At 43.2% G+C, this 144,179-nt stretch overlaps 1 long non-coding RNA gene and 6 other non-coding genes across 8 annotated transcripts; 2 read left to right on the plus strand and 5 right to left on the minus strand.

Moving 5' to 3' along the window:
- The first annotated feature begins 45,594 nt into the window (after positions 1-45,594).
- Positions 45,595-46,373, plus strand: LOC114431019 (uncharacterized). 2 transcript variants are annotated; one of them, XR_003670037.1, is made up of 3 exons: positions 45,595-45,740; positions 45,835-45,873; positions 46,152-46,373. It is a non-coding gene; the product is annotated as an uncharacterized LOC114431019 (long non-coding RNA). The 2 variants fall into 2 exon arrangements; XR_003670036.1 differs by having other exon boundaries at positions 46,158-46,370.
- Positions 46,374-74,138: 27,765 nt separating this feature from the next.
- Positions 74,139-74,229, minus strand: trnay-gua (transfer RNA tyrosine (anticodon GUA)). Its single transcript is given in 2 exon segments — positions 74,139-74,174; positions 74,193-74,229. It is a non-coding gene; the product is annotated as a tRNA-Tyr (tRNA).
- Positions 74,230-76,827: 2,598 nt separating this feature from the next.
- Positions 76,828-76,900, minus strand: trnam-cau (transfer RNA methionine (anticodon CAU)). The gene has a single exon. It is a non-coding gene; the product is annotated as a tRNA-Met (tRNA).
- Positions 76,901-77,553: 653 nt separating this feature from the next.
- On the minus strand, positions 77,554-77,644 carry trnay-gua (transfer RNA tyrosine (anticodon GUA)). Its single transcript is given in 2 exon segments — positions 77,554-77,589; positions 77,608-77,644. It is a non-coding gene; the product is annotated as a tRNA-Tyr (tRNA).
- Positions 77,645-80,246: 2,602 nt separating this feature from the next.
- Positions 80,247-80,319, minus strand: trnam-cau (transfer RNA methionine (anticodon CAU)). Its single transcript has one exon. It is a non-coding gene; the product is annotated as a tRNA-Met (tRNA).
- Positions 80,320-83,084: 2,765 nt separating this feature from the next.
- trnam-cau (transfer RNA methionine (anticodon CAU)) lies at positions 83,085-83,157 on the minus strand. The gene has a single exon. It is a non-coding gene; the product is annotated as a tRNA-Met (tRNA).
- A 3,554-nt stretch (positions 83,158-86,711) lies between these two features.
- trnaa-agc (transfer RNA alanine (anticodon AGC)) lies at positions 86,712-86,784 on the plus strand. Its single transcript has one exon. It is a non-coding gene; the product is annotated as a tRNA-Ala (tRNA).
- The last annotated feature ends 57,395 nt before the right edge of the window (positions 86,785-144,179 follow it).

Consider the following 144,179-nt stretch of genomic DNA (forward strand, 5'->3'; position numbering starts at 1 on the left):
TACAATGAACCAGAAAACCTGCTGTTCTTATTTCAGCACATTGACTGCCTTGTAATGCTGGGGATCAACATATAACATGTGAGCAGTGTGAAAAGTCAGCATACTTCACAGAACAGAGTCACTTGAATGAATCTGTCCTGTCTTTTGGCCTTTAGCAGGCCCCATTAGGGTTGGGATGGTTCAAGAAAAAAATCCAGTTCGGGGCGAGTGTTCTGTTCGGTATGTTCTAGTATAGTAGTAGTATACGTATAGTATGTGTGCACACCTGTCTGTGTGTGTCTGCGCATGTGTCTGTGTGTATGCACATCTTTCCTCTGACCTACCTGATATGATGGGGAAACATTGCAGTCAAAGAATAGTCTGAATATATACCATATGAAAGGTCTGAGTCTGGAATAATACCATACCATACCATATAATGTGGAAAGGCAACACCTGAATGATGAACAATATGACAGATATAATGTTTACAGTCTGATCAATAAACAGGATAGATGTCCTCTGTATGTTTGCCTGTCTCCCTGAGAATCTGCAATCTGAATTTGATTTGCTGAAACACGCTGACCAATCTGCAAGAATAAAGCTCTTTTATTTTGAAAAGTAGAAAACCTTTGAACATTAGGAAGCTATGAAAGAGAAACTGCTAAAGATAAGAACAGTATGAAGCCTGCCTCCTGGAAATATACCATATGAAGGGTCTAAGGCTAGAATAATATCTTAAGCTTATAAGAAGCACAGGCTGTGATTTGAATGTCGAAACGTAACGTGACAGCTGAAGAATGATCAATATGACAGTTGTGTTGACAGTCTGATCAATAAGCAGAGTATAGGTCCTCTGTAGGTGCCTGTGAATGTTTTCCTGTATCCATGGCAATCTGAATGTTTATCAACTGAATGTTAATCTGAACTTAATTTGCTGAAACATGGTTAAGAATTAAAAAAAAATGAAGCTCTTATTTGGAAAAGTAGAAAATGTTCTAATATTATGAAGATATGAAAGAGAAACAGCTGAAGACAAGAACAGTATGAAGTCATGACCTTAAAGAATAGCCTGTGAATATACCATATGAAAGGGCTGAGGCTGGAATAATACCATAAGACTATAAGAAGCACAGGCTGTGTGATTTGAATGTGGAAAAGTAGTATACAGCTGAAGGATGATCCATATGACAGATATAGTGCTTAAAGTCTGATAAAGACTACAAATATGACTGCTTTGTATGCCTCTGTGTGTCAGCCTGTCACCATGGTAACGGCCCTGCCTGCCCGAGTGTGTAAGTTGGAGACACAGGTGACGATTAAACTGCTTTTACTCCTGTCAGGGCAGATTCTATGTATTTTAATGGGGGTTGCACCCTCCGAACAACTTCTCTTTTTGTCCAAACTGAAGCCTTCATACCAAAAATAAGGACACCGTCAGAATCACAAGAAGTTGCTCTACACACAGTATAATTTTTATGTGTATGATGTCAAAGATGTGGAGATGGTGGCGAGTTACACAATATGGCTGCTCTGCTTCTCTGTTTTTGGTTTTACATGATGTCTTAATGGAAGAATGACCGGCACTCTCCCCAAACAGCTGGATCTACAGGCAAAACAGTTTGGTGTTCAGTTTAAAGAGTCACACCATCAGAAAGCTAACGAGTGTTCCTTCAAACTGATATAAAATGTATCCCAGTTAGATGGACGGTGCAGGTCTAAGCGCAGGTTAGAGAGATTTTTTTAGGCATCTCCTCAGCCTCTCTCCACTCTAAGTGATGACATCATCCACTCTGCCTTTGATCATTCCACGCAATACACACTAATGTTAAACTCTGAGGAGACCTCAAAAACCACTCCAACTTTGAGAGCCTGGCGTGCGGAAAGGATTCAGAATTTGAAAATTCTGAATACAAGTTTGATAGAGCAGCATCTAATGAGTGTTTTAAGACTAAAATGGAGTCTGTAGCTTAAAATTTGTAGGAGGAGATACATTTGGCAGATGACCCTCGTTGAAGGGCTCTCTCATGGACTTCAACGTTAAAAGGCTTTTGAATTTGTTTTATTAATATTTTGAAAACAAAACACATTTGAACAAATCTGAATACTGGTTTAATAGACCTTGAAGGGCTGAACAGAATGTTTGAACGGTGTCTGTAGCTGAAAGCATGTGGAACCAGTTACATGTCAAAGCTGAAGGTGGTTTTGAAGGCTCCTCCATAGATTCCCATGTTAGAAATGACGCAGAAGATGCTTAATATTTGAAAAATCATAATTTTTTGAAAAAAACTTGAAGTTGACCTGGAAGGTCCTCTGTGAGATGAACATTTTGATAGTTGAATGGCTGAAATCGGTGAATGTATGCTGAAGATACGCTGCGCCAAAAAACGTACGGAAGAATAAAAAGAAGAAAGAGGGTGAAGAACAATAGTTTGATTGTTGCCTAGCAACGGCAATCAAACTAATCAACTAAAAACACAAATGCAATGCATGATGGGTAGTTTTTAAATGTCAACATGTTTACATGTCTCCATGGTGATGTGAAGTGCTTTGATGACAAGGGTTTCAGTCACAGTGTGTCTTTGAACTTCTGTTACATACTGAGAGGATACAGGCAACAAACACAGAGAAAATATAAAGTCTGCAAAGTCAACATGACTCAAAAAGACGGGGAATTAGTTTACAAGGATCTCCTTGACCAGGAGCTTTTCTGTGATGCCGTCATCAGAGTGGAGGAGGTTGACTTTAATATCCACAAAGTCATCTTGGCGAACTGCAGCCCTTACTTCAGGTGAACGGATTATCTCAATTTTAAATGAATGTGTTAGTAACCTTTACATAGGGAGAGAAAAACAAGGATTTGTTGTAGTTCATGATGTGAGTGTTGGAGATTATTCACTGCAATCTTGTTTGTGTTTGTGTTGTGTGTTGTTAGTGATTTCTCCCTCTATAGGCTCAAACTTATTTTATCTTAAACTTAAACTTGATGTATAGTTTAGAAGTCATAAGTGAATTAGATAATGTTACAGCAATCAGATTTAGACCTTTAACTAGACTGTTGAATAAAGTTACCCGTAAATCCACCAGTGACTTAGTGACTCATTTTAGTATCTGTTTTAAAAACTGAAATGCATCAAAGTGGTGTATAATGTTGTGGAACATTTTCTGTGTCTTTCAGAGCTCTCTTCACACGCTGGTCTGAACCTGACAAGAAAGTCTACATTATTCCTGACCTATCCTCAGACATGATGGAGCTCATCATTGAGTTTGCATACACCGGCTCTGTTAACGTGACAGAGTCCAATACACGGAGGCTTTTCATGGCAGCTGATTACCTCTTATAGTGAAGCTGGTGCAAATATGCTGCAACTTTTTTGAAAAGACACTCTGCCCAGACAACTGCATCGGCATCTGGCAGTTCACAAAAACCTACCACGCCCCTGAACTGCACCTCAAGGCTTTCCACTATGTCCTCAGTCACTTTGAGGAACTGGCTTTCAGTGAAGAGTTCCTGCAGCTCTCGGCCCAGGATGTCAGTGACATCATCAGCTATGACAACCTCAATGTGAGACAGGAGGCAGCTGTGTTTGAGGCCATCATTCGGTGGATCACACATGAACCTCAGGAACGAGAAGGATACGCAGATCTTCTCTTGTCAGAGGTACTTTATATTATACATTATAATTTTCACTTTATAGGTTAATCTATTTCAAGACAGTGACTGAAGCCAACCTCAGCCCAATAGAGGGTTATCAGTTATTAGATGTGCTTCATGTCATGATGATGGCCAGTACAGCCATCCTTTACCATTTTATAGGCCAGAAGGTGCAATATCATCTATCCTGATGAGTGATAATAGAAAGCAACACAAACTACCTGAGTGACGCATTGTGCTCATGTGCATGCTGTTCTTCTGGGTGACTCTGAAAATGGAGGAGAATTTATGCAAATCATCATCTTTTCCAAAACCTTACCAAGCATTTGTGGGTTCGGTTCGTTTCATGGTTCTGAGGTCATGGTTTTCGGTTCGGTTCACATTGTTGAGGTTTTTTCTACTTTTAACACTCTGGAAATACCAGATGAGCACAAAATACAGCCTATTTATCCAACATTCAAAATATTTAAGAATCAGTTCAGTGTTTTCCCATCATTATATTAGGTCAATTTTAGTCAATTTTATTTCTTTTTAATTTCTATATAGCACCAGATCATAACAGAAGTCATTTAAAAGAACTTTCCTATAGAACAAGTCTACACCTTGTTCCTTTATTAAACAAACTGAACATGTTATGTCATGTTATTTGTCTTATTTGCATGGCAGCATGTCATTTCTCTCTGCGCCGCTGTCTGCGCACAGAGGTCCGATGTGTGACAGACGCATGCACCATTGCTCGTTACATGCTAGTAGGATAGACTGAACTCTATGACTACGCTAGGTTAAGCTAAAGTTACTGATGTCCGTGTTTTTATTTTATTTTTGCTATTGAAATATGCTATTTACATCCCGCTCTGTGAGCATGGGACCTTCCCAGTTTTGCACACGGTCGGACCCAGAGTGCTGTGGGTCTCTCTGCTCTGCCTGCAGCTGAACCTGCTGCGTGAAGCTACAGACAGACTGACCGGCTGTGAGTGCATTGAGGATCAGATACTCAAAAACAAATGACTCAGACTTGGACTCGAGGGCCAAAAAACTTGATCGGGACATCCCTAGTAAAAACACCTCCCTGCATTACTTGATGCGCATGTCCAGAACCAAACAGAACACGCGCCCCGAACCGAAACACGTGTACTGAAAGGTTTGGAATTTTTTTCTTAACCGTCCCACCCCTACAACCTACCCATGAAAGAGCAAGAAATGAAAATATAAGACAACCAACCAAAACTTACTAAACCTCCTGTTAAAGCTGGGCGCTGGCACAAGCATTTATAATCATTTATTATTATTAGTACAAGTACATAAACTAATAAGGAACATATACATGTAATGCTGGCTATTTGCATAAGCTTTGTGTGCAGGTTAATGCAACTCAGACAATCAATAAGCTGATAATGATACTATGACAGATGAAAGGAGGAGAGTAATGAGAGGAATGAAAAAATATATTAAAGATAAGACTTCAAAGAGGGCTCAGTCCATCTGACTGACTGCCACGATGTAGAACAAAGAGAATGAAGACCTCCTTTGTTCCGGTTGCTAAAAGCATTTCAAATAACTGACCATTATTTTATTGTTTTACTTGTTGTATTTATTGTGATGTTCTTTATTAGGAACCATGATTTTTTTATGTGTTTTTATTTATTCTGACACAGACTGTTAAATTATATCCTCTTTATTCTCTGTATTGTTGTAGGTCAGGCTGAGCATGATGCCTACAGAGTACATACAGAGTCATGTGCTGTCCAATAAGCTGGTGACGGACAACTTGAGGTGCCAGGCCATGGCCTCTGAGGTCATCGAATGCAAAGACAGAATCCTCGGTCGGCCTCGTCTGCCTTCTGCCATCCTATTGGCCATTGGAGGCTTGAACAGCAGCATGGATCTAACTAATGTAATCGAGGCATTTGACGTCCGTGCAAATCACTGGATGAACATAACAAACCTTTCTGAGCCTCCTCGCGCCTGTCATGGTGCAGCCTACGTCGGTGGGTATGTCTACTGTGTTGGTGGCTTTGACCAGGTGTTCAAAGCCACCAATAGTGTGCGCAGGTTTGACCTGAGCACACAGACATGGCAAGAGGTGGCACCGATGCACTATCGACGCGGTAATGTGAGCGTGACTGTGCTGAACGGGTGCATCTACGCCATGGGAGGCTATGATGGGCACACACATCTCAGCAGTGCTGAGTTCTACCAGCCAGAAACCAACCAGTGGCTTCAAACTGCACCCATGCATGAGCAGAGGAGGAGCACCAGCTGCACAGCACTCAACGGCAAGGTGGGTGGAACACAATGGAACATACCAGAGAACAGAAAGATCTGTTTACGAAACACTGCTGCCAGTTTGAGCCAACAAAAATGACAATTTCTTATTGTCCACCCCCACCCCCCCTTTTTGTATTCAGATCTACATATGTGGTGGATATGATGGGAATGAGTTCCTGCAAACAGCAGAGTGCTACAACCCAGAGACCAACCAGTGGACCCTGATCTCTCCCATGACCAGCCGGCGTAGAGGACTAGGAGTCATTGCATACAACAACCATGTTTATGCAGTAAGTGCATGAAAGAAATGTGTGACCAGCTTTCATCAGCGCTTTAAAGCAGCTAGTTTTTTATGTGACAATTGAATTGATAAGTGATGCATCTTCTTCTCATCTTTGACTCCAAAGGTTGGTGGCTTCGATGGAACAGCCTGTCTGCAGACCGCTGAGGTCTACAACCCTCACACCAACACCTGGCACAACGTGTCCTCAATGATGACCCCCCGCTGCGACTTTGGCATCGAAGTAGTTGAGGACCGGCTCTTTGTTGTCGGGGGCTTCAATGGCTTCAACACCACCACCTCTAATGTTGAGTACTATGACAGTGAGACGAATGAGTGGTCTCAGGCCTGCGACATGGACGTCGGCCGGAGCGGTCTGAGCTGCTGTGTGCTTTCTGGTCTTCCCAACAAGGCCGACTACACCATCCCTCGTGATTCGTGATTTCTGTAAATCTTGTAATAATATGAATGAATGAATGAATAAATGTATAAAGTGATGTAACAATACTGTCACAGTACCTGGCTGTAAATGTATATCATCTGTTTTATTCTGTTTATATAGGAGTGTACCATTAAAACACTACTATTTATGTGCGGATCAGTTATCTGATTGAACATCATGAAACAATTTTCAAAGTTTGACAGGCTAAGTTTATTTTTTACCTAAAGGTCGCGCACATCAAGCAGCTGTGGTAGACATTTTTTAAAATAACAGTGTACGACTTTACAGTTTTGATTTACTCTTGCTGATTTCACCGTGTTATGTTGAACCACAGGAGGCGGCTGCTTTCAGAGACTTGGCTCTAAACTCCCTCCTTTACCTACTCAGCAGCAAACAGCAGGAGCTGACAGACAGCATTGGCAACTGCCGGGTGAACATATGGAGCATTTGGCAGCTAGAGAGGCAGATGTAGAAACCAAAAAAACCATAGAGCCAAAGGAGAGTGAATATTGGGCTTACGTTCACCAGGTGGACAGAGACACAGCTCCAAATGAATGATGTTCCAAAACAGCTGGCTGTGTAAATAAACAACTGTTTGCTATCAAGTTAGAAAAAGATGATAATGACATTGTTGTGCTGACAAAAAGGGCTTAATTTAAGAGAATCTGACTCCTTCAAAGCTGCTTCACATACCATCATATTTTTCATTGGAGGCCTTTATGTACAGCATCAACATATTTTTCATATCAGTGGTTATTAAGATTAAGAAACCTTTATTAGTCCCACAATGGGCAAATTGCATAATAGTGATAAGAGACAGTCTGCTGTCCTTGACAAATAAATGCCATTAAATTCTATGAAGTTCTGCTGTGTTTGGGACAATATTAGTGCTTCATCACAGCTTTTAACCTGGGACTGTTGTGGATGTCACTTCTGTTCTCTGTTTGTGGTTTTTCTTGCCTGCCTTTTGTTATTCTTATTTCCTGATTGTATTACTATCCTTCCTGCCCTGACCTCTTTTGTATGTGTCTCTTCCTTACCTTCCTTCTGTTTCCCGCCTCTGTGATTACCTGCTCCTCCCTAATTTTTTCCACCTGTGTCTCGTTGTCCCTCCTCTTCTTAAGTCCTGTGCTCAGCTTTGTCCTCTTTGTCCTTGCCACTAGGAGATCCCAAATGAACTTGACACCACTGCATCCTGGCCGTTTCCAGCCTGATCCACGGGATGTGTGTACAGGTGCTTTTAATGTGGTTGTTGTCCAAATGTCAGGGCATTATTCTGCCCAAAATGGAACCTTGAGATGTATAGTTTATATTATTGTTGTTATTTAGCGTCACTAGGGGACACCAAGGTTATTTAGGGAAGCACTAGACACAGGTAGACCAGAATGCACCTGGGTGGGCAAATGTTTTTTTACCAGCACAGGAGAGACAGCAGGGAAAAAGTTTGTCTGGTTGTCTGCCTGAACATGGACAAAATAAAATCATTTTGAGGTCAGGTTTAAGAATGGACATTGAGTTTTTCCTACCTGCGTAAACCAAATGTCAGAGAGAGAGCGAGAGAGCGAGAGAGCCAGTCACTGCACATCCAGTTTTGATGTATTTTCCTTCCAAATGTTTGGCCTTATTGAATGAGTCTGCAATAGGACAAGCACAAAATACAGGATCAGTTACTATTACTTAAACATGTATATAAACAGACTTTTGCAAATAGCAATCATAGCTTTTAAAAATGTCACTTCACCTTTGCAGCTGTTATCTGTACTTTCTACTCCACTACATTTCTCCTTATATGGAACTGCAGACTTGTAGATTACAACCTAAATGAAAACTTGTTGAGCTAGCCAGGAGTCGAACCTAGAATCTTCTCAAAAATTATTCAAGGTTTCAAAACCTTTTTTTTTCGGGTTCAGATTATGGCAGGATTCTAATCCCATAGTTTGTTTGTATGTGATTTTGTGTTTACAGACGCAGAGCTAGCAAATTTTAAAAAGGCTCTATCTACTTACTAAAGGTAAAATTTGACCAGTCAAGGATTCTAATGACTACATAACACATCCTTTATTACATAAACGTTTTGTAAACACATGTATTGAACAAATGCGCTTGAAAAAATAAAATCAGATAAAAATCATTGTGACATATATGTCACATCGGCCCTTTAGCCAAAAAATCGGTGAAAAAAATGATGTGACATTATGATGAAACTCTTGAGGGTTAAAAGTCTCTCCTTCGAGCCAGATTTGAACCAGCGACCTAAGGATTTCAGCGTTTGGGTGAGATGAGAACAAGATGCCGAGCGTTCATAGTTGACTCAAACACAGGTCATCTGTGCTTGATTTGAAAGTCAGGATTGTGGATTGGATTTGTGTGTTCATAAAGACCTGAAAAAATGCAGCTAAGACTTTGTGGTAGTACGACCACTTTACATCTGGACCATAATAGAATAGAATAGAATAGAATAGAGCAAGGCGTCTGGACTTGTAGAGTTTTCTTGAAGATGTTTCGTTGCTCATCCAAGCAGCTTCAGTTTGGTGGGGAAACATGGTTTATATGTGGTTACAGACCTCAGTGGGTGGGTCTGGGTAAAACTCACAAACAATAGCATTTTAATGACCCAGTTGCATCTGTTTATTGGTCTGTATCCAGTAACCAAGAAAATAAAACTACAAAAGTTGTGAAAAGAAAAATCAAGCAGGAACCCTGCTGGGCAATTAACAGTTTAGAACAGGGCAAACTAAGGAGAACACAAAACTATCCAACTCAAGGGATTTTCAGAACTATACAACAAACAAAAACCTACTCTAACAGAGCGAAACATACACAAGGCCCAAACAAACTGAAAACTACTCCACAGAGCGACTCACTTACCCAATAGAAGATGTTGGTTACGTATTGTAACCCCAGATTCTATGAGTATAGGCTTCGCCCTTTAAGGCTATCGCTAATGGGTTCATCCCTTCGCACGCATGCGCAGCACTGAAAGATTTAATCACCGCCCACCTACTACGTGGGCCTCACCTCGAGTATAATTTGGACTGAGACCGGACAATCGGCTCCCAAATAAAAAACGTCTTTTTCTTCAGCCAAAAATAGGAACCAGTGAGGCCCTGGAGGGACAGCATCAGATGCCAGATTTGCCTGTGAGATCGCCTCACACAGCCAGTGTGACAGGCGCTGAGCAGACAAAGGAAACCACAAAGACTGAACTCTGTAATGCACAAACAGACGCTGCGTGCGGCGCACAGCAGCTGTGCGCGCCACATAACAGGACAACGCGCGCACCGGACAGAGAAGATGAGATGTCCTCTCCTCATCAGAACTGTGAGGAGGAGGGAAAAAACCATCCAATGTTATCACCCTGGATCTGAAAGAGCTAGTGATGCTCTTAGGTATAAAAGTCGGATAAGGACGCAACACAGCTGAACTGCCATCCCCCTGAATCCTGAGGCAGGAGGGGGCCACAGAGAGGGCAGATAAATCACTGACTCTCTTTGCAGATGTTAAAGCCAACAACAAAGCAGTTTTAATAGACACAAACTTCAGTGAAACTGTATCCAGGGGCTCAAAGGGCGCCCTGGTTAGTGCGCGTAAAACTAACGCCAAATCCCACTGAGGAGCAAAGGAGCGGGACACAGGCCTGTGTCTCCGCACTCCCTTCAAAAAACGCTTTGTTAAAGGATGGCTAAAAACTGTTCTGTCACCAAAACCCTCATGACAGGCAGACACCACAGCCGCGTAGGCTTTAATTGTACTAAAAGCCAAGCCTCTATCCAGCAACAGCTGGAGAAAAGACAACAGAAGAGGCAGGGGGCAGCTGGTGGGATCCACACTCCTGTCAATGCACCACTGCTGGAAAGCAGAAGTGATGAAAAAATGAAAAAAGAAAGGAAAGTTGTGGAAACTTTGTGAACATATCTAATTTATGTACGTATTTCAGGATGCAGAAACTCAAATTGACACTTTTAGGATTTTCCTTTGGACCACAGCTTGGATTTGAACCGGTGACCACAGGAATGCTAGTGTTGGAGGAGAAATAAGTTATCATTTAAAACACTGCCAATTGAAGTCAATTGAATGATTTAATCTGTTATGATAATATTAAAGGTAACAGCTGAGACATTACACAAAACTTTCAGGGGTTCCTCCTGTTGTTTCTTGCCACTGTTACTCTTAAGGAGGGTCATTCTCTGGCTCCAATCAGATGACATCACAGGCCGCTGCCGGGTTAGGGGTTTAATTCCAGAATTTTGTTACCATTCCGGAATCCTACCTATCATTCTGGAATGGGTGGATGGATGTCTATTCCGGAATGCTGCCTCTCATTCTAGATTTCTGCCTTTCCTTTGGGAATGCTTTCTTTCATTCTGGAATGCTTTTCATTCCAGAATGCTGTCTTGCTGACTTCTGTTCCAGAATACTGAATGTTATTCTGGAATTCTGCCTATTATTCTGAAATACAGTCTATTCTGGAATGCTACAGCTTATTCAGTCTTCAATCCAATCCATCTTTATTTATAGAGCACTTTTAAAAACAACAAGGTCAGCCAAAGTGCTGTGCACAGCCTATCAAGTGTAGAATAAATGACTAATAAAATAAAATAAAATGAAATAAAATAAATATTAATTTGATAAAGCACAGGAATATAAAACAATACAACAAAAAACACCAGTCAGGAGTAAGAACAATAAAACAAATAAAAGTCAACAACTCAAACAGAGTTAAAAGCCAGAGTAAAAAGATGTGTTTTAAGTGATGGCTTAAAACAGATAAAAGAATCCATCTGTCTAAGGTGCAGAGGCAGTTCGTTCCACAGTTTAGGACCCGCGACAGAGAAGGAACGGTCCCCCCTGAGTTTTCACTGCGTTTTTGGGACGACCAAAAGAAACTGGTCAGCTGACCTGAGAAAGCGAGCAGGGCAGTAGAGCTGGAGCATGTCCGACATGCACTGAGGGGCAAGACCATGAACGGATTTAAAAACAAATAAGAGAATTTTAAAATCAATAAGTAAACGAATCAGGAGCCAGTGCAATGACTTAAAATCAGAGTAATGTGCTCTTGTTTCTTAGTCCCAGTTAAAAGCCGTGCAGCAGCATTCTGTACAAGCTGCAGTCATCCAAGTGAAGCCTGGCTGAGCCCAAAATAAAGTGCGTTGCAATAATCTAACCGATTCGTAATAAAAGCATGAATTAAAATCTCAAAGTGATGCCGAGAAAGGAACGGTTTGGCTAGGGCCAGTTGTCTCAATTGAAAAAACCTCGCTTTGACAACTGCACTGATCTGAGCATCAAGTTTCAGATTGGACTCCGATTTCATGCCAAGATTTGTCACTGTGGACTTTTCAGGACACCCAAATCTACAACAGCAGCAGAGGCATCACTGGGCCCAAACAGTGTGACCTCTGTCTTAGTGTCATTAAAATGTAGCAGATTTTCTGACAGCCAGGATTTAATTTCCTCAACACAGTCTAAGAGTTGTTGAACAGAATAAGGTTCCTTTCGTTTTAAGGGCATGTAAATTTGTGAATCATCCACATAAAAATGGAAAGAGACACCATGTTTGCGGAGAATGGACCCGAGAGGGAGGCAGTATAGGGAGAAGAGGAGTGGGGCCAGAATAGAGCCTTGGGCCACTCCACAGGTGAGAGGGGTAGCAGAGGACTCAGCAGACCCCACACGGACATTAAAACTTCTCCCCGTCAAGTATGACCTAAACCACTGTAACGCTCTGCCCTGGAGTCCCACACAGTCTTTCAGTCGAGACAGGAGGATGTCATGTCCACTGTGTCGAAGGCCACAGTGAGGTCGAACAGGACCAGGATGACACAGTGGCCAGAGTCTGTGGCTAAAAGAATATCATTAAAAACCTTCAGTAGTGCAGTTTCTGTGCTGTGCTGGGTTTTAAAACCTGACTGGAACACCTCAAAGATTTTATGTTCATCTAAAAACACATTCAACTGACTAAAAACAACTTTTTCTAAAATCTTTGAGATAAAAGGAAGTTTTGAAATTGGCCTAAATTTTGAGAGGACAGAAATGTCAAGACCAGGCTTCTTGATTAAAGGCTGCACCACGGCATGCTTAAAACCATCAGGGACCGTACCATTTCTCAGACTGCTGTTTATAATATTGAGCACATCTGGAGGGATACTGTTGGAAAAACCTCTTTAAAGAGACAGGGTGGAAGGAGATCCTTAGGGGAACCAGAGGGCTTCATATGACCAACAATGTTCTTTAACAGATGCAGACCAACAGGCTCAAATTGGTCTAATACAGCAGGGGGAGTGATCGGGTTTGATGGGTTAGATAAAGGGGGGTGTATGAGGGCTCTGGTGCTCGCAACCTTGCTAATAAAAAAAGTGCAAAAATGTCTCACATAGATCATCTGAAGCTTCCAAGCAGGCTGTTTTGGGAGCAATGATAACATTGTTGATGGTTGTAAACAGAACACGGGGAGTGTCACAGATGAAAGCAATAATGTCAGAGAAATATTTAGTTCTTTCTTTTTGTACAGTTTTCTGATAGTTGCGCCAGCTGTCCCTTAAAATTTGAAAAGACACCTGTAACATGTCCTTTTTCCACTTTCTCTCTGCTCTTCTACTTTCACGCCTGGCTGAGCGTGTGACGTCATTCATCCACGGCTCAGGACTAGGTTTTGGATGCCTAGTTTTCACCGGAGTCACAGAGTCTAAGATGGACAGGCATTTAGAATTAAAACAGGAAAAGAGTACCTCTACGTCTGCGGTACAAGGATCAGCAGCGGAGGTTTGACTGAATGAAGCGGAGAACTGAGAAGCAGTGGAGGACGTAACGACACGGTGGCGCTGCGCAGGAGCGCACAGCTTTTTGACCACAGGACATGGAAGCAGAAAGTCAAAGACCACAGGCATATGATCTGAAAACGATCCATCGTACACCCCTAAGTCTGAGTCAGAACTAAGTCCAGAGTGTGTCCATGCTCTTGAGTGGGACCAACTTCACGCTGTACAAGATTAAAAGAGTCAATGATATTTAAAAAGTCTTTGGTCAGTGGTTTATCCGGACAGCAGACATGAATATTAAAATCACCAAGAATTAAAACACGGTCGTAATTTGGCATAATTTCAGCCAAGAAATCAGAGAATTCTCCCAAGAAGTCTTTGCTACATTTTGGTGGTCTGTAAATAATAGCGCATAGCACTGGGAGAGACGGACCAAGCTCGAACGCATCGACTTCAAAGCTGGAGTAAGACGATGTCGGAGTGAGTTGTTTACAGATGTGTTTATCTTTGTAAACCCCCGCGGCCAGTTGTCCGAGGGGAGTTGAAGAATGTGCAGTCGGACGGTAAAAGTTCGCAGAGTGCTCGACTCACCGACAGACATCCAGGTCACTGTGATGCAGAGGAAGTCCAACTCATTTCTAGTAAAGAAATCCTTTAGAATGAAAGTCTTGTTGGCTAGCGATCTAGCATTCACGGGGGCCACCCTGACAGCAGCAGGCTCCGGTGCTGCTACCGCCGGTGGAGCACGAGGAAGAGGCTGCAGGTTGTGGAGGTTCACCCCGCGCCGGACCAGGCGACAGTTTTCTTTACTGTTTCTTTACAGGTGAGTATTGGAATGATGAAGAAGTAAGTTGCTTTAATCCCTTTTTACAGTGTTGCAACAACTGAGGGAGCAGAAGCAGCTGCAAAGTGATGCTGTGGTGGGCACAGTTCTTCCAGACAGGTAGGCTGATCATGTGTGAGTTTTTGTTTTTACAACATGTGTTATCTTTTATCACTGCGTAACCAGCGTTCAGTTACTTGTTGAGATGAATGTTTTGCCAGTACGAGAAGAGCGGAGATGTTAGTGACGCTGTCAGCTTTCACCAGGCTACGATTGCTAACATGATGCTAACATGATGCTACCAGGCTCTGGTCGGCAGCTTTCTGCATTTTGAAGCAGGTTTGATTCCATTTACTGGTTTTTCTGAGCTTCTCTCTGATGATCAGACAAACTTGGTGTGGATATCACCATAACATAAACTGACTGCACAGGATCACAATGTGCTGAGCATTCAAAGCAAAGACGGTGTAGCATCATGGCTAACATGGTGACTAGCTTTACACGACTGCTGTGGCTAGTTAGCACAGCACTCATTATTATATAAATAGTATTACACACTGTTTTCATACACTAACATTTTCACTTGGCAGCTCTAGCTTGCAATAACTGCCACATTCATTGTTTATATTTGTTATGATGATGTTACGACCACAGTCGTCTTCTGTGAACACATACTGCGCATCCATGTGATTTGGAGGCGTGGCTTCAGGGTGGGCTCAGAGAGAAGGAGGGGGGTGTGTATTATCAAATTATTATACCAAATTCTGATCTCCTGCCCTACCTTTAATATAAATATATATTATGAAGCTTTCTTATTTTTTTAATGATATAAACCTTTCCAGGGCACAGTCACACCATCATGACTAAAGCAGCTAAGCAGCGTCACTTCTCCTGTCGACGTGAGGTGAGTAGCCTATAGTTGCTGTTTATGGTTTGCTAATGTTCATCGTTAAACATTTCACAGATGAAGTTACTGTTAGCATTGTAATGTTAGATTATATTTAAGCACATTTATCTGAGTTAAGGTAGTTACTGTCATGGTTTCAGCCAGGTCTTTTATTTTGTAGTTTTGTATTAGTTCTAGTTTTACTAGTCACTTCCTGTTTTATTTTGAAACTCGATCTTCCCCTTGTGTTTCAGTTCTGTTTACTTCCCCTTCCTCATGTGTGCTCCCTTCCCCCACCTGTGATTACCTGCTCCGCCCTAATGTGCTTCACCTGTGTCCAATTGTCTTCCCGCCCTCCTGTGTATAAAGCCTGTGTGTTTCCTGCCCCTTGTTGCCAGTTCGTCTTGTGAGTCTTCCATGCGACACAGCCGTCCAAGTAGCCTTTCTGCTCTTGTGATTTTTCCCTACGTGTTCTCGAGTAAGTTTTGGATTCTTGTGTTTTTTCCTACGTGTTTTCGAGTAAGTTTTGGATTCTCTTGTGTGTGACTTGTTTTTTTGGATTTGACTACTGCTTTTTTGCCTTTGCCTTTTGGATACCTCTGCCACGTTGACTGATCACCTGTGTACCGAACCCTGGCCTATATTAAAGGAACTGAGTTTGTTTTCACCTCCGGCTAAGTCTGCGTTTGTGTCCGCCATCTCACAACCCCTGACATTACGAACTGGCCATAAGAGGACGCAGCAGACATGCAAGATGTCGGAGCGGCTGTTAAAAGCCAAAATCTTCAGTGGGCACCTTTTAAAATGGTGCGCCTCTGGAGCCAGGTTTACCGGCTTAGGGAAACTGTTCAAGCCGAGTTAAATCTGTTGGACAACCTGACCTCACCGCCTACAGAGGAGAAGGAGATGTGGCGGATGGTTAACCGCAGGGTTGTCCTGCTTCAGCAACTGGGAAAATTATGGAACTGGAAAGAGCTACTGAAAGCTGGCATGGACCAAGCGCTGAACGCAGAGCCTTGGCTCCACATCCATTACATCGGGGCGTTCCAGGAAATGGAGGAGTTCACTGCTCCTGTGGCCTCCTTTCTGCCCTCCTGGTTTCCCAGTCTCCAGTTGACGCCATTCTCCCCAGTGCCGCCTGAGGGCGGGCTCCCGATGACGTCACCACTTCGGGCTCCAGGCGGGCTCCAGATGGCGCCGCTCCTCCCGTCTCGGCCAGAGGGCGGGCTCCAGACGGCGCCGCTCCTCCCGTCTCGGACAGAGGGCGGGCTCCCGACGACGTCGCCACTTCCGGTTCCGCCCGGAGGCGGGCACCCGACGACGTCGCCACTTCCGGTTCCGCCCGGAGGCGGGCTCCAGACGGCGTCGCTCCTCCCGTCTCGGCCAGAGGGCGGCCTCCAGACGGTGTCGCTCCTCCCGTCTCGGCCAGAGGGCGGGCTCCAGACGACGTTGCTCCTCCCGTCTCGGCCAGAGGGCGGCCTCCAGACGGCGTCGCTCCTCCCGTCTCGGCCAGAGGCCGGGCTCCAGACGACGTTGCTCCTCCCGTCTCGGCCAGAGGGCGGCCTCCAGACGGCGTCGCTCCTCCCGTCTCGGCCAGAGGGCGGGCTCCAGACGACGCCGCCACTTCCGGTTCCGCCCGGAGGCGGGCCCCCGGCGACGTCGTCACTTCCGGTTCCGCCCGGAGGCGGGCCCCCGGCGACGTCGCCACTTCCGGTTCCGCCAGGAGGCGGACTCCAGACGACGTCGCTCCTCCCTGCTCCGTCGGAGCCAGCAGGGCTCCAGACGACGTCGCTCCTCCCCGCTCCGTCAGAGGGCGGACTCCAGACGTCGTCTTCTCCTGCACCACCCGAGGGTGGGTGTTTCGGTGCCACCTCCAAGGATTTATCCGCCGAGCTTGTGGATTTTTTATACCTTGGAACATTTGCAGCATTGACACTGACTGTAGGAGTGTCCTTTCTGAACTCTAGAGGGTCTTCCACCCTGGGTTCCAGCCCAGGCCCTGATGAACCCTCAGCTCCGGGTCCCAGTCCTGATCCTGGTGGGGTTCCGTCCCCAGTCTCCTATCCTAGTCCTAGTGGGGTTCTGTCCCCGAGTTCCACTCCTCATGGGGTTCCGTCCCCAGTCTCCTGTCCTAGTCCTGGTGGGGTTCCGTCCCCAGCTTCCTGTCCCGACCCAGGTGGTCCACCGCTCCCGAGCCCCTGCTCCGACCCCGGTGGTCCACCGCTCCCGAGCCCCTGCTCCGACCCCGGTGGTCCACCGCTCCCGAGCCCCTGCTCCGACCCCGGTGGTCCACCGCTCCCGAGCCCCTGTTCCGACCCCGGTGGTCCATCGCTCCTGAGCCCCAGTCCCGACGCCGGTGGTCCTTCGCCTCTGGTCTTCAGTCCCGACGCCGGTGGTCCTTCGCCTCTGGTCTTCAGTTCCGACGCCGGTGGTCCCTCGCCTCTGGTCTCCAGCCCTGACCCCGGTGGACCACCGCTCTGGTTTCCTGTCCGGACCCCGGAGGGTCCTCGGCTCTGGTTTCCTGTCCGGACCCCGGAGGGTCCTCGGCTCTGGTTTCCTGTCCGGACCCCGGAGGGTCCTCGGCTCTGGTTTCCTGTCCGGACCCCGGAGGGTCCTCGGCTCTGGTTTCCTGTCCGGACCCCGGAGGGTCCTCGGCTCTGGTTTCCTGTCGGGACCCAGGAGGGTCCCCTGCTCTGGCTTCCAGTCTGGACCCTGGAGGGTCTTCTGCCTCGTCTTCGGTTCTGGCTTCCAGTCTGGACCCTGGAGGGTCTTCTGCCTCGTCTTCGGTTCTGGCTTCCAGTCTGGACCCTGGAGGGTCTTCTGCCTCGTCTTCGGCTCTGGCTTCCAGTCTGGACCCTGGAGGGTCTTCTGCTCCAGCGCCGGTCTCCAGTCTGGACCCTGGAGGGTCTTCTGCTCTAGCGCCGGTATCCAGTCTGGACCCTGGAGGGTCTTCTGTCTCGTCCTCGCCGGCGTTCTGCCCGGACCCTGGAGGGTCCGCAGCCTCGTCTCCGCTGACCTTCTGCCCGGACCCGGGAGGGTCCACAGCCTCGTCTCCGCCAACCTTCTGCCCTGACCCTGGAGGGTCAGCCTCCTCGTCTGGTGGGTCGGCCTCCTCGTCTCCGCTGACCGTCTGCCCTGGACCTGGTGGGTCAGCCCCATCGTCTTCCTCGGTCTTCTGCCCGGACCCAGGAGGGTCCGTCTCGCCTTCCTCGCTGGTCTTCAGCCCGGACCCAGGAGGGTCCGTCGTCTCGTCCTCCTCACTGGTCTTCAGCCCGGACCCAGGAGGGTCCGTCGTCTCGCCTTCCTCGCTGGTGTTCAGCCCGGACCCAGGAGGGTCCGTCGTCTCGTCCTCGCTGGTGGTCTTCCGCCCGGACCCTGGAGGGTCCGCGTCTCCATCGCTGGTGGTCTTCCGCCCGGACCCTGGTGGGTCCGCGTCTCTGTCTCTGTTGTTTTTCCGCCTGGACCCTGGAGGGGCCGTGTCTCTATCTCTGTTGTTCTTCCGCCCAGACCCTGGAGGGTCTGCAACCTCGTCTCTGGTGTTCCCCTGCAGTTTCTCTCGACCCTAGGAAATCTCGGCCTTCTCAGCCTCTGGCCTTGCTCTCTGAGCCCCCCCAGACTTCATCACGCTGGGTCTCTAGCCAGTTTTCTGAGTTTTTGTTTTCTGGACCCTTATTAGACTGAGTTTTTGCTCCCTGGATTTTTGTTCGGACTTGTGGTTTCTAGTGGAACGTCTGGGAGCCGTTCGATGCGCTTCCATGCGACACAGCCGTCCAAGTAGCCTTTCTGCTCTTGTGATTTTTCCCTACGTGTTCTTGAGTAAGTTTTGGATTCTTGTGTTTTTTCCTACGTGTTTTCGAGTAAGTTTTGGATTCTCTTGTGTGTGACTTGTTTTTTTGGATTTGACTACTGCTTTTTTGCCTTTGCCTTTTGGATACCTCTGCCACGTTGACTGATCACCTGTGTACCGAACCCTGGCCTATATTAAAGGAACTGAGTTTGTTTTCACCTCCGGCTAAGTCTGCGTTTGTGTCCGCCATCTCACAACCCCTGACAGTTACAGACATATGTTAAATAGCCAGCAAACAACACAGGTTAAGTTATAGCTTAACAGGTTAATGGTTGATAATTTAACAGGGCTTAAAACCGTTATAAATATATTCATATTAAACTATTCTAATATTAAAAATATATTAGCATATGTATATAAACATGATTTATAGCCGTTAAGCCTCGTTAAGATTCAGTCTTATGCAGACACACCTTAGTTTAACATGTCCCTATGGTCAAATTATTTTCAATCTTTTCTTGGGTACCATCATTGTTGTCCAGGCCTGTTTCAGTAGTTTGTTTCATTAAATGATTATGTTGAACAAGAATTCAAAAGCAATGTCCAGACAGCTATTGGAAGTGCACAGTAGTCTGCCTTTGACTCGTTTATAGGAGTTTATGTGCGGTGAAGCCATGTGTGCCGTGTGAGCCTGTTGAGTTGTGTGGGTCTCGCTCTCAATGCGTGAGCCGAGAAATTAAAGAGGTAATGTAACGCTAAAAACATAGACCCGCCTCTCATGGTTGGCAACAAACTGCATTGTGGTAATTAGACAGCGAATAAACACACACTGGCATGTTTTACTATATTTATTTCAGGAACCCGACTCTACAGAAAATCCCAAGAATCGACAGTATCTCAGAGCTCCCCTAAATGTCTCAAAGTAGGCTTTCAGGGGAGTTTGTGTCTTTTTCAGGGGAACAAGAACTTATTACATCATGATCAAAATTTTGGACATGTGCCTAGTATGGGCAGGGCTCTACACTAACTTTTTGCACTGTTTGCACTGGTGCACCTAAGAAGGTGCACCGCATCTTAACACCCACACACATACACATCAGTAAATTCTATATGAACAGGCTTAATAATCACATCTCATCCTGAAATGAATTTGGACCTTGTATAATGAACAGTTATATAAAAATATTTTAATGCTGATAGTACTCATTCAAATTATGGACAAACTAACCAACAAGTCTGCCTGTCAGAAATCCATAATGAAGAGTCAAAGTTCATACAGCACTCTGTTTGATTTCTCTCTGTATTTTCTGGCTGTCGCTCCTCACTTATCTATCTCAGAATCAGAATCAGAATCGAGTTTATTGCCATGTAAGTGAAAAACACATTACTAGGAATTTGCCTTAGTGTCTAGTGCAACAGTGCACTAAAAGCACCAGAGCAACCGTTCAAGGCGCCCTTTTGGCTCTCGAAAATAAATTTGCAGATTGCGGTACATACAGACAATACAATCACATAATGACATTGACCTTTGATTACAGTACACGTGGTAACGTGATGGGATTTTTTCTTAGACATAGAGGATGGGGGGAGAAAACAACAGATACGGAGGCAGACGAGAAGGAAGGGAGGGGTAGGGAGGGGAATGTATGTGCGTCAGTTCCATGAGAAGTGTGTGCGATAGTATGACTGAGATGTTTACAGGCAGTTCACCAGTTGTCCTTGACGGGAGATAGGAGTTGCACAGGAGACAGATAGGAGCACAGCTGCTGGGCTATACTTCAGGGCCGGGAGAGGGAGGGAGGGGAGAGGGACAGACAGAAAATCAACCAAAATCATAACAACAATTTTCGATCTGTAATTAATTTGCCCAGATCAGTGATCAATAGGTCAGTCCGGCCTCAGTGCTCATTCGTCCCTCGCAGGTGCATGGAGAACCTTCGACATCTCTTCCAGCTTGACAGATATTCCTTCCATTGAGATCCTCAACTGGTCGGACTGTCTTCCGATGTTGTCCACCTGCTTCCAGCCCTCTCCGGAGCGGGCTGAGATGTTGCAGATCAGCCTATCCATCCGGTCCATCTTCTGATGTAATTCCGAGTTCCAAGGTCCCATGAGCCCAGGGTCTTGTTTTGTGTCCACGCTTAGCGGTAGTGCCAATTTGCCAGCAGCAGCTTTTCCAACTTTTCGGTACAGCAGGACAGCTCCCACGCAATTCAGAAGTATGCCTACTATCAATGTCCAATAGATGAATAGATCGTCCACATCTTCCAGGGTCAGTGGCTGGAGACATACCAGACGCCAGGTTTCCCAGGAATCACGGACATATCCACCAGCGAATGTCCCTTCAGGGCAGAGGGGTTCTCCCGGTGATGTCTTCCTTTGTGAGAAAACGCTGTCCAATGCACTGAGCGACCAATTTATTAGCTCCATGTCAAAAAAATTATCCCAAGGATAGCAAAGCAGGGTGTTCAGGGAATAAAAAAGTCACAAAAATCACAGGACAGGACAAAAGAGAGCAGAGCAGAGCAGAGCAGAGCGGGAGCAGTCAGAAACACGTCTGCACTCCTTGAAGGACAGATAAGATCTGCCAATGGGAATTAAAATTATTATTGTATTACAAACACCTTTATTTATTTAATAGTTGTGATTGAGATATATATTTAGTTTTCTTCAACACGTTTCTAATGCAGCTACAGTATCTCTTCTCTCATCTTCCTCACCTCTCTTCCTCTCTTCCTCTCTGTCTCCTCTCTTTCTAAAGCTGAGCTCCAGCTGAAAGACTTTTCATTCTGTCTGTTACAGTTTTAGCTGTATGCAGATATCATCCTGGCAGACAATGGTCCACTATAGCAGGATAATAACAATACTTTTTAAATGGGCGTTCGTCATGTAACCATGTTCTATAACTCCTTAAACCAGCTGACTGCTGTCAGTCACAGTGACTCAGCCTTCATGGATGAACCACACAGGTCAGATAACACTGGCCTCAGACCTGCTGTTCAGTCTGTTATAAAGCTACGAGCACGTCACGCCCCCTCCCTGAACATTATCGGCTCGTTATCATCCGTCATTCAGGTCAACAGCAAATTAGCAAAACCTGCATAGTAGCAACAAATCCTGCTCCTCCGCTGCATGTTCACCTGAACTGCGGATTCTGCTGTTCAGCAGCGAAACGTCTTTAAACCCTGTCTGTCTGTCTGTGTGCGTGCTCCGTGCTGCAGTGAGAGGGCTCTGTTCTGCACACACCTTTCAAAAAGTCTGGGCCGAAACAAACTTTGTTCTTGTTCTTAGCCCCTCGGGAACACGAACAGATCTCTCTGTTTTTGTGGAGTATGGAACAAGCTTTATCACACAGCATCAGCTCTGCGCAGCATATGTCCGCGTTCTTCTTCTTCTTGTGGATTTTCGGCAGACTCGGCCTGACTGCAAATGTACACACACACACGGGGTCCCGCCCTTCACCGCCTCTGATTGGTTCAGACCATGATATGAGCCTGACGTGTGTCTGTTGTTGGACACAGGGAGAGTCGCAGACAATGTATTTCCCTCTAACAGCTGGTCCACTAGATGTCCTACTCGAGCACTTGTCAATGAAGCCTGGAGTAATGAACCTTTTTCTTGAATCAGGTGTTGAAGCTTCAACAAAGCCTTGAAAACCCATCACTAGCTGTAGGTATTATCTGTAAGACACAAGAAACAGATGCTGAATTAACTATACAATGATCGGATTGTGGGTTGGTTAATGTGAATTGAATGTTTAAGTGCTAATGTGTGATGGTGTGTGAGCTCTTACCTTTTGTTGTGGCCAGGGGTGACAGTCAAAAGAGTCCCTCTTGGAACAAGCAGGCATTTATGGTTCCGGACCAGTCCACTCAGGAAATAGGTGCAGGGGGGGGGAAGGACAATTTTAGTTATGAGTTTTAAACCAGCTTTTAGCTTTTAATAAAAAGGAATTCCATGTATTTATTGTACATATGTGTTGCATTTGGTGTGAGGTGTATGGTGGGGTAAGTGTAAAATGGAGGGAGAAGGAGAGGTGTGGCAGCAGCCATTTTGAATGTTTTTTTTTTTTGGTTTTTCTTTTGTGTGCTGTCAGGACCACATAATATATAGACTGCACCTCCACCTTTGTCTCAAGCCTCCTACTTGCTGCTACACAGGAGCACCAATCTTTCTGCCCAAACAGGGACTTGAACCCTGGACCCTCAGATTAAAAGTCTGATGCTCTACCGACTGCGCCAAAGCTGGGGAACAATAGTCTGTCATGGGGGAGGAAGAAAGGAAAGAAGGGGGGGAAGAAGGGGGAAGAAGGGGGAAGAGGGAAAAAGAAGGAAAAAATGAGGAAAAAGAAGGAAAAAATGAGGAAAAAGAAGGAAGAAGAGGAGAAAAATGAGAAAAAACGTGAGAGAAGGGAAGAGATGATTTTTATTTGGACATAAATGATTTTAAACCTGTTTTTCATTTTTATATTAATTTATGCTTCGACCCCAAGGTTCCCGGTTCGAGTCCCACAAACGCCAAATGTTAATGCATTAGATTTGGACTGATTTAAAAAAATGTGTAACTGGACATCACTTTAACACCGATTTTGCCGATTTATTAACCTTACGTTACTAATATATTGATATTTTTATGTCTGCATTTGTGGTGTGTGGTGAGATCCATCATCGCCCTCTACACGCCCACACAACAGCATTAAGCAAAGACTTCTCATGTACACAGCACTTAACAGACTCTAATCTCAACACAAAAACACACAGAAAACAATACATTACTCACTTTACCAAACTTTATTTATAGATGTCACAAGCATTTTACAGAGTAATAAATTATTATTTACAATTATTTACAAAAATAGGTCTGGCACAGTGCTGAGAGTATTTGTCCGAGTCCGGGTTATCTATGCCTCTCTCATATTATTTTTTTTGTTTCATGTTCTCCAGCCACTGCTCTTTTGGGACAGTCTCTACTTTCGGGCAGTAGACTGTCCCCTTGTACTGGCTGTGCCCCGTTTCTGCTGTTCTGTACTGTCCACACTTCTTACACGTGTTGTGCAGTACTTTACGCTGCAGTGTACGTGCAGGAGCAGCAGGAGTCACAGGGGCAGGAGGAGGACAGGCTGCGAAGGGGTTGACACCCAGGGCCTGTGGGGCAGCAATGATCACAGGCACCTGAGACCTCACTGGAGCCAGCATCACCAGCTGAGGGGCAAAGGAAGGGGATGGAGCAGGGAAGAGCTGGCGCTGGAAACGTGGCCTATCGGCCACAGGAGTTGCAGCAGCAGGTACCTTCCTCTTTACCTTTGCTGTGCCCACAGTGCTGCTAGGCAGGTGGTACTGATGAGCTGGGCCAGGGTGGGGGGGTGCAGATGCTGGGGGCACATTTGCATGGGGCAGAGGGTCAGCTGCCACAGACAAACGACTGGGGAGGTCCAGCCCCTGCATCAGTACCATACTGTCCTGCCTCTTCACCCTCTTGTTGTGCCACTGCACCAGAGTAGTGTGGTTAATGTCCACCAGCTGCATACTTGTCTGCTGCATGATAGCCCCATTACACAGAATAAGCTGCCTTACTTTACGGTAATCCTCCAAGATGAGGTCCCATCTGGAAAATGTGCTTGTCCCCCTTTTCTTGGGACTACGGTGGATAGCACAGAGCCTAATGAAAATAATTTCCACTAGACGACAGCAATCTGGCCACTGAGCCAGTGGCCAGATTGACTTTTGTAAAAAGTCATTAATAAGTCCAATTAGTCCAAACACTCATCTCTCCTGTTCTCCAGCCTTCCTCACCACACACACACACACACACACACACAACAAACTGTGGTGACAGGATAATACCAGATATCATGGCACTATTGAACTCTTCATAAGAATTCTTTTCTTTTCTATTAGCAGTGATCAGTCTCATCTGAAGCTCCTCCTTCATGGTGTGGTTACAAACCACAGCACTTAGCAGTCTTATCTGAGGGCAGCAGGGGCTGATGGGAGTTTTGAGCAGCTCGTCCTCGTTTGGCCTCAGCTGCATCAGAGCGTCACTTCTCTGTGAGTTCACCAGAGGAAACATGCTTCTCCTGCTGGCTGCTGCTCTCTGCTGGCTGTGTTCAGGTCAGTGTTTCCAGCCAATCAGGCGCCGACGAGCCGCACCTGTAACAAACACTGACCTCCACCTGTCTCTGCAGCGCTGGTTTCCATGGCAGCAGATCTGACCCAGGACGATGCCTCACTGACCAGGAGAGTCAGTGGACATGTGTCCTTCAGCTGTGGAGGGCTTCAACAGTGTAGTGACAGCTTTGTATTCTGGTACCAGAAGAAAGACAAAGACACATTCAGACTGATTCTCTATATTGATAATGATAATGGTGACATCTATGGAGGTTACAGTCATCCTCAGAAAGATGATTTCTCAGCTGTACAAGCACAGAAGGGCTGGGAGCTGGAGCTCAAGACAGTTAAAGAGGATCATTCAGCCACCTACTGCTCCTGTTGGTGGAGTGGAAGGTCCCACAGTGAGAGATTATGGGAGCAGCCTGAACAAAAATCAGCAGAGAACAGAAAACCACATCAGCTTCATGTTTCACCTCCATCTCAGACTCAAACACACTCAAAGAGCTCTGAAGCATCGAAAGCTGCACAAATGCATGTTTGATCCCAACAAAGGAAGGAATGAGTCCATGTGACCAGAGGGGGCGCTGACTGGGAGTCTTCCAGTCGGAGCTTCACATGTTAACAGAGGAAGTTTAGAACCAGCAGGAAAAAGCTGATGATGAGGACGCTGTGGTGCTTTTTACAAACATGGAGATTTTCAGTGTCTCTGTTTTACACAGACGTTCCTGCAACATGGAATTCTGACAGAATCCTGCCTCCTGATTGGATGCTTCACTCAGCAGGTTGTTGTATGAGCCTGTTTGAGGATCTTTGGTCCTGGAACTAAACTGATAGTAACAGGTAAGAACTAACATTTGTTTTTACTGTTGAAATGTTGAAGCTGTTTAAAGTCACTTTCTTCGTGGACTGTTTCTACTGAATCACATTTTTATTATTTTTATACAGTTTAATCTGAGTTATTGTTTCTGCAGAATTATTTAGTGTTTCATCATTTCAGTATTTTTAATCAGTAATACTTAAATTAATATGTAAAATAAAGAAACCTGATGTGGTGCTACAATAAGCATATAAAAACATATAAAAGATAAAAGATGATAAAACATTCATATGTTTTACATGTTAACACAGGTTTCATATTCATCAAAATTATACAATATATAAAAATACATATTTTGGTTTTAAAGTAAATGATGGTAAATAGACATCAATATGTAATAATTATAATATATAATAACTCTTCATAATGTGTTAAATGTGATGTGGTAAATATTTTATCTAGCATGTCCATCAATAATATTTAATGACAGAAATGTATAATATTTGACATATCCACACATACTGCCCGTGTCTGTTAAATCAATATTTTTGTTATCATGACTATTATAGTAAAATATTGAGACATAACTTCAAATATGTAATATGAGGACTTGAATCATATTTCATACATAAATCTGACAGATTAAAACAGATTGTTTTAATTAGTGATTAAATAACATGAATTATATGTGACAGATTCATTATAAAGCAGTTTTGTTATTTGTTACATGTGTGTAAACTTTATACATAACTTCATATTATAACAGTGTATTTTTCATAATAACCAGTTGTAGGTCAGCTACAGTTTATAGTTCAAGGTCAGAAGCTCATAAATCGATGTTTTATTTGCTTTTAGCTTCCTTGAAGTTCAGAATTTTTTATGTGCTTGTTCTTATATTTAGTCATCAGATGCGTCATGTGACATGTCCTCCAACATTCCAAGATGTGCATGTTAGGTTCATTGTCTTTGTCTTTCTGTGGCAGCCCTGTGATAGACTGGCCACCCATCAAGGCCTGTCTCCTACTGACAACTACTATAGACTCCAGCCAGAGGTGAGAAACCATTTTGAAACCAAACATGTGGCAAATGTTTTAGTCAAAATAACGATTTAACTGTTCACATCAGAACCCATACAGGTGAGAAGCCTTTATCTAGCACAATATGAGGGAACTGTTTCAGTTATTTTTAAAATTGAATGCTATTTGTCACATGAAGGATGCATAGATTTTCAAGCAGTTTGTGGACTGCAAAACAAGAGAAAATAAAACTCTAGATTTACTGTATGCTAATGTTAAAGAGGCATACAGCTCCATAGCTCTCCCTCCCTTGGGCAGATCAGACCATAGCCTAGTCCACCTCAAACCCCAGTATATACCAGCAGTACAGCGGCAGCCGGTGACCACCAAAACTGTACGGAGGTGGACACCGGAAGCCCTGGAGACCCTGCAGGGATGTTTTGAGGTGACTGACTGGGATGTGTTCTGTGACACCCACGGTGAGGATGTAGACACACTCACAGACTGTATCACAGAATATGTTAATTTTTGCACAGATTCTCTAATCCCCACCAGGTCAATACGCTGCTTTCCAAACAATAAACCATGGGTGACAAAGGACATCAAGGCATCACTCAACAGAAAGAAGACAGCCTTCTTGAGTGGAGACAGAGAGGAGATGAGGAGGGCCCAGGCAGAGGTGAGGGAGAAGATTGGAGAGGGCAAGGAGAGCTACAGGAGGAAACTGGAGAGCCAACTTGCCCGGAACAACTTGAGGGAGGTATGGAGTGGCATGCGAACCATCACCGGCCACAATAGGATCTCTGACCAGCTGATGGATGGAGATCTGCAGGAGGCCAACCAGCTGAACCTGTTTTTCAACAGGTTTGATAGTCCACTCCCTGACCACCCTCCCCCTCCCTGTGATGCACCATTAACACCTGTCCATAACAACAATGTACCTCCTCCTCCTCCCCCTCCCCCTAACCATACTAACCAGTTTCACCTTCCCATCAATAACATCACCCTGCCCCCCTTACCCCACCTTCCATTAACAACCCCCCACCCTCCCCCATCAGATCTCTCTCTCTGCTCTTCTGTGTCCACAGTTACCATCACCACAGAAGATGTGAGGAGGGAGTTCAGTCGCCTACGACCGGGAAAAGCTGCAGGACCGGACGGACTCAGCCCCAGAGTACTCAGGGACTGCGCCACACAGCTGTGTGGGGTCTTCCAGCACATCTTCTCCCTGAGTCTGAGCCTGATGACTGTCCCTGCCCTGTGGAAGACAACATGCCTTGTTCCTGTGCCCAAGACCAAACATCCAAGCACACACAGCGACTACAGACCAGTTGCTCTGACTTCACATGTGATGAAGTCTCTGGAGAGGCTGGTCCTGAAACACCTGCGTGCTGTTGTGGAACCATCGCTGGACCCCCTGCAGTTTGCTTACCAGCCCCGTATTGGAGTGGAGGACGCCATCATCTACCTGCTGCACAGAGCACACACCTACTTGGAGGAGGCAGGTAACACTGTTAGAATCATGTTCTTTGATTTTTCCAGTGCGTTTAACACCGTGCAGCCTGCCCTTTTGAATAGGAAGCTCCTGGACATGCAGGTAGAGACCCCACTGGTCACCTGGATCACTAACTATCTTACAGGTCGACCACAATTTGTGAGGCTGAGGAACACCGTCTCGGACACGATAGTGAGCAGCACGGGGGCACCCCAGGGCACGGTACTGTCTCCATTCCTGTTCACACTCTATACATCGGACTTCAGACACTGCTCACAGTCCTGCCACCTGCAGAAGTTCTCGGATGATTCTGCCATTGTGGGCTGTACCAGCAGAGGTCGGGAGGCGGAGTATATGAGTGTGGTGGACAGCTTTGTGGAGTGGTGCTGACAGAACCACCTGCAGCTGAATGTCACAAAGACAAGAGAGCTGGTGGTGGACTTCAGGAAGCACCAGACACTCCCAAACCCGGTCAGCATCAAGGGTACCAACGTGGACATTGTGGACAGCTACAAATACCTGGGTGTCCACATTGACCACAAACTGGACTGGTCCACAAACGCAGAGGCAATATACAGGAAGGGACAGAGTCGCCTGTATCTACTGAGGAGACTCAGGTCCTTTAACGTCTGCCAGACCATTCTGCAGATGTTTTACCACTCGGTGGTCTCCAGCGTCATCTTCTACGCTGTAGTGTGCTGGGGCAGCAGGATGAAGACGGCCGACACCAACAGACTCAACAAGCTCATTAGGAAGGCTGGCTCGGTGCTGGGAGTGGAGCTGGAGTCTGTGGTGGAGGTGACGGAGAGGAGGATACTGAGGAAACTCCTCAGTATTCGTAACAACATGTCTCACCCCCTGCACGACACACTGCTGTCCTACAGGAGCACATTCAGCGGTAGACTGAGACTACCGAGGAGCAGCACAGAACGCCACAGGAGGTCCTTCCTGCCAGTGGCCATCAGACTGTATAACTCCTCCCCTTTCTGTAGGGAGAAGCGCTAGATAATTATGTCAGGCATCACTGTCATTCCCTCCACTGGTCTATATTTATGTTTACTTAGCACCTTACATCTCCATATTTGTATCCATGTATCATAGATTGTGCTCATACTGCGTACTGTACTCTTATTTTGGATTATAGTGACACTTATACTCTTATACTCTGTACTTAACTGCATTTAATGTAACTTGATACCTCTGGCACAAGAATTTCCTTCGGGATTAATAAAGTTTTGTCTTGTCTTGTCTTGTCTTGTCTTGTCTTATCTTATCTTATCTTATCTTATCTTATCTTATCTTATCTTATCTTATCTTATCTTATCTTATCTTATCTTATCTTATCTTATCTTATCTTATCTTATCTTATCTTATCGATAAGAAGCCATGTTTGCCAAAGAGGAAAATGTTCTGAAACATCTGTGTGGAAAAGTTCCTTTGGGGAGTTTTGCTTGAGTCAATGATGTTATATCCAAATGTTTCTGAAACGGGTGAAAGGACAAAGAGACTAAACTGGACAGAGTAGCAAAGTTCAGTCTGCACACAGCTGACAAGAGAAAAACATCCTACAAGCGATCTCAGGAACAGGTGCACAGTTTTGTGAGGAGTGTGAAAAGCGATGTCTGCAACGTAAGATGAGGTGGGAGATTGCTATGCATAAACGGGGATCTGCTCGTGCAGTTGATGGCTGTATGCACAGTTTTTGAACAAAATGTACTAATGACGTATTCCCTTAAAGCTTAATGGATTATTTTCAGGGTGTCTTCTATGTAATAAATATATATAAAAAGTTACAATGCTATGCATATCCATAACGTTTTAATTGGGGATGTCCCGATCAGGTTTTTTTGCCTCCGAGTCATTTGATTTTGAGTATCTGCCGATACCGAGTATGTGTGTATGTCCAGAGTGCCACGCTAGGAGATTGCACACACGCAGCAGCTCATCAAGGTCTCGAACCAGGATCTCTCGAGCCAAAAGCAGCTGTCATACCCCTACACTACAGGACACAGAGCCACCCTGCACAGAAGGAATTCACTTTGAGAGTCCTAATAAATATATTCGAGTCCTGATCGGGAGGTAATGTCTGATTCCGATCGAGTCTGAAATCACGTAATCGGTCTCGATTTCCGATCACGTGATCGGATCGGGACATCCCTAGTTTTAATAGATCGCTCACTCTCTGTCCTCCTGTTTAAGGAACACTTAAGCCTCTTAAAAGTCCGCCTCTCTACTCTTAACCTCTAAGGGCTTGTGAATCACTTTGATCTTTACTAGGATTTAGGCTTAAATATAAGAGGACAGTCTTAGAAACTCTAGAATTATAAGAATGTTCTTAGAATTTCACCACTAAGGGAAACCAATAATCTTTGTGAAGACGGATCCTGTCACACTCTAATCAATGCTGCTTATATATTAGGAATGTATTCTCATGTTTTTCTGTCTAGCAACCACATCTTCTAAAACAATGTGTCACACTTAGCAACGAGGTCAAACACGCCTCCTCACTAAGATCAAAGTTTTAGTCTGCTCCTTTCCTCTGCAAGTGTTCTTAAATCATGTAAGCTAGGAGTTCATTCTAAGATTTTTTAGGCTAAGATAAGAGGGAATTCTAAGAATCTTTGTGAATACGGCTGAGCCACTCGGGAAAGACCTTGAGTATTCCTTTAGAGACTTCTATCTCTCCCAACCTAAATATGTACTTTCATGTAAGCAGTTTCCCCCTGGGATTCATAAAGTATTTCTGATTCAAAGGCTACAGCCATTAAGACAGATTTGACTAATTTTCACTCCCTCCCTTTGAGGAGGAGACAGGTCCTGAAGTTAGAAAACCTGTGGTCCACTGGACCAGCACATGCTGAGGTTAGAAAAGTTGCACAACCTATAACACTATATGCCATAAGGCCAGAAGCAGCTGAGGGCATTAGACCATAAAAGCCTTCCTAGTATCAGCTGTTATTAGACCGTGTGCTTATTCACCTCTATTTCCTGTTAAAACGGCTGCTCCATCTACAGAATGGAGAATGGTTCACAAGCTCCTCAGAGTCAGATATTGTTGTATGTACACTGTGAAGTGTAAGTTGACATTACTTAAAAAAGTTTGGTAACCGATTGCCTCAAAATGTTTAGTAAAGTATGTCATTAATTTTCAGTCAGTAAAGCTGAAAAAGCTGCGTTTAGACTACTCATGCCATGACAGTAAACTCAGTATAGTTAAGTCAAAATAATTAGTTTGGTGTACTATAAAATATCAGTTCAGATGACATAAAAAGTATGAGTTATGTTAAGTAAGCACTCCTCAAGTCTGAGGAAACTGATGCCTCAGTCCCTGAATGGAGGATTTGCACCATGAGTGAAGGTGGTTGGGGGAGCAGTGAAACATCTACAGATCAAAAAATAAAAACTATGTGTGATTTAGACCTAAATTTTAAGGTAGCCGTTATCATCCAAGATATTGTTGTGAAATTTATTCGTGTGTGTGTAGAATGTAAAACTACAACGCAAGGGCCACATCAGGTGAGGATGCGGGGTTTACACACGCACCCAGACCGTGCATTGTTCTGATGTTAACACGTACACATGTGTACCCTAACAGCCCCCTCACTGACGGTACAAATCAATGTTTCAGCTATTCACTACACTGTAAAATGTAACAGCTGACACTACGGCTGTGTCCCAATTCAGGGTCTGCATCCTTCGGAGGACGCAGCCTACGCGGTCTCAGGAGGCCGCGTCCTCCTGAGGATCCTCCGGAGGATCCTCCACCGTTGGTAAATGGGACGGTCTGGCCTTCAAAGCACTTCCTGATTGTGGCGCGACGTCATAAATTTTGCCCCGGGAAAAACAAAAGCAGCGACAGCGACACAACACGGACTAGACAACAAACGGGACAACAGTGTGGATTTAAACATTTGGAATATTTTAATGTATTTATTTGTTGTTGGAGGAAGGGGAGAGGCGGCTCCAGCAGCAGCAAAACCTGTGACGGCTCATTTTCTTCAGGCTGGGAGAGCGCAGTGGGGAGGTGACGGTAAGCTGCTGTTTAACCATATTATTGATCATAATTAATATACCGGTTACTGAGCAAACGCTAGATATATAACCAGTAGATAGACAAATATGATTAAATGTAATTTATATTTGATTCAATTGTAAGACTTGATACAGGGTCTGTTTGTAATTTTAATACTTTAAATAAATAGCTAAATGTGTACGAACCCTGCAAATAACCCTGAAACCACTGCTTTAATGTGTCATTAAGCATCAGGTCTGTCACTACACCAGAGAATTACTGCTGGGTGGAGGAGAGTGGGGCTCCCTGCAGGACCAGCTGTCTGTCCTGGAGGAGGTGTACTGACCATCATCACCTTTGGAGGGTGAGGATACATATTTTATAGCTTTTCATATTTTAAGCTGCTTTGGAAGCCGCTCTGTTGAAGTTATTATTTTTATTTTTGCCCTTTTTAAAAACATCTTCAGTAACATGGCAGCCGCCGATCGTCCGCTCTGCAAACCCTGATGGACGATGTGGTGGACAGAGGAGACAGACACCCCCCTCCCCCAGATGATGTCCCACTCACAGCCAGAGGACTCCAAGGTCTTCACCGTGGCATCATCCAGTCCAGCAGCACCAAGGACTCCTGCTCAGCCAAACATTTATATATATGTTCTTTGTGAATAGTATTTTCTGCTGATCTTTTATAAATAATAAACTGTACATTTTCATAATGCCCACTGGTAAATAGTTAGAAATGTTCAAACTGTGTCTTTGTAAATATTGTACATAACACAACACACACACAATAAATGATTTACTGTGGTCACTGAGAAGTTGTTCAAAAGTTTACTTAAATTATAAATAGGTGATGAAACACATAATGTAACAAGGTTAGAAGAGTTTAAGAACACAGAGACAAGAACGATTTAATATCATCCTTTAATTTAATAAGTAACATTTAAATAACACAGAACATAAAATCACTGCTGTCCACCATCCTCTCAATGAGCTGAGGTCTGTCCGTTCTTTCTCTGCTCTCCCCCTCTCTCTCTCTCTCTCTCTCCCTCCCTCTCCAGCCTCATCTCCTCCGTTATCAATTGTCAGGTTTCTTCTGTTTCTCTCTGCTCCTCCTTCAACAAAATGCCAACAGGCAGAATGACCGTTTGATATAATAACGATAATATTGCTCCTCACGTGAACTATTGTTAGGTTCAAACCCCAAACATTTGTATTACACAACCTGCACAAAAGAGACACAGAGAGTTAGATATCTTTTTACTTGCAAGGAGAGTGACCAGAGACTGCCCAGTTACAATCTCCCACGCCACTCTGAAGCAGCTCTGGGTTCTCCAAGCCTTTTATTAGTTGGGAACGCCCTAATACATAGTTTACTAAGGGACAAAGGGTTCATGCATCACAAATCTTAGTTTCGTTTTACTATGTCCTTGAACAACCTCTGTGTGAATGTGTGTGTGTGTCATCTTCGGCCTTTGTTCTTTCTTCCAGTCTTGGTCTGTTGTAAAGTGGTTAAACATTCTACCATATAAGGTATAAACATTCTATGTGAAGGTACTAAAGTAAGCATACCTTAAACACTCATGTGATTTAGGTTAACTCAAATAGAAGCATAAATCAACAGGGTAAATGATACTACACACAGTAAGATACTTAAATCATTATGCACACATAAAGAGTAAGATATAACTCATATAAACTCATAAAGAATGAAGTAAAAGTAGGATAACTTATGTACATTGATTCCAACATTTCCCTCCTGTTTATTCACTTTTACTGCTTTATGTTACATCCTTTAATGACCACTTCTGGTTAAGATTTTCGGTCACAAATTCATACATGCAGTATAAAATGGTACACTCAGAGGGATGGATCATCTCAGTCAGGTAGGAAGACAGCCATGTCTTCGTCATTGTCATCCTCATCCTCCTGTGGAGTTTCTACAACAAAAGGTAACAGAGCATACACTTCCCGCATCTCTGCTCTAACAGGTGCTATGGCGGTGGTTATCATTCTAGTGCACAATGCTCTAATGCAGGGAATGCAACAACATCCACATAAGGTGAGAATAGCGGCAAATACAGCAATAGACATGATGATGGACATCACCAATTGTTTATACTTGCCAAACATGTCTCCAAAACCGTTCCACAGCGATGTGTCCACTCCAGAATGGTCTTTCATCTTGCTGTTAAGGGATTTTAAGCCTTCCAGAGCCCTGGTAAGGCTGCCATCAGCTGCTGTGTTATTCGGAATGAACGTGCAGCACTGGTCCCCAAAGATGGAACAGACTCCACCTTTCTCTGCCAACAACATATCAACAGCAATACGATTTTGGAAAGCCATTAAAGAGGTAGCGGAAAGCTGCTCGTGAATAGCGGAGAAACCTTCTTCAGTTTTGTTTCCTAATTTCTGCACATTAAAGTGGATGTAGTTGATTCGGTCTACATTTTTATTAATAGTGCACCACCAACATAAAACAGATTCAAAACCTGCAGAAACTTGGTTTACCAGTTTATACTCATCTGGGACGCCCCTGGGTACTCCGATGCTGTCTATGTATGTCGGAAATAGTCTTTTGGCTGTGAACGATGAACTGCAGTCTGAAAGGCGGAGCTAGGAATAACAATGGTCTGGCTCACAGTTACAGAGTTGTAACACAAAACTACTTCTGGGTTGAAGTCAGGTTACTGATATTTTTCTGAGCATGGGTGTACAGGAACAAATCGATTGCTCTCTTTTCCTTAGCTGATAGTGTCTCATATCTTTCCCATAACAAGATTATAGTTATAGCAACGAGTCCGATTACTCCTGCTACGGCTACCATCCTCTTATGTGCTGGGGTCAACACCATTTTTCAACACTCCTAAGACTCCTCCTAAATCACCTGCCCAGAGTGGTGGACAATCTTCACCGAGTTTGAGACGACAGCAACCTATGGTTACGGCCCCCTTTGTAGTCGGCCTTTGCTCTGGAGGTGCCTGTTTTGAGAAGTCACTAATCTACACCAAATACCACAGCACTAACACTACAATACAGAGGATGACAGCAACTGCATGCGCTATAATCATAAAAGTTATTTTACTCATGTTTGATTATTTTCTTACAATGAGACAAATGAACCCAAGTACTCCTTTCTGCAACCTTCACTGCTGTGCCAGTTGTTAAAAGTACCCGATACGGGCCTTCCCACTTAGGTGAATGCCAATGTTTCTTCTTTATACTTTTTATCAGGACCCAGTCTCCTGGCTCTACTAGCTGGTCATCCTGTGGGAACACGGAGGATGTATCATCGTTATCGGTCTGATTAAACACCTCTTTTCGTTGCTCCAGCATTTTTCTCATGTAGTCAGCTAAAGTACTTTCGTCATCAGTTTCCCACACATTTTGAAAGAAAGGCAATCTGTAAGGTCTGCCAAACAGAATTTCATAAGGTGTTAGTCCATTTGTACTTGTAATGTTTATGTACAACTTTACTAAATCTAAGCATTTAGTCCATGGTCTGTTTGTCTCTTCCATACATTTCTTAAGTCTATTTTTTATTGTTCCATTCATTCTCTCTACCAAACCTGCGCTCTGTGGATGATAAGCACAATGGTGTTTTAGATCTATACAAAACATTTTGCCTATGTTAGAGATTAGTTGATTTACAAAATGAGAACCATTATCACTGTAGATTTTTTCTGGAATCCCATAGCGAGGAATAATGTCTTTACACAAAGCTTTCGCTACCGTTAGTGCGTCTGGGTTTTTAGTAGGAAATAGTTCAATCCATTTTGAAAAAGAATCAATTATGACTAAACAGTATTTTTTACCTTCACTTTTGTTTAGTTCTATGAAATCCATGTGTATGTGCTGGAACGGATAATTAGGTTTTGGAAACTGTCCTCTTTTTGGTCTCAAATTGCCTTGAGCATTATGTTTTGCACATATCAAACATGCTCTGCAAAAATTTTTTGAATAGGAATTGAATCCATATGTTGTGTACTTTCTGGCTACCAAACTCAATCCATATGTTGTGTACTTTCTGGCCACTAAACTCAACATCCCCCCTGTGGAGACATGTGTTTGCCCATGGCTCCATATAGCGGCCCATTTATATAGATTTTTTGGTAGGATTGGTTTATTTTCTGGTCATGTGTATATTCCCTCTTTTAGTTGTGCCCCCTTTCGTTTCCACTGTCCCAGCTCTTGGTTGGGTGATTGTTGTTGCATATCACGTAGTATGTCATGGTTTAAGCTAGTGTCTGACATACTGAAAACATGGATTTCACCCTGCGCGGCTTCTTTTGCTGTTTTGTCTGCAAATGCATTTCCTCTAGAAATAGGATCAGTCCCGTTTGTGTGTGCTGCACATTTGCATATGGCTAATTGTTTCGGCAAATGTATAGCCTGTAGCAGTTCTGAGAGAAGTTTTGCATGTGTTACTGGTTTTCCCGTAGATGTTATCATGCCTCTATTTTTCCAATGTTGCGCAAATGTATGAGTTGTTGCATATGCGTATTGGCTGTCAGTGTAAATTGTTGCTATTTTGTCTTTCATTAATTTACAAGCTTCAGTGAGAGCTACTAATTCTGCTGCTTGTGCAGAAAAATGTTGAGGGAGTGCCTCTGCTCTCAAAACCTTATCTTGTGTTACGACAGCATAGCCTGTCTTTGTTTTTCCTTTATCATCCTTTTTAGAAGAACCGTCAACAAACAGTGTGTGTCCCTGCTGTAAAGGAATGTCCTTTAAGTCTGCTCTGCTCTTAGCTGTCTGTTCTGATAGAGATTCGCAGTCATGAGGCTCCCCCTCCCCTTCCGTGGGCACGAGTGTAGCCGGGTTAAGTGCTGTGCACCGTTCTATTTTTACATGCAGGATAGGTGTCTGGCCGGGGAGAGAAAAGTCATTTTGGTTTGCAATAATAGGGCAGACACAGCATGAGGGACTTTTAAAAGTAACGGATGAAAAAGTACAATGTCTGCACTTGAAATTACAGCTAATGACGCAGCGATCACTGCTCTCACGCAATGAGGCAATGCACATGCTACAGCATCCAACTTTGTCGAGTAGTAGGCAATTGGCCTGAGTTTATTTCCATGCATTTGTGTCAAAACTGAGGTCATGAAATATCCTTTACAATCTACCATTTGCACAAACTCCTTTTGGTAGTCTGGTAAGGCCAATGTGCAGCTGCTTACCATGGCCTGTTTTAAATTGCACAGAGCATTTTCAGCTTCAATTGTCCACTTAAGGCTGTCAGACATTTTCAATTCTTCCTTATACATCAAAGACTGTAATGGTGCAGTTAATTCTGCGTAATTCGGCACCCAACTTCGGCAATAATTAGTCAAACCTAAAAATGACATCATCTGCTTTTTTGTTAGTGGCTTGGGTGCTTGTAGTATTGCAGCTTTTCTCTCCTCCAGTATTGTTCTCCCCCTGTACATAACTGGTGTCCTAAATATTTTACTCTTTCCTGACAGAACTGTAGTTTGCTTTTGTTTACTTTATGGCCCTCTTGTGCCAAATGTTTTAACAATGCAATCGTGTCCGTTTTACAGCCTGCCTCTGTTTCTGACGCCACGAGAATGTCATCTACATAAGTAAGCAATTGACTCTTGCTTGGAGGTTCAAAAGTGGAAAGACTAGAAGCAATTACTTGTGAATAAATAGTTGGACTTTCACAATAACCTTGAGGCAACCTGGTGTATGTGTATCTTTTCCCTTTGAAAGTAAATGCAAACCAGAATTGGCTATCTTTATGCACTGGTACCGAAAAGAATGCATTGCTTATGTCTATCACAGTAAAATATTTAGCTTTTGGATTCAGTGAATTTAATAGTGTATGTGGGTCTGCTACGCATGGAGACCTCTGAATTACTGCATTATTCACTGCTATCAAATCCTGAACCATCCTCCACCCTGTAGATGGAGGCGCCTTTTTCACTGGAAAAATAGGCGTGTTCACTGGGGAGTCTGCGCATTCTATCAATACACCTGCTTTCTTTAAATCCTCAATTACCGGTTCTATTCCTTCCATTGCATCAGGCTTTAAAGGATACTGTTTTATTCTAGGACGATGTTCTGTTTTGGGCCTGATTATTACCGGTTGTGCTCGTTTCACTAGTCCTACATCCGTGGGTCCTTGTGACCATAGTTCAGAGGGAACTTGTTTCAATAAATTTTCCTGCTCATCAGTGAAGAAAATGTATCACTTTTCAGTTTCAGCCAAATGTACTCCTGCTTGGACAGTTACAGTCCAGAATAATGCTTTTCTGGTCAGTTCAGTTGAATCACTATACCAGGTGTTTACACCTGTTGCTGTCCAATCACAAGCTTTCTCTCCTCTATTCACTAGCTGTCCGAGATCTCTCCATCTAGCATGTGTGTGTTTACATAGAGAGATGTGCATGTGGTTCCAGTGTTGTCTGTACAAAGTTTTAACTTGATCTGGTACAGTGACTGCAGCTGCAGCATTTGCTATACCATCAGAATACAAGTATGTCACTGTCACTTTAGCAGGTGTGACTTTATCCAAACGTTCTTTATACTTAGGATCAACGTGGTCAGTGTACCACATGGTGATATACAAATCATTTGGTGACATTTGATCCTGAACCTGCCTCACCGCTCCTTTCCCTTCATTCATAAGAGAATCTCCCATAGAAATGGGTGGCCTGTTAGGGACGTCAAGTGTATAGTAGTAATTAGGTTTCCCTGTCCCTTGCACTACATATACTTCATCTGGTTTCTGTCTGATCATTTTTAATCCTTCAGATGTTGGTACAATGGCTAGGCCTAGAGAAACTAAGGCATCTCTTCCAAGCAAATTTACTGGACATTCTGGCAGCCACAAAATTGATAGCTGACATGATTTTCCTTTCGGGTCTCTAAGCCATATAGGTTCTGTTTCTTGAACCATTTTAATAGCACCTTGTGCTGATCGTACAGTAGAATAATTAGGGCCCAATGAAAGGTGCGGTAGCTTTTCTCTAATTGTGGTCCTGCACGCTCCAGTGTCACAAAGAAATTTAACTGGAGTGCCTTGTACCATTATAGTGATCTCTGGCCTTATTTTTTCCTCAAAAAACAAATCCTCTAGATTTAACACTTCCTCTCCCTCAGGTTCTCCTTCTAACTGTGTATGTTCTAGTCATGCTGTCCCGTGACTGTGGGGGGAGGGATTGCTTCTGCAATCTCTCGCTATGTGGCCTTCCTTTCCGCATGACCAGCACGCTCTGGGGTTATCAGTTGAGCGTGACCTAAAACCTCCTCTGCCTCTGGCCCTACCGCGTCCGCGACCTCGACCTCTGGCTTGTTGATAAAACACAGCTGGCTCTTCTTCTTCCTGATAGAAAATCAACTCCTTTTTTCCTTTTTTGCTGCTAATGACTTTCTCCGCATGCAGGGCATGATTTACATACTCTGCGAGTGTTCCCCCGCTCATGCCTATATAATGACGACTTACCCACCCACTAATCTCTGGTAGTGAGCCTGAGTGTAAAGCGTTTTTTAGCTGTTGTTTATAAGCTCCATCATCAGCGTCATTCATCTCTAGACCACTGTGCGCTCTAAAAATTTTCTCCATCCTTACTCTGTACTCCTCAAACGGCTCCTCTGGCTTTTGTTTACACCTTCCAATTTCAGTGTAATTTGCTCTCCTTCTATATCTGTTTCTGATCCGATCTAAAAGCGGATTCACATTTCCATTTAATTCCCCACTCTCAGGAGGATGAATCTGGTTTTGTGCATCAGTAGGGGAATAATTTCCTTTTACATAAAACCAGTCAGGACCTGTTAAGGTCATCCAAATTTGCTGAACTTCTGCTCCATTTAAATGATATGATTGTCGCAGATTTTCCATTTGTGTGATGCATTCCTCAACATCCTCCTTAGGGTGCGGAATCCCCTCAACTGCTTTTTTAACATCACTTTGAGTCCAAGTTCTGAATACTCTAATTACCTCTCTCTCACCCTCCTGGCCTGCGCGTGGATTAGGTAATTCTATTAGAGGGAAAACATCTGTGTCTTCTCTCTCTTGTGAGAAATCAGGTATTTTTGCTTTCGGAGAAAACATATTTTGTATTCCGGTTGTTAAGCCTTTTGACCAGTCTCCTACACGGCCTTTTGAACGGGTTAGCATTGTGTGTGGAGTTTCAAATACAGGAGGTGCGTAGCTGGGCCGTGAAATTTCATTTACAAGAGGTGTGTATTTGGGCGGCCCCCCCTGGTGGCCCCCCCTGTTATGTGTGTGTCTGGAGCGGAGACTTCAGCCTGTTGTTGCAACAGCTGTCTAACCCCAGCATATGGCCCACTAAAATCATCATCCTCCTTCCTGTGAAACATCAATGTCTGTTTCTCTCCTACACTGTCACTGCCTGCTGCCCCTTTTCTCTTTTTCTCATCCCTCTTCACGCTGTCCTGCTATTTTGATCCAGACCTGCGTGTGTTCATAACCTTCTTTTTTCAATTTATTTTTATCATCTTTACATTTGATCCTAATTTTGAGTTGTAGGTCTTTTACATTAGTAGTTGATAGTTTACCATTAAAACTATACTTTTTTATCCAATGACCTAACGGTTCTATCGCGGCTTCATCTGCTTTTTGGACTATTTTCCAATCTTTACAAGTTAACTCATCAATTAACTTTTGTCGGGTTTTGCTTTGCCCCTTCCCCATTTTGATCTAGATGTTGGATCCAGTGGGTCTTAATACCTGCTGTATTCTATCACTGGATTTCTTTCAACAAGATGGCAATCAATAACCTTTTGTGGTAAAACTCACTTCAACCTTTTCAGGTGGAGTTTTCTTGCCTACATGCATCCACAAAGGCTTACCATTTGAGTCTTGTTGTTTTATATGAAATATAATTACCTAGTGGTAATTATGTTTCCATTCACACATTCACTTTCACACCTTTTTGTTCGAACGTGCACTTCACTTTTTACTTTTAATTTTAACACAGTTGCCAAACAGGTTCCGCTGTCCTACGTAGAATTTAACTAGTCGTTTTAAACTAGGGGAGTCTACCCTCCTGCGGACTTTTTTACTTGACCTGATAGAGTCTAGAATTGTCAGGGTTTTATTCACTTTTTCACTTCTTCAACACACAGAGGATTTCACTATCCTCTTGTCAACACACAGAGGATTTCACCATCCTCTTGTACTTCTTATCTTTTACTGCGCGCGTCTTTCACACATTCCCCCTTTTTAAGGAAATCTATACTCACACTCGTCTGTGTCTCCTGGACTTTCCGTCAACCATCGGACCCCAGCCCACGAGGGAGGGACCAGTCCCGGAAAGGGTCTCAAGCAGTGGCCACTGTCTTTCTCTGGATCTCACCTCGTCCGCTGGGATCGTCAGGTATCTTGGAATCCGGCTCGAAGGACCAATTAAAATGTTAGGTTCAAACCCCAAACATTTGTATTACACAACCTGCACAAAAGAGACACAGAGAGTTAGATATCTTTTTACTTGCAAGGAGAGTGACCAGAGACTGCCCAGTTACAATCTCCCACGCCACTCTGAAGCAGCTCTGGGTTCTCCAAGCCTTTTATTAGTTGGGAACGCCCTAATACATAGTTTACTAAGGGACAAAGGGTTCATGCATCACAAATCTTAGTTTCGTTTTACTATGTCCTTGAACAACCTCTGTGTGAATGTGTGTGTGTGTCATCTTCGGCCTTTGTTCTTTCTTCCAGTCTTGGTCTGTTGTAAAGTGGTTAAACATTCTACCATATAAGGTATAAACATTCTATGTGAAGGTACTAAAGTAAGCATACCTTAAACACTCATGTGATTTAGGTTAACTCAAATAGAAGCATAAATCAACAGGGTAAATGATACTACACACAGTAAGATACTTAAATCATTATGCACACATAAAGAGTAAGATATAACTCATATAAACTCATAAAGAATGAAGTAAAAGTAGGATAACTTATGTACATTGATTCCAACAACTATACTTTATACTGTACTACAGTACACAGTCCAGAAACAACATTCAATCAAAACGTTTAGTTTACAGCGCCTCGTATCAACAGGACGTCATGTTTGTAAATATAAAACTCATTTTTTTAATGCCACTGTCACTACTAGCATTTTAAAACTCTCGAACTACTGCTCTTTACTTACATTTAAATGTGAATTCGGCACTCCTGCCGGTGCCGCTGCCGCTCGCTTGGTCCGTCATCGTACTATTGGACAAAAAGTAGGCCCGCAAAGCATTGTGGGATATTTAAGGCCACGAAGGATGGTAGCGATGCGTCCTCCAAATTCAGGCAAAAGGAGGACGCATTTGGAGGACGCATTTGAAGGACCCTTCGACTTTTGGCGAATTGGGACAGCCTTCGCGCAGCTTTGTGACGTAAGCGGCCTTAAAATGCGCACTCCGAAGGATGCAGACCCTGAATTGGGACACAGCCTTCGTCCCTGAATGGAGGGACCATGAGTGAAGGTGGTTGGGAGAGTAAAGATACGTCTACAGAGAATAAGAAAACAGCAAGCTGGTAGAGGCAGGACTGATGAGTTCCACTAGGTGTCAGTAAAGCCTGGAGAACTAACTGGTGGTTAATATTTGAATAAAAATGTGTTGGCATGCCGTCTGTTTTTAATCCACCATTCAACCTAAGTATAATAATGACTACATGAACGTCTCTTCATTCAGACAGCATTGTTCACTAGAACACTGTGCAGTGACACAGCTCCCCATCAGCTTCAAGTAATGTTCTCACTCTGAGCAGCAGCCAGGTTCAAAGTCTTTAATCACTGAAACAAACTTTATTAAGAAGGTGTGTTTCTCCTTCCTTACAGTCAGATCAAGGTCTGGAACTGTAACTGATAAGAACTCTGTGCTGGTTCAGTCTGTGAATGTTTGACCTGAGCTCTTTGTTCCAAAGGTCAGAACACTGTCATCATGTTTCCTTAAAGAAGCCTTGAGTGTGAATCCAGAGAGCTGAGCCTTTCTGTGCATCAACAGAGCGTTGAAAAGCTGCTGCTGTGAGTTCCATGTTTGTTCTTTCTCTGCTGTTTTCCTGCTGATGGACGTCACCTTCACTCCTCAGCTTCATCCAGATTCTTTTCTCCATCAGGAGGTAACAAACAGCAGTTTATTTATGAGTGTTGTTGTGTTACTGTGACTTTTGATTGTGTTTGGTGTGTGTTTGATTGTGCTGCTTCATACAGTCATTAAACATGTTCCAGATGTTTGAAAATGTTCACAGGCAGCATGAAACAGAAAGTCTGTCATCAAACTGCTCTTTGTAGAACAATGCAGCATCTGTTAACACTGTGTCTGCATCATGTGTTCAGTCAGACACTTTTGACTTTTTACATTCTCACAGTGTCACTCATTCATGTTAAACTGTAGGTGGAGCTTTTACTGAGCAGCAGCCAGGTTCAAAGTCTTTAATGCAGCCATAAAATGGTGGAAACCTGTGCAGTAACATGTTATCATCCATCACTGATTAACAAGCAGAGATCCAATGCAGCTGTAGAGATTGAGTTATGATGCACAGATGGTGTTCAGGAATCATAAGAACACTTCTAACAGCATTATGAGGCCGTCTCTTAAAATGAAGTGTTTCCAGAAGTGATGAGCTGCAGCAGAGAGCTGCATGTTTTCATGGATCTGTGAAAACTCTCAGCTGTTTTTAAAGCTTGGAGAAAGATGGAGGTCCTGCTTATAAACAGTCCAAAAGCACTTTTTATGAATCCTACAAAAACATAGTTTTATAGATAAGTTACAATCCAATGTTTCAGACATCATATGAAATCTTTAATGTAAAATGCTTCTTCACTGTTTATCATGACGTTATTTCTAGACTCTCTGTACTCTGACCCATGTTTACTTTGTCTCCATCTGCTGGTAGAATCCAGAGTGACAGTGGTATTCAGTGGTGTAAGTGTTGGGGGGAGTGTTGTGTTTGTATGAAGGTGTGTGCTAGCAGGTGCCAGGTGTCTTTTTAGTCATTTCATTTTAGTCTTTTAGTCTTTAAAAACATGAGGTCAGTCCTGATCCGGTCCTTTTGGGATGAAATGAAATAAATGATTAAACATTCCAGTCATTAAGTCACAGCATCTGCTCACGTAAACAGCTGCAGCCATTTGAAATCATTTCAGTTATTTTTTGTACACACAGCACCCCATGTTGACAGAAAACATTTCTGCAGATTAAAACACAAAAAGTGAAATATGATTCAGATGGTTCTAACCTTCATCTGAGTCCAGCTGTGTTTGATGATGCTGATTGGACTTGATGAGGAAAGACACACACCTCACAGTGCATGTTAGAGCACATGAGGAGCATGAGGTCAAAGGTCAAACTGACTCTGACTGTCTGTGGGACCCTTTGTATTTTTCATCAACAGAAAAATGATCCAACCAATTATTGTTTTAAACTGAGACTCACTGGCCCTGGCTCATTGACTGTGATGAACATATATCTGAACACATTTTCATTGACCCACACACACACATTTCTATTATATACAGGATGTTTGGGTCTACTGGACCCAGGCATATAAAAGTGTGAAAAGTGCAGTGTTGTACCCTCATACCTGGGCCTGCTGTTTGACAGTCCCAGGTAGTGAAAGTGATCTCAGTGCATTGTTGGATCAAATAAATGTAATTATGTGCAGTTTCATTAACATTTGTGTGTTTGGTTTAAAACCTAAACTTAAAATGTAAACTTGTTGAAGCAACACAAACCAACTAAGTCAATTCAACACAACATTGTTGAGTAAACTGAACGCTCACCAACCTGATACCTACACCTGACACCAGGTGGCAGCACTTGGCTGTGTGACATGCATAGTTCCCCTTAGATGAAGTTGTCCAATTTACTTAATATAGTTATGTCAACAAGTTCCACAGAACTTAGTTGTGTTCAATCAAAATAACTAAATTATGTGAAGCTAACAAGACTGTGTTAAGTTTCAACATAATCTGACATTTATTACACTGACACACCTAACACCAACTAAACAGCTCACATTTCTACACTGAAATAAATGTGGCTTGATATTTCCTTAAAGAGCTTGTCACGTTTTGCACTCAGAAAGTGCCTGTAATCTTTATTCAGGAGTTTGAATTAATGAGTAAACATTACATTAGTACATGTTAATTAGTTCCTAAAATATGGACTTGAATTGTGCCTTTATTATGAGAATAAATATATAAATATTTATTTTCAAATGTATTTCTGTAGATTATTTATTGTGATACTATATTTGAAAGATGTCAGCAAGAAAAACACACGAGGAGCAGGAAACAACAGGACACAGGTGAGACACATTAGGGCCAGCAGGGGATCAGCAGAGGAGACACAAGGAAGAGAAGACACCTGAAACGAGAGGCATGTTAGAACTACATGAAGCTGCTTGGAGGAGCAGTGAAACCTCTTCAGACAACTCTATAACTCTGCAGGTTCTACACTTGTTCACAGCTACTTCACTTGCAGCTAGTTCAAACTTTGAAGGTCCAGCCACTGTCACTGACGGTGTCTCCTTCTCTGTTTCAGCTGAAGACACAGCTGGACTGATGGCAAAGCCCACTGACCGTGAGTACAGTCTTCTCTCTGTACACCACACACACCTCAGTGTGAGTATTTGGGTTTTACTGACCTGACCTTTGACCTCTCTGACCTCACAAAGAGGGCAGAGTCCAAAGGTCAGCACCAGTTCCTCTTGAACACACCATAAACCAGCTGATAGACTGATGATCTTTATTCTTTGATTGATCCCAAACTGGGAAATGTCAGGCACTCAGCGTTCTATACACCCTGAAGCCCATCAGTCCTCACAGGACAGAGGGCAGGGGTTCCTGAACGCACCACAGAGGTAGACAACACAGAGCCGACCTGATCCAGAGACTCAGCAACATCGACCCCATCGACCGCTCTTGGGCTCGGTCATCCAGCAGGAAGCATATGATCGGATCAGAGCTCAGCCCACCAACCAGGACAAGGTCAGGGAGCTCTACACGTTCCTGCAAGCTGGAACAGAGGCCAAAGATAAATTCTACCACATTCTCCAGACGCTTTAAGCTGTGTCTCAATTCAGGGTCTGCATCCTTCGGAGGCCGCGTCCTCCTTAGGATCCTCCTGAGGATCCTCAACCGTTGGTAAATGGGACGGTCTGGCCTTCAAAGCACTTCCTGATTGTGGCGCGACGTCATAAATTTTGCCCCGGGAAAAACAAAAGCAGCGACAGCGACACAACACGGACTACACAACAAGCGGGACAACAGTGTGGATTTAGAAATTTGGAATTTTTTAATATATTTATTTGTTGTTGGAGGAAGAGGAGAGGCGGCTCCAGCGGCAGCAAAACCGGTGACGGCTCATTTTCTTCAGGCTGGGAGAGCGCAGTGGGGAGGTGACAGTAAGCTGCTGTTTAACCATATTATTGATCATAATTAATATACCAGCTACTGAGCAAACGCTAGATATATAACCAGTAGATAGACAAATATGATTAAATGTAATTTATATTTTATTCAATTGTAAGACTTGATACAGGGTCTGTTTGTAATTTTAATACTTTAAATTAAATAGCTACATGTGTAAGAACCCTGCAAATAACCCTGAAAGCACTGCTTTAATGTGTCATTAAGCATCAGGTCTGTCACTGCACCAGAGAATTACTGCTGGGTGGAGGAGAGTGGGGCTCCCTGCAGGACCAGCTGTCTGTCCTGGAGGAGGTGTACTGACCATCATCACCTTTGGAGGGTGAGGATACATATTTTATAGCTTTTCATATTTTAAGCTGCGTTGGAAGCCGCTCTGTGGAAGTTATTATTTTTATTTTTGCCCTTTTTAAAAACATCTTTAGTAACATGGCAGCCGCCGATCGTCAGCTCTGCAAACCCTGATGGACGATGTGGTGGACAGAGGAGACAGGCACCCCCCTCCCCCAGATGATGTCCCACTCACAGCCAGAGGACTCCAAGGTCTTCACCGTGGCATCATCCAGTCCAGCAGCACCAAGGACTCCTGCTCAGCCAAACATTTATATATATGTTCTTTGTGAATAGTATTTTCTGCTGATCTTTTATAAATAATAAACTGCACATTTTCATAATGCCCACTGGTAAATAGTTAGAAATGTTCAAACTGTGTCTTTGTAAATATTGTACATAACAGAACAATAAAGGATTTACTGTGGTCACTGAGAAGTTGTTCAAAAGTTTACTTAAATTATAAATAGGTGAAAACACATAATGTAACAAGGTTAGAAGAGTTTAAGAACACAGAGACAAGAACAATTTAATATACAATTTAATAAGTAACATTTAAATAACACAGAACATAAAAATCACTGCTGTCCAACATCCTCTGTATGAGCTGAGGTCTGTCCGCTCTTTCTCTCCCTCTCTCTCTCTCTCTCTCTCTCCTCTCTCTCTCCCTCTCTCTCCAGTCTCATCTCCTCCGTTATCAATTGTCAGGTTTCTTCTGTTTCTCTCTGCTCCTCCTACAACAAAATGCCAACAGGCAGAATGACCGTTTGATATAATAACGATAATATTGCTCCTCACGTGAACTATACTTTATACTATACTACAGTAAACAGTCCAGAAACAACATCCAATCAAAACGTTTAGTTTACAGCGCCTCGTATCAACAGGACGTCATGTTTGTAAATATAAAACTCATTTTTTTAATGCCGCTGTCACTACTAGCATTTTAAAACTCTGGAACTACTGCTCTTTACTTACATTTAAATTTGAATTCGGCACTCCTGCCGGTGCCGCTCGCTTGGTCCGTCATTGTACTATTGGACAAAAAGTAGGCCCGCAAAGCATTGTGGGATATTTAAGGCCACGAAGGATGGTAGCGATGCATCCTCCAAATTCAGGCAAAAGGAGGACGCATTTGGAGGACCCTTCGACTTTTGGCGAATTGGGACAGCCTTCGCGCAGCTTTGTGACGTAAGCGGCCTTAAAATGCGCACTCCGAAGGATGCAGACCCTGAAATGAGACACAGCATATGGGAAATTACTCGCTTTTGGAGCCAACCCCCAGCTGTTGCAGCGTGAATTACAAGTTTTGACACTTCCGCATGGGCTTCCACTTTGAGCCCCGAAGGTTGCCGCTTGGTTCAGATCAAACAAACTGTCCGCTCCAATCAGGTTCATGTTTCTGTTCTGGCAGATCGTTGACACATTCAAATCCTTCACGATCATTTATTGTCAAATAGCACATCCCTAGTTAGAGAGAGCAGACTCAATCTCATCCTCTCCATACTTGGACCAGAGATTGTGCTGGACTGTCCTTTTGACTTCCTCCAGTCTGGTTTCACAATCTTTCATTGTCTTTCCCAGGTCTGCCTGCAACTGCGCGCTCAGCGTAGCTTCTTTATCCACCCCTTCAGCCTCTGTGATGTCCGCCAACAGTCCGGTCCAGTAGTCATCATTACTCACTGACTTTCCTGGCATGAAGGGTAAGTGTTTTGAACTCCTCTTGTAGCTCAGTCTTTGTCATGTTCCCAGCAGCCCAGCTCAGGTAGTTTGCTTGTTTGGTGAAGGCACTTTTCAACTGACAACTCAAAGCTCTTCTTTTCCTTTTATTGCAAGTTGGTATGATGACATTAAGTTGCAGTGGCAATGGTGATTGCTTGGTTTGGTTTGATTAGAATCACTTAACCGCCTAGAATCGCCTAGGTTGATAACCTTAAAGACAAATTAAACCTGGTGTTAAACACTTTTCAAGATAACACAATAAACTTAACTAAAGCATAACATTGTACCGTATTTTCACGACTATAAGGCGCACCTAAAAGTTTAAAATTTTCTCAAAAGTCGGCCCTGCGCCTTATAATACGGTGCGCCTTGTGTATGGGTTGAGTACCAGACATGGGGACGTGGTACGTAAACTACGTAGGCTGGCAGCAATTCACCAATCAGCTGAACCGTACGTCATACGTACACTACGTACACTAGCAGCGATGAACCAATCCGATGGATACTACGTAACACACAGGTTCAGCAATAAACAATTTCAGCCTCAGCTGATTGGTGAATTCACCAATCAGCTGAATGCTACGGTACTGGCGCAGCAACTTCCAGCGGATTACAGCTTCCGCGTTATGCAGTGACAACATTGCCAGCAAAAACATCCAGCCCAGCCACATCACCAACATGGATGAAGTCCACCTCACTTTTGACATCCCCGTGAACCAAACTGTGGAGAGAATGGGGACCAGCACGGTATCAATACGGACTGTAGTGGTGGACTGGATGGTAATGGACAGAAACTTCCGCCTATGGAAGAGAAAGACTCTGCCTAAAGAAATGTTTCCAGCAGGAGTCTTTGTTAAGGAGAAATGAGGAGACGAGGAGAAAATGGGAGAGTGGCTCAGGGATGTTTATGTAAAGAGACCGGGTGGTTTTTTTCATGCATCACCCTCGCTGCTGATCCGCGACTCCGCGTACGGCCGTCTTACCGCTGGTGTAAAAATGCAGGCGAAGCAGATGAATTCATAGCTTGCCGTAATCCCGGGAGGGTTAACAAAGAACTCCAACCGCTGGATATCGGAGCAAACAGGGCGTTCAAAGTAAAGTTGCAAGCGGCATAGGAGCGATGGATGGCCGACAGTGAGCACAGCTTTACTGGGAGGCAGCGCCGGGCAAGTTATGTCAGTTATGTGAATGGATTGTGGATGCGTGGACTCATGTTTCTGCAGTGACTGTTGCCCGAGCTTTTGTGAAAGCCGGCATAATTTCCGAACAATAATAATAATAATAATTTCAGAACAGCCAGCCGGCAACGTGTGTGACTATGACTCTGACAGCGATGAGAGGGAAGCTGGCAGGTTTGAACTCGCGCAGTTGTTTCCTGTTTATTGTTGTAATAAATGTTCTGTACAGTCAGCCACTGGTAAGGATGAATTAGGAACCACTGTGGTGCATCTGATTAAAATGCGGGACAACGTATATCTGAAGATGGTCTTTATTTATTAATAAAGTGTAAAGATAAAGTTGGAATCACAACAGGCATTCAGCGGCAGCCACTGCTCTGCCCATAGAAACACACACGCTGTTTCTCTGTCGCTGCCACCGTTGAGAGAGAGGCTGCACCGGCTCCTCACTGATATCCAGCTGGTTTTTACTGAATTTTGTTGGGTGAAAGAATTTATTCTGCATGGTGTTAACATGCAGTGTGTTCAGATATATAAGTATTCATGTTTATATGTGTTTATCGCTTAATAATGTGATTTTCATAAGTGTTTATGTGTTAGGAAATTTTATAGAAAATCAAAGTAATTTGCGGATACTGAATGTATTAATAAGTAATTTCATAGTATGTCATACAACGTTGTTTTCTGCAGTTCAGGCTGTGGCAGATGAGATCAGTTGTTTTTCTGTTCTCTGGAGAGAGCTCCGGTTGGTACGAGATGGTCATAAATTCAGACTAAGGACAGCAGCACCTTTGACCTGATAAAAGCCAGATTCTAAAGGAATGTGTTTTTCTCCTGAGTACCCAGTTTTATGGTCACCCCCAGATTGGACTCACAACCTATGAGATTTGAGGAATTGAAGTTTTACCTTATTTGGCAGTAAACACTAATGGTCTAGTTGCTGTATGAACCAGGGTCTGCAGGGGGGCGGTAGATGCCCCTGTGGGCCGGCAGGCAGGAACGCCCATGGGGTATATCAATGTGTGAATTCCATGTCCAGTTGTTGTTGCGTTGTTCGTTGTTGCTGTGTGGTTGTTTGTTCTTGTTGGTTGTCCTGTTCTTGTGTTGTTCTTGTTTGGTTCTGTGTGTGCAACAACCCAGAGCTCTGCGACTCAGAATTTGCCTCATTGTTTAATAAATTATAATTTTGAGACCAGAATTTATCCGCTCCTTCCTTACAAACTAATTCAGGGGGTGATCAGAAGGAAACAAGGGGATTTTCACCCCGACAATTTGGCGCCCGAACAGGGACTCGAAGGAGTGTGGGTCAAATGACATCTTGCCTGACGGAGTGACTACTGGCTGGCCAATAATAACAAGGTAAGCAGATACCTGTTTAATCATAATTCTGCACATTGGACAATCTAAATTAAGTAGTCACTGGGATGGGTACGGTGTTTTAGAGTTCAAATTGTAAGAGGCAGATTGTAAGTCTTAATAAGTGAAGTAAAATGAGATGAAGTAAAAGAAAATGAGATGAAGTAAAAGAAAATGAGATGAAGTAAAAGAGAAAATGAGATGAAGTAAAAGAGAAAATGAGATGAAGTAAAAGAGAAAAAGGAAAAGTGACACTGAGAGAGATATTAACCAATTAAAAATAAAAAGAATAAAAAAAGGGTTAATACAATAACGTGAATGAGCGTTATGTCATTGGGAGTGGCATCCCCCGCTATATTTGGACGCAAATATAGATAAAGCTCGGTTGAAAGCCCGTGGGATTTGATGACCCCTGAAACGACAGTGATGACCGCCTAAAGCTTAAAAAATAAAAAAAAAGGGTCACACAGAGGAAAAGTGTCACAGTGATCACAAAATAATAAAGACAAAAAAAAGGATCACGAGAAAAGAGAAAAGAGAAGAAAATATATAGCCTATGGTTTAAGTTGTGTTTTATGTATTGAAAATTGTGTTTAATTGTTTTGACCTCGCGCCGTCGAGGAAAGGTGTTTACTCCGTGCCGTCGGAGAAGTGAGTGTGTGTGTGTAGGCCTATGTGTGTGTGTTTGTAGGTTGAATGCGTGTCTGTGTGTGTGAAAGTGTGTTTAAGTGAAGGTGTGTGACTCTGTTGCCAGAGTCACAGTGAGGGATAGAATAAGGCACATATAGAAGGTACATTTTTAACATACAGCAGGTACGCAAGAAGGATTTGGTGAGTGGTAATCATGTCTATGTGGAAGACAATTGATGAACAGATGAGTAAGATGTTGAGCCATTGCTGCGGACAGGCAGGACCAGAGGGACAACAGAAGGCTGCAGCTGAGATGGAAGCAGCAGTGTGTACAGCAATGACAGAGCAGGGAGTGAAAGGAGATGATAAAAAGCCACTAAAAAGTGTGATTGCAACAGTGGAGAATAGAGTTAAACTAGAGAGAGAGAGAAAGGAGGAGATTATTAGATTATTAGTGTTAGAGACAGTTGAGTTGAAGGAGGCAGTGCAGGCTGATGAGGAGAGACGTAAGATTCTATATCAGGCATATCTGTGCTGCATAGATGATGATTGTGAGGAGTCTGGTAGTACCACTGACATTAAACAGGAAGTAGAGAGCGAGGGAACTCAGGGGGCGGAGATACCGCCTCCCTATTCACCAGCCTCTGCTGTAGCTTCTGCTTCGCCTCAGACCCCATTTCCTGGGATGTACCCCATCATGATTGTCCCTGATGGGAGGGGGCGAGTAACAGACAGACAGACAGGAGTGAACTCTAGTCAACCTGGTGCCCAGCAGCACTGGTACAGACAGGCAACAGAGGAGGGGCTTCCCCTGTTGCTTCAGCAGGCCCTGAAAAATGACCCTGATTTACCAGGAAGTGATTCTATTGCTTGGGAGAGACATGTTGTACACCATATGAATCTACACACAGACACAGAGACCATGGAGATGAAAGGGCTGCAGACACAATTATTAAAGCTGCAGTTAGCTCAAGCTAGAAAGGAAGCAGCATATCAGAGGAAAATGAAGAAATACACCCCTGCATCACAGAGGGTGGTTCAGCCTCAGCCTGCTCCCCCACCTCAGCCACAGTCCCCAGTTGTGGGAAATCTTGATATGTATTTAACCCCATCTTGGGTCACCCGCCCCCACTATCAAGGTGGGTGGGGTCAATATCATAGAGGAGGTAACTGGAGGGGAAAAGAGGGTGGCCGTGGGGGAGGGGGGCATGGAAAGGGTGGATACAGCGGTTTGAGTGGAGGTGACTGCTTCTATTGTGGAAAACCTGGCCACTGGGAAAGAGACTGTCACTACAAGCAGCCCCGTCAGTGACCACAAGGGGCTCCCTGGTATCCTCCCCAGGGAAATGGCTGTCAAAGATCACACCGGCATCTCAAATCATTTCGTCGGTTGGCTTCTTTTGGGAAACCTTTGCCATTCACAGAACTTGTGAAACTGTGTTAGCAGCACCACAGACATTGTTTCATTCGCCCCAGCTCATCACCAGTGAATTTGATGAGCGGAGACTTGTTGATCAAAACTGGAACCTCCATTATGTGCTCCCCAGATGGATTAATAGTGACTTTTCTTACTGGACAGACTTTTTATGCTCCCAGAGTGTTGGAGTAGCTGGACAGTGGCTGATGAGAACCACTATGATACAGATGTCTTGTGAAGATATCTGCTGGACTCGTTTTTACCTGAGTCTCCTTAAGGGGGCGGTCTCCTCAGTCTATTCCAGCTGTGGAAACCCTGGATAATGTCTTTCTGACCCTATAGGCTGTCCACTGATCCCTGTAGGTTATTCTCTTCTATGACAGGTGTGAGGATCTCTTCTATCAGGAGAGGTTCTACCTCTTAATGAGAGGGACTACATTGGTCCATCACAGCAGATAAATTGTTTGTGACTGAGGAGGGAGTAGCTGCTGATGTATAGTTAACACCAGAACAGTTTTAAATGGCTCAAAATGGCAGATAATAGTGTGCCACTTGTTTGCTTAGTAATTGTACCACACATAATATTAAAGAATTAGGCTCCATGGTTAGGAAATGTAAAGCTATTTCTAATGAATAGGCACAGAGGATAGGTGTTTAGAATTCTTCATCCTTTAAAGCTTATTAGGTTGCCATTCATACAGTAGAGGCATAATAAGGCTCAGGAGATGTTAGCCACACTACCACATAACATCTGGTCTTCATCATTTACTGATGTAGGTTTTGTGCCTCCTGTACTCTTGTCTCTTTCATTGTCTCAACTTCTATAACGATCTGGTTCTCCTAGATCACTTAGTCCCATTTTATCTTGATGTTTCTGAAACAGGTGGAGTTGTGAATGGTGTTCTGTTTCAGAAAAAAGAGGGTGAGACAAGTATTAATGTATTTGAGTTTTAAACCGGATGATAAACTGTTTGATTAACTATTACATTCCACAGCATGGATTCCCAGAATGGATCTCATTTTAAGAGTAGACCTGGAAAAGGTGGAGCAGACTTTAGGCCTAAAACATAGGTATGGTGCAGTGTATCACCCACAGTCACAGGGAAAAGTGGAAAGGATGAAACTACAACCTAAAACAAAAATTGGCTAAAATCTGTGCACAGACCAAATTTATATGGGTTCAAGTATTGTCTATTGTATTGATGTTCTGTTAATAACGCCATATAATGTACACCCTATGAGCTTCTTACAGGTCGACAGTTTCCTGGACCAGCTGGCCGGCTGAGACTGAAGAAGTATGCAGTATGGTATTAATATAAACCATAATATAATGAATTTAAAGCTTTGGTGTTAGTATTTGTATTAAAGGGGAAAGGAGAGATGGAGAGTCCAGAAGGAGCCACACACAGCTGAGTGGGTCCTCCTGAAGGTGATAAAGAGAAAGTGGTCGGAGCCAAGGTGGACAGGTCCTTACCAGGTGGTGGAGCGCACCTCCCACGCGGTGCGACTGAAAGGCAAAGGAGACACCTGGTATCACTGGAGCCAGTGCAGAACCAGGGAGAACGCTGAGCGACATTAGAAGGAGCAGGAGGAGGATAAAATAAAAGGGGCAGAATAATCCCCTGAAACCAGGAGTGTGACCAGTAGGTAGTCTACCCTACTTGGTTGAAGAGGATGAGACGGTGAATACACATACATGAGCAATCATCAGGATCAGCGTGGGACTAAGAGTGATAGGCGAAGTTAAGCGCATCACTCCAACTAAGGGTGATAGGCGAAGTTAAGCGCATCACCCCACCAGGAGACGAACCACAGTCATCAGTAAGGTCAGCTGTCGAAAGGAAGGTCTAAAGTTTCAGGAGCAGAGGTTTGAGGTCCTGTTACCAAGAAGACTCCAGCTGACAAGATGGGACTGTGGGGTAACTGGAGGGTGTTGGGAGCTTGTGTTTTCATGTCTGTAGTTGTATCTTTGACTTTATTTTTGTGTGTACATAATTATTTTGTCAGTTTTCCAGGATCCAATGGTAAGTCAAATCCAGGGCCCAGCACACGCAGGGTGAGGAGAGCACCAGGGACAGGAGGAGATGTATGTGTGAGAAACAGGGGAGGTATAGAGTTAGACTACTATAAGGGTTCAGAGTTCTCTTTTATCTTTGATTTGTGCGCAGTAATCAACTGCGGGGGACATAATGTGTCGTGGAGACAGTATGGCGTCTATGTTTGTGGATTGGGGTGGCAGCACACAAATTGGGCACCTAAAAAAGCTAAAACCACCTCAGGCGGGCGGATCTTGTTCAGTGGGTATTTCCATATACAAAGAGATTGGAGCTGCACGCAGAATCCCATTATGTTATCAATTACTGGCCTGGACCACAACCCTTATGTTAAATCTTCCGGAGTGCCTGGCCAATGTTGGGACTCCTAACCCGACATTGTAGTCCATAAGCTCACCCCGTTCGATGTATTAGCGTTATCTACTGGTTATGAGGATGATAATATTTGGTTCAGATGGATGGTAAAACAGGTGAGGGAGCAAAATATGTCAGGTTGTGTTGCCTGTGCATCAGCGAGGCCCCACCTGTGCACTGAACCTGCCCCATTATATCCAGACGATGCATGGGGATTTGATTTCAGATGACTTTGGATATGTTATTGGCAGAGAAAGGAGGTGTATGTGCTATGTTTGATGAAATGTGTTGTACTTTCATTCCCAATAACACTGCTCCCGACGGTAAGGTCACTAAAGCTTTAGAAGGTTTGAGAACTCTTTCCAGTATGTTGCATGAGCACTCAGGGATAGATAACCCCCTGGACGACTGGCTGATTAGGGTGCTGGGACCCTGGAAGGCGGTAGTATGGTATGTCACTAATCACTTTTTTTGCAGCATTCTTGGGTATTTTGACTACATGTGGTTGTTGTTGTTATATTCCCTGTGTGCACTGTTTATGTAACAGGTTAATTGTGTCAGCAATTGAAAAGCAGGATTCAGGTTTTCATTCTCCTTCATATCAGATGCCTCTGCTGGCAGCAGAGGTGCCCGTGCCAGGTGACGACGAGGAAGATTTGTTGTGAGCTCTTATAATAGCTCAAAAGAGGGAATTGTTGGGTGAAAGAATTTATTCTGCATGGTGTTAACATGCAGTGTGTTCAGATATATAAGTATTCATGTTTATATGTGTTTATCGCTTAATAATGTGATTTTCATAAGTGTTTATGTGTTAGGAAATTTTATAGAAAATCAAAGTAATTTGCGGATACTGAATGTATTAATAAGTAATTTCATAGTATGTCATACAACGTTGTTTTCTGCAGTTCAGGCTGTGGCAGATGAGATCAGTTGTTTTTCTGTTCTCTGGAGAGAGCTCCGGTTGGTACGAGATGGTCATAAATTCAGACTAAGGACAGCAGCACCTTTGACCTGATAAAAGCCAGATTCTAAAGGAATGTGTTTTTCTCCTGAGTACCCAGTTTTATGGTCACCCCCAGATTGGACTCACAACCTATGAGATTTGAGGAATTGAAGTTTTACCTTATTTGGCAGTAAACACTAATGGTCTAGTTGCTGTATGAACCAGGGTCTGCAGGGGGGCGGTAGATGCCCCTGTGGGCCGGCAGGCAGGAACGCCCATGGGGTATATCAATGTGTGAATTCCATGTCCAGTTGTTGTTGCGTTGTTCGTTGTTGCTGTGTGGTTGTTTGTTCTTGTTGGTTGTCCTGTTCTTGTGTTGTTCTTGTTTGGTTCTGTGTGTGCAACAACCCAGAGCTCTGCGACTCAGAATTTGCCTCATTGTTTAATAAATTATAATTTTGAGACCAGAATTTATCCGCTCCTTCCTTACAAACTAATTCAGGGGGTGATCAGAAGGAAACAAGGGGATTTTCACCCCGACAATTTACGTACTGGTATGTTTTAGCGTAACCTGCGCCTTATAGTACGGTGCGCCTTGTGTATGCGCTGAGGACAGAAATAGACCGTGTAACTGACACTGCGCCTTATAATGCGGTGCACCTTATGGTCGTGAAAATACGGTATATGGTATTAGCTGTTTCTGCTTTCTTCACAATATGTTTCTAAAAAAAAAAAACTCTAGACCAGGCTCACATTGGCCATACCAGCTGCACACTTTATCACAGAGGCCCTAAAGGTTTTAAACCATCCCATCACACTGTACCTACCAGCTGTCTATGGTGGGAAGTGAAGGCTCCATAGTAGGCAATGCAGGCAGTTGCAATGCATACATTTCCCACAACACTGTTGATGTCCTGCTCAAGATTTGCAACATTTTTTTCCCAGCGTATCTGCTGTCCCCAAGAGTCCCCCAAGTCAGTTTCCCTGCTCTGTCCAGTCGAGCCTGTGTCAGAGCCATTTTGTAGGTCCTTCATCTGATCCTCCACCTCCTTAAGTTGTTGTTGCTTTTCCCTTAGTGTTTTCTTGGTTGTATCCAGCTCTGACTGCGTAGGTAAGGGTAGCGGGAGAAGAGTATGCAGACCAGTCACACAGAGCGGTGCATGGCAGATGAATAGCCAAAGTGACAAAGGAACAGACAGCAGACTGTGAAGAAATATTGCAAATGTGCATGTGTATCAGTAATAATAAACTGCACCCTTTATGACTGACCTGTGCTTTAACCACGTTTTCTCTTTCTTTGGAGTAAAGATCCATAGCTATGACCCACATGCACAACGACCCGCAAGCTTTGGACGCCTTCTCCACCGAAAAGCGGCACATGATAAAGTATTACACCCAGCACACTGAAACAAACTGTGTCAAATTCCATCTATTTTTTCAGAATATATAACAAAATGGCACTGGCAACCACAGACTCATAAAAATCCTCAGCAGCAAGTTAGGTGATATTCAGGCCTAAAAAAATCCTTCAAACTTGGCACACATGTATAAGGCTGTATGTATATTGTACTGTATGTACATGTATATTCCTGCGATTGAGTCCTGTGAATTTGGTGCCTGTGTGTCAAAGTATTGCTGAGAAATTGCTGGAAATACGGTAAATCAGGTTTGGCTTTTCCACATTCAAACCTGTGCCATTCAGACACAGAATGGCCAAACCTCCAAAATTGGCTCAGAACATTAACTCTGGGCCCTGGACATGTGTGCCACTCGGTTAGCTACTTAGCTTTAGCAAGTGGCTAATGAGCTGGAACAAACATTTTGTCACTCAGTGGTGGGAGTTGAACAACATAGTCAAATATCAGCCTGACATTCCTAGAAGAAGTGATTTTTTTCTTCACTGGAAGGAGGCCTGAGGTGTGTCACAGAATTGCTGAGTTAGTGCTGGAAATCATGTTTGGATCCCTACAGGGTCTCTGTAGGACCCAGAGGACAGAGAGTCCCACAGTGCAGACAGGCCCCCCTCTCAAAGGGGGCAGGCAGGACATCTGGCCGGGGGAGAGGGAGGGGCCAGGTGGAGGGAAAGACAGTGCAGCAGCTCATTCTGCTGCAGACAGAGGGAGAGAGCAGACCATTCTGAGAGAGCTCCAGCAACTGTAAGTTAAGCTAGTTTCTTCTTCATGCTAATAGCTTAGCATAGATCCCTGTGCAGGTCAAAACAGCTCATATTACCAGTGTTGATGCATGTACTTTTATACAGCTTCAGTGATTTGATTCTGCAGGATCTGTAGCTGTAAAATTAGATTTGAAAAACTTTTCTGTAGCAGAAAAAGTCAAAGGATTCAATCTAGGCCACCTGCATTGCTGCATTAATTTCAGATTGCAGCCTTTCTCCCAGTTTTTCTTTGACGTCAACAGGCATCAAGTACAACCAGCTATATGCTATGCTATATGATATATTAATGCGGAATGAATCTTGAACCCCTTTTTCTTTCAGATGACAAAGCCTAAGCAGATGCTTACATGTCCTGTATGTGGTGGGACCTTCTGGTACGCCTCCAGGCAGCTAATGAAGGCCCACCACATACAGAACACACAGGAGTGCACCCTGATCAATGGTCTGGATCATATAGCCCTTGGCTGTGTGCAGTGCCAGTGGGGACGGCCTGCACCAAGTGCAGGGAGCTGGCGGCCAAAAACCGGGCTCTTCGGGAGAAGCTGGCACAGCTGGAGGTGAGTGAAGGGTAACAGTATGGCTTCACTTCTACGTAAATTGTATTCACATACAATGCACTTCATCTTCTCTCTCTACAGAGAAAGCTGCAGGGGGCTGGAAAAGAAGAAACCCTCTGCTCCAGCCACTGAGGCAAGTTGTTCCCCAGCAAGAATTTCACCAGCAGGAAAATGCCAGGCTCTGATCTAATGTTTCTTTTACAGCCTCAGTCATCATCCAGCTCTGGTGAAGATTATATGGTAGAGGAGGGGTGGTGGGATCAGGTGCAGCAGGAGGCAGAGTTAGCACATCTGGAGGCTGTGCAGGCACCGGTGGAGGTGGAGCCATGCCTCCTGAAGAGCCAACCCTCTGCTTCAGCCACTGAGACAAATTGTTCCCCAGCAAGAATTTCACTGTCACCGGCAGGAAAATGCCAGGCTCTGATCTAATGTTTCTTTTACAGCCTCAGCCGTCATCCAATGGGGGTGTGGCGGTGCCGGCAGAGGTGGAGGTGGAGGTGCCTGACTTTGACGGCGGGGAGGACAGGGCTCTAGACTAACTTTTTGCACTGGTTGCACTGGTGCGCCTAACTTTTTTTCTTAGGTGCACCGGCACAAAATTTAGGTGCACCGCATCACACTTCCATATATTTTTGTACGCATCAGTACATTTTGTACATACATATCATCTTAAAATGAGTTTGGACCTTGTATAATGAACACAGTTACATAAAAAGTATTTTAAATACTGATAAAAGTACTGATAGTACTCATTCAAATTATGAACAAACTAGCCAACAAGTCTGCCTGTCAGAAATCCACAATTCTCTTCATTTTCCTGTTTGTTTTTTATTTTATTTTATTTTTTATATATTTTTTGTCTGCTGGTGGGTGCCTGCTCCCCTGCATGTGTGTCTGTGCTGCTGGGTGTGCATCGGGCTGGAACTGCGCCGTACGACACAGAGCAGGGGAGACCTGTAAACGTGCTGAAATGACTTTGTTTAGTAAAAGGAAAAGGTATAAATGTGTTCTATAGTAAGGGACCATTAAATGACTTCTGTTGTGATCTGGCGCTATAGATAAAAATAAAATAAAAAAGAACTCATTGGATGAACTCAGCGGCATTTGACAGGATGCTGTATGTGGATGTGTGCAGAGTGCAGTTTGGAACCAGGTACTTTTATGCATCTGCACCTTATCACCATACACAGACCGCCTGCATGCAGATGTACTTTAATACATGGATTATTGAATTAATGAATAAATTAATGAATGTAAAATGAAAACTCACATTTCTTTATAGCCATTCAAGTCTGTGTGAGAGTAACAACTAACAATACTGTTTGTACTACTACTGTTTTCAAGGTGAATGATGACTTCTTGCAGATCACCAGAAAGCCGCTGCATTGAAGTTCATGGCCCAGCTGAACCACTTCTCAAAGAAGCTTCTGTAAGTTTCCCAGAACAAAGGAGGAACTTCAATATTAATGAAAGATTCACATGTTTATGTGATGCTCAGGATCAACATGAGTGTTGTGTGTTTGTGTTTTTTAACCCTATAGGAGGGCAGCTTACACGTTCTGAAGACAGGAGCCCAGCAATGTGGGGGTTTCATCCAACTTAATTTGGTATATTGAAATGCAAAGGTTTATGTCCTGGAGGAATGTTATGCACCTTACTGTTTCTATTTCTGCTGCATTTAAATAAAAGGACCTCAACCGTCATGTTTTTCTTAAGGGGTGGTAGGTTCATTTAAAGGTAATTTTATAATAATAATTGTATTATATCCTTAGGTTGGACAAACACAAATAACCTTAATTACTAATAAACAAATGTACTTTAATTTAGCTCTATTTGACACGATTAAGATGAACTAACTCAATTAAATTATATTTAACCCTCGGGCGTCATTTGGGACTTTTTTGTGCACTTGGGTAATTTTTGCCTTTTTACCTGGCCACCATTTTATCTGTGTTGGTGCATATGGCACAATTTTTTGTAATATTTGTAATATTTTGTCATGTTTTTTGCTTCACCCCTCCCGAGGGAGTTAAAAAACGACGAGTTTGTGGCAACCGCCCGGCCACGGAGCCTCAGCCAGCGCCTGAACCACTGAAATTCGGCAGGCTCCAGAAAAACCTAGGCCTGGCCGAATTTACGGCATGTTTTGTGGTCCAGGACCTGCAAGAAGAGCAGACACACAAAGACAGACCATTGGTTCTTTCTGAGGCTTTAAACTCATGGTAAACTCTTTTGCGGGCATCTTGAATTTACACTGACGAGGTAGCCCGTACTATCATCCCCCACTGCCCTTTCCACCTCCCTGACCCGCATACGGGTGAGGACCCCGGTCCTGTGCCCGTATATGCATGTCAGGAAGGCGGCCATGTACCCAAAGAACCGGTATCTTGTCACCGGATCTTTGGGTGCGGCCTTCTCCACATCGTCTGTGAAAAGAAGAGAGAGAGATGCATTAGTAAGGCTAGCTTTCAGTTCATACGATTAGACTGATGAAGTATGTGTAGTATGTGAAGCTGGGATTGTGTGTGTGGAGTCTAGCATTACCCAGCAGTGAGGGAATCCTGTCTTTGCCCTCACCAGCCTGTATATCAGGGCTTCATGAGAGGGGGGCCTGTCTGCACTGTGGGACTCTCTGTCCTCTGGGTCCTACAGAGACCCTGTAGGTATCCAAACATGATTTCCAGCAATAACTCAGAAATCATGTGACACACCTCAGGCCTCCTTCCAATGAAGAAAAAAATCACTTCTTCTAGGAATGTCAGGCTGATATTTGACTATGTTGTTCAACTCCCACCACTGAGTGACAAAAAGTTTGTTCCAGCTCATTAGCCACTTGCTAAAGCTAAGTAGCTAACTGAGTGGCACACATGTCCAGGGCCCAGAGCTAATGTTCTGAGCCAATTTTGGAGGTTTGGCCATTCTGTGTCTGAATGGCACTGGCTTGAATGTGGAAAAGCCAAACCTGATTTACCGTATTTCCAGCAATTTCTCAGCAATACTTTGACACACAGGCACCAAATTCACAGGACTCAATAATGTAATGTGCATATGCATGTTCTTGGTGTCTAGGGACATCTAGGGACCTCAGAGAATGCATTGTTCAAAATATTGTGTCTATTAGTATGCCTGAGTTAATTAGAATAAACTAAATGAGAAATGTAACATTTCTATCCTCGAGTTTTTTCTTATTTGACAGAGGAATGCCAAATAAGCCAACAATGATTCTATGTACACAGATGCCATTGATCACATTTAGCTATTCCTTGACTACAAATATACCAAATTTGATAGAATTTGAACAAAGACTAAACGCTTCACAAAGGTTTTAGTAAGGATGTCACCAGGCGGACACTCACGCACAATTTGGCACCACTGTGCCAAATGGGTTACTTACCTTTTTCAATGGGAACTGGCTGGAAAATACAACTTATATCCATTACACTAGTCTATTGCCATCTACTGGAGCTTTTAGTATTTATTTTACCTTGTGCGTCATCAACTTCTACCATTGTGCACAGTATAAAATCAATAGAAAAACATCAAAATGTATGATTTTGTAAATAAATAGAGTAGTTTTATTATAACAACTATGTATGTGTATATACAGTAATAAAAAACAAATAACAAAAACAAAAAAGGTCAATGTGCAATAATGCAAAATATCCCATCCTGTAAAGTATCAACATATACATTTTTTCAAAAAATGATGTACAACACAAATGTAGAAAATAGATGGAAGCAAGTAATCTGCTGTGCCAACCCCTGATGGGAAGGTAGTAGTAGAAGAAGAACAAAGTGATCAATGTCAATGTGCACTGAGAAAACAAAAAATACACCAAATAACACCATTAGTGCAAATTGTACTCCTGAAAACAACTATTGCACATCCAAGTAAGGTGAACAGGACTAGAAACAAAAGCATCATCATTCATCAGTGATTCCTCCCTCAGCTGCCTCATCCCATGATACTCAAGAAAACAATTTCTCTCAGGAACAAGACAAAGGGACACTGGAGCAGTAAATGGGTGTCTTCATGTCCTTCAGTTTGTAGCCTGGCATCTAATTTGCCTTCTCCTTCTCTTTGGCTGCACAGACCACACACTTCCTGCGGTCCTGAGTGCCAGTTTTTCCTCTGTACATGGGCATGCATGTGTTGGTGAGGCTGTGGCGGGGGGCAGCATTATCAACAAAACTTTTGGCTTGTCCATCTGCTCCCTTCACTCGCCTAGGTGCAGTGGCTCCACTATATGCCTTATGAAAGCTGCTGCAGACATTTACAATTTTTGTGTCCATCCATCGCACAAAGAGGAGGTTGTCCTTACAGATCCACCTCATGTCTCCCCGCTCAGGCTTCTTTGGCAGGTCGTTAGTAGTGGTTTTTGGAAAACCCTCTCGATTGGTCCGAATAGTTCCACAAGCTACTGTGTGATTTTGTGCCAATTTGTTGAATAGTAGTGGGCTGGTATAAAAATTATCAAGGTAAAGATGGTAGCCTTTTCCAAGAAATTCAAACCTCATCAGATCCATGACAGATGTGATCCTGAGGCTGTCCCCCTTCTGTCCCCTCTGTTTGACCTTGGCTTCATCTTTACCTTGATAGACAAAAAAATGTAATGCGTAGCCAGTTTTAGAGTGTGCCAATACTCTAAAGCTACTCTAAGACTACTAAATTGTCAACCCTCACAAGGGGCACTTGTTTTAGAGCCAGAATACAGATCACAAAGATTCTGCCTGAACAGGGACTTGAACCCTGGACCCTCAGATTAAAAGTCTGATGCTCTGCCGACTGCGCCAAGGCTAGCGCCCATGTGTTGACGTTGATGCCACAAATCGCGCGTTAATATTTTGCACTGAAATTATGCGAAACATATCGGTCGTTGTATGACATTTTACCGAGGTGATGTTATAATTAAAAACAAAGCGAAAGGAGAGTGATGCACACCGTTTGTATGTGACAAATTTCACGTGTCATTTGCTGTAATAGTCCAATTGCACATGCATGCATTGAGTGGAATAAATGCAATCTGCTATTTAGCTAATATGGATTGTATAAATAATTTTATCCTTAATAACAAGGTGTAATATGTTAGTCTGCATTTTTCTTAACATCCTTTTTTGTATACCGACCTTGTCTGCAATATAAGGCTCATCAATGGCTCCAGACTCTTGCTTAACCCCCACAAACCCAAATATATAAGAACAATGGAAAAAACCTTTTAGATGTTAATTTTCAGTAACTTTTTGGGGGGAATATTGCTCACATTGAGCACATGTAAAGGACCAGTAGGAGTTTATTTGCAGTCTTTACTGCTCATAAAGCCTCTTAATATTAGTCTAAATTCATATTTGGATAAACATCATTTTTTATCAAAGTATTTTATGGAGTCAAATGGTATTTACAAACACTGAAATCAGACTGTATTTACAAATCCTGTAAAAACCGAACAAAAGCTTTTGTATCATTTATAGCCTCATTTAATTGTGATAAAGGCAGATTCACAGTTTTAAGAATCCACACATTCCAGAGGTCAAACAATACTGTCTGGCAGACCTGTTGTTCAATCTACTATCATTCTATGAAGCTGTACATGCCCAACTACCTGAACATTATTATTAACTGAATTACACAGAGGGGGAAACTGATACCAAAAGAATGTGTTTATTTACACTATATACACACTGATATACACTGCAGCAAAGATGCTGCGCTGGTGGCAGGATGCTGCAGTGAAGCAGATGCCGGGCTGGCCTCAAGATTCAGAGAAGAGATGGGGGTCTGTCTCCCCCAAACACCAGCTGCCTTTTAAACCTGGCCATGCTGCTGTATTGGCTGGCAGGGTAAAGCTGTGCAGGTTGTCCCCTGCAGCCAAGGTCGAGAGCTTATCTCTGAAGGGTGGATGGCTTTGGAGACTCAATGGCTTGCTGAAGCACCTCGGTCTCCCGAGCCCGACTCTGCTTGTTGTACCTGAAAAAAACAACAACAACAAAACAGTAGTTTTACAGAAGCAATATATTCCACAAATACAGCTGACATGGTACACATACTTCATGATTTACTCACCGTCATGCCAGCATTGCTGTGTTCACCTCAGGCAGGTGGATGGTGGTCTCAGCCATCACACGGCTTTGTTGACAACACACTGGTGTATGCTGATGAAGAGTCTCAGTCATCCAGGTCACAATCATAGAGATGATTGAAGCAAGGCAAGGACTTGTAGAGTTTTCTTGAATGGAGTCGAACAGGTCTGGCTGCCCTTGGGACCCGATGAAACACCTGGAAAATTAAGGCAGTGTGAAATATAGCAATAAAAGATAAGTGTGCATGCTAGTTTGAAAAATAATGACCAGATATTACAGTAGCTGTCTTATAATTCACAATTATAAAGCCTGCAGTGAGTGGAGGTGCTGTGGCAGATGTACCAGTGAGTGGAGGAGCATCCAGCAAGGGGACAGTGACGTCCTCAAACTCCTGGTCATATAGATACTCCACCCCATAAGCTCTCCTGAAAATCATACACACAAACAAACACATCAAATCATATGTCATGTACTAATATATGCACTAAACCTAAATACAAATGAGTTTTTCCAGACATTAGGAAACTGTACCAGTGTATTTCCTTGGTGGTGTGTAGTCCACCAGCTTCAGGATCCATGTCTGTCAGTAACTAGTCATAAAAGAACAACAATAGAAGAACAAGGAGGAGAAGCATAATGTTTATCAGAACACTAAGAGAGAGTTCCTCACTTTAACACAAAACAATAATTTAATTATAACAACTACATGATCATAGGATATTGAAAACCAATACAGTGATGCTATGACACAGTAATACTACACTACACTGCAGTAATAAAAGTCCATTGAAAGTTACGCTAACTGAAGACAAAGAGAGAGCTAACTAAAGCTAACAATAACAAGAGGCTTGTCTGTAGCTGATTAGCCGAAGCTAACGCTGTAAATGGAAATGTTTGCTAAAACACACTAAATGTAGCGTTCTCCCAGTCAAATGCTTTATAGGTGTAAACAACACAGAGGCCAGTCTATGATCAATTATTCCATCTGAGCCGTCGGTAACTGTGAATTTAACGTTCATACATACATTGCTACACAAACGTAGCGCTTTACAATCACATACCAGCATGTACACAACGACACTCACCGACACGTCGGAGTCTCCGGTAGAAATTAAGCTTGCAGACGGTTACTGGGGTAAATTATCCTGATAGCCGTCCACGGCGACGTAGCTCAGTAAAGGGAATGACGAAGCCATAGCAACAGCGTCGTGACCGGGCCACATCCGCCTCGAGCAGTGGTCCGAGCTGTGATTGGCCAGCTCGTTGCCAGGGGCGGGGGCTGGCGAATCGTGGTAGAGGGCAGCTCTGTCATTGGTCAATTCGTGGTCAATTCGTGGTAGCACTCGGCCTCGCGATTGGCTGTAGGAGGAGGCGGCTTGCTCGACACACGGGCGGCCGGAGGCGCCAACGAGGCCCAAAAAAAAAAAAGAAGACCATATGTCTTCTTTTTTTTTTTTTTAAACAAAGATCTACAGCAGGGGTCTCAAACTCAACTTACCCGGGAAGGGGGGGGGAGGGCGATGGGGGTCGAGGCTGGGTGAGGCTGGGCCGCATCAAGTATTCCACAAAAAAGCATTCAAATATTCCAAAATACAACTGGTCCGATCTTCTCAATCTTCCAGGTCAGAATAGGGATGCAAATTATCAAGGAATTCATTAATCGTAAATTGATATGCAGCGATTTTCCCTCAGTTTTACTAAGATTAAAAGCTAAACATTGTTTACTAAATAAAAACTGCATGTCATATTCCTTAATGAGTGATTTACTGTACCATTGGGGTCAAACAGGCTGGTTTGTTTGTAGGTGATTTTGTGTTTACAGATGCAGAGCTAGCAAATTTTAAAAAGGCTCTATCGACTTGCTAAAGGTAAGATTTGACCAGTCAAGGATTCTAATGACTACATAACACATCCTTTATTACATAAACGTGTTGTAAACACATGTATTGAACAAATGCACTTCAGATAAAAAATCAAATCAGATAAAAATCATTGTGACATATATGTCACATCGGCCCTTTAGCCAAAAAACCAGTGAAAAAATGATGTGACATTATGATGAAACTCTCGAGGGTTAAAAGTCACTTAGTCCATGGGCCAGATGAGATGTCGGTACCACTCAAGGTGGCAAAGGTTGCTTATACTTTTTGAAAAGATACATGTCTGTAGTCAACATTTTGGTATGATAACCCTTCTGAAGTCACAGCTAAATTATGGTTATCAGCTGTTAAAGAGACCCTCGCCCATTGAAAAAATGCATTTTTGACACTGGTGCATAACTTGGTATTGGCCCTTGTTAAGGACATATTTAAATGATTATATTATTATGTTTGGTATCATTTTAAAGAGGACACTCTGAGCTTTCATTCAAGCTCTTTTGCGAATACTTTTGACAAGTACAGAGGACACTGGAGCTCTTCAAACCTTTTATCACACACATTTTTCTGCCATTTCTGCCTAAATCATCTTTCGTCTTTTAGTCCTGTGGCATCAGGAAGCATGAGAGACACAAAATACAAACATTGCAAGACTGGCACGACTCTAAGGATTCAGGAAATATATAATTTACCCATATTATGTCATTCTGGGGGGCTGATTGGACAGTTATTCTAAGAAAGCAGACCAGATTCAGTGAGATTAAAATCTCATTTTATGCATGTCTTCAACTCAATACAGAATAATCATTTATCTTTATAAATACCCAACAACAACATAAAACTGTCAAGAAACCAGAAGATTTCACATGTGTCAGGCCTTCAAAGGTACTCTGCAAACATCAAAATATGTTTATCATATCAGAACATTCACTCCCACAGGTCATCATTTGTTTCATCTAACTCCCCAAGTTCAACTTCAGGCTGTGGATCATGGGCTTCTTTTTGGTTGCTGCAGGACTGCAATCTACACATATCTGTGCAGGACAGTCCATTTGACAGGCATGTGCAATCTGGAAGTTTGCATGAATGCACACACTTGCATGAAAGTAGCTCCAAGACCACATCAGGTGCAGGTGGGGAGCGCATCCAGTGAATGGCTAACTTGCCATCATTGACAGTCCATCCATGTAAAGTTGGGCTTGGCACCATTGGAGAAGGTTGTAGACAGTGGTTCCAGATTGCTGCTTGATAGTTTGCCCTTTGAACATGCATATAAAGACAATCTCTACATGGTGGCAGCTGACTAGACTCAATTTCTCCCCTTTTTGTGCAGAACAGTTGGTAACGCAGTTCATTAACTTTACCAGTGCTGCTATTAGCTACATACATGCAACAGGTAAACTTCTGAATTTTCTGGAATAGATCGTCAGTTACATCCCATGACCTTCCCAGTTGACTGAAAGTCTCTTGGCATGAGGGGTCTTTTCTCAACATCTTCAAAGCATACAGCTTCCCTCGACCAGCGAATGCACTGACTGTGTCACAGCCTGTGAAGGCGTGTAGACCAATTAGGCTGTCACACACGCTTGATCCAATTGAGCCTACCAGTTTAGTGATATCAAGAAAACGTGTGCGATTTTGTGTCCCACATTTCTGATAGATAGGACAGGTGATATACTTCTGGAATGAAAGACAGAGCACCATGACATCTGTGTCTTCAGCTGTGATTATAACTGCTTTTGAGCCTGCATTGGATGCATGCAATGCATGCAGGAGTAAACGTGTATCAGCTTCCTCGTGTGTTGAGTGCAACTCTGTTACTTCCTCACACTTCTCCTTTGTCAGCTTGTAACAGGTTTCCTCACAGGTCATGAACAGAACTTTGTCATGCAGCAATTTTCTATACTGTAGGTGTTTCCACTCCTCCACCAGAAATTTTATCAGACTGCTCTTATTGGAGGAACTGCAGAGGAATTTCCGCCACTGTCTTACATAGTGTCCACCTACAAGGTTCTTGTGCTGGAGAGTGGTGTCTGCACCCCGGTTGACTCGTTCAGCATCTTTGATAGAAGTCTGGCTGTAGACATCAAAAACAACATCAATTCTCTCACTTTGTGCACCTTCTTGGAGGACCCACACCAATGCTGACTTTGCCACCTCTGAAAAGGTTCTGTTGTCGCCATTCATTTTTTGAATAAGGCTCATCCCATCAATGATGCAGGTAGATGGTGTTGGGATGTGTTCTGCTGGAGATACATTCTTTTCAAGTTCTCTGGCAAGTGCAGCCTTGTTGGTTTTTCGTAAAGTACCATCAGCATTGGCCAGTGCCCATGGCAATGGGCCAAGTGGGTGAGCTAGGACATCCCTCATATTAACCTTCCTGCTTTCAGCCACAAGGATCATGTGACTGAACAGGTTTCTATCAGCCTTTAGAATGACATCCTGACCTTTCTTTCCATGAGATCTTTTTGTGTTGATATCAGAGAATGTTTTCAGGCCTTGTTTGGTCATCTTGTCAAAGAATTTAAAAGATGGTGGGTCCTCTTCTAGCCTTGTTTGTCTGAATTCCTGGTAGGCCTCTTCCCCTATCTCAGAGGCTCTCAAGAGATCCCTGGTCACATCAGGAGGAGCAATGGAGCCAGTGGAGAGACTAACCAGATCAATGCCATTGAGGGCCATAGGATTAAGCCAATTATTTTCCATAAGGTCAATAAGAGACTTGACATCCTCTTCATCTCTTTTGATCCTTGGAGCCTGCAGATCTGGATGGGACAGCTTGGAGTTGCCTTGACCTATCAGGTCTCTCAGCTGTCTGAGGAACGCACTTCTGTACTCAGCTGTTAGGTAGTATTTGGTCACAGCTCCTGGCTTCAGGCTGAATCCTTTTGTCCCTCCAGCTGTCTGGGTATCTTTGTTCACAGTTTCTTCTATGGCTTGGTCAACAGGGATTCGACCAAAGGGATTGGTGGACCCCATCTGAACAGAGAAGCCACCTTCCATGAACTCTTTGAACACATCTGGGTGTGTGGAGGGCAGTTGAGACATTTGGGCATAGTAGTAGGAAAGGTATCGTGCATAATTGATTCTGTCATATGCAAAACACCAAGGAATCATTTGTCGAATGCTTGCCAAGTGAAGGATCCAGTCTCCCTCTCTAGATGCCCGAATGAGTCCCAACAAGATTTCGACCATGTCTAAGTAAGACATCCAGAAGGCAGATAGACTGCTATTGTCATTTCTAAGGAAGTCGCTGTATACTTCAAAAAGCTCCATGATACGGGTACAAGAGCTGCCTTCAAGGGCCTTCTTCAAAGCATCCTGTGAGATCTTTTCCCTGAGGCTGAAAATTGACCTTTGTGTTTCCTCAAGGTGAACTCTGGCAGTTGGGTGGTTATCTTCCAACCAGGACAGGAAACCATTCCATTCCAGCCGCATGAGAGCCTCATAAAAAAGCTTGTGTAGTCGCACTGCCCTGTTGTACTTGCGACCATCCAATACACCAGCTACAGAACCTTCTGCGACAACACCAGATTCAATGCAAAGGTCTCGGAGTCCAGCATCTTGAAAACGCTTTCCCAGTATTCCCAGCATTGTGCAAATAGTGTGGAATTCCCCAAGTCTGGGAATGATGTTTTGGAACTCACTGTGTTTCCATGCGATCTCAACAGCCTTTGCATAAAGAGCTTGGTCGAGGACACAAACAATCTTTTTCAGGCCTAACTGTTGCATGATTCTTAACGACTGGTTAAGCATCTCTTTGACAGTTGCCATTTGTGTTGCTGGAGCATTGATGGTGGGCAGGTAGCCTAAAGTGTTGGGGATGACCACTGTTTCATCACAAGTCAGGATATTGAAGCCTGTCCAGCTGCTGACTACCTGTCCTTCTTGTTGTGACAAGCGGGCAAGAACCCAAATAATGTTCTTTTTTCTGGCAGCATGAGTATTGGCTGCAGTATTGATGTCTGCACATTTGCTTTGTGGTGGTCCCACTCTATTTCCAGCATTGTAAGTAGGCAACATTGGTGCGGGTGCACTGATGCTCCGTTGTTTTGTTTTGGCAACATTTGGTTTGGGTTTGACAGCATCTTGGTTGGATTTATTTGCTTGCACAGCTATCCCATTCACTCTATGAGATGTTCCCTTGCCACTGAGTGTTTCTTCCAGGCGATCAATGTTGTCCCAAGCTAAAGTGGTGAATTGGCCAGGATATATGTTAGCTGGCAAAGCTATGTCATTTTCTGATGAAGAGAGTTTTTGAAGACACAGGGCGGTGTCAATCTCCTCCATCTTTGAATAAGATATGCAGTGACCTAGTCGGTTTAGGATAGTTATCAGCTCTACATTTCCTGTCAATGATTTGACACAAAATGGGAGAATGATATGCTTGGAAGGTTTTATACTTCCACACGTCACTGCATATACAATATCTTGACCAAATGATTGCACAAGCCGCTGGACTCTCTGAGTTGCATGATGAAGATCATGAGACCCTGTGAGTAGATAGCAAAGGAAGACACTGAGTGACTCTGGAATGGTAGGGCATTCTACCTCTGATTTAACATTAGGTGGCCAGGATTGAGGAACATCCTGACCCTTAATATCTGTTCTCAAATTAATAGCTACTCTAGCTACAGCATCTTTGCCAATCTTTTTGAGGTTGTGGTTTTCTTTCACAAGTTCCTTTATGGACAGGTTATCTGGATAGAGGAGGAGTTTTCCATTATCATCAGGGAAGATGTGCAGGGCTCCACCAAACTCATGCTCCAGCTTTCGCCGTATGTGCTTTTTGGTTGTTTCTTTGACTTGGATCATTCCTTTGGATTTCATTGAAGCAGTCAGTCTAGAAGTTAGTTCAGCCATAGACATCACTTTAGGATTGGCAAAAAGCTCCACCCTGATGAACTGGAATAACTCATCAAATGATTCTTTTACAGCTGCTTCATACTGGGCTGAAGCACCATCATCACACTGATGACGTCCTGTTTTGTGTATAATCTGTAGCAAGACCTGTGGTAGTGTCCCTGAGCTGCTACAAGGTCTCTACTCATTATAGCCAGTATACTACTGTCCATTGTCTTTGTGGCTGCCCTTCGCATCTTTTCATCAGCTCGCAGTTCTCTACACTGTACCAATGGCTCTCTTCTATTTTGTCCTTTTACATATTTGTCAGTTTTCTGACAAAATATGCACTTGTCAAAAGTCATAGATGTTCTAAATGCTCTCTTTTTCTCCTCACTACAACAACTAGCACATTGTTTTTCTTTTTTAAGAATGCCATCAAGAAGTTTCTTCATAGTGAAGATACTACGACACTTCCTGTGGTAGTAGAGTGATGGATTCTGACCCTCAGGAAGGTCTTCCAATATTTCTAAAATTGGTGTGTGATTCCGTATCTGAGCTGCCCTGAGCAGAGTTTTCCAAGAGTCAACTCCTTGAAGTGAAATCAACTTGTCTTTGTCATCAGAGCAGTGGATAATGCATTCCATTTTTCGTCGCTTTGGATCTGGACCGTTATTTACTTGCTCACTAGTGGCCATGATAATTCAGTTTAGCTAGAAACAGAAACCATAATAATATGTACATTAACAGCTTACTTGATTTTGATATATTTACAAAATTGTAATTAAAAATCACTACAATTGCTTACCTCATTTACGCAGGAGCCTAGGTTGATGTGTTCACCATAACCACAACTAACTGTCAACTAAATGTCAACTAACCGTCAACTAACTGTCAAACTGCCCCTGCACTTGTTGCTAGGGCTTATTTTCTAGGTTTGGCCTAGCCCAGCACAAAATAAACTACTCCTGGGCTAAATTCACATATTAATGTTAATAAAAAATTGTACTGTAGACTATATTCAACTACCTGAACTACATTCAAAATGCTCAAAATATAACATTTGTATAGTTAAGTTGGTAAATGAGTCTACTGTAATAGGATAAGTTCACCCTGTTTTAGTGCAGAGTTGGTGTTGCAAGAATTTTGCCAGTGCAAATACTGTACTTCATACAGATTAAACAGACTGCCCAGTGTAGTAATATATCAGATATATAAATACAATTATTTATTTAAGTTGTATAGTTGTAACCTCACTGTGAGCTAAATGATTATTCTGTATTGCCACTGAGTTGAAGACATGCATAAAATGAGTGTAATCTCACTGAATCTGGTCTGCTTACTGTTTGGTCTGCTTTCTTAGAATAACTGTCCAGCTGACATAAGGCTGAAAATCAGCCCCCCAGAATGACATAATATGGGTAAATTATATATTTCCTGAATCCTTAGAGTCGTGCCAGTCTTGCAATGTTTGTATTTTGTGTCTCTCATGCTTCCTGATGCCACAGGACTAAAAGACGAAAGATGATTTAGGCAGAAATGGCAGAAAAATGTGTGTGATAAAAGGTTTGAAGAGCTCCAGTGTCCTCTGTACTTGTCAAAAGTATTCGCAAAAGAGCTTGAATGAAAGCTCAGAGTGTCCCCTTTAAAATGATACCAAACATAATAATATAATCATTTAAATATGTCCTTAACAAGGGCCAATACCAAGTTATGCACCAGTGTCAAAAATGCATTTTTTCGACGGGGGAGGGTCTCTTTAACAGCTGATAACCATAATTTAGCTGTGACTTCAGAAGGGTTATCATACCAAAATGTTGACTACAGACATGTATCTTTTCAAAAAGTATAAGCAACCTTTGCCACCTTGAGTGGTACCGATATCTCATCTGGCCCATGGACTAACTCCTTCGAGCCGGATTTGAACCAGCGACCTAAGGATTTCAGTTTTCTTGTCTCACTACAGTCCTCCGCTCTACCAACTGAGCTATCGAAGGGTGGGCTGAGAAAGAAATGCCCGAGCACAGCCGAGCGTTCATAGTTGACTCAAACACAGGTCATCTGTGCTTGATTTGAAAGTCAGGAATGTGGATTGGATTTGTGTGTTCATAAAGACCTGAAAAAATCAGACAAGATTTTCATTATCCTGGAATGCAGCTTAAGACTTTGTGGCAGTATGACCACTTTACATCTTGACCATACTAGAATAGAATAGAATAGAATAGAATAGAATAGAATAGAATAGAATAGAATAGAATATAGACTTTGAGGCAAGGCGTCTGGACTTGTAGAGTTTTCTTGAAGACGTTTCGCTGCTCATCCAAGCAGCTTCATCAGTTCTAACTGTTTGGTGGGAAACATGGTTTATATGTGGTTGCAGACCTCAGTGGGTGGGTCTGGGTCAAACTTAGAAACAATAGCACTAAATGTTTCCATAATTACCTGTGATGATCTGGCAGGTGTGTCTAACGACTGGCTAACGACTATGAAACTGCCGGAGGGGGGCTGGTTGACAGCCCTTTGTTCTTGCTGTGAGTATGTGCAAACTTCCTGGGAATGGATGGAATCACTGCATTGTATGCTTCCTGGGGAAGCCACTCCATGCCTGTATGGACTCCCCAAGATTCACAAGGAAGGAGTCCCCCTCAGACCCATCGTCAGCAGCACAAACTCAGTCACATACAACATGGCTAAGCACTTGGCTGAACTCCTGACACCACTGGTAGGACTTTGTGAACAAGGTGGAGAAGATCCGAATGGTCCCAGACGACACTATGGCCTCATTTGATGTCACCTCCCTGTTCACCTGCATCCCTACATCAGAAGCCACAGAGATGGTAAGGACGTGCCTCACACAAGACAGCACACTCAAGGAAAGAACCAACCTCACGCCAGACCACATCTGTGACCTGCTGGACCTCTGCCTGACCACCACTTATTTCCAGTACAATGGGAACTTTTACAGACAGAAGCACGGCTGTGCGATGGGATCATCTGTGTCTCCTATTGTGGCCAACCTCTACATGGAAGAAGTGGAGAGAAGAGCCTTGAGTTCCTTTTCTGGAACCACCCCCACCCACTGGTTTAGATATGTGGATGACACCTGAGTTAAAATCAAGACCAATGAAGTGCAACGGTTCACAGAACACATCAACGCAGTGGACAACAACATCAAGTTCACTCGGGAGGACATCAGGGAGAACAATCTGGCCTTCTTGAACTGCACAGTATATATTGAGGAGGACAGGAGCCTCAATGTGGAAGTGTACAGGAAACCCACACACACGGACCAGTACCTGCTGTTTGATTCACACCACCCATTGGAACACAAACTGGGAGTCATCAGGACCCTGCAGCACAGAGCACAAACTGTACTAACCAGCTCAGAGGGGAAGAAGAAGGAGCAACACCACATCAGGAAGGCCCTGCAAACCTGTGGCTACCCGAAGTGGGCACTCATCAAAGCCACAAAAACAAGACCCCCCAACAACAAGAAGAAGCACAACAACCGGCGGAGAAAGAACATCTCCATTCCATATGTGTCAGGAGTATCAGAGAAACTCTGCAGGATCTTCAAAGGACACTCCTTTGAGGACAACAATGTCCACATTTTAGACAGGGAGGAAAGGTGGTATGAAAGAGGAGTCAAGGAAGCATCTATGTTAAGCTGGAAAAACCTTCCCTTAACAGAGGTGGTGGCCTCAGACATCATCTTTCTACCACATACAATACAGTGATTCCATCCATTCCAGGAAGTTTGCACATACTCACAGCAAGAACAAAGGGCTGTCAACCAGCCCCCCTCCGGCAGTCTCACAGTCGTTAGCCAGTCGTTAGACACACCTGGCCCAGGCAGCCATGGAAACATTTAGTGCTATTGTTTGTGAGTTTTACCCAGACCCACCCACTGAGGTCTGCAACCACATATAAACCATGTTTCCCCACCAAACAGTTAGAACTGATGAAGCTGCTTGGATGAGCAGCGAAACGTCTTCAAGAAAACTCTACAAGTCCAGACGCCTTGCTTCAATCTTCTCTACGTATTAACATATCATATTTTCACAGCAGTTTTAAGGTGTGTACATACTCCTAAAGGTTAAATTAATAATTTTTGTTGGTGCAGTAGTCAGCGCGCATATGAGAGATATTCTCACTAACATACTGCAATGTAGATGTCTTTGTTAAAAAAGGACCATATTTCACTTGTTTCTGAGCAACCACAGCCGCAGTAGGCAGCGCGTCAGTCTCATAGGTTAAAAAGAGTAGTAGCCAGCACGTATACGAGACATATTGGCACTAACATGGGCACTGTATATGAAAAAAAGGCCTTAAACTTCCTGGTATTGTGTTCACAATGGTGGCATTGATCCCCAGCCTCTGTCACACAGTCTGTTCAGTGTGGGGCCCCTTAAGGTCTGTGTTCCACACATGCACAATGGGTAGGCAACCACCGGATTGTATAGTAAGCACTGACAGACACCTGCTTTTATGGTCATTTCCTCTGTAAATTAGCTTGTTGATGCTACTATGTAATATTATGTACCTGTAAATGGTGAGTGTGTGTACTCTTTATTCAATGCTGTCTCTAAAAGTTGTGCCCCGTGTGAGGGTTGAACTCACGACCTTCAGATTATGAGACTGACGCGCTGCCTACTGCGCCAACGAGGCCCAAAAACTGGGACATATGGTCTTTTTTTTTTTTTTTTTAAACAAAGATCTACAGCAGGGGTCTCAAACTCAACTTACCCGGGGGGCGATGGGGGTCGAGGCTGGGTGAGGCTGGGCCGCATCAAGTATTCCACAAAAAAGCATTCAGATATTCCAAAATACAACTGGTCCGATCTTCTCAATCTTCCAGGTCAGAATAGGGATGCAAATTATCGAGGAATTCATTAATCGTAAACTGATATGCAGCGATTTCCCCTCAGTTTCACTAAGATTAAAAGCTAAACATTGTTTACTAAATAAAAACTGCATGTCATATTCCTTAATGAGTGATTTGCTGTACCATTGGGGTCAAACAGGCTGGTTTGTTTGTAGGTGATTTTGTGTTTACAGATGCAGAGCTAGCAAATTTTAAAAAGGCTCTATCGACTTGCTAAAGGTAAGATTTGACCAGTCAAGGATTCTAATGACTACATAACACATCCTTTATTACATAAACGTGTTGTAAACACATGTATTGAACAAATGCACTTCAGATAAAAAATCAAATCAGATAAAAATCATTGTGACATATATGTCACATCGGCCCTTTAGCCAAAAAACCAGTGAAAAAATGATGTGACATTATGATGAAACTCTCGAGGGTTAAAAGTCACTCCTTCGAGCCGGATTTGAACCAGCGACCTAAGGATTTCAGTTTTATTGTCTCACTACAGTCCTCCGCTCTACCAACTGAGCTATCGAAGGGTGTGCTGAGAAAGAAGTGCCCGAGCACAGCCGAGCGTTCATAGTTGACTCAAACACAGGTCATCTGTGCTTGATTTGAAAGTCAGGAACGTGGATTGGATTTGTGTGTTCATAAAGACCTGAAAAAATCAGACAAGATTTTCATTATCCTGGAATGCAGCTTAAGACTTTGTGGCAGTATGACCACTTAACATCTTGACCATACTAGAATAGAATAGAATAGAATAGAATAGAATAGAATAGAATAGAATAGAATAGAATAGAATATATGCTTTGAGGCAAGGCGTCTGGACTTGTAGAGTTTTCTTGAAGATGTTTCGCAGCTCATCCAAGCAGCTTCATCAGTTCTAACTGTTTGGTGGGAAACATGGTTTATATGTGGTTGCAGACCTCAGTGGGTGGGTCTGGGTCAAACTTAGAAACAATAGCACTAAATGTTTCCATAACTACCTGTGATGATCTGGCAGGTGTGTCTAACGACTGGCTAACGACTATGAAACTGCCGGAGGGGGACTGGTTGACAGCCCTTTGTTCTTGCTGTGAGTATGTGCAAACTTCCTGGGAATGGATGGAATCACTGCATTGTATGCTTCCTGGGGAAGCCACTCCATGCCTGTATGGACTCCCCAAGATTCACAAGGAAGGAGTCCCCCTCAGACCCATCGTCAGCAGCACAAACTCAGTCACATACAACATGGCTAAGCACTTGGCTGAACTCCTGACACCACTGGTAGGACTTTGTGAACAAGGTGGAGAAGATCCGAATGGACCCAGACGACACTATGGCCTCATTTGATGTCACCTCCCTGTTCACCTGCATCCCTACATCAGTAGCCACAGAGATGGTAAGGACGTGCCTCACACAAGACAGCACACTCAAGGAAAGAACCAACCTCACGCCAGACCACATCTGTGACCTGCTGGACCTCTGCCTGACCACCACTTATTTCCAGTACAATGGGAACTTTTACAGACAGAAGCACGGCTGTGCGATGGGATCATCTGTGTCTCCTATTGTGGCCAACCTCTACATGGAAGAAGTGGAGAGAAGAGCCTTGAGTTCCTTTTCTGGAACCACCCCCACCCACTGGTTTAGATATGTGGATGACACCTGGGTTAAAATCAAGACCAATGAAGTGCAACGGTTCACAGAACACATCAACGCAGTGGACAACAACATCAAGTTCACTCGGGAGGACATCAGGGAGAACAATCTGGCCTTCTTGAACTGCACAGTACATATTGAGGAGGACAGGAGCCTCAATGTGGAAGTGTACAGGAAACCCACACACACGGACCAGTACCTGCTGTTTGATTCACACCACCCATTGGAACACAAACTGGGAGTCATCGGGACCCTGCAGCACAGAGCACAAACTGTACTAACCAGCTCAGAGGGGAAGAAGAAGGAGCAACACCACATCAGGAAGGCCCTGCAAACCTGTGGCTACCCGAAGTGGGCACTCATCAAAGCCACAAAAACAAGACCCCCCAACAACAAGAAGCTCAACAACCGGCGGAGAAAGAACATCTCCATTCCATATGTGTCAGGAGTATCAGAGAAACTCTGCAGGATCTTCAAAGGACACTCCTTTGAGGACAACAATGTCCACATTTTAGACAGGGAGGAAAGGTGGTATGAAAGAGGAGTCAAGGAAGCATCTATGTTAAGCTGGAAAAACCTTCCCTTAACAGAGGTGGTGGCCTCAGACATCATCTTTCTACCACATACAATACAGTGATTCCATCCATTCCAGGAAGTTTGCACATACTCACAGCAAGAACAAAGGGCTGTCAACCAGCCCCCCTCCGGCAGTCTCACAGTCGTTAGCCAGTCGTTAGACACACCTGGCCCAGGCAGCCATGGAAACATTTAGTGCTATTGTTTGTGAGTTTTACCCAGACCCACCCACTGAGGTCTGCAACCACATATAAACCATGTTTCCCCACCAAACAGTTAGAACTGATGAAGCTGCTTGGATGAGCAGCGAAACGTCTTCAAGAAAACTCTACAAGTCCAGACGCCTTGCTTCAATCTTCTCTACGTATTAACATATCATATTTTCACAGCAGTTTTAAGGTGTGTACATACTCCTAAAGGTTAAATTAATAATTTTTGTTGGTGCAGTAGTCAGCGCGCATATGAGAGATATTCTCACTAACATACTGCAATGTAGATGTCTTTGTTAAAAAAAGGACCATATTTCACTTGTTTCTGAGCAACCACAGCCGCAGTAGGCAGCGCGTCAGTCTCATAGGTTAAAAAGAGTAGTAGCCAGCATGTATACGAGACATATTGGCACTAACATGGGCACTGTAAATGAAAAAAAAGGCCTTAAACTTCCTGGTATTGTGTTCACAATGGTGGCATTGATCCCCAGCCTCTGTCACACAGTCTGTTCAGTGTGGGGCCCCTTAAGGTCTGTGTTCCACACATGCACAATGGGTAGGCAACCACCGGATTGTATAGTAAGCACTGACAGACACCTGCTTTTATGGTCATTTCCTCTGTAAATTAGCTTGTTGATGCTACTATGTAATATTATGTACCTGTAAATGGTGAGTGTGTGTACTCTTTATTCAATGCTGTCTCTAAAAGTTGTGCCCCGTGTGAGGGTTGAACTCACGACCTTCAGATTATGAGACTGACGCGCTGCCTACTGCGCCAACGAGGCCCAAAAACTGGGACATATGGTCTTTTTTTTTTTTTTTTTAAACAAAGATCTACAGCAGGGGTCTCAAACTCAACTTACCCGGGGGGCGATGGGGGTCGAGGCTGGGTGAGGCTGGGCCGCATCAAGTATTCCACAAAAAAGCATTCAGATATTCCAAAATACAACTGGTCCGATCCGACAACTGGAAGGGTGGGCTGAGAAAGAAGTGCCCGAGCACAGCCGAGCGTTCATAGTTGACTCAAACACAGGTCATCTGTGCTTGATTTGAAAGTCAGGAATGTGGATTGGATTTGTGTGTTCATAAAGACCTGAAAAAATCAGACAAGATTTTCATTATCCTGGAATGCAGCTTAAGACTTTGTGGCAGTATGACCACTTTACATCTTGACCATACTAGAATAGAATAGAATAGAATAGAATAGAATAGAATATATGCTTTGAGGCAAGGCGTCTGGACTTGTAGAGTTTTCTTGAAGATGTTTCGCAGCTCATCCAAGCAGCTTCATCAGTTCTAACTGTTTGGTGGGAAACATGGTTTATATGTGGTTGCAGACCTCAGTGGGTGGGTCTGGGTCAAACTTAGAAACAATAGCACTAAATGTTTCCATAACTACCTGTGATGATCTGGCAGGTGTGTCTAACGACTGGCTAACGACTATGAAACTGCCGGAGGGGGACTGGTTGACAGCCCTTTGTTCTTGCTGTGAGTATGTGCAAACTTCCTGGGAATGGATGGAATCACTGCATTGTATGCTTCCTGGGGAAGCCACTCCATGCCTGTATGGACTCCCCAAGATTCACAAGGAAGGAGTCCCCCTCAGACCCATCGTCAGCAGCACAAACTCAGTCACATACAACATGGCTAAGCACTTGGCTGAACTCCTGACACCACTGGTAGGACTTTGTGAACAAGGTGGAGAAGATCCGAATGGACCCAGACGACACTATGGCCTCATTTGATGTCACCTCCCTGTTCACCTGCATCCCTACATCAGTAGCCACAGAGATGGTAAGGACGTGCCTCACACAAGACAGCACACTCAAGGAAAGAACCAACCTCACGCCAGACCACATCTGTGACCTGCTGGACCTCTGCCTGACCACCACTTATTTCCAGTACAATGGGAACTTTTACAGACAGAAGCACGGCTGTGCGATGGGATCATCTGTGTCTCCTATTGTGGCCAACCTCTACATGGAAGAAGTGGAGAGAAGAGCCTTGAGTTCCTTTTCTGGAACCACCCCCACCCACTGGTTTAGATATGTGGATGACACCTGGGTTAAAATCAAGACCAATGAAGTGCAACGGTTCACAGAACACATCAACGCAGTGGACAACAACATCAAGTTCACTCGGGAGGACATCAGGGAGAACAATCTGGCCTTCTTGAACTGCACAGTACATATTGAGGAGGACAGGAGCCTCAATGTGGAAGTGTACAGGAAACCCACACACACGGACCAGTACCTGCTGTTTGATTCACACCACCCATTGGAACACAAACTGGGAGTCATCGGGACCCTGCAGCACAGAGCACAAACTGTACTAACCAGCTCAGAGGGGAAGAAGAAGGAGCAACACCACATCAGGAAGGCCCTGCAAACCTGTGGCTACCCGAAGTGGGCACTCATCAAAGCCACAAAAACAAGACCCCCCAACAACAAGAAGCTCAACAACCGGCGGAGAAAGAACATCTCCATTCCATATGTGTCAGGAGTATCAGAGAAACTCTGCAGGATCTTCAAAGGACACTCCTTTGAGGACAACAATGTCCACATTTTAGACAGGGAGGAAAGGTGGTATGAAAGAGGAGTCAAGGAAGCATCTATGTTAAGCTGGAAAAACCTTCCCTTAACAGAGGTGGTGGCCTCAGACATCATCTTTCTACCACATACAATACAGTGATTCCATCCATTCCAGGAAGTTTGCACATACTCACAGCAAGAACAAAGGGCTGTCAACCAGCCCCCCTCCGGCAGTCTCACAGTCGTTAGCCAGTCGTTAGACACACCTGGCCCAGGCAGCCATGGAAACATTTAGTGCTATTGTTTGTGAGTTTTACCCAGACCCACCCACTGAGGTCTGCAACCACATATAAACCATGTTTCCCCACCAAACAGTTAGAACTGATGAAGCTGCTTGGATGAGCAGCGAAACGTCTTCAAGAAAACTCTACAAGTCCAGACGCCTTGCTTCAATCTTCTCTACGTATTAACATATCATATTTTCACAGCAGTTTTAAGGTGTGTACATACTCCTAAAGGTTAAATTAATAATTTTTGTTGGTGCAGTAGTCAGCGCGCATATGAGAGATATTCTCACTAACATACTGCAATGTAGATGTCTTTGTTAAAAAAAGGACCATATTTCACTTGTTTCTGAGCAACCACAGCCGCAGTAGGCAGCGCGTCAGTCTCATAGGTTAAAAAGAGTAGTAGCCAGCATGTATACGAGACATATTGGCACTAACATGGGCACTGTATATGAAAAAAAGGCCTTAAACTTCCTGGTATTGTGTTCACAATGGTGGCATTGATCCCCAGCCTCTGTCACACAGTCTGTTCAGTGTGGGGCCCCTTAAGGTCTGTGTTCCACACATGCACAATGGGTAGGCAACCACCGGATTGTATAGTAAGCACTGACAGACACCTGCTTTTATGGTCATTTCCTCTGTAAATTAGCTTGTTGATGCTACTATGTAATATTATGTACCTGTAAATGGTGAGTGTGTGTACTCTTTATTCAATGCTGTCTCTAAAAGTTGTGCCCCGTGTGAGGGTTGAACTCACGACCTTCAGATTATGAGACTGACGCGCTGCCTACTGCGCCAACGAGGCCCAAAAACTGGGACATATGGTCTTTTTTTTTTTTTTTTAAACAAAGATCTACAGCAGGGGTCTCAAACTCAACTTACCCGGGGGGCGATGGGGGTCGAGGCTGGGTGAGGCTGGGCCGCATCAAGTATTCCACAAAAAAGCATTCAGATATTCCAAAATACAACTGGTCCGATCCGACAACTGGAAGGGTGGGCTGAGAAAGAAGTGCCCGAGCACAGCCGAGCGTTCATAGTTGACTCAAACACAGGTCATCTGTGCTTGATTTGAAAGTCAGGAATGTGGATTGGATTTGTGTGTTCATAAAGACCTGAAAAAATCAGACAAGATTTTCATTATCCTGGAATGCAGCTTAAGACTTTGTGGCAGTATGACCACTTTACATCTTGACCATACTAGAATAGAATAGAATAGAATAGAATAGAATAGAATATATGCTTTGAGGCAAGGCGTCTGGACTTGTAGAGTTTTCTTGAAGATGTTTCGCAGCTCATCCAAGCAGCTTCATCAGTTCTAACTGTTTGGTGGGAAACATGGTTTATATGTGGTTGCAGACCTCAGTGGGTGGGTCTGGGTCAAACTTAGAAACAATAGCACTAAATGTTTCCATAACTACCTGTGATGATCTGGCAGGTGTGTCTAACGACTGGCTAACGACTATGAAACTGCCGGAGGGGGACTGGTTGACAGCCCTTTGTTCTTGCTGTGAGTATGTGCAAACTTCCTGGGAATGGATGGAATCACTGCATTGTATGCTTCCTGGGGAAGCCACTCCATGCCTGTATGGACTCCCCAAGATTCACAAGGAAGGAGTCCCCCTCAGACCCATCGTCAGCAGCACAAACTCAGTCACATACAACATGGCTAAGCACTTGGCTGAACTCCTGACACCACTGGTAGGACTTTGTGAACAAGGTGGAGAAGATCCGAATGGACCCAGACGACACTATGGCCTCATTTGATGTCACCTCCCTGTTCACCTGCATCCCTACATCAGTAGCCACAGAGATGGTAAGGACGTGCCTCACACAAGACAGCACACTCAAGGAAAGAACCAACCTCACGCCAGACCACATCTGTGACCTGCTGGACCTCTGCCTGACCACCACTTATTTCCAGTACAATGGGAACTTTTACAGACAGAAGCACGGCTGTGCGATGGGATCATCTGTGTCTCCCATTGTGGCCAACCTCTACATGGAAGAAGTGGAGAGAAGAGCCTTGAGTTCCTTTTCTGGAACCACCCCCACCCACTGGTTTAGATATGTGGATGACACCTGGGTTAAAATCAAGACCAATGAAGTGCAACGGTTCACAGAACACATCAACGCAGTGGACAACAACATCAAGTTCACTCGGGAGGACATCAGGGAGAACAATCTGGCCTTCTTGAACTGCACAGTACATATTGAGGAGGACAGGAGCCTCAATGTGGAAGTGTACAGGAAACCCACACACACGGACCAGTACCTGCTGTTTGATTCACACCACCCATTGGAACACAAACTGGGAGTCATCAGGACCCTGCAGCACAGAGCACAAACTGTACTAACCAGCTCAGAGGGGAAGAAGAAGGAGCAACACCACATCAGGAAGGCCCTGCAAACCTGTGGCTACCCGAAGTGGGCACTCATCAAAGCCACTAAAACAAGACCCCCCAACAACAAGAAGAAGCACAACAACCGGCGGAGAAAGAACATCTCCATTCCATATGTGTCAGGAGTATCAGAGAAACTCTGCAGGATCTTCAAAGGACACTCCTTTGAGGACAACAATGTCCACATTTTAGACAGGGAGGAAAGGTGGTATGAAAGAGGAGTCAAGGAAGCATCTATGTTATATGATGGTTTGTGTTAACTGTTTGGTACAAAAATACAATTTTTACAAAGGTTTGAAGAGTTAAGCAAGATGTATTAGCTTTTGCAAGAGATCTACAATGTTTTGCTGATTTGGTGTAAGGTTTTTTTATCTGTGTGTAGAGTTTTGCACAAATAGCCAATAGTTACAGAAATGTGCTTAAGCAATCAGAAAAAACTGTAAGCACATTTCTGTAACTATTGGCTATTTGTGCAAAACTCTACACACAGATAAAAAAACCTTACACCAAACCATTGTAGATCTCTTGCAAAAGCTAATACATCTTGCTTAACTCTTCAAACCTTTGTAAAAATGGTATTTTTGTACCACACAATTAACACAAACCATCATATTACTAAGCACACAATGTGCCAACTACACACTGATGGTATTAACTGAAAACACATCTGGCTTTTGCTTTCTCTGTGCACAAGGTATGTCCATGTGAGGTCAAACTTTTGTCATAAATAGTTCTATAAACACAGGAATTCAAATTTCAAGTATGAATGTTTATTCACGCACATCAAAACAATCACAAGAAAACATACAATTTCACTGAAAGAGAGAGAGAGAGAGAGAAAATCAGTCTCATTGTCTCTCTGGGTCCGGCCACAGAATTTCATCGTCTCATGCAATGTCTTCTAGTCCAAGGCACCGGGGAACATGTCTCCTGGAGTGCCGTATCCAGGCCTGACATGATGCCTGGTCCATATCCTCGCATGCCTCCTTCCAGATGCTGGATGTCTATGATTCTGTGGAGTAACAGTTTCAGTTTTACATGTACAGTATTGTTGTTTTTCTCATTAGAGTATGGTACACCTACAAAACTTAGTGTGAGGGAACTGTACTCATTCTCATCAATATGTCCTTATGATGCTTGCTACAGTGTAGCGGCTCAGGCTGAACCTGTTGTCCAGCTTCCCTCAGGGTCATTCCATGGTTGATCACATGATCCACTATTGTAGCTCCGATGACATCAGTAATTCTATTTCTTCTTACCCTTCCTCCTTCCTCTTCACCTCCTCGTCCTCTTCCTCTAAATTCACGTCCTAGTCTTTGTCCTCCTCCTCTTCCTCATGTTCCTCTTCTAATTCTCACTCTTCTCAGTTTCCTTCTTCCTCCATTGTTCTCCACACTGAAGCTTACCTGTGTCTTATTCACAGTGCTCATACTGATTGCAAAGTGAACTAATGATGTAAAACAGTTCTCACATGTGACAGTGTAGCCAGACAGTTGGCAAAATAGTGTAAATACCAGCCATAAATGTGTGTAGTTTTACTATGAGTGTGTTGATCATTTGGAAGTTGTGTGTAAAGCAGTGAGTTGTGTTTACAGTTCAGCAAAAAGAGTGCTGTCAAGTGGATTATATTTATACATTTGCAAATTGTGTGTTACAAAAGTGCAAATTGAGTGTAAAGCAGTTTTTTTGCTTTTAGTTTTGCAAACTCAGTGAGTGATTTTGCTATAACTATTAATAGTTTTAGAAATTGTGCTATAAGAATCATTGTTAGTGTTTAAGCAATCAGAAAAAACTGTAACAGAGAGGGAAGGGGAGTACAAGCAAGAGGGAGTACAAAGTGTTGAACAGGGACTCAAACCCTGGACCCTCAGATTAAAAGTCTGATGCTTCCAATACTTCACTAGTACACTTCATGTAGTGCAGTGAGTCCTGATTGACTTGCAATTGACCCTTTATACAAGGGGGATTAGCTCAAATGGTAGAGCGCTCGCTTAGCATGCGAGAGGTAGCGGGATCGATGCCCGCATCCTCCAGCCTGCATTTTAGGAGGGAGGGTGTAACTGGATGGATGAGGATGGATGGATAATGTAGTGCAGTGGTCCCCAACCACCGGTCCGTGGGTCATTTGGTACCGGGCCGCACAGAAAGACTGAGCAAAACATATATTATTCATTATCTGAGTCTGAAAGCTGTTTCATTTATAAATCGATCAGATTCATCCGCCTGTGCCTTTAAGCACCTGTCCAGACGCTTGTCTCGGTCACGGGATACGGCACCCCAAAATTAAGCCCACAAGCTAGCAAAAATGAATAAAAAACAAACGTCTTTGGAGAGCTTCTTCGGAAAGGGGAAAAGGCCTAACGAGGAGACAGAAGAAGAGGAGCCTACCCCTTCAAAGAAAAAGAAACCCGCATTTAAAAGACTATATCAGGAGTCCTATTTAAAATACGGATTTATTGCAACAGGTGATTCTCACACACCAAGTCCGCTCTGAGTGATGTGGCGACAGACTCGCAAATGAGGCAACGAAGCCTTCAAAACTGCGAGACCGAGCACCCTGCATTAAAAGACAAGCCATGGAAGAAAACATGAACAAGAACGACTGAAGCAATTAATGACGGCCAAAACAAAATTACGGAGTGGACTGGACATAAGAAACACACTTCGGGTGTCATGTCTCCCATTATCCCTAGATGGGACCGCCTCATTGCTGAGAAAGCTCAAAGGCTCCCACTAGTTAAGCATAAGAGTAAGAGTCTGTTTATGCACTTTGTTTTTTTGTTTTTTTTTCTGTGCCGGTCCGTGAAAGTATTGTTTTACATGATACCGGTCCGTGGTGCAAAAAAGGTTGGGGACCGCTGATGTAGTGGACTCCCACTCCCAGCAGATCAAGTCCCAGAGGTTACAGCATCATTTATTAGCTGAGTTTCCCTCAGGGAAGCTGCTGTTTACAAGCTGTTTACAGAGAGAAGCAAGAAAACAACAGTCAGCATCATCTTCCATAAAAACACATGACAATAACATGTGAGACAGAGAGTTTATGATCAGTGCTCCCCCTGCTGGTTAGGACATATGATGACATTTTAAATGTACCAGTCAAAAGTCACTCAGTGGTTTGTCTTTGTTTTTATGACTTTCTACATTGTAGATTCATCCTGAAGACATCAGAGCTATGAAGGAACACATGTGGAATGATGCAGTGAACAAACAGTGTTAAACCAAGCAGAATATGTTTGATGTTTGACATTCTTCCAAGCAGCCAGCTTTTGCTTTGATGACAGCTTTGCACACTCTTTGCATTCTCTCAATCTGAACTGAACCACCAATGCTGTGCAATGCTGACATCTAGTGGTGGAATCGCAGGCTGCAGCCTCCTCGTTCCAAAATCAATCCCTCCTCCACATAAAGTCAAAAGTTCTAAATGTGAGTCATTAAATGAGAGGTTCCAGCAGAAACGTCCAAACATCTGAAGAGAAGCTGAGAAGCCTGAGATACAGGGGCTGCAAGCTGTGCTTCAACTGTTCCTGTTTAGACAATAAGAACAGATCATCACTGTCTTTTCAAATGTTCTGATCAAATCACATTAGTTTGTATATTTATATTACACACAGAGCTGTTGTTTCAGTCACATTCATTTGTTATGTGTACAGTGGGTGCAGGAAGTATTCAGACCCCCTTAAATGTTTCACTTTGTTATATTGCAGCCATTTGCTAAAATCATTGAAGTTCATTTTTCCTCATTAATGTCCACACAGCTCCCCATACTGACAGAAACACAGAGTTGTTGACATGTTTGCAGATGTATTAAAAAGACAAAGTGAAATATGACATGGTCCTAAGTATCAGAGCCTTTGCTGTGACTCTCATATATTGAACTCAGGTGCGACCATTTCTTCTGATCGTCCTTCAGATGGTTCTACACCTTCATCTGAGTCCAGCTGTCTTTGATGATACTGATTGGACTTGATGAGGACAGACACACACCTGTCTGTATAAGACCTTACAGCTCACAGTGCAGGTCACATACTGGGTGATGACGTCCTCCTGCAGGTGTTACTGTAGCTGTGTCTCATTTCAGGGTCTGCATCCTTCGCAGTGCGCATTTTAAGGCCGCTTACGTCACAAAGCTGCGCGAAGGCTGTCCCAATTCGCCAAAAGTCGAAGGGTCCTTCAAATGCGTCCTCCAAATGCGTCCTCCTTTTGCCTGAATTTGGAGGACGCATCGCTACCATCCTTCGTGGCCTCACATATCCCACAATGCTTTGCGGGCCTACTTTTTGTCCAATAGTACAATGACCGACCAAGCGAGCGGCACCGGCAGGAGTGCCGAATTCACATTTAAATGTAAGTAAAGAGCAGTAGCTCGAGAGTTTTAAAATGCTAGCAGTGACAGCGGCATTAAAAAAATGAGTTTCATATTTACAAACATGACGTCCTGTTGATACGAGGCGCTGTAAACTAAACGCTTTGATTGGATGTTGTTTCTGGACTGTTTACTGTAGTATAGTATAAAGTATAGTTCACGTGAGGAGCAATATTATCGTTATTATATCAAACGGTCATTCTGCCTGTTGGCATTTTGTTGTAGGAGGAGCAGAGGGAAACAGAAGAAACCTGACAATTGATAACGGAGGAGATGAGACTGGAGAGAGAGGGAGAGAGAGAGAGAGAGAGGGGGAGAGAGAGAGAGAGAGAGAGAGGAGAGAAAGAGCGGACAGACCTCAGCTCATACAGAAGATGTTGGACAGCAGTGATTTTATGTTCTGTGTTATTTAAATGGTTACTTATTAAATTGTGTATTAAATTGTTCTTGTCTCTGTGTTCTTAAACTCTTCTAACCTTGTTACATTATGTGTTTCATCACCTATTTATAATTTAAGTAAACTTTTGAACAACTTCTCAGTGACCACAGTAAATCATTTATTGTTCTGTTATGTACAATATTTACAAAGACACAGTTTGAACATTTCTAACTATTTACCAGTGGGCATTATGAAAATGTGCAGTTTATTATTTATAAAGATCAGCAGAAAATACTATTCACAAAGAACATATATATAAATGTTTGGCTGAGCAGGAGTCCTTGGTGCTGCTGGACTGGATGATGCCACGGTGAAGACCTTGGAGTCCTCTGGCTGTGAGTGGGACATCATCTGGGGGAGGGGGGTGTCTGTCTCCTCTGTCCACCACATCGTCCATCAGGGTTTGCAGAGCTGACGATCGGCGGCTGCCATGTTACTAAAGATGTTTTTAAAAAGGGCAAAAATAAAAATAATAACTCCCACAGAGCGGCTTCCAAAACAGCTTAAAATATGAAAAGCTATAAAATATGTATCCTCACCCTCCAAAGGTGATGATGGTCAGTACACCTCCTCCAGGACAGACAGCTGGTCCTGCAGGGAGCCCCACTCTCCTCCACCCAGCAGTAATTCTCTGGTGCAGTGACAGACCTGATGCTTAATGACACATTAAAGCAGTGGTTTCAGGGTTATTTGCAGGGTTCTTACACATTTAGCTATTTAATGTAAAGTATTAAAATTACAAACAGACCCTGTATCAAGTCTTACAATTGAATCAAATATAAATTACATTTATTCATATTTGTCTATCTACTGGTTATATATCTAGCGTTTGCTCAGTAACTGGTATATTAATTATGATCAATAATATGGTTAAACAGCAGCTTACCGTCACCTCCCCACTGCGCTCTCCCAGCCTGAAGAAAATGAGCCGTCACCGGTTTTGCTGCCGCTGGAGCCGCCTCTCCTCTTCCTCCAACAACAAATAAATATATTAAAAAATTCCAAATGTCTAAATCCACACTGTTGTCCCGCTTGTTGTGTAGTCCGTGTTGTGTCGCTGTCGCTGCTTTTGTTTTTCCCGGGGCAAAATTTATGACGTCGCGCCACAATCAGGAAGTGCTTTGAAGGCCAGACCGTCCCATTTACCAACGGTTGAGGATCCTACGGAGGATCCTCAGGAGGACGCGGCCTCCTGAGACCGCGTAGGCTGCGTCCTCCGAAGGATGCAGACCCTGAAATGAGACACAGCTTGTGTAACAACTGCTCTGGATTGGGATGAGTCTGAGTAGCACTTTGTTAGCTTTGTAAAGCTGTGTGGTAGTTAGAGAGGAACTGAAAAGAGTCAACAACAACTGTCAGGGCTCGTCCGGGATTTGAACCCGGGACCTCTCGCACCCTAAGCGAGAATCAGGAAGTGCTTTGAAGGCCAGACCGTCCCATTTACCTGTCCTGCTGTGTTGATCCTAACTGGACAGGCTGGTTTCACACAAGTGTGGCCACATCAACCTGTCTCTGGCAACAGATCATCACCTCATCACCTCTCACCAACCTCCCTTCATCTGCTTGGAGCCGCAGCCAGGCGGTGCCAGATCGTTCATATGGTGGCATATTAGTCATTCATTTATTGCCACATGTTTTCATTGAATGTTACATGTATTGATTTAATTTCTGCTTTGTGGGTCAAATAAAGGTTTCCTCCATTTTAATTCATATTGATTCAGTTCACGCTGTGTTTATGTCTCCTTGTAGCTGACAGCAGCAACAACAGGGCTCAGTCTGTTTTACCACTGGATGTAGTGAAGTTTGTAGTTATCCAGAGAAGGACTGTGTGCTTTATGATTTGTATCTTAAGAGGAGATTTGCATATTAGGGATGAAATAAATACAGCGTGAAATATAAATAAATAAATAAATAAACTGCAAATGTCCCTTTCGGGGCTCCATAAATGTTAACCCTAAAAAAGGAACATCCAGTGTGGACTTGCATACACAGTGAACATAAACTGCTATAATAACAACTTTAAAAACAATCAGACTAATTCCACTGTGATCCTTAGTAGCATTATCCATAATAAGATTGTCAGTGAAGAAAACAAACAAATATAAACACACACAAAACACTCTTCACAAACACGCTCTCCCAGCTCTTATAAAGACATCGTCATGGAAGCAGAGTCCTACCGGAGCTCCAGAGAGACACAAACAGCAGCAGCGCTCTGTGACCCATGTCCACTCTGTGTGTCCTCCAGACAGTCCTCCTCATGTCTCTGCTCATGTCTTTATCAGGACAGCAGTCAGGTCCAGCCCTCTGTTGGATTTCTGCTCTCACTGTTTAACTCTGATTTCCTGATAGCAGCACTCACACAGCTCAATGCTGAAGACACACACACACAAATGTTGTCTTGCTGCCTCATATATCCAGCCACTGAGAGTTACCATGGTAACCAGGTCATCAGAGTTATTCAGCTCACCTGTAGACTGCAGACAGTGTTGTTAGATGTGTTTATGTTTTCTGAGTGTTCACAAAGTGAGAGAAACACGTAATAGCATGTTGCTAACAGACGCTAATTTCATGTTGTCTGTGTTACCTTAAAGCTAGACTCATAACCAGAGAGTAAGTACGCTTACATGAAGTTATGAGGTTAAGTTGGTTACATGTGTGACTGTGAAATGAAGATGCATTTGTTTATTTCTGAACAGAATGTTTGAGATTAGTGCAGCATATACATTGCAAATGTTTGGATGTTTGTATTTGGAATCAAAGCAGAACATAAGCAGAGAGCCAGACAAAATGGTGAACTAGAACAGAGCAAATGTACTGCTGAAAATGTCCTGAGCTCATGCGTCTTACTGTACAACAACGAGAGTGGAAAGACACACAACTGTCCTCACTGGGAACATTTAGTTCTCCATCTTCAATTGTCCATTTAGCCATTTTTTTTTTCTTTAATTGCAATTATTTTGCATTTTGTTGTCTCCATTTGTTGGTAGGGCTTCTTTGTCATAGCCATTCTAAAAACACACAAAGACAAATCAATGTCATTTTCAGTGAAATGAGAGAATGTTTTGTCTTGGACACATGCCGTGATTTGCAATTCAGACACTAACTACATAAAGTAGTAATATTCTTCATCATTCAAATGTATAAATATAATCCACTGCACAGCATCTTTTTGCTGAACTGTAAACACAACTCACTGCTTTACACACAATTGATCATTGATCACAATGATCAACACACTCCTAGTAAAACTACACACATTTATGGCTGGTATTTACACTATTTTGCCAACTGTCTGGCTACACTGTCACATGTGAGAACTGTTTTACATCATTAGTTCACTTTGCAATCAGTATGAGCTGTAAATAAGCCACAGGTAAGCTTCAGTGTGGAGAACAATGGAGGGAGAAGGAGACTGAGAAGAGTGAGAATTAGAGGAGGATGAGGACATGAGGAAGAGGAGGAGGACGAAGACTAGGAGGTGAATGTAGAGGAAGAGGACGAGGAGGTAAAGAGGAAGGGTAAGAAGAAATATACTGATGTCATCAGAGCTACAATAGTGGATCATTTGTAAACTTTTCTGTTTAGTAAGGCGTATGGTTAACTGATCATTTGATGTTTGATGAACTCCTTCTTGTTGTTGGGGGGTCTTGTTTTTGTGGCTTTGCTGAGTGCCCACTTGGGGTAGCCACAGGTTTGCAGGACCTTCCTGATGTGGTGTTGCTCCTTCTTCTTCCCCTCTGAGCTGGTTGGTACAATCATGCTGCTGGTAACAAACACATGTGCTTAATGGGTAAGGTGGGAGGAGGCATGAAGAAGAAAGGCTTTACTATGAAGTCTGGATACATCACTGTGAGTTTAATGGAACTTATTGGAGTCTTAACTCATAATGAAAGAAGTGACATAATTAGTTTCATGTTTACTTAATATTTTGAAGTGTAAAAATGTTTCACCAAAGACGCTGAGTAGAGCCTGCTTACAGTTTTTAGAGTGTATATCAGTTCAGTGCAGCATAGTGCTCATGAACAGTGAGCTGCTGACACACACCGACATGTGGACTTTGCTTCTTTAGGGAAAACATTGAGATGCATTTTCACACAGGTTGGTTTGGTCCACTGACCTCTGCACTTAGGAGGCCAGTGCCTTATCCATTAGGCCACTGGGGCTAACATGTGCCTCCTCCATGTGTGTTGAGGTCTTCCCCTTCCTGGGTAATTCACAGGGGTGTGGGGTCAATCAGAGGTACTGTAACTGTTGTGATTTGGAAGATGTACTCCAGACATTGACAAGAATTCTTAAAATAGGCACAAAATTCTTGGCTCTGTAAGACTAAAATGCGACTTAAAACATGACAGAAAACATTCAAGTAATCCATTTTGTTCCAAAACCAGAAATGAAAAACCACTAATTTAAGATTAAGTAACTTAAAATTAGAATTTAAGTCTATCTACTAAATTACCTTTAGGAAATGACACCTTAATCTGCACAAATGTAGTTAAAATAAGACATCATTCCTTAAAACAGTATAACAAATATAAGTGAAGTTGTCTTAAATCAAGACACCAAAAGTTTTTCATTCAATATATTGTATTTAATTCAAAACAGGACCACTTCCACATTCCAAAAAACATCAACAACAAATGTGACGAGTGTGATGAACTTTTCTTTGAAAATCAAACACAAGCTTCTACAAACAAAGGGGCTCACTCACTCAGGGAAGGACTTCCACTCACCAATCGCTTCTTTGTAGTGGGGGGTCAAATCCTGCTTGTGGACTGAATGGTTGTGTACCTCTGTTTGCAGTACTGACAGGAGTGTAGAAATGCACTTTGGGTATGTGCAGGGCATAGTAATATGCCATGAGGTAGAGAAGTCCCTCATTAAGTCTGTCCATGGTGAAGCTGCTCACTGGAGTGTTTCCAACGGCGACCATGCAGTTGTCCTCAGAAACAAGCAGAACAGGAGAAGACAGGCCCCGCTGCTGCATGAACCCATCAGGATCCTCAGAAGTCTGGATGACACAAATAAATGAAGAAGATTAGAAAAACAGAACTTTGACCTGGATGAGGACATTAGAGAAATTCTATGGTCACAATAAATCCCCTTAGCATTCAGCACTGCAAATGCTAAATGCAGCACAGCTAGAGCCAATGAAGTCAGTACTACATTAAGCACACTGTAGAAAACACTTCCCCTTCCCCTGGAACTTTGGAAATGATCAAAGTTTATCTCAAAGTAACTAAACTAAATATAAAATGTATGAAAAACAGGAATATGTTATGAACAATCTCACCGAAAGGACATGGAAAAGAGCCTGGCTGCTTGAGCCCAGTTTCTTTGGTGGCATAGTGCTGGACGGACAGAGCAGTGGCAGGGCTCTGAAGACAGCTGTGATATGCTCCACTGGTTGAATGGAAAAGGCACAATACAACATGGTACTATAAGTAACTGTAACATAAATAACTGAGACATTATTATGTAGAAATAACTAAATGCATCATGACTTCACCTCCATTCAAAGTTTTTGGAGGCTTCATGGCCTTCTTCATCACACCATAAAACTGGACCTTTGAGTAGAAGCTTTTCCATCTGTTCTGCATCTCTGATATGTGCTGGAAGTTGGTTGGTTGGAGAATTGGCTGCAGCTCGTCAAGCACCTGAAAAACAGATTCAGTGAAGAATTAAAAAAAAGTCTAACATTCTATCTAAAATGATTCACCATCAGGCCAAACAAATCTATAATGTGTGAGACATATGAACATTATGCTATTTATGTCAGGCTACAAACTGAGCCATGTGAACTAAGTGGGACCAACATTACTTACGTGATCCAGTTCCCTGAAACAAGGGTAAGCCTCTAGAATCCTTTAAGACGTCAGAGGTGATGAAGCGTCTTCGAGACTCGGATTCAAGGTTCAGCAATTGAGTTACTGCAGCTTTGTTTGGCTTTTTGGACTTGTACATTTCTTGGAGGGTCTTGTAGTGTCTTGCTTGGATTTTCTGGCTGTCCAGACATCAACTGAACAAGCTGAAGACATTACAGGGACATTATGATGGAAAGAGGACATGAGATATCCAAACAAGCAAGTTGTCAGTATAATAAACTGAGTAAGTGGTAGCATTAATTCATTAATGTTTGTGTTGCTTGATATAAAAGTAAAATATTGGACCAGAGTACAGACACTCTTGGACACATAGTGAAACATTCCAAAGCTGCTGAATGTCCAGAATGTGCAATATGAATGAACTCAGCCACAATTATATTTAATACAATACATACATTCTTCATCACTGCTGTCCCGTTTTGCACTGGGGTGCTGGCTCTAGGTGACACTGGGATGCCCATGGAACTAACAGGTGAATGTTCCAGAATAATGGTGGATGCACTGGAATCTCCAGAACTGACTTCTTGCCGTGGTTTCTTGGAAGGTGGAACTTTGGTTGCACCTCATGTTTGGCAGGGTATCTGGAGTCCTCTGTGGCTCTTGCGATGGAGATCATATCAGTCATAGTGTTTCTTATGAGTCGGCAAAAGAGCTCCTTGGATAAGGTCACATCGTGCTCAGTTCCCAGTCCTTTCTGCTCGAAGTAGGAGCGTCGCACCTGTTCAAGCTCACTGTCCGTGAACACCATGTATTCTGGGTTGGACATAGTCACAAATTTAGAAGTATTTGCCTCCTCTTTTGAAAGGTCACTGCCTCCAGTGGGGGAGATTGATGAATTTCCAGAGCAGTATCCACCTAAAACACATTTACACAAACATTTATTGAGCATTTTTGTCATAGTCACATTATCATTTTGGGGAATGAAAAAAACACTTATAACTTTTTGAAAAATGTATTTGAAACAGATAGTGATATTGAACCATGTGCTGTTTATCAGTCCTGTTATACTGTGACAGACAGATCTGACCTTTTCATTTTGATTCACTACAAGCCATATAGCCCGGCGCCTCCAGAAATGTTCAGGACCAGGAAAGAGGTCTTTAACGTCATCTCGGGAAAGCGATGGGATCAAGTCTTCTCCAATATTAGCAGCTGTAAAACAGAAAAGTTAGTCGGGGCCAAGAAACAGAGGTTATCATTAAATTCCTTCAGATTTTTACATAGTAGGTGAGGATATTTTGTCAGCACCTGTTTCCACATTTTTTATTTCTTGCTACTTCTACTTCAAGAGTAGTATGTGAACTTAACATCATGTATTCATGTCTTACAAATGACCAGTTGTTGCTGTATTTTCAGTGTTTACAGTCCTTGACATTGAGAGAATGGCCCCACAGCTCAATGAGACATAAGCTATTACTAGATTAGCCCGTTTTATGTGTTTTAGCTGCTAAACTTTAGCCGCGAATCCACAACTTGTTAAGCTAGGCTAACTACATTAACTCACCATTAACACCAGCACAACATCAAAGTAACCCTTGTAGCATACCTCTGACTGTGGCAGGTGTAACCTCGTCCAGTTTGTCCATTTTATGAGTCTGACATCCACAGTTTGTTGAGAATTATGATTTCACAGCAGCAGCAGGTAACCTCTAGCTTAAAGTTTAGCTTAACGGACTCCAAGTGGAAAAAAAACGCGCCACAGGTGGAATGTACCATATTCCAAGAGGGAGCGGGGAGGGGCACTAAGCCTAAATACCTTTAATTTGCATTTTTACAAACTATATTCACGTAAATAAGGTCATATTGCTTCATAATATATCGGCATATCTGGATAATTGATAAATAGTAAGTGGTTTCTGTTGTTATAAGACATGGAATTGTGGTACGTACCTTCATCATGACGTGTCAGCAGGTCGGCTTCATGCAGAGCAGGCAGCTAGCTGCTAGCTAAGGGTAAAAACAGGGAATGATTTGGCGCTGTGTTATCTGCTTTGTGTTTGTAGCTCTCACTCTCAAGTCTTTACTGAGCATATAAATACTGCTCATAGTCGTAGTCCGGACTTTGTTTGTGGAATTGATGGATGCACCAAAGAATATAGAGTCTACAACTCAATATGGTCACATTGGAAGAAACCACCGCGAACACCTTGAACATGGCAGCAACCATTCACAGGGAGAGAAGACAACAGCAGCTTCATCAGGTGAACAGAACCGTGTGGGCATACAGTCCAGCTGAGCGACGGGGGAAACCAGTGAGCGAACGGATGAAGCAGTGCTGGAAACAGGGGGTCATGTCTTCCTGTAGACTCTCTGCATCAAGTCAGTCAGAGGTGAGTCCTGTCCAGTTTAATAACAGCATCATGTTTTGTGTGGAGGAACAGTGATTTTCTTTTTAAGGAGGACATCAGGTGTAACCGTCTGACCAGACAAGCTACTGCTGTTATGTTGACTGCAAGAGAAAGCACCATCTTTCACAGGTCTGTCTACATACAACATTATTAAGATAAGATAAGATAAGATAAGATAAAACTTTATTAATATAATACACTTTGTAATAGAGATTGCATGCTAATAAATTAAAAACATGGACTGCTTGTATTTAATTTGCACTTATTTCCTGTCTGTTCTGCAGAGGTGTGAATGATGTCTTGGCAGCAATGCAGCAATATCAAGCTCTGTTGGTGACTAGTCTGAGGAGTCAGCTACAAACTGTATTTCAACATCAGGGAAGTGAACTTGAAAAGGAAGCGTTGGCAGTATTGGACCGGATTGAGGATCCATTCACATCTGTTTGGACAGCATACAGGCAGGACAATGTGATTAAGAACAATGTCAAGTGTGTGGAGTCAGAGGAGCTTTCTGTTGGCTATACCGCCTGCTGCAGGAAAAAGGGACAAAAAGGGTTCTTGCCACAGTTCCTGAATGTTTTCATTACATACCTCTGATTACAAGTTCAGAACAGTTATTGTCCCATCCAAAAGTGTTAGAACTGATAGATGAGCCACAAAAATACAGACGTGGCTCTCTCTATGACATCATAGATGGAGAGCTCATGAAATCACAGCCTTTATTTTCAGCCCCACCTTCTGCTTTACAGATCATTATTTGAAATCTGCAATGCACTTGGATCTCATGCTTCCCAGAATAAGTTGCTGATGTTTTATTATACATTAGGAAACATTCATCCAAAATAGAGATCAAAACCTGCTGCAATCCGTCTACTGGCTGTTGCAAAGAAGAGTGAGTTGTCTGATTGTGGAGTGGATGGAATTTTGGGCAGGTTGTATGAGGACTTGAAAATGCTATATGATGGTGTTAATATTCAGACTGCAGCTGGTGAACGTGAAATATCTGGAGCATTAGTGTCGATATGTGGAGACACCTTAGCACAACATGAGCTTTGTGGATTTAAAGAGGCTGTTGGTTTCGCCTAGAGTAAGTGCCGGCAGTGTGAATGTTCATTTAAGGACACGCAATTGTATTTTGACCAAGACAACTTTGAACTAAGGACACTAGAAAGACATGTTCGGCAGTGCAGTGACATTGAGAAACAAATACAGAGGATCTTAGGAACAGTTTAAAGACTACATTTGGCATCAACAGGAAGAGCAAGCTGGTAGAATTTCCAGCCTTTAACTTGATTGAACAAACACCTCAGGATATGATGCATGTAATTCTTGAAGGCATTGCTCCATCAGAAATAAAGTGTGTGTTAAACATTCAGTTCTTTTAGGTCAACTAGACTTGGATGCCCTCAATACTGCATTAACTGGATTTCCCTACTCTCCGCTTGATGTCAGAGACAAACCAAGCCCTATAGCTTACAGCACATTAGCTTCAAGTGACAGTAAACTGAAGCAATCCTCAGGCCAAATGACTGTTCATTTATTATTGATACAGCTAAAGATACTGAGTACTACAAATTCATCCTTGAACTCATAGAAAGTGTTCAGATGTTGTTTGCTCCTGTCATTGGTCTACAGACAATTAGCAGGTTAAAGAGACTGAACAGCATTTAAAACATATGAAATGTCTTTTCCCTGATAACAATATTTATATCTGATTCATGCTCCATCGCAGATAGAACTCCTGGGACCGATGGTCCGTCACATGTGCATGAGGTTTGAATCAATACATTGTTTTTTCAAACAGTGGGCTGCAAAGGTCTTTAGTAAGGCATAATCAAATGTATGAGTGTTGTCAAAATGTAAGTCATCCTGAACACCCAATGTTTTTCAATGAGTGTGCATCGGGACCAACTTCAGAAATACGCAGCATGTCATATTTGAAAGAAAAACAAGGGCTTTCCTCGGAAATGATGACACAAACAATGCAGTGTCTGTTGAATGGATTCATCTAAATGGTAATAAATATGTACGGAGAAGACATTACTTGTAACTGCTGTTAATTCCAGTGATTTACCTGAGTTTGGACTCGTGAGCAACATCTATGTAATTAACTGGTCGTTATATTGTTTTGAGCTGCAGCAGCATAATACTGTCTGCTATGATAATAATAAAAAGTTCATTGTTCTTGTTTAGTTTTCTTAAATTGAGGAGTTGTGTGAATGCTCTTACTCTTATAATAAGTCTTGTTGCTCCACTGGGATTTATTATAAAACATGTTTTCATCTGTTTCTGGTTCTTTTTACCTCAAAATTAGCTGAAATATCAAGAAAAACTTACCATACCTTCCTAAAATGAGATATAAAATCTAATGTAAAACAAGCTTGATGAGATTAATATTCTTTCTGGACAAACATTAAGACTCATTTCCTTGATACAAGGCTTTTTTTACTTTCCTGAAATTCCTTTTTTGCAGTGTAAGAAGGTATAGGGCAGCGGTCCCCAACCTTTTTTGCACCACGGACCGGTATCATGTAAAACAATATTTTTACGGACCGGCACAGAAAAAAATATATAAAATAAAAACAAAGTGCATACAATGACAACTTACTCTTATGCTTAATTAGTGGGAGCCTTTGAGCTTTCTCAGCAATGAGGCGGTCCCATCTGGGGATAATGGGAGACAATGACACCCGAAGCGTGTTTCTTATGTCCAGTCCACTCCGTCATTTTGTTTTGGCTGTCATTTATTGCTTCTGTCCTTCTTGTTCACGTTTTCTTCTTTCAAAAAACTCCATGGCTTGTCTTTTAATGCAGGGTGCTTGGTCTTAAGTGCCAAAGCAGTTTCGAAGGCTTCGCCACATGTCACTCAGAGCGGACTTGTGTGAGAATCACCTGTTGCAATAAATCCGTATTTTAAATAGGACTCCTGATATAGTCTTTTAAATGCAGGTTTCTTTTTCTTTGAAGGGGTAGGCTCCTCTTCTTCTGTCCCCTCGTTAGGTCTTTCCCCTTTCCGAAGAAGCTCTCCAAAGACGTTTGTTTTTTATTTATTTTTGCTGCTTTTAGGCTTAATTTTGGGGCCGTATCCCTTGACCGAGACCAGCGTCTGCAGGTGCTTAAAGGCACAGGCGGATGAATCTGATCGATTTATAAATGAAACAGCTTTCAGACTCAGATAATGAATAATATATTTTTTTGCTCAGTCGTTCTGTGCGGCCCGGTACCAAATGACCCACGGACCGGTACCGGTCCCCGGCCCGGTGGTTGGGGACCACTGGTATAGGGTATAGCTGTATATAGAACACAATATGGCTGCATGAATATAAGATTGGGACGACATGTTGCCACACAAGTGGCTGGCATAGATGTAAGTATTTACCATAACTCAACAACACGCTTCATACCGATGAAGTGTGATGGGATCATTCCACACGGCACACCTGATGAAGGGTTCAGAGCTCCAGTGAACAGCTACCAAATGTAAATGTAGCACTCAGAACCACCTCCAGGACTTTGATCTGCTGGATTAGTCATGGAGGAACCAGGAACAGGACTCACCTGGACATGCAGCTGCTTGTCAGCCCTTTGTTCCATTATATATGAGCCAGCAGAAATGTGTGTGTATGAAAATGTCTACAGCTCCCGAATGGTTAATGCCACACTTTTGTCCAAACACTTGAATTAAAGCAGAAAGTCTGGACTTCACTCACATCTTGACTGTTTCATTTCAGCTTCAATCAGGAGGACTTCTCTGGCCTCCAGAGCTCAGCTCTGGTCCTCTGGTTCCAGCCTTGGTCCTCCACTCACTGTGATCCTTTGTTGTACCAGGTGTAGTTTTGGTGGCTACACATGTGTTCAGAAACTGTTCTGTTGTAGCAGCTGAGCTTTACTCCAATCCACCGTCACCACAAACACTTTCCCCTCTCTGTTCTTCTTCTTCCTCTGCCTCTTCTTCTTCTTCTGTGGTGTTTTCTGGCAGCTGACATCCACACAGTGACATTTCTGCCTCCTCCTGTCTTCAGTCAGACTGTTTCTCTCACAGTCTGTAGAGAGAAGCTGACATTGTTGCACTGATTAACCTCAACCACACACACCTGTGTGAGCCGCACCATCATTCTAACAGTTCCATTGTTACACTGAGTGACAGCAAAGTAGTGAGCCCCCTGCTGGTGATCAGCTGCATGTACCAGAAGCAGACAGAGATTTCTGATATGATGTTAAAGGTGTCACAGAGGAGGATCCGACTGTCTGACCTCTGATTCTTCTGTCAGCATCAGACACATCACAGTTTGATCAGTTTTCAGATCACACACAGCAGCATCAGTAACACTGAGCAGACATTACACACTCCATCAAACACACACACACACTGCTCACTTATAACAGGGATAATAAGTAAAGTTCTTTACAATAAATTCACATTCACATTTTATTATCACTTCACACATGGCACAGTATATATGGCAGAGAGTTAAAGGTGGAATATGCAGTCAGAGTAATACCAAATATTGACACTAGGTGGCAGCACTTCAGCCTCCATCCACTGCTGCACTACCAGCACCACTCTCCGTGCGTTTTGTTTCCATTGACTGTACAACATGATTCAATCCATGTTATTTATATGACAAACTATGTGTAGTGTTTCTATGTGTGTAGCTGACATGTTGCTCAGCTTCCATTGGACACATATACTAGATGGAAGCTGCAGCAGGATTGGCTGATGACTGATCACAGGTGTGAACAATCAGCCGGTGACGAGTGGAGCAGGAGCAGCTGCCCATGCTGCAGAGACACAAACAGCAGCAGCACTCTGTGACCCATGTCCACTCTGTGTGTCCTCCAGACAGTCTGGAAACGAGAGGAGACAGAACATTATCATACATGTTGCATAAGTAAAGTCACATGACATGCACCACTGTAAATAAAGGAAATCACATATTTTTAAGACACTTAGAGCATAGAGCCCAAGAAATAATATAATCTAAAGCTCACAAGACACAAGACGAACAGAACAGAACAGAACAAATACTTTATTTATCCCAAACTGGGAAATGTTTTCTATTGCAGCAGCAATGTACAGGGTCAGTATCATCCTATCTGGTGGTAAAAGTCTTTCTCCCCGTCGGGGAATCGAACCCCGGTCTTCCACGTGACAGGCGGAGATACTATCCACTATACTAACGAGGAATGCTGACAACCACCATCTGTCATAGCAGCAGCCACCTGGTGCGGTCATGTGTCAGCTGGGGTGTGACGGAGTGGCTACGTCAGTAACTGTGGGCAGACTGCAGGTGTGTGTGCACCCAGACACACACAGGTCCCAGCTGAGAGCAGCCGGACCTTCCTGTCCTCCTGTCCATCGCTGTCCAAGGTGAACCGACACCACCAGACCACAGGGCCATTATTTATTTAGCAGGAAAGAAGAAGATGCTCTGCAGCATTCAGGTGTGTTAACACAGTGCAGAGAGAGGAAGACATGAACAATGGTGTCAGAGCAGCAGCTGTTGCTGCATCAACCTGGAAATCAAACTGTTTATATATATGCACAAACTGTACGTTCATAAGTCACATGACATGCACACTGTAAATAAAAAGGAAACCACATATTTTTAAGACTCTTAGAACACAGACAGAAGTATGAATTATATATGGTTACAATCAAAAATAATTGAATGCAAATAAATGATTTTGTGGAATTTAAATCAAAACCTAAAAACACCAGAATCAGCAAATCACATGTTTGCATTACAGTGGTCCCTCCTATAACCAGTTCACCTCTCACCTTGTTTTTCTCTTACAGCTCATTGAGTTCTGGTCCGGATAGTCCGTAGACCAGTGTCAGTCCATCTCCAGAATGCAGAATGCTGCTGAAAACAGGTTTGATCTTTGGTTTCATTCTGTAATACTGGACTTATTTCCTACGAAGGTTTGAACTCTGACAGTGTTTAAACAGAGAGAACGGAGTTTAAAGTGTGCAGTGAGGGGTTCACAGCCTTAAAGCATCTAGAATAATCAAACATGGAGCTGACTACTTCCAGAGCTCCGCTGTCATGGCTCTGCAGGAGGCCAGCACCTGGTCGGCCTGTTCGAGGACACCAACCTGTGCGCCATCCACGCCAAGAGGCTCACCATCACGCCCAAAGACATCCAGCTGGCCCGCTGCATCCACGGAGAGAGAGCTTGAAGTGTCCGCGGCTCCTCAAACCACAGCGGCTCTTTAAGAGCCACCTCAGTGTCCTCTAAAGAGCGGCTCCTCATCCTCTGCCTCTGCTGCTCATCACTCTGTCTGATGCACAGAATAATCAGTCTCTTCTGAAATAAATATCATCTTTTATCTTTTGTAAGATGCAGTGTAATAATACACATGTTGAACTCTTCAAGATGAATAATGGTCCATGGTTTTTATGGAGGACCTAGAAGAGAAGGCCATCTGCACGGCACCTGCACAATGCGGTCTCAAAATGTGGAGGAGATACGTGGATGACATCCTGGAAAAAATAAAAACTGGCCACACACAGGAGTTAACAGACCACCTCAACAAAATAGACAGCACAGGAAAAATCAAATTCACACACGAGGAGGAAAAAGACAGTACGATAACTTTTTTGGACATAAACATCACACATCTACAGGACGGCAGCATAAAAATCAAAATTCACAGGAAACCCACACACACCGACCAATACCTGTTATGGACGTCTGAACACCCCACCGCACACAAACTCTCCGCCGTACGAACACTATTCGACAGAGCCACCATGATCACAGACCCACAAGACAGACAGGAGGAAGAAAAACACATCATAAAGGCCTTACAAAAATGCCAGTACCCCATGTGGGCAATCAAAAAAGGAAAACAACAAATCGACAACAGAAAAAACAAAGAAAAAAAGAGAAACACAAACCAAAAACAAAATAAAACAATGGTGACACTCCCCTACATCCGTGGAATAACGGAAAAAATACAAAGAGCAATGAGGAAACACAACATCAATACACCCGTCAAACCACATCGGAAACTCAGACAACTACTGGTGCACCCAAAAGACAAGATCGAACCGGACAAAAAATGCAACGTCATATACGAAATACCCTGCCTGTCCTGCAATAAAACATACATCGGTGAAACAGGAAGATCATTCAGCACACGGAAAAAAGAACATAAAACAGAATGTGAAAAGGAATCAGCTGGGATGAGCACAAGGGCAACAAAACAGAAAGCACAACAAGAAAACCTGAAATCAGCAATCTCGGATCATTGCAAAAGAGAAAGGCACATTATGGACTGGGATGGGGCAAAAGTGATCGGAAACGAGGACAACAAATTCAAACGGTGGATTAAGGAAGCCATCGAAATAAGGAAGCGGGCCAATAGGACAATGAACCGGGACGAGGGAACTTTTACACTGTCCCACACCTGGAACACTGTCCTGAGGAGACCAGACTGCTGTCCCACACCTGGGACACAGCGATGAGGAAGCCGGACTACAGGTGGCGCTGTTCCCCCACTACCTGGAGTAGTGGGAGAATGGCGCCACAACCTGCATAAGATCAGCTGGCAGACACGTCACGTAACATCATGTGACTTCTGAGGAAGACTGCAGGAAGTAGTCGAAACATGTCAAGGTAAAAACACAAGACACAGGTCTGATTAAAAAGAATTCTATCATAGTTCATAAATAGGTGAAGACCAAATGAACCTTATCGAAATATGAATAATGGTCCGTCTCAGGGACATTTATTTATTGGTTGGTTCAAGGATGTAATATCAAACTGACACCGAGGAATATTTAACAGGAAACTATAATAAATGTTTTACAATAAATACATAATATCATTTATAAATAGTTTTAATAAGTATAGGTTTATTATGTGTAAAAGCATGATGACCTATGGAATGATAACACTAAAAAACTCTGCTGCTCCAGGAACGGTACAGGCGGTGACTCCTGCAGTCCGCCATCAGACTCATCATGTAATTTAACCTCAGGGATTAATAAAGTCATTCTTGAAAATATTCATGTATTGTTTCCATAGTTTTATATGTTTAGTAAATATAGGTTTATCACTGCTTTAGTATATAAGTAAACACATGAACTAACACTAACAAAACAAACCCCAGTGAACCAGGTGGAGCTGTGCAGTGTGCAGCAGCATGATCACAGAGGTCCTGTTTGAACGGGCAGTGAGGATGAGCTCTCTGAGTGGGGGCTCTGGGCTCTTGACGCGGGTTCTTCTCCACATCGTATCCTCCGGCAGCCAGAGCCTTCTGGAGGGCGGCTGCAGACACGCCGCTCCGCTCCTTGGAAGCGGCCAGAGCCGTTGCTTGACACTATAGGGGCCCTAGGCAAGAAGGACACACTGGGGCCCTACGGGCTACAAGATTCTATAGAAATGCCGCCTCAAACACAAAGACATGTACAGTGATGATTATATAAGCAACCTTTTATTTAAATAATGTGGAACACACATATGAAAATATTATCTTAAGGAAACATAAGAACTTACAACAATCAAAATATATCAGAAATATGTACTCTCTGAAGACTGTCCACAGTGGTGGAAAGTAACTAAGTATTTGTACTTTGTTACTGTACTTAAGTAATTTTTCATGTATTTTTTATGTAGTTAAAAAAAACAATCCTTGAGTCCAGCTGCCTCGATTTAAACTCTTGCAAATTAAAAGTAAGTACTTAAGACTTTGGTTAAGTAGGATCATTGATGGAGCACATCTACTTTCACTGAAGTACTAAACATCAGTACTTCCTCCACCACTGACAACACAAGATATGATGACTAGTATTGTTATTAAGTTTGTCCACAGTGCAGGATCATCAGTGAGACCTGGACACCCTGGAACCTTCCTCTGTTACCAGGTCAGGTGCTGGAGGAGCAGAGGAAGGAGTGGAGGCTCTCAGGTGTTGGACTGCTGCTGGGACGTCCTCTGGAGTTTCCTCACAGGGCTCCACATGGCCTGTGTGGTATAAGACCATAATGATCAGCCTGATAACTAACACTGTAAATAATCCAGATTATACCTTCATCTGTGGAGGCTGTGGCATCTTCATGAGGAGACACAGACGTGTTTAAGCACAGCACCTGATGAAAAACAGAATTTATAAAAGCCATAAAATAACAACTATATGACAATAATTCACTAGCTTGCCATTTACAGAGAAACACCTGAGCATTAATAAACACTAAATAGACTAAATACATACATTAGTTTTTCCTGCTGTGGTTTAGAGCTCATTAACTAACAGTAAGTTGTAACAGCAGCACTTAGCTTAATGCTAAACAAGCTAAAGTAGCATTAGCATAGCAGCTACACACTGTTGCTGGTCAGTTAGGACAATCTCATGGTAACACTTGCTGCTTTGTAGTAACTCTCTGTCTGTGTCTCGGGCTCTCAGTGCTGGTGTGGGGCGGACAGGAAGTATTATGGCCCTGGATGTGCTGCTTCAACAGGTGGATGAAGGACCAGCAGTGGGTATCAACGCCTTTGTGCACCAGATGAGACTGAATGGACCATGTATGGTGCAGACACAGGTCAAACTTTTTCATAAATACTGCAAATAAAGCGTGGACTTCAGAAATCCAGTGTTACGGCTTTAACATGCTGTACCTATTACTGATAAGACTAATGCAACCTCCTAAAACACAGGTCTGATCTGGCCTTGGGTTGTGAACTGAGAATTGTAGATCATGCCTTTTCGTGTGCACATAGTCTCAAATGTTGTGCAGTTCTCAGTGCAGTCGTATTCTATTCTATCTTTTTGTTGCTGGGTCATGGCCACACTAAGGCTTGCAGTGCATTATTGCAAACCTTTCAACCCTTTCCTGTGGCAGTTCTCTGGAACACAGAGCGCACACAGCAGCATTTAAAATGACCAGAAACCTTTGTTTGTTTGCTTTTCAGTCTCAGTGTGTTCCTGCCCCAGTGCATCATGGACTGTCTGAAGCCAAATGATCATGAGCAACATATTTACAATAAATGTGTTTAGTGTTGGTGGAAGCAACAATACTCCAGATGACCAGAACATGTTTTAAAATGACATTAACAGTGAGAAATGTAGGTAGAAAATAATCATTTGTACACATCAAATATTTTGTAGAAAAATCCCTGAACAGTATAAAAGTGAATTACAGTATAATAATGATGAAATCTGGACCAGAACCAGAAGAAACCAAATTGGACAGGAGCCACTGTGCTGAGCAGCAATAATGAGGCAGACACAAGAGGAACAGTTGAGTAGCCACTCTTATATTATTACAAATGACAAGATCATTTGTCTGGTTTGTACAAAAATATCAAATAACTCAAAGAGTTAGGAAAAGAAAAAGAAATAGTGTGCACACTATAAAAATGAAAGATTTCCCGTTGGGGCCCTTAAACCAAAATCATACAGGAACATACACAACTACACACACACACACACACACACTGATTTTCAAAATAAAAGCCTCCAAATCATTACAGACCTTACTAGGCCTGGTAAACTACACACAAGCCACCCAGAAATATGCAGACACACACACTATACACACCTGCCAACAAACATGGATTTTCAAAATAAAAGACCCTGCACAATAACAGGATATGGCTGACGTGTAGATTTTCAAAATAAAACACTTAAACATGTTTTAACATGCATTAGGGAGTGCAAAAGGTGAAATCCGTGAAGTGATCGGCTTTATTTTTTACAGTTATTCTAGATGCTTTAAGGCTGTGAACCCCTCACTACACACTTTATACTCCTTTCTCTCCTGTTCAAACACTGTCAGAGTTCAAACCTTCATAAAAATAAGTCCAGTGTTACAGAATGAAACCAAAGCACAAAGCAAAATAAAAGGAAATATAATAACTGAAGATTAAAAAATGGTTTGTGAAATGGAAGTTGTGGCGGCTGCACTAAAATGAATGATAAGTTAATGTGGTCTGTTCAGAGCTGTCAGTAAAAGCTTGTTTAACTGGTTTCGGCTGTCCCGCCTAACAAATGAAGAGATTGCTTCCAAAACGCTATAAATCCAGAAAAAAGTGTTTTCTTTCCCAAAAAGGGTTTATATGAAACTTCTAGTTTTCATATAAACCCTCCGCCATGACAGTTGGAAAGCTGCCCCGTGATTGGTTGAATGGAAATGCCGCATTGTGCTGAAAATCAGGGCGTTTGTAGCAGATTGGGAAAAAAGGGAAGAAGCGGTGCAGGGAAACATGGCGGATAACGTGTTTTGTTAAAATTGATTAAAAACTTTAAACAGAGACCCCGTGTGAAACTTATTTTGGTGGTAACTCGTTTTCTTAAACAGTGGCGTTTCTCGCCCTAACCCTAACCCTAATAATGCTGCTCACAGCTCAGTGTCTCAGTGTCTTCACTCTTCAGTCCATCAGTCCAGTCTGACCCTTTGGATGAGATTCTTTGTGTCTGAGTCCTGCCTGCTTTTGGACTGTGGAGCTGTTTCTTCCTGTGTTTGGACCTTTTCAACCCTTTGTGGTCTCTTATTGGATTTTGTCTTTTGTCTGCTTTGGTTGTCTCTGTTATGTCCCAGGCTGAGGGGAAACCCACACACAGCATGTCTGCACCTCCCCACTCGTCCCCACTCTCAGATCGGCAGCTACACAGGCTGGTTTCAGTGTTAGGCTGCAGTTCATGAACTCAGAGCTGAGCAGTGCCCAAACAAACACAGAGACACTACAACACACTAAAGCTCCCTAACAAGAGAAAAAAGGAAAACCAATGACAAAGCTGGAACCTGCTGGGGAGTAATAAACTCCAGTAAACACCAAAGAAATCCAACCGCCGAGGCTGCGCTACAACAGCTCTGATGGACTGATAGAACACTGACTCATGCACAATAACATGAGGAAAGACTGAGTCAAACTTACACTTCCTCAGCCCAGGTTTTAACCTCTGCTCTCCACCATGCTCCACCCTGCAGGAAGAAACACAGTCAGAATGATTTTCTAACCAACATGAGTCCAAACTGCTGATCAACATGAAGCAGAGTTCCTCAGTTTGTCAGAGACACACAAACAGACTGAAACTCATCTGTGTCGACTCCAGAAGAGTCTCTCCTGATCTGCTCTGTGTTTATTCATGTCCTCCATTCTGTGAAATATTGCTCTCTGTCAGTGCTTTACTGTAAAATCCTCTTCATGCAGCAACAGTGTAGGTTTGATCTCAGCATTGTGCATTTATCCAAAGCAGCAAACAAGCCACACTGTCTCTGACTGTTTGTTCCTTTCACTCTATATGCAAACACAAGCCTGGTTCACATGTGTCATGGATGGAAGAGTTTCTGACACACTTCAAATAAATACATTCACTCATGTCTGTGTGTAGTTTTTACAGTGATAATATTGTAGTGTCTCCCTGCTCTCTGTCTCTGACTGAAGGAACTCCTCCTTCTACCATTGTGTTGTTGTCTCCTCTGAAGCTTCACATATGGATTGTTTCAGGAACATTTGTTTGTGGAAATAATTCAGTGGTTCTTACAGCTGAGGACATTAATAAGTAGGGCATCATTTTGTATTTGATCTGCACTAAGTGTGACTGAAAATCAGTCTGTTTGTATTTTGACATGAAGAACGTGTATAAAGAAAAGTGAAGTTAACATGATGGACACTTAATGATGGAGGAAGATGAACATCAGGGATCAGTGATTATTTCTTCTCTGCAGTTTCAGTCCATCCATCAACAGCTGTGGATATATGAGCTAAACTGACAGACTGAGGAGGACTCATGCTCTGTGGTCTCTGTGTACCTGAGAGTCTTCAGACTACAATCTGGACTGTTGAGTAAAGCAGACAGCAGCTTCACTCCTGAGTCTCCTGGATGATTGTAGCTCAGGTCCAGCTCTCTCAGATAGGAGGGGTTGGAGGTCAGAGCCGAGGCCAGAGAAGCACAGCCCTCCTGTGTGATCAGACAACCTGACAGACTGGAGGTACAAAACATGTCATGAACTCAAGGAGAAAGAAGAAAAATCCAACAGATCTTCAACATGAACATGAAGCAGAATTTAACTGATGATCAACAAGCTGGATCCTGACCTGAGAGTCTCCAGTCTGCAGTCTGGACCCCCTAATCCATGAGACAGCTGCTTCACTCCTGAATCCTGCAGGTCATTATTATCCAGATCCAGCTCTCTCAGACTAGAGGACTGGGAGCTGAGGACTGAGGACAGAGCTTCACAGCTTCTCTCTGAGAGGTTACAGCTGCTCAGACTGAAAGAAATGCAAATTAGTTGTTATTAATGAATGAATGGAAATTTGTTGTGAATAATGACACTAAAGATCTTTTTACTTGTGTAGAATTCAGTGCACATTAGTGTCAATCTGAAAGCCTCCACATGTCAACACATGAACTGCATGTAGAAAAGCTTCAAACATAATGTTAAGGTATGCATTTAAATGATCAACAACCAGATCCTGACCTCAGTGATTTCAGACCACAGTGAGCACTCTCCAGTCCAGCACAAAGAAGCTTCACTCCTGAATCCTGCAGGTCATTATTATTCAGATCCAGCTCTCTCAGACTAGAGGACTGGGAGCTGAGGACTGAGGACAGAGCTTCACAGCTTCTCTCTGAGAGGTTACAGCTGCTCAGCCTGAAAGAAATGAAATGTGTACATTTAACAATACTGAATAATTGTAAGAAGTAGAGCAGTGCAATGAAAAAACAATTCTACAACATGAAAGGACACTATTGTCTAAGCTTAGTAATGTCAGTGGTTATAATTTGTGAATTATGTTTGTACATTTTTTATTATTAATCATCGGTCATTTCTATGGCAGAGAACAGGAATCAGCCAATCAGAAAAAAATGTCTTGTTGCCAGGTGAGGTCTGAGATTCAGCTGCAAGCACACGGTGCAAAAGACGTTATGGCATATAGGGCAGGCCAGGAGTGAGAGACAGGGAGCGGGTTTCCTTCTATATTGATCCTCCCTTTGTGTTTCAGTCACTTCATGTGAACTGATTGTGTGTGCTGATCAACACAAGCAGACACATCAGCACAGATTCATGTGAACTAAGTTACCTGTTGTGCAGCTTTTTTGGAGGCTTTGGGTAATCTGTTTCTAATCTGTTTAATCTGATCTGCTCTGTGAAGTCTCTAAAACCTGACAGTGCAGCTGATGGCCTCATTGGGAATACAGTGAAACAGAAATGTGGTTTTTGTGGTTAAAGTCATGGTGGCACAGAGGTAGACAGTAACAGATGTAAACATTTTGTTCTAATAACCTGTTAGTGTAGTGCCACCATGAGGCTGACAGAACTGTTTCATTTTCAGTTGGTTTTATATTTGTCATCATGGCTTAAAATAAATAAGGAGTTATTGAATCTCTCAGTAATAGTTGTTGAGTTAACCCTTTACTTCTGTCAGTATAATAGCTGTTGAAATCCACCAGAATGCAGGAAATGGCTTCTACTTCATCCAAAATGTTCTGGGGGAGGTAACTCTGATACTTTTCCACATTAAAACCATACAGCCTGTCCTTATTAGTTTTAGATATGATTCCAGCCTCAGACCTTTATGGTGTATTTCCAGGCTATTCTTTAAGGTCAGTGACTTCATATTGTTCATCTTCAGCAGTTTCTGTTTCATAACTTCCTAATGTTCAAAGGTTTTCTACTTTTCACAATAAAACAGCTTCATCTATTCAAAGTGTTTCAGCAACTTAAATTCAGACTGCAGATTCTCCAGCAATTCAGAGCAATCCTTCACATCATTCAGAGCAATGCTTCAGCTGCAGCAACCAAACTCACATTTTCTGCAGGAAATGCTTTCTAGTTAACTTTGTGTTCATAGTGTGTCAATTCATATTTTCGTCTTGTTTAATGAGTTGCAGTTTAATGTTATAGATGTACTTGCACAATCCATCATTTAATCTCTTGAGTGAAGCCTACATCTAGAAGGTTTCATTCCTAAATGTGTTTTGTTTGTAACCCAGTTTAAAATCCCCACATGTTTTAATGAGTGTTGATCATTTCAGTTCAAGTTTAAATGTGTAAGCATTTGAAATGTGATTTAAAAGGGTAAAAAAGTGTTACATGTTTGTTGTGTTATGTTAAAGAATGTTGCTGTGGTGAGATGCTGATGCTGAGCCTGCTCCTGTGACTGTTGGAGGACGGGACTGGAACACCTCAGGTGCTTGTGTTATTTTGCTCAGAGAGTGAGAGTGCGGCCATTAAGTTTTGGGCGTCCACGAACACAAGCACCGCATCAGGCCTGCTGCGGTATATGTCAGTCTGTAATCATTTAAGTTGCCGCTTTATAGAGTGTATTAAGGTGTGGGGCCACAACTTTTGTTTAAGTGACCTTGAGGTTGGTAAACTGAGTTTCTGAATTCATTAGAGGGTTAAGAAAAAAGGTTATATTGTGTTTTTGCCTCCAAACAACTGGAGTGTTTTTCTTTAAAAAAGTGACATTTGATGTTTAAGGCTCCAAAACAATATTCTAATTTTATTTTCATGTTCTTAGTTCACCAGCATTAACCTTTTCTTAAATAACTGAGAATTATTTTTCTAAAACCTTGTGTTGTGTTACTTATTACTCACCTGAGAAAGGGCAGTGATTCAATTGCAGAGACATATGCAGACGTAGTTAAGATCTTCATTAAAAATATAATTTAAAGATGGCCATTTGATTGATGGGTCAAACACTGCACTTGTGTGTATTAAAGGGACATCCAAGATAATAATTAAAACTGAGTTAATCAGGGTTAAGAAACATTGGATAAATACTTTAAAAGAACCTAAAAGCCTGCCCTCATCTGTAATGTGGTGAGAGTTGCTCCTCTGGCACTTCCTGTGTTTTTCATTTCTTGCTCGTTTCCTTGTTTTTGTTCTTTCCAGGCGTGATGGTCCAGCTGGGTGGAGTCGTGGCTTCTTCTCACCTGGGTTCCGTTTCCCGTCATTCCGCGGGCTACTTAAGCACCGCCTCCCTTCTCCTCGGCGCCAGTTCTTCACTGCTATTTTCGTACTAAGCAACCAGCCACCTTTCTGTCCGTTCTAAGTGACCAGTGACTTACCTTGTTTTTTGCCTAGGCCTCCAGCCGCGCCACCCGGTTGTTTCTCGCCCTGGACCTGAGTTGTGCTTCGCCCTCATGGTTGTTTTTCGTTCCTCCTTCAAGTTACCTCGTAGTTCGCCCTTGTGGTTGTTTTTGGTTATATTTTGGACTCAGCTCAGTTTTCGCCTCAGTGGTATGGTTTTCTCTATTAAAGTGAGTAAATGTACCTGCTTCTGGATCTCCGTCTGTGATCGCACATAACATCATCAATATGACTACAGAGGGGAGCGCTACATGTTGTTGAAGTGTTTTCTATATTCACACATGTTTGTCGGAAATATTTTACACCAGAAAGTTCCAACAATTTTATTTTGGAACTCATTTGTACTAGTTATATCTGCAACTCATGCTGATATACAACTGAAAACAAAACCATGCTGCATCTCAAAGAGCTTTAGTAAACCCAAACCTCCCTCATTGATCAGACAACTTGACAAGAGTAGAGTTACAAAATCATAAACTCAAAAAGCAAGAACTAAACCCCTACAGACATTCAACATCTGGGGTTGGGTGGGTTAGTAATGCATCATAAGTTCAAAACATAAGCAGCAAAATCCAACCGATCAACCAATGAAATGTGAAGACTGGATCAACACCCAGATTTACCCTGACCCGAGGATCTGCAGTCTTGGGACTTCAGAGCTAACCCCACCACAAACGTTACATCACAACACATAAAACTATTGAGACTGACCTCAGAGTCTGTAGTCCACAACTCTCCAGAAAACCACGTAGCTGCTCCACATCCTGCAGGTGGTTCCCACTGAGGTCCAGATATCTCAGCTGGGAGGGGTTAGCCTTCAGAGCTGATCCCAGAGAGCTGATCTCTGACAAACCACAGCCACACAACCTAATAAAACAATACAAGACATTGATACAGCCATTGATACCACTGATCATCTAATAATATGGGATAACATTAAAACATACAGATTACTGTTACTGGGAGGGAAGAAAATAATAATTATTCACTGAATTACTGAGCAACATTTGAACATATGAGTAGATCTGATTTGTCATCAGAGCAACAGTGACTGAAGATACACATGTCTGTGGTCCTTTTCTGTCTGTCAGTTCTGACAGATGATTTAAAAACTGGACCTCAGCCTAATAATAACATTAACTGACCTGAGAACCTGCAGTATGCAGTGAGGACTGTCCAGTCCAGCACATAGCTGCTTCAGTCCTGAATCCTCCAGGTCGTTCTGGTTCATGTCGAGCTCTGTCAGATGGGAGGGGTCGGACTTCAGAGCTGAGGCCACAACTTCCCAGTGAGTCTCTGAGAGTTCACAGTCAGAAAGTCTGTGATGACAGAAATATCAGAACATTATGAAAGGGACACTTTAAGTAGTAGCAGTGATCTCATTTGATCTGACTGTTTGACATGTAACAATAGTTCTGATCATTCTCATCGTCTCATTTTGACAGTGTATTTCACTTTATTCCTCTGTTGTAGGTTCTTCCAGCTGATATTGCTGAAAGATAAATTCTTCTCGTTCATTCAGAGACTTTTAAGAGTTATTCTGTTGTGTGACATCCTGATTGAACTGTTTGTGTAATGGTATGTGTGTGCATGTTTGCATACCATGATGTTGTGCTGCAGTTTTTGCAGTCTTTGTATCTATGTAGTTTGTGCAGCTCTTTGGCCACATGCAGCTGTTTAACTACAAATAAAGACACATTTATTGTCCATTCATTTAACAGCTTCAAACAGAAACATACAAAACAATGTTTTCACAGTAGAAGAACATCTGAGACAAAAACACAGCTGATGTGATGTGTCAATGAACACAAGGAGCTCTGTTAGAGAGAAACACACAGTGTGAATGTGTCTAAGAACTAAACCAGTAATCTACACTGATTGGTCACATCTGGACTCACCTGAACTTTCTGCAGTTCCTCACAGCTTGAAGCAGTCTCAATCGTCCTTCTGTTGTTGTGTTGTACTTCATCAGGTCTAGCTCATCAAGAACCTCCTCTGACATCTGCAGCATGTAGGCCAGAGCTGAGCAGTGGATCTCAGAGAGTTTCTTCTCTGATCTGGTCTCTGACTGCAGGAACTCTTGGATCTCCTGATGCACTGAGAGGTCGTTCATCTCCATCAGACAGTGGAAGATGTTGATGCTTCTGTCAGGGGACACTGTATGAGTGCGTCTCTGTTTCAGGTTGTGGATGGCTCTCTGGATGGCCTCTGAACTGATCTCTGTCTGACCCAGCAGGTCTCCTAAGAGTCTCTGGTTTGACTGCAGGGAGAGACCATGAAGGAAGCGAACCATCAGGTCCAGGTGGCCAGTTTCACTGTTCAGAGATTTCTCCATGACTCTGTCCAGGATGTCATCCAGAGATGACCAACTTTTCTCTCCCAGGAAGTTCACCAGCTCTTCATCGTCCCCATCAATGAAACAGCGTATGAGGTGGAAAGCAGCCAGAAACTCCTGAACACTCAGATGAATGAAGCAGAACACCTTGTCCTGGTACAGGCCTCTCTCCTCTTTAAAGATCTGTGTGAACACTCCTGAGTACACTGAGGCTGCTCTGATATCGATGCCACACTCTGTCAGGTCTGACTCATAGAAGATCAGGTTTCCTTTCTGCAGCTGATCAAAAGCCAGTTTTCCCAGAGACTGGATCATCTCCTTGCTCTCTGGACTCCACTGTGGATCTGTCTGAGCTCCTCCATCATACTTGATCTTCTTCACTTTGGTCTGAACCACCAGGAAGTGGATGTACATCTCAGTCAGGGTCTTGGGCAGCTCTGCTCCCTCTCTGGTTTCCAACATGTCCTCCAGAACTGTAGCAGTGATCCAGCAGAAGACTGGGATGTGGCACATGATGTGGAGGCTTCGTGATGTCTTGATGTGGGAGATGATCCTGCTGGCCTGCTCCTCCTCTCTGAACCTCTTCCTGAAGTACTCCTCCTTCTGTGGGTCAGTGAACCCTCTGACCTCTGTCACCACGTCCACACAGTCAGGAGGGATCTGATTGGCTGCTGCAGGTCGTGTGGTTATCCAGAGGCGAGCAGAGGGAAGCAGCTTCCCCCTGATGAGGTTTGTCAGCAGCACATCCACTGAGGCGGACTCTGTGACATCAGTCAGGGTCTCAGTGTTCTGGAAGTCCAGAGGAAGTCGACACTCATCCAGACCATCAAAGATGAAGACCACCTGGAGGCGCTGAAAGCTGCAGATTCCTGCTTCTTTGCTTTCAGTGAAGAAGTGATGAACAAGTTCCACCAAGCTGAACTTTCTCTCTCTCAGCACATTCAGCTCTCTGAAAGTGAATGGAAATGTGAACTGGATGTCCTGGTTGGCTTTGTCTTCAGCCCAGTCCAGAGTGAACTTCTGTGTTAGGACTGTTTTCCCGATGCCAGCCACTCCCTTTGTCATCACTGTTCTGATTGGTTCCTGTCTTCCAGGTGAGCCTTTAAAGATGCCTTCTGGTCTGATGCTTGTTTCTGGTCTGTGTGCTTTCCTGGATGCTGCTTCAATCTGTCTGACCTCATGTTCCTCATTGACCTCTGCAGTCCCTCCCTCTGTGATGTAGAGCTCTGTGTAGATCTGGTTCACACTGGAACTTCTTCCTCAGGTTAGACTTGAGTTTACGTCCACACTCTGCAGCAGGAGTTCCTGAACAAACAATAAATGTCATTAATAAGTGAACGCTACAATAAATGTGTCAAATAAATATTTTCTGTCTCCATGAAATCTGTTCATCAGTTGTAGACAAACAGTTTGTGTTTTCAGTCAGAAGAATTCACAGATGTCTGCATCATATTAACAGCAGAGTGTGTAGATGTAAACTTCATTTCCTCTTTCCATCATGTTAAAGCTCTTCCTCTTACTGCTCTGCAGACGCTCAGCCAGCTCCTCCTGCTTCATCCTCCTCAGGAAGTGCACTGTGATCTGCACTAATGACTCTCTGCTGCTCCTCTGCTCTTCATCCTCCTCATCCTCCCTCTGACTCTCTGAGCATTCTGGGTAATCTGGACTCAGGAGCTTCTGGATCTTCTTCAGCTCATCCTTCACAAACCTGACAATGTTCTCCTCCAGCAGCTGGAACAGAACAACAGAGTATAAACTCTCAGACTTTGAGGAGCAGAATAACAGTTTAGTGCTTCATGATATTACAGCTTATGTTCATACATTTATTACTTGAATCTACAACATTAGATATGAAGTGTTGTGTATGCACAGCTGCTGTAGTTATAAGTATTACTACCACAGTTCTGTCTCTGTGAATGCTTGCTCAGGGGTCAGGCTCTGGGTCTCTGTAGAGCACCAGGACTGTTGTGTTGTAGTTAGAAGCTGTTTGTACTCACCATAAATATGGCGTCCTGAGCAGGAGTCTGAACACTGGGTTGCTGCAGTCTGTGACAGAAACATCAGCATTTAACAACACAATCACTTCTGGTGACAAACAAGCATTGTTGTATTAAAAATGAAAACTATCCCAACTCCACACATCCAGCTCATGTTGAACCTGTTGCTGCTGCTTTAATGACTGAAGCACAGCTTTAAGAGTTCCATTCCACTTCCACTGTCATCATATGTTTACATTGATTTAGACCAGGGGGGTTCAATTAAAGTCCCTGAGGTCCAGCTGTTCACATTTGCTCCAAGTCAAAGGTCTGAACTGATGTCTAGCTTGTGTCTTATTAGCTTCCCCTATGTCCACATGTTCATATGTTTCAGTAATATCTATTGTCAGTTTTCAATGCAGGAAATGTTCACCTGGGGCACAGCTAGCTCTGTTACCATGAATAAAAGTAGTCCCAGGCAAATACATTGAAGGCCTTTATTTCAGATTAAAGAAAACTGAAACCTCAGACTGAAATAATACAAAGTGCAACAGTCAATGGACTGGTGAAGAAAATTAATTAATACACAAAATGTGTGTATTAAAATGAAAACTATCCTGACTCCACACTGTTCAGCTGCATCCAGCAGGTTTGTAATTTGTTCTTCTTCACATATTCTGCTTTAATGGCTGCCAGCACAGCTGTAAGAGTTCAGTTAAATCTTCCACTCATCATGTTTCTCTTTCTTTAACATTAAACGATGTGCAGCAGGATGGGTTTGTAATGAATCGCAGTCAGACAATGTTGCAGTGTGATGATATAGAGTCTATATCATCACACTGCAGACCTTTGTTATTTCCTTTACTTAAAGCCTTCAGAAACCACCATGAGATGATAACATGACAACATAAATACATACTGATACTTTCTATTATACATCTACAAACACAGACCTGCTTATGGGTCTTTTACAGAGCCAAGCAGACCCACATGATCATTGAAGAACTCTGCTAAGTTACAGAAACAGGACTTAAAGTGGTATCAACATTTTTGAAATGTTCACTTTTCATGGACACAGAGCTGGATCAGTGTCCATGATGGCCTTCAGATTAAAGAAAACTGAAACCTCAGACTGAAATAAATACAAAGTGCAACAGTCAATGGACTGGTGAAGAAAATTAATTAATACGCAAAATGTGTGTATTAAAATGAAAACTATCCTGACTCCACACTGTTCAGCTGCATCCAGCAGGTTTGTAATTTGTTCTTCTTCACATATTCTGCTTTAATGGCTGCCAGCACAGCTGTAAGAGTTCAGTTAAATCTTCCACTCATCATGTTTCTCTTTCTTTAACATTAAACGATGTGCAGCAGGATGGGTTTGTAATGAATCGCAGTCAGACAATTTTGCAGTGTGATGATATAGAGTCTATATCATCACACTGCAGACCTTTGTTATTTCCTTTACTTAAAGCCTTCAGAAACCACCATGAGATGATAACATGACAACATAAATACATACTGATACTTTCTATTATACATCTACAAACACAGACCTGCTTATGGGTCTTTTACAGAGCCAAGCAGACCCACATGATCATTGAAGAACTCTGCTAAGTTACAGAAACAGGACTTAAAGTGGTATCAACATTTTTGAAATGTTCACTTTTCATGGACACAGAGCTGGATCAGTGTCCATGATGGCCACTACAAGAGACTGAAAAACTGTTATCACACAATTTATTTGATCACAATTTGACCAAATTCAACCAAAAATACCGAAGAACAGAAGCCACCTTAAAGTTCTGCACAGGCTGTGTTCAAGTCAGAATAATCAGCAGTGTGAGGTACGTGCAAAAATCCAAACCAGGACCCTGGGAATCTGAGGAGGAGGAGACTAGCTCCTAGCTACATATAGGCTGACAGCTACAGTCGTTTTGGGAAGTTGGTCAAACTTTCTATATTTCTGCATAAATATGACCCGAAACACGATCAATGCTGAATTCTGCAGGCCGACAAAACATAGCTGAGCTAGACAACAGAAAAATGCATAAACCGCTAGCGATTAGCACAATGCTAATTTGCATTGAAAAACCCATAAGGTCGCTAGCGCTATTAGCGTCACACTTTTAACCCGTTTTCTTAAACTTAAGTAACTTAAAGTGCCTCCTATGAGCGCATGACGTAAGGTAAGGGCTTATGAAACATAATACTTACAGACAGATATTCTCAGACGACTAAAAACATGTAGCAGGATGAAAAAACACAGCAGAAACTTTCCACTTGGCTGTGGAACCCATTATGCTACTACGGAAGCCTCGTAGGACAATCTCAACTCAAACATAGAATTTTGGCTGACTATAGGGGGCAGCACAATAATATTTACATACAGTGTATGAATCTATCATTTATTTAAATGTTTTATTACTGAAATGTCTTTCCATACTTTGTTTCAGTGGGCTGCCTTTCTAGTACAGTGAGGCAGCTGTTTAAGTCATGTTTATGCAGACATATAGAAGATTTTAAATGATTCATGCACTTTGAAGCAGCACTGTAAATATGCATTACTCTGTGCTACAGATGCTCCAAACCATCAACCACCTCATAGGCGTCGCTACCATTATATCAGAGGGGGACGTGTCCCCCCCCCACATTTTAGAATGACCTGTTCGGACCCCCCCACTTTTACTGAGTAGGAAACTCCACCTAACGCTGTTTCGATTGCTCGCGAAAAACTCCGTTCCACTTGGTTCAAATGAGAATAACATCACCGCTGAAATCCACTCCACGTTTTTCTGGTTACCACAACGCTACAGCAGCGTTGCTATAGTAACGGACCTAGCAAGCGTAAGCGTGAGTGAAGTGAGCCGTCAGTGCTGGTCGAAGCTGGAGGAGGTAACGTCAGTGCCATTACGGTCCCACAATGTCCAACTTATGCTAAAGCCTTACTGTTTTGTTATATAACCCTAGGTGGTGTTTAATTGGTGGTAAATCAACTTAGCTTAGGGAGGAAGCTAGAGGAAGCTATTGTTTACTCCAATACAGACGGACGGTATTATTTGTCTGACGACATGTTGTTTGCCTTATCTGCTCCCTCCCCAGACACAATGGACATAAGGAGATTCTTAAAAAAGAAACAGAAAGTAAGTCAGAATGTTAACACAGGACAGGTTTTCAGAGAGGGTGTTGGTGTTGGTGCCTGCAGGCAGGCTAACACTTCATCCAAATTGAACAACATAAAGCTAGAGTTGTTTTCAGCATTAACCTATATTGTAATGAGGCCAGGTTCATTACACAATTAACACAACCCCAAGGTTTATTGGGAATTAAGTAAGTAAAAATAAAGACATGCATTTTTTTATCTGCATTAAGCAGAGTTTGGTTCATGGTCCAACAACTTTTTGAAATTCAGATGATTAGAGGACCACTGTGTTCAAACAAAATATGTTGATGTTATTTCATTGACGATGAAATGCTCACTTATATTGGTTGTTAATTGAAAATTACTTTTCATTCCATCTCCATCTCTCTTGATATTTGAGGTTGATACTGAGAGTGAGTCAGAGGCAGGGCCATCATGTAGGGGCAGTGGAGGAAGTTCTATTGCTGAGGTGAGTGACGACAGGTTGTTAGCATTTGTGAATGAAATGTGATCTGGCTTGTGTTAGAATTTTATGGAGCCTTTGTCTGAACTCACTTTCAAACAGCAAAACCAAAATGTATTTTTGATTCAATCTTTATTTTGAGGGAATTGCATACAGTTTAAACTGCCAAAAGGCATAATCTAGAATATGCTTAAACATAACTTTAGTTTTGTTTTTGTCAGTATAAGAATGATGGGGCTATGCAATTTTAACCTTTATTTCAAGGAACAAGAGGTGTTGGACAGAGAAGAGGGGCAGGGAGATTTTGAGATCCGAGAGAGGGAGAGCCTTTCTGATGAAGATGAGCAACAGAGAGCTGTAGAAAGAGAAGAGGATGAGATCCAGTCTGAGAAAGATGAGGGAGAGAGCCAGGGAGTATACACCAAGCCGAATCATCCTGACCCAAGAGTTATTCCACACCAGCGACTTAAGAATAAGACTCTAAAGTTTCAAGAGAAGTGGTTTAGGGAATATCCTTGGTTACATTGTGTGCCGGGTGCAGATGGTGTATTTTGTTTTTTTTGCATGGAAGCCTTTAAAACACAAACTAGCTCACTAGCAAAATGCATGGATGATGCTTTTGTGGCTACAGGTTTTAAAAATTGGAAAAAAGCAATAGAAAAATTTGCCAATCACCAACAGAGTCAAGCACACAAAGTAGCTGTCACAACATACACATACCAATCCAGACATATTCAAACACAGCTATCCACAGCTAGAGAGAAGGAGCAAAGAGAGGCAAGAGCATGCTTGCTCAAAGTAATTAAATCCATTCGTTTTCTTGCTCGCCAGGGTCTAGCTTTACGTGGCCATGAAGGTAATCAGGGTAACCTTTTTCAGCTACTTCATGAGAAAGCTGAGGATGATGATGTGCTCAAGCGATGGCTCAGTAAGCCTAAAAGCCATTACACAAGTCCAGAAATTCAGAATGAAGTTTTGAATATTATGGCCAATACAATTGTTAGAACCATTTCAAGCACTGTACATGAGCTGCCCACCTTGCAGTACTCCATCATTATGGATGGAGTCCAAGACATCTCAGGGTGTGAGCAAGAGGCCATATGCCTCCGTTACGTAGATAGTGACCTTCTACCACATGAAGACTTTGTAGGTATGTACGAAGTGTCATCAACCACAGGAAAGGACTTGGCTCGGGTGGCCACTGATGTCCTTACACGGTTGAACTTGCCCATGTCTTGCCTTCGAGGGCAAAGTTATGATGGGGCTGCAAATATGGCAGGTGGAGTTAAAGGAGTGCAAGCAGTTTTAAAAGAGTCACAACCTCTCGCTCTTTACGTTCACTGTGGGCCTCACTGTGTGAATCTTGTGACTCAGACAGCCTGTACCTCATGCCCTGTTGTTATGGATGCGCTCGATTTAGTCCACAAGCTTGGCACCCTCTACCATCAATCCAGCAAATACAAGAGCATCTTTAAGGGTATCACCCAGTCTGAGGAGGGGAGTTTCAGAACTCTGAAGCCCCTCTGTCCTACACGATGGCTAATGAGAATAGCAGCCATTCAGGGAGTTGTTGGACAATATGAGAAGGTTTTACAGAGTCTAGAGGAAATGGCTGCATCAGGCTCCTCTGACACATGCACAACAGCGAGAGGACTCTTAGAGCGGTTTCAGAAAGGGAAGGTTTTACTGGGTCTTTCTCTAGCTTCTGAAGTTCTTGAAGAACTTGAGTCTCTAAACCGCTCCCTTCAGAGCAAGACTGGCAGTGTGCCAGGGATGTTGGCTGCAGTTGATTGCGTCAGAAAAACAATTCAGTTGAAGAGATGTGATGAAAAGTTTAATGAGATTTATACAACTGCCTGTTACAAGATAACTGAGCTAGACATTGAGTCTATCCAGATGCCCCATATCCGTAGACCCCCAAAGCACTACACAGGAAGTGCACCTGCATTCAGACCAACATCCACTGAAGAATACTTCAGAATCGAGTTCTTCAAACTGTTAGATACAGTTGATTTGCAGTTGGCAAAGCGATTTGACCAGGACAGCTTCCATACTTTCAGTAAATTAGAAGTGGTGCTCATTTCTGGAAAGATGGAGGATGTTGTCTGTAGGTACCCAGAAATAAATCAACATTCATTGGAGGTACAGCTGGCAATGTTCTAAATGCAGTATTCCTGCAACACAGTTAGCGAAGCAGCAGAGACCCTCAGAGCTATGTTGCCGGAGGTACGTGCTCTATTCACACAAGTGGAGGTCTTGGTCAGGCTGCTTCTTGTTGTGCCGTGCTCTTCAGCTGAAGCTGAAAGAAGCTTCAGTGCCTTAAGAAGGCTTAAAACATGGCTTCGCTCTTCCATGAAACAGAAACGTTTAAACAGCGTAGCTGTCTGCCACATTCACCAAGAGAAACTTGATCAGGTGGACATGAGGGAGATTTGCGAGTCTTTTGTCTTTGCAAATGAGAGAAGAAGGGTTTGTATAATCAGTTAGTGTAGTAACACCAGTATGGTTGACAAAACTGTTGTTTCACTTGGGATTGGATGTATGTCACCATTGTTTAAAATAAATGAGTTTTTGTTGAATCTGTCTCTGAAATAGTCATTGAGTTAAGCATGTACTTGTGTAGGTAAAATAGGTGTTTACAACCTGTTAAAATTCCCCAGAATGGAAGAAAATGGCATTCAGTTAGATAGATAGATATTTACTTTTTTAATCCCCGTGGGGAAATTAAGTTGTAGCAGCATATTTCATATTTTTTCACAATTTTTAGGGGCAGGACACCCACCCCCCACCCCCCAACACACACACAAAAAGGTGTCCCCCCCACATTTTATATGCTTCCTACGCCACTGACAGATACAATGGTGCCGGGTAAAGAGGCAAAAATACCCACTGGACAAAGAAGTCCACAGTGACCTGAGGGTTAAGTGCATCCAAAACCTGCTCACACTGCAAGATCTGTGTTCAGGTGTGTACAGTGAGTTGCTGTTAAACTCTTCTTAAGGTGACAGCTGCATTTGCAGACTGAGTAAAAGCACATTCAGGGATTTTTCTACTAAATATTTGATGTGTACAAATGATTATTTTCTACCTACAGTTCTCACTGTTAATGTCATTTTAAAACATGTTGTGGTCATCTGGAGTATTGTTGCTTCCACCAACACTAAACACATTTATTGTAAATATGTAGCTCATGATAGGACCAGTTTGGTACTAAGTGCATATGTGGCTAGGATTAGTGTGAAGTACATGTATTGCATTAAGGATGCTGCTGGAGTGCAGTAGCATTGACTTAAACCCAGTCTGCACTCTCATGTATGTGCTCATCAGCCTTGTCATTTGGCTTCAGACAGTCCATGATGCACTGGGGCAGGAACACACTGAGACTGAAAAGCAAACAAACAAAGGTTTCTGGTCATTTTAAATGCTGCTGTGTGTGCTCTGTGTTCCAGAGAACTGCCACAGGAAAGGGTTGAAAGGTTTGCAATAATGCACTGCAAGCCTTAGTGTGGCCATGACCCAGCAACAAAAAGATAGAATAGAATACGACTGCACTGAGAACTGCACAACATTTGAGACTATGTGCACACGAAAAGGCATGATCTACAATTCTCAGTTCACAACCCAAGGCCAGATCAGACCTGTGTTTTAGGAGGTTGCATTAGTCTTATCAGTGATAGGTACAGCATGTTAAAGCCGTAACACTGGATTTCTGAAGTCCACGCTTTATTTGCAGTATTTATGAAAAAGTTTGACCTGTGTCTGCACCACACATGGTCCATTCAGTCTCATCTGGTGCACAAAGGCGTTGATACCCACTGCTGGTCCTTCATCCACCTGTTGAAGCAGCACATCCAGGGCCATAATACTTCCTGTCCGCCCCACACCAGCACTGAGAGCCCGAGACACAGACAGAGAGTTAGGCTACAAAGCAGCAAGTGTTACCATGAGATTGTCCTTGGACTCTTCATATGGAAGCACCTTAAGCTGGAAGGTATAGATGGTGCTCTCTCACCTGCCATGAACTACAGTTGGTGTGTTAACCCCCTCTCTCTATGTTCTGTCTCATCAGTCCTCTGAACTGGATCAGGACTTCAGTGCACTCTGGGACACTGTGGTGGGGCCAGGCAGTGAAGTGGAAATGTTTCACTGTGCATTCCTCTGAGGTGTTTCTCTGTGAAGAACATTCATAGACAGCCATTCAGGTATTGTCTGAACCACAATTCAGTGTTGGTGGATTCAAAAAGAGGAAATATGGAAAAATGGCTCTGACACAGGTCAGTGTGACTCTTCAGCTATAAGATAGGTTTGTAGTTACAGTCAGAGCCGTCAACACGGTAGGCAAACCAGGCAATTGCCTAGGGCCCCGAGCATGAGAGGGGCCCTAAGACGGACGGTCAGTTAGCCCCACCATTCATCTACAGCTGTTTTGGCGCATTGACACATTCAGACTCCCCCCTCGCCCCCCCGGAGCCCTGTGACAGCTGCTGGAAGCAGAGAGGAGCGGCTGTTTAAAATAAAGGAGGAAGCACACACTCTGCAGGCTGCAAGGGAAGGAGCAGAGGACAAAACAAGAGAGGGAAGAGTCTGTGACACAGCTCAGCCTCATCTTACTCCACCACTGTTTGTCTTTTTCACATTGTGTCACAGAACACTTTAGAGACGCAGGCTTCACGTCACTACAACCTCCTTCATGCTGCAGCCTGAATGTTCACTGTGAGTCGCTCTGCGTACAAACGTCTGCTAAATGAGTTACAAACGTCAATATAATGACGTGATATAAAACGTAAATGAAGTAAAGTAGCTTGTTAGCTCATGCAGCAAGTGTGTAGCTGCTATGCTAATGCTACTTTAGCTTGTTTAGCATTAAGCTAAGTGCTGCTGTTACAACTTACTGTTAGAGTTAATGAGCTCTAAACCACAGCAGGAAAAACTAATGTGTATATTTAGTCTATTTAGTGTTTATTAATGCTCAGGTGTTTCTCTGTAAATGGCAAGCTAGTGAATTATTGTCATATAGTTGTTATTTTATGGCTTTTTAAAATTCTGTTTTTCATCAGGTGCTGTGCTTAAACACCTGTCTGTGTCTCCTCATGAAGATGCCACAGCCTCCACAGATGAAGGTATAATCTGGATTATTTACAGTGTTAGTTATCAGGCTGATCATTATGGTCTTATACCACACAGGCCATGTGGAGCCCTGTGAGGAAACTCCAGAGGACGTCCCAGCAGCAGTCCAACACCTGAGAGCCTCCACTCCTTCCTCTGCTCCTCCAGCACCTGACCTGGTAACAGAGGAAGGTTCCAGGGTGTCCAGGTCTCACTGATGATCCTGCACTGTGGACAAACTTAATAACAATACTAGTCATCATATCTTGTGTTGTCAGTGGTGGAGGAAGTACTGATGTTTAGTACTTCAGTGAAAGTAGATGTGCTCCATCAATGATCCTACTTAACCAAAGTCTTAAGTACTTACTTTTAATTTGCAAGAGTTTAAATCGAGGCAGCTGGACTCAAGGATTGTTTTTTTTAACTACATAAAAAATACATTAAAAATTACTTAAGTACAGTAACAAAGTACAAATACTTAGTTACTTTCCACCACTGTGGACAGTCTTCAGAGAGTACATATTTCTGATATATTTTGATTGTTGTAAGTTTTTATGTTTCCTTAAGATGATATTTTCATATGTGTGTTCCACATTATTTAAATAAAAGGTTGCTTATATAATCATCACTGTACATGTCTTTGTGTTTGAGGCGGCATTTCTATAGAATCTTGTAGCCCGTAGGGCCCCAGTGTGTCCTTCTTGCCTAGGGCCCCTATAGTGTCAAGCAACGGCTCTGGCCGCTTCCAAGGAGCGGAGCGGCATGTCTGCAGCCGCCCTCCAGAAGGCTCTGGCTGCCGGAGGATACGATGTGGAGAAGAACCCGCGTCAAGAGCCCAGAGCCCCCACTCAGAGAGCTCATCCTCACTGCCCGTTCAAACAGGACCTCTGTGATCATGCTGCTGCACACTGCACAGCTCCACCTGGTTCACTGGGGTTTGTTTTGTTAGTGTTAGTTCATGTGTTTACTTATATACTAAAGCAGTGATAAACCTATATTTACTAAACATATAAAACTATAGAAACAATACATGAATATTTTCAAGAATGACTTTATTAATCCCTGTGGTTAAATTACATGATGAGTCTGATGGCGGACTGCAGGACTCACCGCCTGTACCGTTCCTGGAGCAGCAGAGTTTTTTAGTGTTATCATTCCATAGGTCATCATGCTTTTACACATAATAAACCTATACTTATTAAAACTATTTATAAATGATATTATGTATTTATTGTAAAACATTTATTATAGTTTCCTGTTAAATATTCCTCGATGTCAGTTTGATATTACATCCTTGAACCAACCAATAAATAAATGTCCCTGAGACGGACCATTATTCATCTTGAAGAGTTCAACATGTGTATTATTACACTGCATCTTACAAAAGATAAAAGATGATATTTATTTCAGAAGAGACTGATTATTCTGTGCATCAGACAGAGTGATGAGCAGCAGAGGCAGAGGATGAGGAGCCGCTCTTTAGAGGACAGTGAGGTGGCTCTTAAAGAGCCGCTGTGGTTTGAGGAGCCGCGGACACTTCAAGCTCTCTCTCCGTGGATGCAGCGGGCCAGCTGGATGTCTTTGGGCGTGATGGTGAGCCTCTTGGCGTGGATGGCGCACAGGTTGGTGTTCTCGAACAGGCCGACCAGGTGCTGGCCTCCTGCAGAGCCATGACAGCGGAGCTCTGGAAGCGCAGGTCGGTCTTGGCTGTGCGCAACGACGAGGAGCTCAACAAGCTGCTGGGCGGAGTGAGCATCACTCAGGGCGGCGTGCTGCCCAACATCCAGGCCGTGCTGCTGCCCAAGAAGACCGAGAAGCCTGTCAAAGCCAAGTAAGGATGGAGACTCGCAGACTGCTGGAAGCAGCCCCACAAAGGCACTTTTAAGAGCCACACACTCTCTGACGTTAAGAGCTCTGTACTGATGTGAAACAAATATTGATGCCGTGATTAATAAACATAAATAACCTGGTGACAAGTATAGACAACCTCACACAACCCGAACAAATATATATATTTATATATATATATATATATATATATGATGAACCAATCAATCATCACATTCTGATCACTGACAGGTGAGCTGAATAACACTGATGATCTGGTTACCATGGTAACTGGCTGGATATATGAGGCAGCAAGAGAACATTTGTGTGTCTAAGAACCAGCGTTAGTTTTGGGTTAGGCATTAAAAAACAGTGTTGTTGTTGTAGAGTCTGTCTGTGTGAATACATTAAATGATGTCAGCGATTCACTGAAAGGAAAGATCCTTCCTGCAGAGGATGGATCCTTTAAAGATGGAGGACGGGTTTGTGTGTGTTCTCCCACAGTGAGCATGTGAGTGTTGGACAGAACAAACAGCACACAGGTTAAACCTCAGCCGTGTAGCTGTGCCGCTTCCTCCGTGAGTCAGAGCAGGAAATGATTTGTGAGTTTGTGTAAAGCTTCACGGTTGTGGAAGGATTACTGAAAGTCCCGCTTCCTCAGCAGCAGCTGGCGGAACAAACACAGATTCCACTGCTGAGATATTGTGCACGACACCAGGCAGCTACTTTATTTGTAACTGCTGGAAATGTGAGTCACATAACAAATAAAGGAATCAGCATGTTGCTGTAAACACTGCGTCACTCACCCACAAATAAAGCTTCACTTCATGACTGTTTCAGATAAAGCTCTGTAATCTCTGAGAGCAGAAACAAAGCGCTCATATTTCTAAATGTCTCAGCGCCTTAAATCCATGTTTCTTTTGTTTGATGGCAAATCTAAGTGAATGAAAGTGCAGAAAGACGGTTATTGATCTAATGATCCGGGCAGAGGGCGAGCTGTGTGGACTGTATGTGTGCAGGCCGGGTTCCGTCTTTGGAATACAAAGGCCGCTCTGCGCTGGAGCACTCTCAGCAGCATGTCTGTGAATCACTGTGTGAGCTCAGGCAGAAAAACTCAGGTTAACATCCTGATTTCATCCTGAAGTGAGATCTGCAGTTCTTCCATGAAGAAACACAAAGTACGACAAACAAACACACCAACAGCCAATCAGAGCGAGCGAGCAGACCGGGAAGCACCACCGACCTGACAAACATGGCTCCAACCAAAACACACAACAACACGGCCCAGGAGAACATACACACCGGGGGGAATATGGCATCAACAACATGCGTGTCTTTACTATGTCTCATGGAGACACATCACAGCTGACGACATCTGTCGTCCTCCATGTTTGTTTTTCTTCTGAAGTCACGTTTGATCTCCACACACACACATAAACACAGACACACACACAGTGTAGAATGTGTGTGTGTCTGTGGATAAACATGAAAACTCTAAAACAGCTTTTACATGACAGACACAAGCAGAAAAACGCTGAAGCTTCACAGACACATCATACGAGCTCCCTGAACTTCCAGAGGTCTGATGATTCATGCAGTGATGGTAATGGTCCAATAACATTTTAGGAAGCCTCTGTTAATCAACACAAGTAAACATGTTCACATTCAGAAGTCACGTTTTAGCTGCTCAGACCTGCACTACACCAATAAATGAAACCTTTCAATGTAACGTCCTAACATCATCAACTCAGCTTCCTGTCCACATCTGTCCTCTGCTGTGCCATCATCAGCTCTGAGACAGAGACATGAATGTAATAAAAGAGGACCTGAGACTGAACCCTGTGGAACACCGAACGTGACGTGAGATGTGATAAAAACCAACCGGGTTCAGTGTGTGATGAGCAGACAGGTCTGAAGAATCAACTCGAAGCTAAGATAAAAAGAATTAAAGGCGAGCTCTGTGGTTACAGAAGGTCTGTGCTGAGACTGAATCAGGTGGATCATCCAGAACAATCTGTGCTTCCACTGTTCGGTAAACAGGTCAGCTTAGAGTCCTCCTCCACTGACTGCACATGGTTAAAACATTAAGAGCTGAAAGATATTTTTCTCCGCTGTGAGTAAATCTATTGCTACATGCGTGATAACTGTCATCCTTCAGTGTGTGTAAACAGAATCATTAGCGGGCTGCTGCAGACCTCTGCCTTCTGTGCTGAAGGCGGCTGATTACTGGGTTTGGTGTTAACAAAGAAATCAGCCGGGGAAGAGTATTGGCATCAGCACCGGGTAGAAGCAGACTGCATCAATTCTGTTAGAGTTCTCCACCTCTCTGTCCTCCTCTTCTTTCTTTATTCCCCTGTGCCGTCTGCTGAGCTGGTGCTTCTGCAGGAAAAGATGGCTGGAGGATGGAGAGCAGCCAAACTGGCTCATCCATGAACTTTCAAAGGTCACACGATATCCTGGCAAACAGCCACAGGACACGGAGTGCTACAGTAGCACGGTGCTGTTCAGTCAGTGGTGTCTTGTTGATCTGCTGGAGGATAAGAGCATTATAAGGCTGCAGGTCCTCGTCTGAAGCAGTGTTTGTCTTGAGTAATGCAGCCCCTCACGTTCATGATAGAAAATATGAGCCTTAAATTCCCTTTTTCCTATGAAAATATTATCAGAGGAGCATCGTTCTTCATGCACTGACAGCTTATTTTCTTTGAGAAATGAAAACCTGTGGTCGGCCTCTCTCTCACACACTCAGTGTAATCACTGCACTGCATACCTCCACGCTGTCTGGACTTTGATAAAATCCCGGCTGCACTTTAACTACACAGTTTGACTCTGTTTTTTTCTATTAACTCCACTTTTTTTCTACCTGACTTGCCATATCTTGCAGGTGTACATGACACAGGCGGCGTCCTCGCAGCGTGATGTGTGCGGCGCCGCCGGCTGCTGTAAGCAGATTCTGCTGGTGATACATGAACAGCCTGCCTGGAGCTTCTGTGCTGTTTGTCCACAGGGGGAAACTGATGAGGTTGACTCAGGGGTCATCAGCTCCTCCTGGGCAGGACACAGCTGATCATCCTCCTCCTGCGCCGCTCCACTGCTCAACAATCAGCACAGTACCAAAAAACCATGAGGCAAAGAAACACAGATGCCCTTTACCACCCACAGTCCAGCCTGCAGGACGGCGCTGCAGCGTGGGCCCCAGCACCGGAAAGTTACATGAATATAAACATGTAATACATTCACTGGGAGCAGGGACTCCCATCTTTTCTGCCACTGTGGTCATTTTCCAAAACACAAGCCTAATGTAAAAATAATCCATGTATGCAGAGTGGAAATGGATGTGCAGTGTTTAGCAGAGTTTGTTTTTATTTTCATTTGGTCAACAGTGATTTCATGCTCCAGTGGGAGAGTAAAGCTCAAATCCCCGCTGACAGAGCTCTGCTGCCGACCACTGCCACGGGTCAGCAAAGGTTAACTCGTTCCTTTAACTCCACACACCTCCCAGTGCAGCTCTGTAAATCATTTTAAGCTGCTTCAACCTAAAAACCTAACTTCATCTGCTGCCTGAGTTAACTGGTCAGACTGAAGGTTCACTGAGCACTAGGGGTGTGCGATTTGACGATAAATGATCGTGAAGGATTTGAACGTACCGGCGATCTACCAGAACGGAGAGATCGTTTTATCGTCCATAGAGCACGTTCTATTAATTGCAGTTCTATGTTCGCGCAGACGCATGAGTTTTTTTCCTCGGCCAACTCTCAGTGCGCTTAATGTGAACCTGACCAACCAATGACAGCCTCCCTGTTAGGAAGTTACGGCTGAAAACGAAAAGAGAACGGAGCAACTGGTCCCTAAAAACAAACTCCACCGTTATGTTCGGTACTGTTTCTGCCGGCAGCGGCGGCGCGTGTTCTAAGCCTGTGTGTGTGCGCGCGCGACGTGTGTCGCAGTCAAGCGGCAACCTTCGGGGCTCAAAGTGGAAGCCCATGCGGAAGTGTCAAAACTTGTAATTCACGCTGCAACAGCTGGGGGTTGGCTCCAAAAGCGAGTAATTTCCCATAGACTCCCATGTTAAAATGGCCGACTTCACAGCAGAAAAAAACATGTTTACAGCCTGGTACAAAAAACCACTCTGGTCTCAGATGATAGGTTCTCTGCTAGTGTCAATTGTAGGGAGGGTGAATTTTTTTACAACTCACTCGTTTCAATGGTATTCGGACTTAAAATTACGCCTAATTATGGGCGTTGCCGCTTGAGTGACAGACAGTTGACGTATCACAGCGTGGGTTTCCTGCTTCCACGATCGCCCGCCCCCCTAAACCCCGCTCGTGCTCCCCCTCTTTGTCCATAATCGGAGTTTTAGTTGACGTGACGCTGCCAACATGGCGGCGGTCATCAAGTCCCGGAACCTCCCACCGAGCCTCAAAACGGCTCTTCAGAAACAAACGGGTGACGTCACGGAGGCTCTGTCCATAGTTTTTACTGTCAATGGTCGCAGTGGAAGGGCCGCGTGTGTACGAATGTATGCTACGAGCACGTACGCGCCCACCTCTCTGAACATTACCAGCTCGTTATATTCAGGTTCGCTGCTGTTGTGCCGTCAGCAGCTCTTCTACACCTGTGTGTGTGTGTGTGTGCAGTGGGAGGGCCCCATGTGTACATCAGATGCAGACAGAGGCAACAGCTGATGACGTCACCAAAACAATAACGCAGGCATTTGATGAAGAGGCTCCATATGAGGACTAAACGGTGGACAGAGCTGACAGCAGCAGCTCCGTTTGTCCTTAGATATGATTCCCATGAAAGTTTGATCATTTGGTCTAAATCACATTGAACTTTAAGAGTTACTTAAGTCTCAATACTGTATTTATTGTTTAACCTTAGGAGGCACACTTCAGTCTGTTTAATGACTGTTGAATACAGTCATTAAACAGTTACAGAACTACATTAGTCTTCCTTTTAACCTATTTGAAATAAAACTTTATTTTGTTCTGTAATTGTTATTTAAATTTTCATGTTTATTGTAAACTAATACTGAGTGCACATTGTTTGCCTTTAAAATCTACTGATAGTTTTTTTTTTGAGTAGGCTACCTGAAGTCATTTTCACAGAAACATGCAAATTAGTGTCAATGTAAAAACAAATCGTGATAAAATCGAGATCGTGATTTTATCATTAAAGAATCGTGATATAAATTTTTTGCCATATCGCCCACCCCTACTGAGCACTGCGTCGGACTTAAACCACCTCATCCATAAACTGTAAATAAAGATGGACAAAGTGGCTCCGCCTCCACCCGTTGAAGGTAACTCCACCTTGGAGCCAGAGAGAACATCACTCTCCTAATGTTTTCAGCATTGAGCTCAACACAAACAGGACGCAGTTTACTTAATGTTTCCCAATAGCATCATGCTAAGTTACAGTTAGCTGCTGAATGCTAGCTGGCCGTTTGTAAGCTGCTTGAATGTGTAATTAAAGCTAATGATTGGTCTGCTAATCATGTAAGCCTGCTGGGTAGGGTTGTTCAAATTAATTAAAATTTAGCATCCAGGTCTGCCTCGAGCCCCTGGCTTGTGGTGCTCTGTTTTCAAGATTCAAGATTCAAAGGGCTTATTGTCATGTGCACAGTATAGAAACTGGTTTCCCTGTACAATGAAATTCTTACTTTGCTGCTCACACTGAATGCCATAAAGGTTTAAGAAGTCAAAATAGAATAATTTGCAAAAGAGCAATTTGAAGAGCAAAAAGATGCAAATAAGTACACAAAAATATAAACTATGGAAGTAAATGAAGCTACATACATATACATGTAAATGTGCATGTGTGCTACATCAGCTGTTGTGCAAATTGAGCAGAGAATGAATCATAGTGCAACTGTCAGGAGGTAAACAGCTGTACATGTGCAGTTATTGGATTGGATATTAAGGTGCATAAAGAAAGAAATAGATAAACAGTATTGCAGTTACTGTTACTGCATGCAAACATGTCAGCATGTAAACACTCAGTGTGTATGTGCAGGGTACAGTCCATTTTTTACTGTTGTGTGTGTAAAATTAGAAGGCTAGCAATCTAAGCTAGCATAGCCAGCCAGAAGTAACTTAGCTAAACTGCATATCTGCTAGCATAACTAAAAAATGTACACTTGAAAACTCCTGCTGATCAGAACCTGTCACAAACATAAACTTATTTATTTGTCTGAGTGTTTCGGTTTGGACACACCAAGCACTTGTTCAGAGGGTGCAACCCCCCATTAAAATACATGGGATCTGCCCTGAGAGGAGTAACAGGAGGCTGACACACCTCTCTCTCCAACATTACTTTTTTTTTTTTTTTTTTATTTTTTAAACATTTTATTTATGCAAAGTTTTCTTTTTTATAGACAACAACAGTAAGACACCTAAACTAAGATACAATAAGAAAAGAAAAGAAAAAAAAAAAAAAAAAAAAAAAAAACAAGAACACAGCAACAGTACTGCCATCACAAAAAACCAAATCAAATTCAACATGTCTGTACATATAAATGAAGTGTACAAAAAATAAATTAAAAGCAAGTCCCAAAGTTTAAGCCACCATAGAGGAGAAGAAGCGAAATGGATGCATGCCAGGCCCGGTGCTCCAGTCTGTTTAAATTGTCTGTAGAGAATGTCTTTCTCCATTGTTGATGTGATCCATAAAGGGACCCCAAATGGCATGATATTTGGAGTAAGTATCAGAAAGTTTGTAACGCACCTCTTCGAGGTACAAACAGGAAACCAGTTCATTCAGCCATTTCTTAGAACAAGGTGAAGAGGCAGATTTCCATTCCCTTAGTATAATTCGTTTAGCAATAACCAATCCAAACATTAGCGCATACTGCAGAGTGGGGGGAAGAGATAATGACTCACTGGAGCATCCTAATATCACCAATAGGCCATCAGGGGTCAACTTTCTATTGTAAATAGTACTATACAAATTAAAAATATCAGTCCAAAATTTATCAAGCTTAGTGCAGGTCAAAAATAAGTGAGTTAAAGTACCCTCATCCGATTTACATCTATCACAGGTAGGAGAAATGGAAGGAAAGATCTTGTTAAGTTTGGTCTTTGAATAATGCAGGCGATGAATAACTTTAAACTGGATGAGTTGGAGTCTAGCATTCACGGAGCATGCTTTGATTCGATTCAGTCCAGTTGTCCACAAGTCATCTGGAATATCAGTTCCCATTTCTTTAACCCATGCTTCCTTAATGTGTATCGAGGAGGTTGCCAGTGGAAAAAGGGAAACAAAATGTGAAATTAAATGTTTAGAGTTGGGATTCCTCAACATAAGCTCATAAAAAGCATGTTGACAGGGGATGGTTTCATAACTACGAACTGACTGCCTAACAAAGTGCCTGATCTGTAAGTACCGGAAAAAGTGCCCAGGGGGGAGATTAAATTTAGTCTGAAGTTGTGTGAAAGATGCAAATTTTTTGTTAATGTAAAGATCTTTAATTACAGACAGACCCTTTTCTGACCATTGTACGAAGACCGCATCCATAAGCCCTGGTTTAAAACAGGGGTTCTGACATATAGGTGAGTGGATAGATAGCTGTGGAAGGCCAAGAACTCCCCTGATCTGTTTTAAAATCTTCAATGAATTGCGGAGGATGAAATCAGCCTTCAGTTGTTTCGTAGGTGGATTTAGATGAGAAAACAAAATAGCCTTTAATGACGCTCCAGTCAATGTTAATGCTCTACTTGATTCAATCTGTGGCCAGCTAGGTTTGGAACTATCATTTAGACCCGGTGGGGTGTCATTCCAGAAGACCCACGTTCTAGCATTACACGCCCAATAATAATGACGAAAAACAGGCAAGCCAAGTCCACCTTCAGCAGTGGGTTTCTGTAAGTGCACCTTAGAGATGCGGGGAGGCTTGTTAGACCAAATAAAGGGCATGACCATGGAATCCAATGCTTTGAAAAAAGAAGATGTAAGAAATATAGGTATATTTTGAAAGAGATATAGAAATTTAGGGAGTACTACCATTTTAATAATATTAACACGGCCAATTAGGGAGAGAGGGAGGAGTTTCCACCTATCAATCATGTTCCGGACCTTCTCCAGCAACTCCGAATAATTCAACTTAAACAGCAGCTTTGAGTTTCTAGGGATAACAATGCCTAGGTATGTAAAATGTTCCTTAGCAATTTTGAAGGGCAAATTTCTCTCCAACATTACTTAAGCTTAATTAGGCAGGCAGAGCTGTTACCATGGTGACAGGCTGTCACACAAGAAGCATACAAAACAGCCATATTTGTAGTCTTTATCAGACTTTAGGCAGTCATATTGATCATCCTTCAGCTGTATAGTATTCGGTATTACTTCTTTGTCAATCATTATGATATCTGCCATATTCATCGCTATGGAGCTGTTTGCTACATGTCCACATCGCATATACTGTGTTGTAGAGCAACATCTTGTGATTCTGGCGGTGTCCATATTTTTTGTCTGAAGGCTTCAGTTGGGACAAAAACAGAAGTTGTTTAGAGGGTGTTTTTACATTGGAAACACATTAGGAGGGGGACAGAGAGAGCTGCAGTCAGGGGCATTAAGAGCAGCAATAAACATTCAGGTTGCCATGGATACAGGCAGGCATGCCTTTGATTCAAAGGCATACCTTTGATCCTGTGTCAGCCTGTCACCACGGTAACAGCCCAAAGGTATATAAAGGTACACCTTTTTGCAATAAAGGTATTGTTGGTCAGTTCCAAAGACAGACACAGCAGGATATTTTGGGGAGTTCCGTGGAGACGAACCTGCCTGAAGTGCAAAGCAATAGGCGTCCTAAAGGAGAATAATTTCAAGCGTGATTACTGGACTAAACGCGGAGAACAGAAGGATCAGAGAAGAAGGAGAAACACAGCTGCAGAGGAGGCTAACATCTTAGCAACAGGTTTCTTCATACAGTCAGATTCGTGGTGAGTACTAACAGTAGTGAGTGATAAGTGCAACTTCATCGCGTTCATTCAAAGAGAGAGAGGGAGAGAGAGTCGTGTGCATTTACGCACATGCTGTGTGTGTGTGTCTGTGCGTATTGGGGCGAACTCCATTCTGTGTGATAGAGAGACCAGAGAAATGTAAACCCAGGGACTGTAGAGACGGTGGAGCTCTCTGTGAAGTTACATTGATGTTAGACTCAACTCAAAAAAAAGCTGGGAGGAAGCTGTTGTCTACTTAAAGTTACAGTAGATGGTATTATTTGGCTGATGATCTGTTGTTTGCCATATCTGCAATGGACATAAGGAGAAGGGTTACAGGCTGGAATTAGTAGATCTGATTCCAGAATCGCAAAACAACATGTCCACATAAAAATCATTTAGTCTCCCTAAGCCTCAGCTATTATTCCAAGATCAGACAATTCACCTCCTATTCAAAGCAATTATCCAGCTGCTGTTCAGATTAATTCAGCTGCTCTTATGACTGATTCAGCTTGTGTTCAGAGTAATTCAGCTCTTGTTCTGCCATTCAGCTTCTATTCATATGCATTCTGATGTGTTTTTTAATATTTTTAGAGTTCAAAGCAATGCTTCAGCTTTTGCAATCAAGAGAGAAGCGCGAGAAGAAAGAGCGCCAAAAACAAGAGAAGCGTGCGATGAAAGAGCGCCAAGAACAAGAGAAGCGTGCGATGAAAGAGTGCCAAGAACAAGAGAAACGCGAGAAGAAAGAGCGCCAAAAACAAGAGAAGCACGAGAAGAACGAGCGCCAAAAACAAGAGAAGCACGAGAAGAACGAGCGCCAAAAACAAGAGAAGTGTGCGATGAAAGAGCGCCAAGAACAAGAGAAGCACGACAAGAAAGAGCGCCAAAAACAAGAGAAGCACGAGAAGAACGAGCGCCAAAAACAAGAAAAGCGTGCGATGAAAGAGCGCCAAGAACAAGAGAAGCAAGAGAAGAAAGAGTGCAAAGAACGAGAGAAGCGCGAGAAGAAAGGACAGACGGTGAAGCAGTTTATTGTGGAATCAGACGGCTTGATCACTGGACTGGAAAAGGCCAACGGGACCGTCCTCACAAAAGAAAATGAAAATCTCAGAAAGGCTGCCGAAGAACATACCCAGTGTTCTTCCAAGTATGAGGAGCTGGCCAACGAAGCCTGCACTCTGAGGAGTGACCTACAGAAGGCCAACAAGACCGTCCAGGAAAAAGACAGTGTGATAAACCAACTGTCAGAGGACAGGTCCTCCTTCGAAGATCAGCTGAAACGTGAGCAGGAATCAAGAGAAAGCATTGAGATATACCTTGATGAGCTCAAGAAACATAACAGCAAACTTCATTCAGAGGTGGTTTATCACGCTAATGTCATTACTGACCTGTCTGCTGAAAACACTCATGTCTGCAACGAACTGGCCAAGAGCAAGGCCAGGTTCAGACAGTTGAAGGAGTGTGTAGACCAGTCTCTGACTCTGCAGCAAAAGGTGACTCTAGAGTCAAGGGTAAAGTGGGAACAGCTCAGTGAAAACCACAGAAAGGCTACCGAAAAATATAGCCAGTGGTTTTCTAAGTGTGAGGAGCTGGCCAACGAGGTCTGCATCCTGAGGTGTGACCTACAGAAGGCCAACAAGACCATCCAGGAAAAAGACAGTATAATAAACCAACTGTCAGAGGACAGGTCCTCCTTAGAAGATCAGCTGAAACAGGAGCAGGAAGCAAACGAACCAGAGGAGCTCAAGCAACGTGACAGTGACCTGATTGCTGAGAGCAAGGATCCCTGCAACCAACTGTCCAAGAGCAGGGCCAAGTATAGACCGTGGGACCAAAGAGCTGGTAGAAAGACTGCCAACACGATTAAAATCACTGTAACCTCCAAAGAGAGAATGTGTCACATAGACACCAGAACAGATCAAGGCCAAGGTCACACAGTTGGAGGACAGAGAGCAGGAAATCCTCCTTGCTCCAAGATGGAAAAAATTACAGAACCCACCAAAGAAAGAATGTGTCGCAGAGACACCAGAACACAAATGGGACAGGCTGTTCCACATACACGATCAAGGCTACCTAGACCAGGACAACCTACACGACCAGGAATACACAGACTACCAGGACAGCCGGGACTACAACAAAAGTGTAGACCACCAGGACCGATACAGCCTGGGCAACCCGAAGATGGGGATAGGGATAGTTGTGGAAAGGAGACAGGCGAAAGACAGACAGGAAGAAAGAAGAAAAAGGAGACAGGCAGAAGACACTGAAGTAGACCTAAGTCTCTGAATTTAACCTGATTTTTTTGACAGAATTTGTGCTTTAGTTGTACTGATGTGGCTGTGATCTCCCAGCACTGTTCTCCTGCTCCGGAATAAAAATTCTTCATTCACTGTTAGCCATTCCACTCTCCACATAAGTTTGCTTCATTCATTCAGTTCCACTCTTTCATATCAGGGCCTATGTTTGCAGCTACAGCCCCCACTCATGTCCTGTTCTGGTCATTGTGTGTCTGTCATGTCAGTTTATAGCCTTACTGTTAGTTTACATTGTTCACCTTGGCTTTTACCACTTTTATGCATGTTTTATCCTGTTTCCTGTACTTTGATTATTTTACTTTGATGTTATTAATACATGACTGACTGTCTGCAGCACTTTGGTCAATGAAAGTTGTTATTTTAAATGTGCTTTATAAATAAACTTGACTTCCATCCATCCATCTTCAAACCGCTTATCCGGGGCCGGGTCGCGGGGGCAGCAGTCTAAGCAGGGACACCCAGACTTCCCTCTCACCAGACACTTCCTCCAGCTCCTCTGGGGGAATCCCGAGGCGTTCCCAGGCCAGCCGTATATATAAGTGGGAAACACTATGCTGTCACAAAGAGGTCATTGCTGTAAAATTTGCAGTGATATTCAGAAGAAATGACAGATTTTTTTTGTTACTTTTAAATTTACAGAACAAAACCATTCAAAAACACATCTTCATTTGTACAAAATGAGATGTTTGTAGTGTTATACTTACAGTATAGTGTCAGATTTTTTTTCTGGAAACACTGTAACAACCATTTGAATTTGCAGGTTGCATCATGCTTGTGTAAGGCTTTTAATAGTTGCAGTGTCAATGAGTGTGTTAATGGGAGGCGCTTACAAAGGTGCACAAACAGCTGCAAAGTTATTGTTATTCACAAAGCAATCATCTATAAACTAGATGATTTCTTAGTGAAGTTATCATCTTAAACACAAATGTTTATTTGACTGTATTATTTATTTATTATATACTTCCAATATATATTTGCCATTTATTAATTGTTGAATATGCTTATTTAAATATACTGAAGCTCTAATCCTAGATCAAATACTGCAACTCAAATTCCACACCAAAAGGGGGCGCTTATACGTTACTACACTACGTTTCCGCAGAAGACGAAAGTTAGAAGAACTGACTGACTGACGTGAGGCATTTTGTTTTTAGCTTAGTTAGCTGAAATGCTGTACGTGCCCCAGCTGCTATCGAGTCGGCTGGAAGTTCTTATAAATGCGTGATACAGTTGTGTGAGCGCCGGAGTCCGTCAGATGTAATAGTGCACTTGAAAGAACATATTGTGGAAGGTGACTTGTTCCATGAGAGGGTGCGCACGCATGTTCAGTGAAATCCTCATTTACTTCCACATAAGGAAACACGGAGCTTTGCAGACGCAGAATAAGAGACATGTACAGAGAGTCACAGACACGGTTCCAAGTGTTACAGCACGGCAGAGAAACGGCTTCATTCGCACTGGATATATATGTCAGGAAACTTAAGCTTAATTAGGCAGGCAGAGCTGTTACCGTGGTGACAGGCTGTCACACAAGAACTGCATACAAAACAGCCATATTTGTAGTCTTTATCAGACTTTAGGCATTATATCTGTCATATTGATCATCCTTCAGCTGTATAGTATTCGGCTACTTCTTTGTCAATCATTACACATGATATCTGCCATATTTATCGCTATGGAGCTGTTTGCTACATGTCCACATCAAAATCAGCTATTATTCCAAGATCAGACAATTCACCTCCTATTCAAAGCAATTATCCAGCTGCTGTTCAGATGAATTCAGCTGCTCTTATGACTGATTCAGCTTGTGTTCAGAGTAATTCAGCTCTTGTTCTGCCATTCAGCTTCTATTCATATGCATTCTGATGTGGTTTTTCATAAGCAATCGTTCAGATAAGCTTTCAAAGCAATGCTGCAGCTTCTGAAATCAAACTTGCATTTTCTTCAGAAAATGCCTTTTCTAGTTTATATTCAAGCCGTTCACACAGCAGCCACACAGGGCACTTCTCACACAGAGGAGTGATTCACTTCTGTCATACAATCCAGTCAAAGGCAGACTGCTGCTGTCTGGAATTAGCGACCTATCAGCCAATCAGAAAATAGAACTGCTCAGCTCATCTGTCTCTGAAACAATGACAAAATAAAGTGTTTGCTTCTGTAGGTAAAACAAAAGCAGCATCCACCAGTCACCTGGGAGCACTGCAGTGTTTGTCTTTGTGTCATTCATGATTTTAGTATAGATCAAATAATGTACCTTTTTATTTACGTACTGGTATGTTTTAGCGTAGCATCCGTCTTAGCGTCTCAGTGACTGTTGTCCGAGCTTTTGTGAAAGCCGGCATAATTTCAGAGCAATAATGAATTAGGAATCACTGTGGTGCAATTTATATCCAAAGATGGTCTTTATTTGTTAATAAAGTGTAAAGATAAAGTTGGAATCACAACAGGCATTCAGCAGCAGCCACTGCTCTGCCCATAGAAACACACACGCTGTTTCTCTGTCGCTGCCACCGTTGAGAGAGAGGCTGCACCGGCTCCTCGCTGATATCCAGCCGGTTTTTACTGAATTTACGTACTGGTATGTTTTAGCGTAACCTGCGCCTTGTAGTACGGTGCGCCTTGTGTATGCGCTGAGGACAGAAATAGACCGTGTAACTGACACTGCGCCTTATAATGCGGTGCGCCTTATGGTGGCGAAAATACGGTATTCAATATAGTGGAAGCTCACACAGAAACACTTGAAGTCTTGAGAGCCCTTCGCGGACACATGAACAGCGTGTCAGTGTGAACGTGCTAATTGTGATCTATATTTTCATTTACACCTCACAGCTACAAACCTCCAGCTCTGCACCTAAAACACGTTTCCATCATTTCACTGTTCTTGAACACATTAAAGGAGGAGAGGTGCATGCTGGTGCATGCTGGGAAGTCTGTTCAAATGCTGCTCAAGTTTCTTTTGAAACTTAATGAGTTGAAAGAACTCTTTGATGATCAGAGGCAGCAGAAGAGGAGCTCAAAGGGTTAAATGCACTTTCATGCTATACATATGGATGTTTAAAGCTAATAGTCCATCATGATTCTGTGTGTGTGTGTGTTAGTTTATCTCACCTTTATACCATTATTTAACCTTTATCCTAGAATTCTGGTAAAATAAAGGGTTAACTTTCAACCTCACAGCTCATGTCTGCTGGTCCTGATCAGTCGGTGGCCTCAGGCAGCTCCTCATCACTTCCTGGACGATGACCTGAGTCCTGGCTCAGTTTCTGGCTCTCAGGCCCGCATCTGTCGATAGTGTGAGTAAGTCAGGCATCAATAAAAATTAAACATTTAGCAGCATGCAGCTGATTAATGTGATTTTCCAAATGATTTTTCCTCCTGGCTCTTAGCTGTGAGGGCTACAGTAATTCCTCCCTAGATGGGTTTGCTTCCTGAACGTTAACTGTGGATCTCTGTGGAGACAACAGGCAGCAGACCTGCTGCATGTCAGCCAGCAGGTTCCTTCACACTGAAGCCAAATAACAACAGACAACACAACAACTGCTGCAGCAGTCAAAGGAAACACTGACAGTTGAATCATGGAAACACTGTTTAACCTGTCAGACCCCGTTTCCACAAACACGGGTATCTGTGAAAACGAACATTTCCTTCCCTCCGTTTTCCAAAATAACATTGTGCACACATCATCGTTTTCATAAACGTTTCTGTTTACATTAACCCGCATAAATACGCTCAGAGAGCCGTCATGACTACGCCAGGCCTGTGGGGGGCAGTGTTGGCAGAAGGAGAAAGCCGTGCAAGCCAATCAGAAGCCTCATCGAAGCAGTCTGCCTGTTTGTGTCAGATGTTGTTCCAAAATTGCTGAAACTCGAGACCTAACATGTCTCTGCTCCTCTACACAGCACGAGGAGCTGTATTTGCAAATGCAAACGCTACCATTACTTCCATTACTAGACTACAGCTGCTCTTGCAGCCGTGCTACACAAAAAAAAGGTCGTACCAACTGACGCACTGCTGCAAACTCCGTTTTTGTCAGTTCAAACGCGAATACACAGAGTTTTTAGAAAGAATTGTTTTCATAGGTGAAAACTCCGTTTATGTGTAAATAAAAGGCACAAAGGAAGGAAAAGTCTCCGTTTTTACACATACCTGTGTAACAAGGTCTCAGTCAGACTGAGTTACACATCGTCCAGCATGTACAGCTGAAACAATGACATCACTGATGTCAGTATTAGCTAACCTGCAGTGA

This window comes from Parambassis ranga, unplaced genomic scaffold (assembly GCF_900634625.1).
Source record: "Parambassis ranga unplaced genomic scaffold, fParRan2.1 scaffold_33_arrow_ctg1, whole genome shotgun sequence".
NCBI classification, from domain to species: Eukaryota; Metazoa; Chordata; class Actinopteri; family Ambassidae; genus Parambassis; species Parambassis ranga.